Source organism: Rhopalosiphum padi, chromosome 3 (assembly GCF_020882245.1).
Source record: "Rhopalosiphum padi isolate XX-2018 chromosome 3, ASM2088224v1, whole genome shotgun sequence".
Lineage (NCBI taxonomy): Eukaryota > Metazoa > Arthropoda > Insecta > Hemiptera > Aphididae > Rhopalosiphum > Rhopalosiphum padi.
The window spans coordinates 39,647,544-39,791,722 of NC_083599.1; the positions used below are offsets into that span (position 1 = coordinate 39,647,544).

At 27.9% G+C, this 144,179-nt stretch overlaps 7 protein-coding genes and 1 long non-coding RNA gene across 17 annotated transcripts; 6 read left to right on the forward strand and 2 right to left on the reverse strand.

The window, feature by feature from the left end:
- Positions 1–266: 266 nt before the first annotated feature.
- On the forward strand, positions 267–15,540 carry LOC132925046 (uncharacterized; the record flags this gene model as incomplete). The annotated part of the gene is made up of 4 exons (XM_060989477.1): positions 267–524; positions 3,219–3,324; positions 3,505–3,728; positions 12,632–15,540. Coding segments are annotated over 4 exons (1,455 nt in total), but the record flags the coding sequence as incomplete, so codon positions are not given.
- Positions 15,541–33,488: 17,948 nt separating this feature from the next.
- LOC132923975 (rho guanine nucleotide exchange factor 12) lies at positions 33,489–51,258 on the forward strand. 8 transcript variants are annotated; one of them, XM_060988015.1, is made up of 35 exons: positions 33,503–34,531; positions 39,284–39,333; positions 40,535–40,806; positions 40,871–41,085; positions 41,524–41,742; positions 42,616–42,771; positions 43,745–43,820; positions 44,172–44,332; positions 44,389–44,493; positions 44,586–44,699; positions 44,769–44,867; positions 44,939–45,031; positions 45,096–45,289; positions 45,351–45,534; positions 45,597–45,708; positions 45,785–45,949; positions 46,013–46,081; positions 46,179–46,269; positions 46,333–46,411; positions 46,865–46,923; positions 46,987–47,058; positions 47,124–47,335; positions 47,439–47,632; positions 47,913–48,106; positions 48,176–48,401; positions 48,518–48,752; positions 48,827–48,914; positions 48,979–49,107; positions 49,171–49,277; positions 49,341–49,493; positions 49,561–49,728; positions 49,787–49,977; positions 50,112–50,232; positions 50,343–50,407; positions 50,544–51,258. In XM_060988015.1, exons 3-35 carry the CDS (start codon positions 40,650–40,652, stop codon positions 50,547–50,549), a joined length of 4,509 nt encoding a protein of 1,502 aa, XP_060843998.1. In that variant the 5' UTR covers positions 33,503–34,531; positions 39,284–39,333; positions 40,535–40,649; the 3' UTR covers positions 50,550–51,258. The 8 variants fall into 8 exon arrangements, 7 of the variants coding, with proteins under 7 accessions (XP_060843996.1, XP_060843999.1, XP_060844000.1 ...); XM_060988013.1 differs by lacking the exon at positions 39,284–39,333 and having other exon boundaries at positions 33,502–34,531; positions 47,127–47,335; XM_060988012.1 differs by lacking the exon at positions 39,284–39,333.
- A 4,857-nt stretch (positions 51,259–56,115) lies between these two features.
- On the forward strand, positions 56,116–80,957 carry LOC132923919 (protein stum). The gene is made up of 5 exons (XM_060987926.1): positions 56,116–57,981; positions 66,498–67,176; positions 74,065–74,188; positions 78,776–78,970; positions 80,567–80,957. The coding sequence occupies exons 1-5, from the start codon at positions 56,354–56,356 to the stop codon at positions 80,641–80,643; spliced, it is 2,703 nt and encodes a 900-aa protein (XP_060843909.1). The 5' UTR covers positions 56,116–56,353; the 3' UTR covers positions 80,644–80,957.
- Positions 80,958–87,006: 6,049 nt separating this feature from the next.
- Positions 87,007–90,088, reverse strand: LOC132923920 (UPF0489 protein C5orf22 homolog). Its single transcript, XM_060987927.1, has 2 exons — positions 89,493–90,088; positions 87,007–89,417 (listed from the first exon to the last, which is right to left on the reverse strand). The coding sequence occupies exon 2, from the start codon at positions 89,407–89,409 to the stop codon at positions 88,282–88,284; it is 1,128 nt and encodes a 375-aa protein (XP_060843910.1). The 5' UTR covers positions 89,410–89,417; positions 89,493–90,088; the 3' UTR covers positions 87,007–88,281.
- A 4,206-nt stretch (positions 90,089–94,294) lies between these two features.
- LOC132927677 (cell division cycle-associated protein 7-like) lies at positions 94,295–99,859 on the reverse strand. The gene is made up of 6 exons (XM_060992256.1): positions 99,314–99,859; positions 97,353–97,543; positions 96,017–96,122; positions 95,794–95,933; positions 95,093–95,219; positions 94,295–95,023 (listed from the first exon to the last, which is right to left on the reverse strand). Exons 1-6 carry the CDS (start codon positions 99,533–99,535, stop codon positions 94,577–94,579), a joined length of 1,233 nt encoding a protein of 410 aa, XP_060848239.1. The 5' UTR covers positions 99,536–99,859; the 3' UTR covers positions 94,295–94,576.
- A 3,377-nt stretch (positions 99,860–103,236) lies between these two features.
- LOC132926433 (uncharacterized) lies at positions 103,237–114,454 on the forward strand. 3 transcript variants are annotated; one of them, XR_009661442.1, is made up of 7 exons: positions 103,237–103,765; positions 110,455–110,505; positions 110,598–110,654; positions 110,722–111,091; positions 111,183–111,384; positions 113,572–113,965; positions 114,043–114,454. It is a non-coding gene; the product is annotated as an uncharacterized LOC132926433 (long non-coding RNA). The 3 variants fall into 3 exon arrangements; XR_009661441.1 differs by having other exon boundaries at positions 110,598–111,091; XR_009661443.1 differs by having other exon boundaries at positions 110,598–110,806.
- Positions 114,455–116,876: 2,422 nt separating this feature from the next.
- On the forward strand, positions 116,877–120,039 carry LOC132926418 (small ubiquitin-related modifier 2-like). The gene is made up of 3 exons (XM_060990774.1): positions 116,877–117,195; positions 117,873–117,989; positions 119,603–120,039. The coding sequence occupies exons 1-3, from the start codon at positions 117,184–117,186 to the stop codon at positions 119,738–119,740; spliced, it is 267 nt and encodes an 88-aa protein (XP_060846757.1). The 5' UTR covers positions 116,877–117,183; the 3' UTR covers positions 119,741–120,039.
- A 9,108-nt stretch (positions 120,040–129,147) lies between these two features.
- On the forward strand, positions 129,148–133,535 carry LOC132926893 (mannose-P-dolichol utilization defect 1 protein homolog). Its single transcript, XM_060991315.1, has 6 exons — positions 129,148–129,735; positions 131,294–131,359; positions 131,563–131,695; positions 131,771–131,975; positions 132,041–132,304; positions 133,059–133,535. The coding sequence occupies exons 1-5, from the start codon at positions 129,639–129,641 to the stop codon at positions 132,290–132,292; spliced, it is 753 nt and encodes a 250-aa protein (XP_060847298.1). The 5' UTR covers positions 129,148–129,638; the 3' UTR covers positions 132,293–132,304; positions 133,059–133,535.
- The last annotated feature ends 10,644 nt before the right edge of the window (positions 133,536–144,179 follow it).

Sequence of the window (144,179 nt, forward strand, 5' to 3'; positions counted from 1 at the left end):
AATAGAGAGGAGAGAGAAAAAAAATCAAAAAAAAAATCAAAACTCACGCAAACGCTTTCACTTCTGTCGGGGCACTGGCGATCAGATACGCCACCGCGGCAGCGGTATTGGTAGGTACTGTAGGTTGGCGCGGTGGTGAGGAAATCGTAATAACAATAATAGTGATAGTAACAGTTATAATACCAATACCGAAAACGTTATTACCTATTAAATAATAATAATATAATGTGTATTATATTATACTATCGCGCGTTTCATAATGACGACGGGTGCGGGACGTGTGCCCGTCGAGGCCGCTGTCGACCAGACTTCGAGATAGTGTGTGCTCCGACATCGTGTACGACCGGTCCGGTAGAGACGAAAGAAAAACCGAACAATATCATATACAATCAGCCCAGCCACGCGATATCATTATGGTACTGAAGTTCATACTCGTGTATTTTGTCACCGCCACCGTCTCGTCTGATCGTTTATTGGACTTGACCGCGTCAAAGATCGAGATGACACCAAACAACGCGATCCAAGTGAGCCTGCTGAAGATGATTAATTTTTATTCAATCAGCCGATAATTCGGTTGGCTCTATAATATTATACACGCGTGGTTTTTTCCCCATCAAAAATAATTTTAAAACAATAAAGTATACAACGAATATGACGATTATTTAAATTATACATATATTTGTGCCCATCACATATATTTTAATATAATTTATTAATTTATTAATGTTTTTACTATAGATTTCTGAACGGTATAAACGACTGTTTTATGAGTATGGAGAGGTTTTAAAATACTATAAGCGCTTAAACAAAATATATAATAATAATTTAACTAACATCGATTTTAATTTAAAAAATAATAATAAATCTCTTTTGCCACAAAAAAATATTACTTTATAATATCTTAATCATACATTCATACTATTATTACATAATTTAAAATAGTTAATTTTTCTCAACTTAAACGATTTACAAAATGGTTTAGTTTCAATTCATTAAAAATGAACACATATTTTACGATTATTTTATAAAAGCTAGTACTCTTATTTACATTCCTTATATGGTAGATTCTTAATCGACAAATTCTACATATTATTTTTAAAATTAAACGAGAACTATCGAGACAAATCATATATTAATAATATTAGAATCCAGGAATCCAAGAAAATAAATACCTAATACTATATAATTGAATTTTATACTTGGACATTTTGTTGTATGATATTAAAGACTAACATATGTTTATATTTATATTTATTGTTTACGTCCCAAGACCTAATGTATAACTTGGCGTAAAATCAAACATTTAAAAAATATATATTATAATGATGGTCTTTATTTACTGAATGTTTCGATGAAACAAGTATACCTATCAGTTTGCTAGTAAATGCATTTGCCTTAATAAAAAACCATGTAAAACAATATTACAATTTTAATAATAAAAAAAATGTATATATTTACACATATTTTAAATGAAATACATTGTATAAGAATTAATTTATTAATAACACTGTTTTTTGATAGTATAATAAACAAATAAGACATAACACACCTTTGTGTGACTGTGCCACCCAGATATACAAAAATAATGATTTAAGTTTATAACATTTTGTTTTCTTATATAATTATTGTCGACTTTGAAATGCTAAATTATTTTGAAGCTTGGCGTTTAAACAGCAAGTGAGATGGCAGCTCATTTGCATATCGTTTCATGTGAAATTTTTATACGAATTTTTATTACGCTCTAAATCACCGTAACCTCAAATTATGGGCTCAGATTTAAAGCTTTACAAAGCTCGTCTTTTCTTGGCCAAGAAAAGTCGTATTAAATTCATATACGAATATACGACATATACGATATTTACATTTTCGTAAAAATCATTTTATGTTAAATAGGAGTACTCCGAATACTAATATTATGTTGATATAAAATATATTATATACTGATAATTAAATTTTTTGTGAACTGATAAATGCCTAAATAAATGTAAAACAATATTTATGATGAGATTTTATAGCATACAAAGTTTTTCGATAGTAATGATATTTCTTTTAAGTTATGTTAATAAATAATAATGTATGATACATTAATAATAAATCTGTATAAAAAAGTTTTTAAAATATTATTTAGTGTGTCAACTGTGATGAGTAGTGAAATATAAAAAGCATAGTTGAAAAAATATCCGAAGGGGTTAGCAACATCTAGGAAAATAGTATGAGCTGTAGAGTGCAAAGCCATCTAGTTTATAATGAAAATATTTAAATATCCGCAGACCGCAATACATGATTTTTAATTTATTTTTTTGTATAAAAATTGTCCTATTTAAAAACAAAATATATTTACAAACATTTATTTATAACGTCAAATGGCGTTTAGTATAATATCAAGTGTTAGTATTATAATGTTTACTGGATCGCCTAAATCTACATGCAAGTTATTTATATCATCGGTAAATGAATATTAAAAAATAAAACAATTTTAACATATTAATACATCCAAGTATTAAATACTTTAATCGTATAAAAATAACTATTTATCAATGATAAAAAATTTTAGATTAAAGTAGTATTTTACGTTATAATATATTATTAATATTTCGAATTTTGGTCTTCGCCCTAATACCTATACCTATTTAATACAGCCTTTATTATGCTCTATACGTATTATATTATAGACACTAACGATATTTAATTAATGTTTGCACCACTCTAGTTGTGATTTTGAAGTTTTATATTTTGTTGTAATATTCAATTTGATATGGGACAAAATATAAATAACTGTGCAAAGAAATTGACATTTTTTAAACAACATAGCAATTACCACAATGACAACAAATATGAGCACATACGTAACTGAAACATAAATCCAGAAAATGAATCGATTCGTTAAGTATAACTATATAGGTGCCTACATAGATAAGGTTGTGCAATAAAATATTATTATTTGTAAAAATACATTTGTCATATTATAATAGGACAGGACATTGTGGTAGACGATTGTCACGAGAAGTATTATGAACAATAAAATATTTTTATAGATTACGAGATTAATGTAAATTGTTAAAAATGCATTTACCTACATCTATATGTATTATTTATATAAATATAATAGTAATTATATTTATTTTGTTTCATCGTTTAATACACGAGAATTACCAATGAACAATCTACATAAATTTAATAATATAATATAATAATATCTGTGATACTTATTATTTCAGTACTTGCAATTTGAAGACTTATCATTCAATCTTACGGATTTTACGATCTGCACGTGGATAAAACTATTAAATTTCACCCACACGCAAACCATAATACGCCTTACAGGTAAATCATATAAATACCCGATATACATATCCTTAAAAATTCAAACTCGAATAAATTTAATAAATCGACACCTGAATACCTACACCTATAAGATTAATTTAGATATTTCAGAAATTAATTCTGGATGGGATTAATGTATCGTGGAATGTGTACTTAATACATCTAATTATCTACATTCAGGAAATAAAAAAGAACCACTAATGTTGTGGCGGATGCACATGCACCCCAAAGAAACTATGAGAGTGACGATCAAAAACCGCCTGGTGGCCTCGGAGGGTATGCAATTAATCAGAGGACAGTGGTACCACGTGTGCTTTCAGTGGAAGAGTTTTACCGGCGTCTGGGCAACGTTCGTTAACGCCAAAATCCACTCGGTCGGACAAATACCTGTAGTCGGCAATGACGTGAGTAACAATCACCTGAATAATCATTGATTTAAAGCCAGAATTTAAATATGTTTTACACTAAAGCTGACATGTATACAAGAATATGCATAAAAAAGATGCTTACATATCGAAAAATGCTCTCTAAAAGTTTTTATTATACAAGTGCAGAATAAAATCAATTTATGTGCCCGTAGACCATAAGTATAATTAATAACATTAGCTAAACCTATTGTAATAATGCACTTATGCGCGGGCCTATAATAAACGAATTTTACGTATCAATTATATTTCAAAATTATTTATCATAACATAACATTGTATGATAAAAAAATTGAAATATATAGTAAGTTTCAAAAAGCCTAAAAACTAAAAAAATATCAAAATATGGTTGCATATATATAAAATGCATTTAAACAAACTCATAAACATCCTAAAATAATACTATAATATGTCGTGTAATATTATATTTATATAATTACAGTTTTGCCTTAAATTTTAAACATCAATAGGTCCAATGATAAAGATCAATAATTATATGACATTAATAATATTTAATTTAAGACAGAAAACAGTTTTAATAAGTGACTGTTGAAGTTTGTAATATTATAATTTTACTTTTGTATTTTAATATTCAACCATTTCTATTATAGTATAAAAATTTAATTTACTAGTATATTAAAAAAAAAAATTATACAATATTTTTTTTAAATATGATTTGAATTAATTAACTACAAATTGTCAAATTCTACAAACTTATCTTGTAAATTAATTGGAGAGTGATGTTTAAAAAAATTTACAAATTTAACAACACCCGATTCTTCTCTAAAATTTATATTTATTTAAATACATACGCACTCGTAGTTTGCTATAACCTGTTAAGCGCGATATTTTAAAAACCATTTGTCAGATTAAAATATATAATTAGGCGCAAACGAGAGAGTTCCATTTATTTTTTTCTGTATTTATTTTTTTCAACCTTCGTGACGCAAACTTCAAGTGTGCCGGGGCTATACCGGAATGCTTGAGACCGTGCCAAGACAACGAATCGGATTAGATAAAAGAAGTATTTCCACCCAATGAAGCCAACATTTTACGGCCGACAACTCCCACGTACTTCTCTTTTTGCTTCTTAATTTTAAAAACTGAATTAATGACGTCGATTTAAATCTTCAATCGTCTAATTTATATAATATAATAACCAATAATAATTTATAGAGTCGTTTATAAAAAAAATATATAAACTTATAAGTCTATAAGGATTATATAAGTAAATTAAAAAATTACGAAATATGTTCATAAAAATATGCGTTTATGCATTAAAAATGGTAAAATAGGAATCCGGTAAAAATATATGCAATTATTCGTAAAACCAAACTTACAAAAAGTTATAAAAATATTTATTGATTAATTAATAAATTAATAACTAATTTTAATTTCTAAAAAAAAAAAAAATACCAAAAAAGAGAAAGAAAAATAATATGATATATAATAATAATTGGGTAGGTAGACTTTTAATTTATCCTTTTGCTTTTACTTAATTGGTAGTCTTTATTAAGTCTATTTATTTTTATTTTCTCAATATTGTACGTAAACTTGTTGCTTTAAATATACAAAATAATGTGATACGTCATTAAAAGACTAAATATGACCTTTAAATTATAAAAATATATGAATTATAAATATAAAAACTGTTAAATGTTTAAATATAGGTACATGTATATTTTAAATATGCTGAATATTAAGATCGACCAATAAAATATTCATATGCATACAAATCTTAGTTATACTAATAAAATTTAATTGTATATCCCGTAATAAAACATGAACAGGATTTAGTAATTACTATACATATTTAGATATTAAACATATATTATGTACATTGAACACTAACATAATTGAAATCGATACCAGCATATAATCATATATAACATCATATTTATATCATTTGTTTAACGGTTCCGTAGTTCCGTTTTGAAATCCTAATTAATTTTGAATAAATAGCATTTAATAATTTTTTTATAAAATGTATGTTTGACCAAAAAGTTTAATGATGTAATGCATGGTTTCTTATAAGTTAATACGTTTTTATTACTAGAAATAAAAAAAAAATTTGAGTGTATATTCTCATTAATTTTTATGAGCATTTGAAGTTCAAATTTTGATAAAATTTAGTACTATTTAAACAAAAAAATACCAATTTAATCTATTTTTATGAAATTCAAACTATATTTATTTGTAAGGACTTGAAACCTTTTCATACCGTTTTACGGTACGTTGATATTGGCTTATGAGTTAATAATAGCTAGTTATAATTATATGAAATAAAATAATAGTTATTGTTGTGTAATATACCTTTGTTTTTTTGGAAAAAGTTAGTTCTCTTAAATACTATTAGAAAAATGAATTACGACATAGAATCGTTTTTCGTACCCAATTATTGAATATAAATTTAACGCATACATTTCAATGATTTACTCAATGACTAAAGACACTCAACCTAAGGATATACTATATATCAAAATGACTATCCCAGTCTTTGCCAATTATTAAACACTTGAAAATATTTTAAAAACTGTTTTGATATATTGTGTTCTATCAAGATTTTGCAAAACAGTAAAAATACGAATGTATTTACGTCGACACATCTTATCAAGAATGTATTATTATCATACTGTTTTTATGCTAGAGACATGATAATAATTTGACAAGTGTAAAAGCATTCACAGACTTCATCATACAAATCGATTTAAATATATGTCAAAACGAATATACGTCACTGATAAAGAACGACATTTAGAGTGGCATTTGAAAAACCATTATGCTATTCAATATTGACTCACAAAAATGTATTCAATAGATAGTTCAAAATAACCAGAAAAATTATATAATATACTCTTTTTGTGTTTTTTTTATTAATTATTTTATTAGTTATTTTTTTTATTTTTTGAAACGTTATTTAGGTTATTGATTTTTAGGAAGAGCCACCGTTAGTGGGAATTCATCTTTACTCATCGTCCATTAATTGCTATTATAGCAATATAGCTGGTATTTTTATATAATATAATTTTTTTCTGATGTTTTAAAATGTAATTTCCCCAAAAGTAAATTACATTTTTATAATATAAAAACATATATATTATATGATAGTTATTAGTTACTAATTTCAATGTTTATTTTATTTTGAATTTTTTGATAAACTTAAAAAAAAATTTAATTTTTCTTAAAACTTTTAACAAATATAGTTTGACATAAATTATTAAACTAATTTTTATGTTGTAATAAATTAGCCATAAACACAATGGGCTATCAATATAGTGGCAGCTTATTATAATATTAGATATGCCACACTCGTTGTTCCGCCGTTCTCATATCTAAAAATACTTAATACATTTTATGTTTCAAAATACTTAGACTATTATTGAAGTATTGTTTAAAAAATACATTTGATATATAATTTATTAACTCTTAAAGCTCTTAGAAATAAATTTTAAACTTATTTTTTATAATACATATTTTTAAAGACTTTTAAGTCTTTATTTAAATGCATTTGAAAAATGCTCTTAATGTGGTTGATTTAGCAGTAAGAATTATATATTACCTATATTGTCAATTGAAATAATAACTGGTTAGATTTTATACTATATTTTTTATTTTAATTGTTTTAAAAGCAAGTAAAATTTTTAAAACTTAATAATATACATTTTAAATTTAAATTTCAAATGAATAAGTGCAGTAATGTAATCATTTTGATATGTAAGAAATTTTAAGAACGCATTATAGATTTTATGTGGTTTAAGTGGCAAAGTACTATTAATTATAAAATCAGAAATTCGCAATAATTGTTTAATACATCGACAATAATTAAAATATAAGCATACCTGATACATTTAACAAATACGTATTAAAAATAATTTTTAATAAAATAAAATAAAGTTACACATAATAAATATATACATTTATAAAATTGTAGCTAATTCAACATTTACAAAATTTTCTGAACAACTAAATATTATTTATTTTGGCCAATTAAGATAACTAACTAGTGGGTAACTAAATTAACTTAATAAATCATCAATTTATAATATAGGCGGTAGTTAACAATTTAAAATAGTAAAAAAAGTCCCAAAAGTTAATTGACTTGATTGACGATTTTAAAAATTATGATGTTATCTTATTGATTTATAATTGTTTATAACAACATTTATTCATAGTTAAATTGCAAACAAATCAATTATCACTAATTCATATTTTGGCTTTTAAACAGTGTTAAATTATTTTCCACGGGCATATAAAATATGTGTAAAAGTCTGTAAAGTGATCAATGCTATCATCTACCATTTAAGTATACTTGATACCAAGACAATGTTTGCAATTTATCAGTAACTCTTATAATTTTATAGTTTTAATTTATTATTAGGTATATCTAATGAATAATGATATGTTTTCAAAATAATTACTTCTATGTTTCATATAGTTTTATCATAGTAATTTATTGTAAAATGTCTATTTGTAAAAACTATTTGTCGTTTATAATAAACATTGACTTCGGCTGTTTCAATCATTTTTTTAGAAATTTATAAAACAAATATGTGAGAAATGATTAAAAAGAATGAAATTAGATACAAACCAACTTATAATAAGTTATTATTTTTACAATTGTACAACTGTATAAATCACAATAAATTTATTTTCAATTACAATAACTACTTATTATGTTTATAATTAATATAATATTTACAATAGGTATAAATTATTATGTTTATAATGTTGAAAAATAGGTATCCATTTTTTTTTTCATAAAAATTAACAATTTTATTAAGTGGCTGCGACATACCTACCACTTGCATGTAATTGTTTTATAAGAAACTTAAATATATACATTAAATCTTGGACGAAACACTCAAAAGTTAAAACTAAAAGCAATATTCATAACATTTTAAATTATACCAGTAAATAGTTTGATAACCAATTTTAACTAATATATGTGATGACAATTAATTATATTGACCGAAAAATCAATTAAAAAGATTATACATAGATATTGTGCTTTTAATTTTAGATTTTTACGTCTTCTAATATATACACAATATTAGATACAAACAAAAAAACAATAAATATATAATAACAATCTTTAAACCTTGCTTTTCATCAACGAAAATGCTCAACATAATAGGTATCTATAATCGAGAGCAACGCTTAGGAATATTTGGCATGTACCCATGATGTGTCACCTACGTCGTTGTCAGATGTAAATTATAAATGACTATTACCCGCTTTTAGTTAATGGACTTTTATTTTTTTCAAGTGATTACTTATAAATGTATTACAATATTAGTCCCATCTCATAATAACACAATAATATACCTATACTATAGGTATTATGTTATATATTATAAACAGAAGACAATTATTTTTTTAATTTAACATAATTTATGATTTTGTATTTATTTTAATAACAAATAGACAATAATAATTAAAAACCAAACTTTTACCCAAATACAAGAGATAGGTCTTATTGTATTAAAAAGTTATTTTATGCAGGTATATAAATATACAATTACAGGATTTAAAATAATATGCAGTACAAAATATAATAAATAATTTCTATATTTTTTATCATTTTTAGCTTAGTGTCTAAAATAATAATATAATGGTATAATAATAAATAAAAGTATACAATTATTAATTCCAAAACAACTAATAAATATATAAAAATAGTATCAATAGATATCATACATTTAATTTGTTAAAAAAGATCGATTGAAATTTAAAACTAAACACATATTACCTATATATTTCTTAATATACCAACGAGTGGATTGTATATTTGTATAGGTACATTTTGTACGTTAAGTATTATTACTTATTAGGTACCTAAGCAAGGTAAATTTACACACAATCAATATTTTTTATTAATAAATAGCCAATCCACTAATAGCAAAATGTTAACAACTTAATAAATGTAATTGGTACTTAGTACTTATAACAGCTATTATATTTTATGTTTTAACATTTTTTTTATCATGCATTTTCCATAATTCTATAATTCTATGATATATAATTATATAATAATACTCAAAGGATACATTGTAAACAAATTCCTTATAGTACAGACTTTTGATGTCTGATAAATATATTAAAATATTTTTAATGCATCTTCTTAAAAATAATATATTTTTCAACAAATACATGGTATTAATGCGTATTATGAAATGTCGTTTTTTTATTTCTTAGTTTCTTAATATCCTTGTGATATAAGCAAATATGAAAACCCTATGAGAAGGTTAAACCTTCAGAGAAACAAATTAATTCAAATACAATATTACTCTTATCAGAATCGCTTTTTCACGTGTATTAGTTTATTAATATTCATTATTTTCAAATTCAATAACACAGCATAAATGTAACAGCCACTCGAGTAACTCGCACACTAAACCAGCTGTGCACTAGCTTTTTTTAAATTTGTTTATCTTATCAACATATATACAGCATACAAGCTACGTATTTGTGTCACATATGGTTGTTTGATTAAATATTTAAATTTCTGATTTTTAAATATTACATTACTTTATACTGCCTAGTGTCTATACAATATACACATTTATAATAACATAATAACATTAAAAACATTATAGTATTATACACCATTAATTATATAATACGTAATCAAACTATTTAATCAATGCATATTATTTACGCATCAATAACTTTTACTTGCCATTCAAATAATTTGGAGAGTTATTGTTTTTCAGAGATTTAAAAACAATTGTTTACGAACAAATCAAATGATTTGACTACCTATAGAATATAGATAGTAGAAGTATAGATTATTAGGTATACATCACCTATAAGTATGTAAACCCATGTTTTTCCTATTTTCAAATTTACATTGTCCGTTAAATTAATAAAATTAATCAAAACAAACACAATGCATTTTGCGTAGTTAGACTTTATGATGATGAATATAATAATATGACGATAAATAATAGAATTCCATGTACAACAACAAAGGAGAACTAATAAACTCGCGAATACGTTTGAGAGTTATACACTCATTTGACAGGTGTACGGAACGACACGTTCCAATATGTGTTTATCTCGTAACTTCATCATTCGTACTACTACACAGACCATTAGGTTATGGCATTTCTGGAACAACGTGGTACACATTTTTGTGACCCATTTGTTCCGGTACGGATTTGCTTTTATCTTTATTTTTTGTATTTCTTTCTCTATTTCTGAAGAAATAAGTAGCATTAAACTACCAGTTTTAATATACCTATATATATATATATCCCTTGAACTTAGCTTTAATTATTATAACTATTATATATTTATATAAATAATAGTTTGATCAATATATTAGATAATATTTAAATGAGTTAGATGAGTTTTGGATAATAAGTCATATATTATACTCTATGTACGTTCAATTTACTCTCAAATTAATTAATATTTATTGTAATTTAACGACACAATAACGCGTTTAAGCATACTAGGAAAAACGAAAACCCCGGGTGATTTGTAACATTTTCTCTATCTTATAACGTTTAAACAAAAAAAAATTATCGATATAATGGGAACGTAAAACACTTTTATTTTATTATTAATAAAAAAAAAGACAATGAAAAATACAAGCAATAAAACGTCGATTAAATTATGTTATAATTTCGTGCCTGATAGATGTTAGTATATTTTATGCGATAATGTCATATTTTTAATATACTCTTAATGTTCTGTGACTATACTGTACTATACTATAAAGTGACAGCCTTATCGTACAACAATATGTCAATATATATGTATATAAGATAATATATAGCAAATTTAATACATTTAATATATGGGTATTCCGGATTAGGTTAGGTGTTCACTGTTCAAATTTAAAACTTTGGGAGAATACTACTTACATTCTATATGTAGCTTTTCTCAAAAGCTAATTAAATTACAAAAAACCGGTATTGGTTAGAGGAGACGCGATCTGTTTGTATTTCAAAAAAAAAAAAAATTTATTTTTAAATTTTTATTTTATCTATGTCTATTTTATCGACGAAAATACACCCGTATTTTAGACATATTATTATTTTTTAAGTGTAGAGTTGAATGTTCATTCTATTCCTTTTTAAAATTACAAAAATATAATCAAAACCATGTTATTATCCGAACAACGATTATTCCTTGTGTTACTGAATTATTTATAGACAAACTGACTAACATATAATTATTTTAGCTTAGTATCGTTTACAAAATCGACGATCGTAACATGTTCGGTTTGATATTGAATAAAATGTTCGGTTCGACACATGATTAAAAAATTCGATTCTAGACCATATTTTTGAGTTAGACCCACCTAGAGTATAAACTAATAATTATGTCCTGCATATTATTTTAAAGTGATCTTTTGAAAGTATGCACACTTGCGTCGCACATTAAAAATAACAAAATGAAAATAATTTGGCAATTATCATAAATGATCCTATTATTCAATAAAAATAAATAATTTAATGTTTTTGATACATGAAATAAAATACTATATTGAAATAAAGTATTTGATAGATATTTCTTGAAAACTATATTAAAAGCTCAATATTATTTTAAGGTTATTTTCAAATTAAAAATTGTATTATCATAATATTATTATCTATTAATAACAAAAAGTTTTAGTATCACCCTCATATATGAAAATATAATGAAAATTTAAAAAATACACATGGCAGTCTATATGTAAATCAATAATGATAAATAACAGCTATAGTGGTCCTCTACTCTTAGTATCATATCTCACTTAATATTATATATATGGACTTCCTGCAGTGGTGCCTGTTGACACGATAGCGTATACGCTGTCAATGGTTGTGGTGGGGTGTGTTGGCTACTAAAAGACAAAAAAACTTTTTACACGAATATTGGACCATTTTCAGACGATGTCATCGAATGCGTGGAAGCTGAACGGGAATGGCACCGGACAAGTGGGAGACGATAGCGCGCCATGCCGAAACGGTTGGCAAGCGTATGGTCTGTACTTAACCGGACCGGTGACGACAACAGTGGACGCGACCAATGTGACTGTCAAGCCGTCGACGAACGCGACCACCGCTTCCAGGAGGACAAAGACTAACAGCAAACGGCAAGCGGTGTTCGAATCGGATCCGGACGACACGTCGTCTGGCAATTCCGGTCCATCCAAATCGTTCCAATGGTTCAGCAAGACGTTCGCGTTCATAAAACGCATGTTCACATTCGTCATCATACCGTTTTTCAAGTTCGTGCGAAACACGTTCTTCCAGACCCGTTCGTTGGACGACACGGTGGTAGACGTGAGCGAGACGCACCTGACGGTCAGCGACATCAAATTCGATCCACCGTCGTCCGCGGCCACGGTCACGGTGGCCGCCAGTGAGTCATCTGCGGACGACGGCAGTGTCAGCAATATCAATCGGCGATCGTCGTCATCTTCGTCCAAGCGGGAAACAGACGACGACAGCCGTTGCGCTGGCGCGCGGGCCAGCGACGATCGCGTAACCGCGGCCGACCTAGTGACCGCAGGGTCGGGTACGACGGTGGCCGTTGACGACGCGCTTTCGCCGAACGCCAAGCGGTACTTGCGGATGGTCAGCGATGGCCTGAACGACGTGGGCGTGAACGCGGCGTTCGTCAAGCGGGCTTTCGCGTGTTGCAGCCGCGGACCATTCGATTCACGGACCGACGTCGCGGTTATCGACTGGGACCGGAGCCGGGCCCACGCGCACAATGTGATCACGTCGCCTCACGTCTGCGGGCGGTATTGACCGCCAGCTCGAGTTTTCGTTGTTTCACCATACCCGTCATGTTTTCCCCTATTTTCGCCTTCCCGTCGACGCGCTATACGACCGGTATTGTTATTATTTTATACGTCTCAAATCGAATCGTATGATCCTATACGTATGGCGTCGGAAAATCTGAAAATCTTAAACAAACATTCACCGATTCACCCTCCCCCTCATATACAACAAAACCCTGATAGGGCAGAAAAGTTTATTGCTAATCGATAAGTTCTGTGTAGGTATTTTATTATTATTACTATAGCAAAAAGTAACATTAAAGATTTTCTCTCTTAGAAGTTCCCATTTATCGTGACGTTTCGTAAAAGGGTTACTCATCGATATGTTTATCAGTCGTCGTCGTTTGCGATATAAGTACAATACGAACATGCATGCAATCTATATTCGAGTTACTTTTCATTTTGATTGATATACTCTCTATTTTTTTTGAATTTAAAAATATATACATGTTACATATTAAACTAAAATACATTCTTTCAGAAGAATGAGCGACTATTTTATAGATGATGACGTGTTCTTATATTTAATTCCGTAACCAAACTTTCGATCCGACGTTACGTCTTACGTCTATCAAGAAGAGCTAGTGAACGTACAATGTATATGATTCTCGTGTAGTTAGTAGTATGATTTATGTAACGGATGTATAAAAAAAATACTTTATTAGAAAGTATTTATAAATAATATTATTTTTAGTTTGTTATAGTTTTTTTAAAACAAGCACACATTATTTATATATTTTATATTTGAATACTTTTTAAAAAGTTTATATTATATTGAAAGACTGTTGGATCTAGGATAAATCAATGAATAGTGCTAAACGAATAAGTAATAATAACGAAAAATAACTACAATTACAAACATTTTTCCTACATAAAAACATATAATTAAGTATAATAGTCTATTTATTATGGCTACTTCTCAATATCAATATTATCCAATTTTTAGTACCATCTATAGCAAATAGTATAATTATATACATTTTTACCCACTAATTAAAACTCCAAAATTATATTATGACAAAAGAAATAAAAAAAATTAGGCATAGGTATTTAAAACTTGAAACTTTTCCCTATCGTGGTATTGACACCGTTGTGTGTAAAACAAGCGCGACATGTAATCGTGTGTGCTCGTGTATTAAGGTTTGCAAACCCTTTCGCATGATTGTAAACGAGAACATACGCATATTATAATAGAGCTATAATAGATACTTGATTTTCGACTTTATTTGTTATCGTAAGTAACATTATTCTATACATTTATCAGAAATTAAGTTTACGATCGAGTAAAATCTCAGCTCAAAATCAAATATAAAATAAATACCAAAATCGTATACAATATCATAATCTCATAAAATAATTCGTTGGTATTCTGAATATTTCAACTGCAATATATACACATGAAAACCCCCAATAAATATAATAACACTAAAAGAGTATTATTGGAATTTACGAAATACGCCCGCCATAATATGCTTGCTAATACAATTAATTTTAAGTAGGTATTATGCGATTTTCGTATCCAACAAAATTCAGTTTTAAACAGTGAAATTATTTTTTAGGCTGTATTTAACCCGTATTTGAACATACATGGACCGTGTTTATTATTTTATTCGGGAGTTAAGATGGTTTAATAATATAAATTTGTTTTGTAAAATTATTTTTTATTTCAAGTTCACGCTATCATTACAATAATAATATAATACGCGTTTGTGTGCCGTTATCGTCTTGTGATTATATTTTATATTTTCACCGTTAAACTAAGTCATTGTTTGCAGATGTTTATATTATGTTATTATGTTAATCGCGTTATTTGTCGATATCACCAGCTCGGCCGTTTGCCGACATTATATTTTATTTGTATGTTTTTTTTTTAAATACGATCACTCGTAGATTATTTTATCACATATATATGCCGTTTGTAACAAACGATTTGTTTAGTATATATTATAAGTATGTACAGCATATTATTATGCATATTTAATAATAAATTGTACAGCTCCGTTATCGAAATACGCTGCTTTTTATGTTATAATTTATTTCAAATGTTCTCATACACGTCAAAACATACATATTATAAATATACATTATATCCACATATATGCCAGCTACACGCATATAATGTCTGCAATGTTTGCTCTTTATACGAATGGAATCGTCCAGTCGGGTACGGGGCTTCCGTGAGTATAGCTAAGGTGTACTTTGGAGCCTCCACTTTTTTCTCGTCTACATATTATTGTATGTATGTCAATATTGGTGTGGCACAATTATCGTTTTTGCGCTGGTAAACATTAACGATAAGATGTTTTAACAACATACACCAGTAAAACGTTTGAAACACAATAGTATGCGATTATAACGGCGGCGGATAACAAATGACCGACGGCCTGCCATGTCTCAGTTCCCTGATGCAGCCCATAACACGGCTGTATGTTTAATTTATGAAAACGCACTAATATTCAAGCTCAATTTTGGCAGTTGGCATTAGAAATTAAAATGACATTACTGACCTGCCCACTACAGTACTGTAGTGTAGTGGTGCACAACACTATAATTTTTTAACTCGTTAATTAATCTATACATATTATTGTTATTAAATTATTGTCTTAGTTATTTTGATTGTTTTGAAACAAAAAAGAATTATTAAATAATAACAAAATAATACATATTTAAAAAAGAAAAAAGTTCTATTTTATGATTTTTAATATTTAAAAAGTGAAATATTTTGATTGTTGCTAATGTATAATTAGCAGGGCCGGGACCTATAGCACTTAAAATTTTTTAAATAAACGCTTAAAAAATCACTCAAAAACATCATTATAAGCACCCAAATAAGCATTTAAAAAACATAAATTTGAACAAAAATATTTAATCAAAAAAAAAAACTTTCTTTTTACATGATAAAGTAGGTACTAGACATAATTTGTAACTGTACTAAAAATAATTTAATTAAAGACTACAAAAAATTTTAAAACAAAATGATTAGGAAAAGTTTCTAACTAAAAAATAAAAAATAAAAATAAATCTTTATATTATAAAAAAATCAAACTTCACTTTCGAGACATTTTGCCTTATTTTTTATAGATTTTTCGAGGGATTTTCTGAAAAAAACCATAAAAAGTAGAAAAACTGGTCAAAAAAGCAAAAACAATCAGAAAAACTGGAAATAAGCATATTTTTAAAAAATCGTTGAAAAAATCAAAAAAAAAAAAAACACTTTCAAATTTCATAATTGAACACGTTTTAATATGACTTCACTTCCATACTACTCTGTTACGTTTTAAGCCAATCCATAAAAATAAGCAAATGCTAGTAGAGTAGTAAGTTTATATTATATTAGGTAGTTAATATGCTACAATGTCTTTTATCTAAACACTATTTTTTTCTAAATATGGTGTACTATTGTATTTTGCCCAAATTTACAGAAAGAAGATATTTGAGGGTACTAAAAATTCCTAGGTTTCAAATAACCATCACGAGTGATTTTATTACAAATTTGTTTGAAAGTTGTATTCTGGATATTTAAGTTTACTTACTCTAAAAGTTTAATTATTTATACAACAAATTTAAATTATCAATTAAAAAAGTTAATCTTTTATAAGTTGTTATTTTTATTCTTTATAGTTTTTTTTATTAATTTATGATAAAACTGATAAAACTATTAAGTACTTAATCTAATTTATTAAAATGATACAAATATTTAAATAATCATAATTTTTTTAAATAATTGATCGTGTAATATATAAGGGGTATGCAGGCACAATAATTGTACACCAACTTTTACCCTGGACCCCTGTCTACGCCCTATACACCTATTCTTACCCAATTACACAATTGTGGTTGGCCATGATGAACTAGTAAAACAGCATATAATAGATAATATTCACAATCTGTACCTACACATATGTTTATAGATTATAGATATATCTATTATGAAATCAATAATGCTAAGAATTAATAATACAAAGCGACGATAATTCTCAATAATATACTTATAACTTTAAACCTATTATATATAATATATGGCAAAACGTATGGGAGAATGACTGCCAATGATATATGTTATAAAATCTGATAAATTTTAGATTTTTTTTCTATTAGTTTAACATAATACGTATAGTACTTAATTGTCTTGAATACAAATTTCTCAATTCTGATTGAAAATGAGCTTGTTTCAAAACATAAAATAAAATGTATTCATTATTATTTATCACATATTTTTGAATTTCTTTGAAGTAAATGCATTGTTTTAAATATTTTACAAATAAGTACATATTTTATAAAATATTTCATGTTTTTTAATATACATATGTTTTGGCAAAAACAAAACCACAAAACATAAATATTTACATATTCTGAGATTTTTATTTGTGCCCTATTGGGTAAGAGTTGTTATTAGAACCTATTACCAGTTTTCAATATAATAAAAAAAATTTTCTCACCAAGGGTTTATTATCAATTTTGATATATGTTTTACTTATCCAACTCAAAAATAATCTCAAGATAAGAATTTTTAGTTTTCTTCAATATTGATTGTTTTATTTACATCTAAATATTACAAAGATTATCTGTTCATAACTCATCTAAATATTATAATCTTTAAGTAAATTACACGTGTTAGGTTAGGTTAGGTTAGGTAAAAAAAAAATGTGATATGAAAATAATAGCAAAAGCTAATTGGGCGATGACGGCTTATTTTAACTAGCTATCATTGTCATTACCTCAATTTAAACTTTTAAAGATATTATAATAATATAATAATTGTAGATACTCATAGTTGTCTAACTGTTGTCCAAATGTCACACATTATGAAGGAAACAAATAAAGATAGTTAGAATACCGATATTTTAATGTAAGCATTTAAGTATATTTATGTGTGATCGGTATTACCCCGCTATATGGTTAATAGTATTAATTTTCCAAAAACAATAAATTAATTGATTGTACTTAATTTAAAAAATCTAAAACACGTTTAATGATATTATGCTTACATATCATTGAATAACAGCTTAAAAATAATAAATAAATAAGACTGCAGGTTGTCATGCGCATATAAATATATAATGATTACTCTCAATATAAATATAAATCTACATCACTGATGAAAAGGATGATTCGCATTGTAAGGTCACGTAGAAATGAACACGTATTTGTAACAATGAAAAAATATATGTTACTTTCTCATATACCGCCAGAGACAAGGGATGACTGAATAAAGGCCTCTACCGGGTCTACCGCCAAAGAGAAAGCTATTTTCTTGGAAACGCAGAGGCCTTTGATAATGCCGCCAGCCACTTTGGTCATACCGACCGTGTCATCCTTTTCACCAGTACATGCTATCCAGTCACATCAGCAACACCTCTCAGCAACGAATCCTGCGAGCGACAACTGGACCTCCTTTTTTAACGAGCTAAATCAGTGTTGTATTTATTTGGATTCATGTGTTCAGAGAGTTCTTTAATTGTGTCACCTTACTATATTACAGCACAATAAATGTGCAGCTGCGAGCCAGGTAAGGTGCATGATTATTTTATATACTTCATATTAATATTATACTTACTAAAAAATAGTATTTTATTATACGGTGTATACTTGATCAAATTCTCGTATACACGACCTCGAGAGCTCTCCAAAGATTAGAAGGAAGGTAATAGCGTATTAGCATGAATTTAACATTTATATCTAGCAGGTAATTATATTCCCTAACACTTATACGTGTAAGGAATTATACCCCAAATTGATCCTATTTTCAAGTTTTAGCACTGTTTTTAGTTATTTTAATTTTATACTACATAATATTCTCTTATTTTTATAGTATTTTTTAACTCGTATATACATAGTACCTAATAAGTTTTTCGTTCAAATTCAAACAACGGTGAAATTATTGCAATTTTAGTTCAGGGTAACCTGTGAATAATATAGGATTCATGTGCATCTTACCTTTATGATAATAGTTCGATGTGTAATCCTTGGAGAACGGACTATGCTTTTACCGCGCCGGAAGTGCTATAGAAACTCGTCGAGATCATTCTCGTCACTACATATATCACTACCCACTCGTAGGTGAAACGCTACAACAGTCGAATATAAACCGAAATTTTAGCGTTTAAATTTCGTTTTACGTGCTCGACATGCACAACGATGAACAATAATACATATTAATATAGACGTACATACGCAATCGCGAACGGTGGCGAGACGGACCCTAAGTAAAATTGACAACAACAATCTCCATCGTACAAAACTGCGTTGTCTATCGTTTCGTGTAGCTTTTATCGTATACTGCAGATTGATCGTGGTAATCATGGTATCATTCACTAACCATAATCTACCAGGAAATTTCCAGCGTTGGGTCGAACTCAGCTTTTATACACAACACATCAGACGACATAGCTACGTAAACCACGGTTTAAAATTTAAACCATGATAAGGCGCATGATGATAAACGAACAATTACTCGGCAACCCGGTCGCTGGAATATACCACGTACCTAAAAACCTAGTTATGAGCATACCGCGGTTGCCAGCGTACAGACAACCGTGAATAGTTTATAGAAACTCACTGTTTACTCGTATTTATATCATATAATTTGTAAACGGACACGTTAGGAATAGAGTGGTCTACGAAATACAAATCTACTTAAGTTCTAACTTTTAAGCCCACGAGATACCCAACCTAACCTAAACTAATGAGGTTAATATCCATACATTCGAAAGTATACGTTTCATTTCTGTGAAGTGTATTATTAGGTACGTACAATTTTGTATAACCCTTAAAAACCTTCAAAATGTAATCTCATTTTAGTCATTTTACCATCAATATCGGTAAATATATATGTGTAACATTGTTTGTTTTAAATATTAAAAATAATGAATCTGGGTGACGTTATTGCAGTACCCTTAAAAAATTTATTTAAGTTGGACAAAATTCTACAAAATAAATTATACAACACTACCACTCGGCATTGTAATGTATGTCTTTGAAAGTTTAGATGTCGGTCAGAAATTTGTCGTCCACGTCTGTAGAGTTTTTCTTATTCTCGATTGCCCAGTAATTATACGTTTTTCGCATCCACGAGTGTGAATGTACATATAGTTTTATGCAATGCGATAAAATTTCAGTCACGAATTTCGATCTATGACCAACTTTTTTTGTGTCCGTAGCATATAATATTGTGCTGAGGCCTGCGGTTTATAATGAAACGATTCTTGATCTTCGGCCGGACAGCTACCCTCAACTTGGGTTGATTTCGCGGCGCACACAAAATTCAAGGTAGGACGCACAAAGTTACATAATATTATATACATTATTCACAGGTTCCTTGTAGTAATAATATAACAAGTAGGTAAACGTCTAATTAAACCATTATTTAGAAATTATAATTTATTGTAAGATAATGGATATCTAGGTTTGAAAAATTATTGGAATACCTCGATATAATAATCATCATTTGATTTATGATAGTAGATATATGACGATTTTTAAGATAACATTATCATAAATTAAATTAGTAATTGTCATACAATATCGTCGGTTTAGCATTTTAGCGTGATGCTGTGATGTATAACCGCGTAATGCACAAATGTTTGACGACTTTACTGTATCATCTAATTTGTATTAATAAGAAGTAACTATGTTTATACTTTAACTTAAACATAATCGCCATACGAAATAATAATAATAACATAATTGATATGCATCTACATGTACACATGTAAACTTATACATGAGCAAACAACACTGGATAATTTAATCAATTTTTCCATAGTAGAAATATCTATACAATTATGAATATATTATAATGAAATCAACCAATATGACTTTTCATACCTTAACATTTAACAGTAAATATTTTTTAAAAACTAAAAAATCAAATTGTAATCATTTTATAAAAAATATAGATTAATAAAACTATATTATATTGAAAACAATTATAACGTATAAAAATATGAGTATTCAAAAATAAACATAATATCAACATCATATTTTTTTTAATAGTTGATAGACTATCTTGCGTGGTAGTTTAAAACCGCGTAATAGTTTAATATTTTATTCTACGCAATAATTAGCAATATTAGATGAGATTCTTGGAATGTTCAAATAAAATTACTAAAACAACATTATAATACTGCACTTGCTTTATCTATATGTACACTGTATTACGACGCTATTAAGCTAATTGGATTTTTAAATTATTTAATCTTACGGGATGAAAATACCTACAGTAAATGGGTAAACGTACATATAAACAATTTATGTGTATTTACAATTATTATTAATTCATGACAACTGCCGTTCGCTCGTTTCCCGAATAAATTTGATTATAATCTATATTTAATGCTAATAAACACACAGATCCGGACGAAGCGCTTACATCTGCGTATATAAACATTATAAACAGAAATTATTCATCGATTATTTTTTTATTTTACATTTAGTTGTGTGATAGACGCATATATCAATATATGAAACATTTGAACACAATATATAGAGTACCTACACGATAAATACACCGTGCAAAACATAGGTATACGTTATAATACTATACGACGACAATAATATATTATTGTGATCGGCTGTACAGCAACTTCGTGGTATAATAATTGTCTGCGAATGATGTAAATTTAATATTTTCCCTTATTGTGTACCTACGTACATAAACGCCAAGTCAACAGCTATAATAATATAATGTATGCACACACACACACACACACACACACACACTGCACTTACCTACCTACGCCGTATATACTATATATACACAATACTCACGTCTTGTTCTACTTCTACATTCGTCGTATTATTATTAGGTCAAACACGAGGCCGGTTAAAAGCCGCGAGGACGGTATAATAAAGGGAGTATATGATACATTGTTATATTATTATGTGTATATATGCGACGATATTGTATACTTACGCAGTTACGCCGCCACCGAATAAACGATGAATACAATACGTTTTACCCTTTTAGTCAAAGTCGATTTTTTTTTTTTTTTTTTGGAACACACCCGGCCACGGGAATAGGTCACCGGTAGACGGCGCAAGCAATAGGCGGTAATATAATGAAAGACAGAGTTATATATTTAGAGACAGAGAAAGTGACTACCGTACATAAATTATAATATTCTACCGGTAGTGGAAAAAAACAGAGGAAGAAGCTATTCATTATTGTATAATACATTAATACGGCGTTTATTATAATAATAAATATAATATTTTTATTTTCAGTTCTATTGCACAGATTTTAACGTGCGGGCAAGTCTTATTATGCACTTATCATATTTTTAATTTTTACGACTAAATTGTGTGGAAAACGCAACGAGAGTTGATTTATTTCCAACACTTGGCAAACATTCGGACGTGTTTCACAACACGGAGTACAGAGCTCATAAAATTATTTATAAATTTAAGAAATACGTTAATATATATATTATTATATATTATATATATATATATATGTTTATAAGCATGTAAACCTTGAAAACAATATTTTTCGCTCAAGTTTCCGCAGTTTAGGTACCACGCACGGACTATTATATCAATGCACTGCAGCAATCACGGGTTTGATTGTACTCAATATAACTGGAACATTTCAATTGGTGTGCACGCAATAATAGTCAATATCGAGACGATTGACGTAATATTTATCTGTAGGTACCTACACAGTATCAATACAATAAAATAGTGACGCGACAGCTTCAGTAACTGCCATACTAGTGAACTATAGGTACTATATTCGTATAATAAATTGCCTTTTTACTTTGAGGTCATTTAAAAAACTGAAAAGAAGGAAAACAGCTTTTAGGTTGGTACCTTTAGTAGGTATATTTCCTAAATTCAGTAGAGTAACAAAATTAAGTTTATAAGTTTATTTTCTTATACAACCAATTATAAGATATAATCAAAAACCATGGTTTTATATAATTACATATTATATAATAATTACAATTTGTACTTTCAAAAAGTAGATTAAGTTTAAAAAATGACATTAACACTATAATATATGCTTATTTTCATATATTTATCAAGTCAGCATATGTATATATTTTATACTAACGCTTTTTATTGAAATTTTTTTGATGTGCCAATTAAAAAATGAATGAAATTCAGAATTCTATTTCATTAAAATTGTTTTCAAAGTATATTTATTTTTAATAGGTTAGTAGTTAAGTAGGTGTTCATTTTTTCATGCAATTATTAAATTTAAATTTCAACTTAAATGATATTTTATGTAGACATAATAAAATATTATGTGCAATAAAGAATAGTGAGTAGGAAAAATAAAAATGTTGAATTCTTATATTGTCAAAAATTTTAATCACTATGCTGCATCACTACGTAAAAATCGCAAAAGGTTTTTTAAAGTACCTATATAACAAAATATTGGTGGATATACAAATTAGATATTTATTCTTGACTGAAACTGACCTCACGAGCGTATTCAAAAGGTTCAGTTGGGCCATCCATAAATCATAGTGAACTATGAACTTTTTACCTTCTGTAAATTAATAATTTCTATGTTTAATATAGGTATATATAGTATATAATATGTATACCTATCTATACATTTAAAAAAGACATTGTATTAATGTTTTCTTCTTATTTTTAATTGTCGGTTGACATTTTTCAAGAAAAATTACCTCGAAAAGTTTTATGTACCAATTCTACCTCTACATACATTATACATATTATATTCTAAATTGAACATTTTAAAAAGGTCAATTTTCTAACTTCCTTGTCAAAAATAATAGTGAGATATAGCCCACTCAAAATGTATAATATGTATAATGCATATTATACTCGTATGCAACTGCCAACATAATTATGATTGATTTTAATAAGTGTGAAGTAATGGCTTGAATGGGTGTGTCAGAACTTCCGAGAATACTCATTTTATTATTCAATCGTATTGATTAAACATCATTTCATTTCAGCTTTTGAAATGATGCATATATTGTGTAGTTTTTTTTCACTGGTATTCAGTAAACTGTAAAAAGTGATTTTTTTTTTATTGAATATGTCATTCAAATATATTACAATCATTTTACATTATTAGGTATAGTACAAATTTTAAGACACTACATTATACCAAGCATGGGCGTTTTACGTTAGGAATAGGTATACCTATATATATACGGAGAGCCTCCCAACATATGGCCCTATAGTTCCAAATAACTAGTACTTTTGTTATTAAAGTATTTTTAAATGTGTCATGTACTTACTATAATTATCAAATAACATGTATTTTGTAATAATAGATTACAATAATGGATTAATAGGATCAATAGATTATGGTATTTAGTTTACCAATTAAAACTTGCAATAAAATACATATTATGTACTCAATTAATGATTAATATTTTTTATTATAATAATTATTTAATATTTTATTATTCTTATGTTTTTTAGTATTTTCTAACCATAATTTTTAACATATTATATACTGGTAGTCCTAAGTCTGTAATCTGTAAAATTAAAAAGAAAAAAACATTTTTGGATTCAATTTATTTATTTTTAAAGCCAAATTAAGTGTAGTATACAAGGATCCACGAAACTCAAATTGTACACGTCGAGCAGAAATAGTTTACATAATGTTAGTTCATTACTCCGATTATCTAAACTTACCTATTAGTACCTATTAGTTATTAGTGTTATTACTTAATACTAATTAACTTCAAAATCAATTTCTATGTTTTTAAATACTCTGATAAATATTCTATTTCGGAATATGAAATTAAATATGTACATTTATTGTCATTCATATTTAATAAAATTAAAAAACTAAAAAAAATGGTTTTGCAATGACATCAAGTTATGTAAAAATAGTATTTGAATAAAGTTTAAAACTTTTCAAATAATAAATGTAGACACTTAAATCGAACACCTTGTATAGTCCTTATACCTACCTACGCGCTTCACTGTTATGTGGACCCATTATGCAATTTTATTATCAGTGTTAATGTGTTAAACATTGGACCACTCCTCCAAAGCCTACCGAATATTTTTTTAATTTTATTTTTACCATATATAATGTGAAAAGACATTGTATTATACATTTTCACATTTTATATTTAAATAATAAATGCAATATTATTTACATAGATACATAGGTATGGTGTATTGTTCAGTAATATACTTGTGGTGTGTGGTATGGTGCTGGGTCACGGCACGTATATATAATATTATACAGATACCTAATGTCTATACATAATAAATAATAATACCCGATAAACACTCAACTTTAAAAATCATTATAACTTTCCGCAAAAACTATGTACCTACCTTGACATGCTTGACATGTATCATCCGTAGTCAGAGGTCATCTTCAACTCGTAAATACATTAAAGTAAAAAAACAATTGAAAATCTCGCGAAGAAGTGCGTGGTGAACCACACTTAACTAATAACGATGTTATAGCGATAACAAAACTGTAAAAAATATTTATTATAGGTATGCTCGTATAGATAAAATGTTTTTATAGTCGTACCTATTTTTATTTTATTTAAAGTTTAAGTATAAATTGCATATAGATGACACGAAAAACCATTTTATTAAGTTTGCTAGTCGCTGGCTTAATTTTTTTTTATAATATTAAAAAAATAATTTTTAACTTTTTTCTTACTAAATATGGAATTTTGTTTAAAAATCTAAACTCAACACTGTCTATTTTCCCTTCATATGCATATTACTTGTATTATGCTTAGCACCAATGACGTAATGTGTATAAATATTGATGAACTCAGTTATTGGTTACAAATAATGATCTTGAATTCGTCGTGGTTCCCAATCATTAACCATTTTTTCGGTATCGACTGACCTCGAACTAACTTTTTCATATTTCTGTACTAATGTTAGAATTTTAGATAATGTATTATTTTATTATTTAATATCAACTTGTGATTTCTCATATAATTAGTATAAAATACTATAAGTAGTTTTATTTTTATTAGATATTACCTATTTATTTTAAAAATACTGTTTATAGTAAAAATGTATTTCTATTTAAGCAGTAAATATAATTTATATAATTGTATAAAAAACCAATATTTTTTTTTATTTTTTTTTTTTTGGTTATGAAAACTGGTTCATTTTAAGGGATATGAGTGGCTTTATAAAATATAATTTTTATTTTTTACTTCTTATCGTATACTTATCCCAATCATAGTCTTCGTTGACCTTAATATGTTGTTTCCATACCATTTCAACCTACAGAAAGAAATACTTAGAACTTACCAATTTATAAGATAGTATAGTTTAAATGTTTATCAAAATTACACGGTGTCGGCAATGTCTGAACTATTGTAATTATATTGTTATACAGACAAACCAATAATAGATATATCCAGTAGTCACCACGTGAAAGTTTTCCGTGCGCGTGGAAACATTTCCGTACACGGGAAAATAAAAACTCGAGAATACCGTTTTTCGTCCTTATACGGAAATCGAGTATGCGAATCGTCCGTATACGGATACCATTTGTATGATTTCAAGAATAGCCCCCATGCGGCCATGCCATGTTCCGTTTTAACACGTTCGATTCCGATCTATTCCGACTTGGTACCTGCACTCTGCAATATACGCGGCGGCATTGTCTCATTTAATTTAATGTACATATAATATTTGCTTGACGTTACCGAGTAGAAACAACATATCCGTTTCCTATATATTTCAAACAAGTGAGTGACAACTTTTAACGCAAACTATTAGTTGAAACCATTATTGTAATTTCTAAAATACAAAAGCCCGTGTGATACGCTAACATTTCCCGTTCGTATTTTGGTTCCTAAGTAAATTGATTTTTGATCGATAACACACATCAATAAATATAATGCAAAGAAGTCGCGGAACTTTTGTATTCAATTGAAATATGATATTAGGCTACATAGGCGAAGCTTGATAAATTGAGTTGAAGGAGGGGGTTCAAGCCCCAGATTATTTAATTAAAATAATTATTAATAACTTCCTATTTAATAAGAAATAATCTTATTTATGTATTGTAAAAACACTAAAGACAAAAAAAAATAAAAATCAGCCAGCGTTCAGTGTGTGATAACTAATTATATTTTAATACAGATATGAACAAATAAACTAAAATGTATTAATGCATTGCATATTATTGTAATATTTCTACAAATACAAAAATAAATATAGTAAAATAAAAAACTGATGCAGAAGAAATAATTTTAACTGCTTTATTGAATAATATTTTAAATTGTAGGTTAAAAAAAAAAAATATTGTTATGCCCTTCAAATAGTATTTTTGTGAATAATGATACAAAACTATAAGTTCATACCTTGGATATACATTTGGGGGGCTAATCGGAAACATAGGGGGACTTAGCCCCTATAGCCCTCTGCCTCCCTAGCTCCGCCTATAGTTAGGTATGTAAATTATATTCACCTGCATAAAAATAAAAAACAGCCGTTAACATAATTTATTACAAATTCTTAAATAAAATGTATACAAATCAACTAACTATATAACGTGTTAATTGAGTAGCGTATGTAATAGGTAGCTGCATGTTAGATAAACTATGATAATATACTATGTTATTAGTTATTACTATTAATACTATTTGCTAGGAGACATAATCTCATTAAAATATTAAACTAGATTTAAACTAAATTAAAATAAAGATGTTTGACATTTAGCTTTAATTATTACATAAGAATATACCTAATATAGTAGTACGTTACCAAATGTCTAAGTTTTTAATCGTTTGCAGTTTGCTATTTGCCTATTGTTATTTCATACACTGAGCAACAAATAATCAAAATACAACTATTAAACATAAACAACTTGTACATTTCTTGGAATGTCTTATGAATTTGTTTAAAACACCTTAATTTCATATATGAAGTTAAAAGGAATTAACAATAATTATTGAATTCACTACAAAAGAAAATAGCTAATTATTACGTATATAACATCATTCTATTGTAATTCACAATATGTAAATTATTTGCCTATACCAACGCCGTAAAAATATTTGGGATTTTCCTAATTATTAGTACTATAATAAATTATGTATAGTATATAATGAGACATAATAATAAAAAAAAAACAGATTGTACAAATTATTAAATATTATCATTAATTCAAGCAGTATTCAACATATTCATGTCCATATTCTACGAAAACCGTGTGATTTAATATAGTGTACCATGTACCTACCGAACATTTGAAAATATTGAACTAATCTATCGTATGGTTAAGTGGTTATGAAATATGATTACCAATTAATGATTAAAGTTATCGTTTAAACTAACAATATGTCTTAATTCTATTGATAAAAATGCAATTTTGAATACTTTTACATTGTCTACAGTGTTCACGTCTCTACACAGAACTCGGTAAATTGAAATACCGTCTTTCGAATTATTATTATGTCTTCAGTTTTGCATGCGATTTTAAAATTATTATCACATTATTTACATTACCTATATATATTCGAATTTTATTTAACAATTATTAAATTTGAATACCTACGGATCTTATTGGTATAATGGTATTATACTACAGATTATTATATGCATATTGCATATTGGTATTTAAAATTTGGTATGGTTGAAATATGGACTAAAAATTCCACTAACAATTTATTTTGTATATTATTTTAGTCTTAGAGATTGAGGTGAAAAAATAAATTCTTTTTACAATTTATTTTGGTTAAGTATTATTTTATTTATTATATTTTTATCAAAAAAATAAAATATATGTATATAAGGTACTTTTATAAGTTGTGCCAGTATTTTAAAACTAAAAATTAAAAACATGATAAGTTTATTACATCTTATTCAGTTATTTTATAAGTAACTAAACTCAGGTAAAAACCCATCTTTTTCAAAATCTTTGACTAACTGAAAAAGTAAGAAACGTGAATAAATCATAATATGTTCTATAGTCTGGAACAGGGCCCCCACTAAATGTTTGTTCGAGCCCTTTATAAAACTTTATAAAAATTACAAATAAATTTCAACGGGCCCCTGTACTCAAAGTCCATCAGCTCTCCCCTTGTGGGGGCCCTGGTCTGAAATACAAATTGATTGTTTATGGCACAATATTTTCCATTGATGGCAAATAATATTTACAAAGTACAAATATGCTATTAATATTATATATTATTATATGTTTAATAAAAAAATAATAATAAATTGTTATGCTCCTACCTATAAGTCATTTAATTTAAAAAAAAAGTTTTCAATTGCTTATTTAAAGAATAAATTATAAATTAGTATTAAGTACTTTTCTATAGCACCCCTCTCAACAACCACTTGTAAATACCACTGTATTATGCAAATAGGTACATTGTGATACATAAAGGAACATAGTTCTTACTATGTACCATAATCTATTTATTTATTTAATGGGCATAACGCCCAATAGAACAGTAAAACAGTATACATGGTCATTTGAGGAGTTGGCATCGTCAACGACAAATTAATGGTCCACGTTAATGTTTATTATCATTGGCGCAAATAAGGGGGTGGGGGTTTAAAGCGACTTAATCAAAGCTCTTAATAACTCCAAATCAAGTCCTTATTAAATAAGTTATACGTATACTTATCATTATTTCTCTGCAATTAAACAAATTAGTTATATTGTAATAAACATAATAACTATAAAAATATATAAAAATGTTATTTTCATGATAAGTAGGTATAACTACTATATTGCGATGGCGTAGCGAAATCTGATCCTATGTCGCCGTCGTTTCTAAACAGAAAAAAAAAGTACTATAATATATCTGATAAGTGATAAAAAAAAATATAAATACGAATATTTATGATAAATGATTGATGTTTTTAGTATTACATAATAAATTATCGGTTGTTTAAAAAAGTCCCCTTCTGTCTATTTTTGTATTCTATACATTAAAGGTTAGAACAATTTACTAACCAATTACATATTATTCATATTAATGTAATAAATGATTGAATTACCCTAAATATAATTTGCATACATATAAATGTACATTACAATAAAATATAATGCCAAATTACGAATCGGATGGAGTATATTACTGTGACGTAGTATAAACTGTAGTTAAATATGTTTGATTTTTTTACAGTTTATCTTAGAGACAAAAGATAATTTTGATTTTCCCAAAATAGAGCCGAAAACAACTTATAGATACCTATAAAAAGTTACCTTCTCCGCGTGTGGTACATTACACGGTATTTCAACACTGCATCTCTGTATCACTGTATTAGACACGTATCAACGATTTAACTCCTTGCTACCTTATATATTAAATAGTACAAATACAATAATTGAATAAGTACTGACTTATATATTATTGTAAATAATATAGCTATATCTAAAATATTTATCAATAGAAGATCTGTTTATGAGGTCTTTTTTGTTAATCGTTCACACGTCAATCAAAGGTACATAAATATTATTATAGAGTTTGTTGTATATAAAACATAATCTAATTGGACTAGACTATAAAAGTTAGTTTCGAATTGAAGTCACGCGATTTCAGGACTACCTGCCATACGTATTGTCTCTAATGAATGCCGATACAAAACATCAAAAAAGATAAAACAGATAAAGAATTGAATAAAAAAAAAAATATAGCGAATATAATTTCAAGTAACAATATAGATTATTTTGTAAATATCCAATTAAAGTGAAAACCTATATATCATTAGATAAAAGATACTGGCCACATGTTAATAACATATTTTTCATACTATGAGTAAAATAAAAAAAACCATCGAGTATTTAAATTTTAAAGATTACCTATCTTTTTATTTAAAATCATACAGACACTTTCTAAGGACACAGGGAATAAAAGATAAAATGTATCTAAAAAACATCAATCTATTAAAATACCCATTGATTTCGAAAGTAAGTGTACAAGTACTAAGTAGGTATTATAAAACAGTTTATAAGACAAAAATATTTTTTAATATCGCTATAGTTTTTATTTTTGCACATTTAGTTTTATTTCATACATAAATAATATATAATTATATTATGTAATATGTACATAAAACATGAGTTGTCTTGAAATCTTTTCGAAATTCAATCGTCATACACTATAGGAATAATAAGCTCCACATACTTCTAGGATCTAAAAAAAAAAAATTTATAGAATAATTCATATTTTTCCAACACATGGAAAAACTGAATACCTAACAAATTTTTTATTGAGATTTTTTTCTGAAATCCCAATTCCTAATTATAATGACTAATGAAAGTCAAATGTTTGTTAGGTACTATAGCCACTAAGTAATCAGTATTTTGGTATACCTAAGTATTATAAAATGCTACAATTGATTTTGGATATTTATATTTTATCAATGACATTTACCACTATGTTATGTTATTAACCTATTAGTCCTATTACCAATAGCCTAAAATATTTTATTAAATCACCTAAAAGATCCGTGATATAGACTAACTTAGCAATAAATTAGTGATTAACAAATTAATAGTACATTAAATGTAAATTTTATTGAGGGTTTATCGTCTTCGCAAAGTCGAAAGTCTGTCATTATTGTGCAATGTACAATTTAGATTTAAAAGTATATTATATTTTACGTGCTAGATATGTGCAGACTACCAGACAAAGCGCTGTTATACGATTGTCTACAATGTCGAAATAAATTAATTTCTAATTATAGGTATACAAGAAAGTGTTCTAAGGCCCACGAGATTTTCAAATCCTGAATAGAGCAATACATTTATGATGTTTTGAAGGTGGTTCTGATAGCAAATTGGATCAAGTTGTTAATTGTCTTAGGAGAGAGATTCAAATTTAAAATTGATGATTCCTTGTACCTATTTAATCAAAAATTACAAAACCGGAAATATTTAAGAAACATGAGTTTCAACTAAACTGATTTTTGTTGTAATTCAAAAAAAAATGACCATAGAGACTTAAAATTGTCGCCAAATATTTATGTATGATCTTTTTTAAAGTGATAACATTTTTAAAATATTTTTTTTTTATTCGTGTTGATTTAAAATCTTAAAACTGTATCACAAGGTTTCACATAGTCATAAATTATTTCAACTACAGCATTTTAAAAACGTCGACTATTGACTTCTAAATTATAATAAATAAATTACAAATAATAAAATAACAATAATTTAGGTACATGGCATAATATTATAAAAACTGAGATAACATACAGTCTAAGTTTAACCTACTGTACAATTAATGACAATGCTCGTAAGGAGTGGTGAAAATATTACGGAATCTCTGCGACTGCGAGTCCAAATGTGCGCAAACATGTTATACCGTGCGACACGGTTTTCGATTAAAGCAGAAATCTTATTTTTATCTTCAACGAATAATAATCATAATAGTGATTCGTCGCGTGTTTTTTTTCTCGTTTTATGCCGTCGCGCGCACGTTATCAGCGTACGGCGCTGATTACCAGTGTGCCGGCCAACTACGCTGCACTAGCAGGTGGTGCCCACGTTATTGTATATATTATACAACACGTTACGTGTATAAGAATTATTAATAATAATAATAATAATATTAATATGATAATTGTACGCGGCAAATTGTATATTTTAATAAATATATAGTAATACTCAGTTGAAATTTTGTCGAAAAACCGAACAAACGATACGAGAAAAACCCGCGTAAAATATTTTCCAATCATCACAATAATAATAATATTGTTATTATTGTTGTGCGCGCGCGCTTACACACACGCACGCCCGCCTATACGTCGCGCGTCGTCGGAGCGGCGACGGTCAGGTCTGCAGGTGGTGCGGACACGACGGTCGGTGCCGGTGCTGGTGCGGCGGCGGCGACGACGACGACGACGATAAATTATAATTGCGCGGCGGGCGACGTCGTATCATACACACACACGCGCACACGCACACGCACACGCACGCAAACGGTGACGGCGGCGGTGAATATGTAGGTTTACGGAGTAGTGGCCGGTGCCCCGCGCGCCTCACCGCCGACGCCGTAGTGGCGTACTCGTTGTGTAGTCGTCGACGGCGACATCGACGACGGCCGCCGTGGTGGGGATCGGCCGTCGGCGCAGTGTTCGGCCGCAACCGCCGCCGTCCGCTGTGTTTGGGCACGTTCCATCCCCGGCGCGCAACAGCAACAGCACAAGCAGGCAACGGCAACACTACCGTAGCACGAGCGCGAGCGGCGGCCGCGTACGACGCTTACCTCGAACGTTACAGTCTTATTTTTTCACATCGTTTTTTTTTTTTTTCGCATCTCGACAATATACGCGGATATTACCCCGTGGTGCGACACACGGTCGTCGTCGACGATACGTATAAAAATATAAAAAAACCCATTGCGACGGGCGAGATCACCGTCGTCGTCGATCTTGTTGTTGTTGTTTACGTCCGTCCGCGGACTCGGTGATAATAGACAGGACCGATAATAATAATAATAATAATAATAATAGTAATAATTGTCGTGTGTGTGTGTTGCGCGCGCCAGACGGTTACTTGTTGATTTGATTTTTTTTTTTTTCCCGATTTTCTTTCCGGACGCATTTCCCCCGACCACCACCGCCTCCTCGTCAAGCACCGACCCTACCGAAGTGGATTCGGCGTCGTCCGTCGCGCGTTTCGTGAGCATCTCGCTCGCACGCGTCACACACACACTCGCTCGCTTCGCGCACACACACACGCGCGCATACGTACACACATACGGGAACGTAACTGGCGAGTACTCACACACGCGAGCGCGCGCGCGCACACACACTTGTACAGTCGCTCTTGCATACATTCACGGACCGGATGCCAAAATAATCGCGCAGCCCGCTTTTCCGCCGGATGCAGTAGCGGTCCCCGAACACAGCCACAGACTCCGTCGAGACACCGATGCGAAGACGGTCGACATGTAGACGTCATGATCGACATGATCCGCCGGCCGATTGTCGCCGCCGCCGTCGTCGTAGCCGCCATACCACTTGGCCTCCTCCACCTCGAGGGTGCACCGTCGTCTTGAACAGCCGCCATGGACCATTCGGCTGCGGCGGTCCACACGTCTAACGAAAGGTATGTACCGCGACCGTGGTCGTCCTATAATATGAATTATAATAATAATAACGTTATGTTTACTTTACTGGTTACGTTTGGCGTTATTGCCGTTATCTATAATGTCGCTAACGTTGTCGTCCACTCGACGATGGCCTTAACCGTGCGTCGTTCGCTGACGTCCTCCCGTCACCGGCGCTTTTCGATCATTGTCGCCTCTTAGGCTTAGTCGCTTGGGTGTACCGGTGCCTCGTGATCAGAGGTTTACCCGCTGACCGAGTTCCATCGCCAACGATCACCGTCCAGTTGTCCGCTTGTGTTCCTTCATTTTCAAGGTCGACCTAATGAAACCATCTGCTTATCTATTTGGCTTTCTTTCGTCATACATTTCACTGTACATCCTGTTTACAAATTAACCAGCGTTACTTTCTCGGTACCTATTTCACTGTTAATATACATTTATATTTTATTGTTGTCGCCCCTGTTAATTTACTTTTCTTTTAATTTCAAAGTGATCGATTCAAAACCAAAAAACTGATTTTATTTGATTCAAATAGGTACATGGACTTCAATCAAGAGTTCCATATTTTTTCAATGCTTTGTTTCCGTTCTCAAATATTATCAAACAACCGTACACATAAAAAATGATTTGGGGTAATACTAGTACGATTGCCTTTAATTATTTCATCTATATTATAGGAAACATTCCTTTTGACAGTATTTTTACATTTTATGATCCTTGTTTAACATTTCAATAAAGCTCGTCATAATCAAAATGATTATTTTAAATTAAATACCCAAGCCACTAAAGTAGAACAAATACAATGATAACCTTACTATGATAACAATCAATTTAGTTCACCTACTCAAGTAATTATATTACTGTAAGTATTAGCTTAAGATGTTAATTTACATCTGCTTACGAGTAGTCTCGTATTTTGTTCTAGGTATAGGTTAGGTAAAATTAACTAAAAAACAATAGGTAATAATCAAAATATTTATTTAAGTTATGAATACATTTTCAGACCATAAACAAAAAAATATTTAAACAGATATTCATCAATAACTTAGAATCACTTTACTGACTTTAATACTTGGTTCATATTTATGTTTAGGTAACTTATTTTAATATGTCATCTATAGTATGTTCTTTTTTAATTGTAATTTTTAACATTTTATAGTACTATTTCTTTTTATAATAACTTAATGAGTAAAAATGTAATTTAGCTACTCTATTTTAGGTAATAAAGCCTTTAGTATTAATTATCCTGGGAAAAATAAAAAGATTTAATTTTTCATTAAATTTATGATTTATTTATGTGTTTATATAATATAGTCTGCTTTAGTAAATTCTTTAGGTAGGTATTTTGTGTTTGTAAGAAATGCATTTCATTTGTTATACATTGAAGATATAACTTTTATAATTTATGGGTAGTTAAACTAAGTAGTATTCAATTATTTGATGATTGATTCATGTTACTTGTCTTACATTATTCAAAGGATAATAGTTACTGAAAAATGTTTCTAGGTAAAATAAATTTGTGTACTAAAAGTCTATAATTTAGGGCACTTGGGGATAAGGTAAACAAATTGGTTTGCAAATGAGCTATGCTGAAAAAAAATACAAAGTTTACATTGTACGTAAACAATTGAATCCATTTGTTATTTTCTAAAAATAACTTAGAATTCATCACATTAAGTTTCTGGCTACCAGACTATTGGCGTCAAATTAATGTTTAATTTTGAGTAACAGATAACTAATATTTATTTACATACGGTTTACATTTATGTTCTAACTTGTTGAATACCTACCTAGTTAAAGTATATTTAAAATTTAAATATCAATAATATTTTTTGTTTCAAAACTTCTATCCGAGTATCTAGATCCACAATGTACATCTCTGTATTCTATAATCCTGATTTTTAAATTATGTTGAAATATAGTGTACATATCTTTTCATATTCAAGACTAGGGATTAACAATAGATATTTTATTTAATATCTTGATAACTATATAGTATAAATACTAGATACCTAAATTGGTGTTTAATTAGAAATATTAGATAATAATTAATTCTTAATAAACCTTGCAGTTGAGTCAGTTTTAATCTTTAAAATAATTTATGACCCTTTATTTTAGTATAATAAATTATTCTAGAATTGCGGTAAAAATATAGATGTGTTGAAATGAAACATGTTATTTGTAAATTACTTACATAATATAGGAACTTATATATTATTTAGGAAATCTCAACTTGTTTTATTTCTATAATTATTCTATCTTATCTACTTATTAAATAATGTGATTGAGTTGGTATATGTACATGTTTTACTTAGTTTATTTTATTTGTTTAAGTTTTTTTTACTGTATAAATTAATATTGATACAGTCACATTTTACATATTAAAATAATATGTAAAATATTGAAGGTTTTGGATTGAAAATATTTTTTATGAGGCTTAACTCAATTGGTTCAGTCCAAACCAAAGTCTACTTATAATAACTAATGATTATACTAATTGCTTTTACTTTACTTTTATTTATTATGAAAAATGTATGTATTGTTTTTGTTATTAATATAAAGAGGATCATCACATTTGCTATTATTCTAAATTGGAATGACTAAATTATTGTGTCATTTCTATGTGATTATTGAGTGGGGTGCAATGTAACAAATTTTTATTTTATTACATTTATGATTTACGACTTAAACATATATAACATAGATACTAACTTTTTTTATACTGTTTTATTTTTTATACAAGCAAAAAGAGGGGCTATGAAAAGTTGATTTGTAAAGTTTTCTAAGTTAGAACTAATAAAAATAAGTTAGGAAATTGATACAAAACAAAAAATGTATGCAAAACATATCTTGGTGCTTTGGGGATCTTTTAAGGATTAATTATGAAATTAAATATAGATGTCCATCATATTTTGTTGAATACACAAATTAGTATTCAACCAATTTTTCATGCAACTTTAAGTCTAAATACCTACTGATAAATGTCAAAAAAATATAAGTAGGCAGTATTATAATTTATTATGAAAATGTTCATCTATACCCTATGTTACTAAAAACAAAAATGTAGAAATATTTTAATAATTAAATAAATTTTAATAGTTATTGACAAACTAATTAAATTAATTCCTAGTACAATAATAGTATTTAAAAAAAATAAAAAAAAAATATGTAAAAATAAAGATTATTGCATTCTAATGTAGTAATAATTTGCTAAGAATAAAATTATTAATAAAGACAAAACACTGTATTATGTATCAATTATAATTAGGATCTGGATTTAGGTATATTCTTTAAATAATTTGAAATATGATGCTGGGGTATGCTAGTATGCTCTAAAAATAAACCTACAGCAGGAAAACATATTTTCTTTACATTTTCTTAAAAATAAGAAAACTATGTTTTCCTTTTAAAATTAATCAATACACATCAATATATGCTTTGAAGCTAATTAAAAATACTAAAACTACTACTCAAACATTGGATTAAGAATGGAAAATTAAAAAAAAAAAATTAGAAATTTTAGAGCTATTATTAAGTTTCATTTTTAGCGATGACATATTAATACATCCTAAATAAGTATATATATATAAATATATATATATTAAAATGCTTCCCATGCCAAATTTAAAAAAAAATTAACAAATAGATACACAAGTAAACATTAGAAATTATTATATATGATATAAAATTAATAACCATAATTATAAAAATAGACCACATATTCATTGCGACCTAAAGAGAGAAAAAATATTAATTTGACTGTACATACTAGTAGAATTCATTTACAAAACCAATATATAAAAAACCTCGTTAAAAAATTACAATGTTAAGTTTATGAATAAATACAGAACCCAGATATACTATTACATTAAACAACACTGATTGTATTGATAAATTATTTTTAAAAAAATACATAAAAATAATACTAACTTCAAAATAAATATTAATTTTAATAACTAAAAATTAAAATAAATAAATTTATTTATTTCTCATAATTTACAAATTATTACCAGACTTCTTAAATAATCTCAAATATACATCAAAACTTTTTCCTATGAACTCTTGTGTTTAATCTTTATTAATATTCTTTCACTCCCATCAAAACTGCATACATTAAAAAAGATATGCAAAGCTGTAAAAACAAAAACCTTGAATTATATTAATTCATTTTTATCAAATGCAATTTTTATTATTTTTTTCTATATCTGTTACCTAGACCCGTGTAGTTAAACACAATATTATAAATATAAATAATATAGAACAATTATAAAACTTAAAACTATGATTTTTAAGTATTTATAATTTTTAAAAATTGTTCACAAGATAATTCATCTTCTTATAGTAAAAAAACTTTAAGACATTCCTATTTAATTTCTACAACTCATACCTATTTTTAATATATCTCCTCATTTTATCATTTATAATTATTACCAATTACATCATAATTTAATACAGATTTTGAATCTTATTTCCTATTTCAATATTTATAAATAAAAAAGATTAATACAAATAAGTTATGAGTTATGGCACATATTTGTTGATTGTTTTCTATCATATTGTTACAAAATAATTATAAATATGTATGTACATTAAAATGGTAGGTATGCATTTAAAAAAAGAATATCCTTTTATCTAAGAAATTAAAAAAATCTTTTAGTAAACTGTTCATTTGATGACTTACATTTGATAAGCTTAATCATCAACACTTGTTAATAAGTAATAACAATATTAATTTGAAAAATGTTATGTAGGTTATATCAAAGCATTTAGATGGACTCTGGCTAAAAAAAAGTCATGAATGGTAATGTTTTGCATTTGTTTTTTATTACCCTATATCCCTACTTAGTAGTCTTTGGAGTTCAGGTGCATGTGCATGTATCTTTATTATTATTTTATTTACTTAATTTCAATAAATTTAAATTTTTAGATCTATCATGTGGTATATATAAGTATTACCAAATTAAAAATTTATAATGATTATAATTAATAGTATAATTTTGAGTCAAATAATTTAAATTTTTCATGTAAAATGTTATCAGATATAAGGTTCAGTGGTATTAATTTGTAAATAAGAAAAAATTAAATTAAAAAGATTATTAGTGTAGTGTTAAAGTTAGAGAAAATTTAATTTGAAATTAAATATATTTTTATAATTTATACAGGAATAATAAGTTGGCAACAGGAAATAAAATTAGTATAACTGACTATTGTATATTTGTATGTTTTAACTGACCTTCAATCCTAATTATCATGCTAAATTAATTAGATATCTAAAAATGTCTATGTAAATGTTATATAAAAGTTATTCTTTAAGTAAACTTTGATAACAACTAATTACTTACAGAATTACTACTGTTGACTATTAGTTTTCTCAATACCTTAAGGTTTTCATAATAATTGTTATTTTTTCATTAAATTAAATACATAATACTAGTTAGAATCATTCTTAAATATTAATTTGATTTTATAGATATAATATGATAAATTAATTATTTTATGTGTTATTTTTTTTATGCTCAGTATGTTTTCAACATAATTATTAATACTTGGTAATTTATACATGTATATAGAAAAAATGGTAACTAGAATCTTGTTAATGGCTTTTAATTAGACTATATTATTAATTTGATTGAATATGAGTAAATATATATAGTGCCTCCAAACTATATTTGTATTTACTAAAAATGTTATTTTGAAAATAAAAAAATTTAAAAAGATTAAATTTTTATAATATATTATATTTTTTTCTTGAAATATTATACTGAATTGTTTAATATATTCAAACTAATTGAATTTAAATAAATCTATTCTCTGTAATAAAAAATCATATTATTTCAAGTTAATAAAAAAATGAATATGTAAATAAATAGTTATCTATTTACTTAATATATATATTTTTTTTTAAATATTTTTGTCGTTTATTAAATCAAATTTATTTATTTACCTAATTGAAAATCTTTAAAATCAAATTCATCAAGCTTATATTATATTCTGTATTACAGGCCATCTGAACATATACCTCAACCCTTGATTGCAGAGGCTCTAGATACTCCATCAAATTTACCGTCTACAACTACATTAACTGTTTTAGTAGTTAAAGATGAAAGAGGATATGGCATGAAAGTGTCTGGAGATAATCCAGTGTTTGTGCAATCTGTCAAACAAAGTGGAGCTGCAGAAAAAGCAGGCTTACATAGTGGTGACAAAATTATTAAAGTGAATGGTGTTAATGTGACACATTCTACACATACAGAAGTGGTTGAACTTATAAAATGTATGTATACTTTTTAGATGTATGTAAGGCCAATGTATGATAATTTTATGTACCCTATTTTCAGCTTCTACCCAAGTTGAATTAACAGTTCAACAAAGGCCTTTGTTTATAAATTCATCAAATCCTAATTTAACATTACCACCTTTGCCTTTACCGACAATGAATTCTTCTACTGTATCGCCAGTAACACCGTGTTCCTCAGTAACACCAACTAGACCTTTGCATCACCATCATTCAGCTCCTGCCCGTGATCGAATTACAGGACCTCAACCTGTTGATGTATGTATTTTAAGCTGAATTATTAATTTGAATTCCCTAAATGTATTATGTTTTTTAGTTGTGTTTAAATGATGAATGTCTGAGATACTAATTTGGTACATTTTGAATGAAAATAATTTTAACACTAACCTTTAGTTTCAAGTCTTAAAACATAGTACCCATTTATTTATGTAAAAATGGCACATAAATGTATTCAAATTAATTATTCAAGTATGAATCATTTAAGACTATGATACTTAATTACTTAATCATACAAACTGTTATTTAAATTAAAAACAATGGCGTTGGATTGAAATTTGGTAAAAAGTTCAAAACCATAAGTATTGTTTGTACTCTATTTTATTATTAGAAATTTTGTTTGAAATTAGTGATAATATTTTTGTTATAAAAAACTTTAAAGGAAAGAAATTAAAAAAAAATAATAATTTTAATGTTAAGGTGGAACAAATGAGGCATGTTGAACTAGAACGATGGCAAACATTTAGATTAATGTTAGAAAAAGAACAGAGGTATGTAGAGGTATTAAAAAAAGAACTTCATAGATCATCATCAGATGTATCCAATGGTGATAACTATAAATTGAAAAGAGAATTGACTGGTGCTGAGCGTCGAGTTAAAACATTGCAAGACCAATTAACTACGTTCAATGAAATACCGGTATTGTACAATTTTTACTTTAAATATACTACTGTTAATAGTTATGTGTAATATAATGGGACTATTATTATACTTAAATACAGTCGCATGATTTATTTTATAGAAAATTAAAATATTAAATTTTTGGTGTTGACTATTAATTTAGTACTTAGTATATTTGCAGATTTTTGATAATTTTAAACTGAAAATATGTGTATTTTTATGGTGTTTAGAATTTGTGATTATATTGCATTTTGTAGTTTGAAGTGTACAGTAATTTTAGTTTTTGGTTTGTGTTTTGATGATTATATGTGTTTAAATTATTGAAAGTACTAACATGTTTTACAAACATTAATTTATCTTATTGTTTATAAAAAATGTTTGTCAGTTTTCATTCTGCCAGTGCCATAGAAATATGTTGACAAATATAAATTAAACTATTAAAAGAAGATATTTTGATGTCCCTTTTTACATTGCATTTTTATTCTATTAAATATGTATCTACAATTACCTAGTTGGGTTTAAAATTATAAAATATTTTATAATACATTTTTTCATTTTAAAATTCATTTAATTGATAGAATAAACATGATATTGAGAAAATATATTAGATTAATATTATGTTAAACACTATTTTTAAAGCACTGTATGCTGTTTGTTGAGTCATTGGCTCTAAAAGTATAACTAAATGTACATATCTGCATTCTATACATTTTATTTTAAATTGATATTAGCACTTGCTTAAGATATTTATTTTGATATTAATCCTATTCCTTTTTATCCCAAACTATTTTTCTATTTTTACACCTTTAATACCCTATTTCCAATTCTACGTGTTTTGTACTTTTTTTTTTTTGTTTAACACGATCGTATGCATATTTATTATGTTGACAGCTTTGTAATATTGTTGCACAAGCATCTTCACTTCAACCTCCTCCACTACCACCAAGAAACCCACCACCACTACCTCCTAGAAATCCAACGGCCCCTTTGATTAGTGATAAGCAGTCGAATAATTCACATATCACTGGTGTTAACAATAGTCAAACTGTAAGTACGCGATAATTGTTTAAGACAATTAATAGCCTATTATGCCTTAAAATATTCCCATATTATATTTCATATTCTAAATTTTATTTAAAAATGGTATTTTATTTAAATTGAATCATACAAACCTTATAAATACACTAAATAAAAATTGTTTATTAAAGAATTCATATTTAAAGTCAACAATTATAATTTGAATACAATAAAAATATACTCTGTCTAACTTATTAATGCAATTTAGTGGTGCCTATCATGCGCTGTGATTTCTGCACTACCCCCAGGTTTATAAAAAGCTCTATCTGCATGTACTATTCAATGTTGATTACTACCAATTAGAGTAGGAAATAGTACAAATACTATTGCATAAGGCTGAGTATATATTTTAATATATAAATTAATGATGTAAAACGTTTTGTGCTTATATAACACAACACCATAAAATAAAATATTTTATTATTAAGTACAGATTTAAGAGTACTATTAATAAGTTAATACACTAAAATGGTTGTATGGTTGAATTAAATAAAATAACCACTTTACTAATTATTTTACTCTATAATATTCTAATTATTATATACATCTAAAAGTAATACCCAATTTCACACCAATGTTAGGTAAAACATTTTTAGCTATATGTTTTCTCTCCAATACAAGTTATGCTTGTAAAACCAATGGAGGTAGGTACTTAAATATAAATAAGTTTTTTTAAAACTGTTAATATTGCATGCTAATTTTATAAAAATGTGATGTGTGTATTCTCTTGTTCTGTTTGAAATGTGATTTTTATAAGATTAATCTCTTATTATAAATATATTTAGATCTTAAATATTAGTAGTACTTTTTAGGTATATGGGTTATTATTTCTTAAACTCTATTTGATATATTTTTATTTATCATTCTGATAATATATAATAAATTATCCTTGTATTTGTGTGTGTCAATTTTCATTGCAATTAACTATCAATATTTCTTACAGGATTCTCCTAACCTTTCATTGTGTCATCAACGTACAAAGTCAAATCCTGATCAACTTAGTGAAGGTAAACCATTAGGTTAGTACTTAAAATATCTTAATAGATATTAGATACAAATAATTAAAGATGGATAACAAATACTATAGCTTCAGTAATATTTAATTACTTTTTATAAAATTAATTTAATAAAATAAATTCCAACATTAAATTAATAAAAGTTAGAATTAGTTTATTAACATAGTAAATTTTAAAATAAAATACATACCTTTAATAGCAAAACCAGAATCTTACTCCAAATCACTGTATCTTATAAATTGTATTATTTTATTATATGTTGAATTATCCGATATCTAGAAATATTGTACCAACTTAGAATTAATGTATTTTTTTGCACGCATTATAAATCATAGTGTATATTAATAATTACAGGTAGTAAAAAGTTAAGCTTATCTGAATCCTTCAATGATTTGCATCTTGTTAAACACTCCAAGGGTGGATTAGCTTGGGATGTAGTATCACCACCTCGTCAACATTCTCCTAACAGATCTCCTGATGTAGCAAACCCATGTGATAAACCACACATAGAAATGGTAATGTCACTAGTTGTTTTTTTTTATACAGTTACGTTATTGCATAATTTGTTTAGAATAAATATGGTGGTGATCGATGTTCAGTTGATTCTTCAGATATTAAATTAACTCAAACTCCAATCATTTCAATGGAGGATGATGAAATTTCTGATCAAGAATCTGTAAGTTTGATTGAAAATTATACAATTATTTTGTTATATTTTGTTTTTTAAATATCAATACTTCTAAAGTAATTAATCTATTATTCTTCCAGAGCCATTTAGAAGAACATGGCCCATTTAAAAGTTTTACTAAATTAGTAGAACATAATGCACATCTAGCAGTATTTTTAAACTATGTTATATCAAATAGTGATCCCTCAGCTTTAGTATGTACACAAAAAATCATTAAACAACTTCAAGAAAAAAATTTAATTGTTAAAATTTTATGTTTACAGTTATTCTATTTAGTTACAAATTTATTTAAAGAGGGCAATGCCAAAGAAATGAAAAAATGGGCATATGAAATCCATTCCAGTTTTCTAGTGCCTTGTGCTGTACGGTTTTATAATATTTTAACTCATTTTGTATTAAAAATAAATTTAATTAAATTATATCTTTATTATAGCCATTGAGACTGACTAATATTGAAGAAAATCTTGTACGTGAAATCGATGATATTTTACAAAAGGATTCGGATCGTGAAGAAATATTACGTAAAGTAAGTTAAATAAAAATTTTAATATAATATATATTCTAATTTTTACAAAAAATCATTATATTAGGTGTTTTGGAAAGCTCGAACCAAAGCCAAAGAAGAGTTAAATGAGCAGTTAAGTGATTTTCGTCATAGACGAACAGCTGGTTTGGGTACTCTGTTTGGCCCACCCGATTTTCAACTTGATGATAGTATTAATGATAAAGTTAAAGAATTGAAAATAATTGAAATGATTCTTATACCTAATATGGAACCATTTATGTAAGTATTTATCATGATATAATATTAGTATCATTAGATTAATGTTAATATTATCTTTCAGAGAGGACATGGACAAAGAGATTGTAGATGATAGGAGATTTACAATGGCAGCTGCACTGGCTACAGTTATGAGTAAAATATTTGGGCTTCGGGGAACTCAATTTAGTTCTCTTTTAGATCGCTGCCCTACATTTGTTTCTAAAGAAAAATCTCTTAAAGCTAAACTTATAGGAAAATGTCGAAAAGTAATTACATTTTATTTATTTTTTGAAATATTATTGTAAAATTAATCAAATTCTATTTGCAGTTTACTAATAAAGGACATCATTTTGTCGCTCATCAGTATTTCACTGTGACTTATTGCAATCATTGTCAGTTAATTATTTGGGGAATTGGACCACAAGGTTATCAATGCACAAGTATGTTATTACCATCAAATTTATTTTCAAATACGGCGATTAAAAAATATTATAAATAAACATATTTTATTTTTAGATTGTATTTTAAATATTCATCGTGTTTGTGTGAAAGTTTTGGATGAAAACTGTCCCGGTCCAATAGTAAAAAAAGATAAAGCTAATGATCGCATTAGTAAACTTATGGATAAAATTAGACCGGAACGTGAAACTCGAAGAAAACCTGGTTTGAACTTTGTTCAAAGTAATAATTTTTTTTGTTTTATTTAACATATTCATTAATTAATTTTATTTAAATCTGTTAAAGTTGAAAAATCAAAGAGACAGTCTGAAGATTCTGGTGACATAGTTGGAGCCCTTCCTGAAAAAGATTCCGGTAACGATTTAATTACATACTAATAATATTAACTATTTATTAAATAATTATACTTGAATATTTTTTTTATTAAAATAAATTAAAATGTTTTTTTCAGATCGAACAAGCTTAAGCAGTAGTAGCTTTCATTTTAAAGCTGATGATAGTTTTAAATCAGACAGAGGAGATACAAGTACAATTGAAGAAATGTAAGTTTTATTATTTTCACACCATAATACATATTATCTATAATAAAGAACATTATATTTTAGGTCTCACTGTCCAAAATTAAAACCAACAGGAATCTCCATAAACCGATCTGAAAGCTATAAAGAACGTATTCACCAAAAGGTATATATTTCAAACATAGACAAGTTGCATTTTTTTTTTCATTATTATTATTTCTTAATAATTTATTTACAAGATATATAATTACTAATTACAAATTTGCCGTCTCCATCTATATAATACATTTAGATTCTAGTTTATTAAAACATTATGTTTTTATTAAATGAATACTATATTTTTTAAGTATGGAAATATATATATTTACTTTTATATTGTATTTCAGTTACATTATATTTTTTGTAAGTTTTTGATCTTTTATTTTAATCAAGAAATTAAGTTTAAATTGATATCAAGTCAATTAATTTAATCTTTAAAAGATGAATTTCTTATGTTGAAACAATAATTGTATTTGTGTATAAAGATAGAGACAGCAACTTGATTAAGATTAGTAGGTTAACTCAACTCAATTGTACATTATTATTACTAATATTTATAATTTTAACTTTTTATTTCTAGCGCCAAATTCGTGAAAGAAGAAAAACTAGTGATCCTAATCTTCCTTCAAAATATAAAAAGTTAGTGGATTGAAAAATATAGTACTAATTTATATATTATTAATAATTATATTTTATTTTTAGTGATGTTGAACACGAAATGCAGTTTTCATTTACACGTTCCGATAGCTCCTCAAATTCTAATTTATCAACTAAGTAATTGTTTTGTTTTTATTTAATTGATGAACTTTAATAACTTACTTTATTTACTTTTTAACTAGAAGCTTGGACAGTCGTAGTACATCTTTGGAAGGCATTGGACAAGGTGGAGAGATGACATCATGTTTAGATAGTGATTCTGATGATGAATTAGATTTACCTGATTGGGCTAGTAATGTTCCAACAGAAATATTGGATCAGTTATCATCTAAAGAGAAAAAACGTCAAGAAGTTATTAACGAGCTTTATCATACTGAAAGATCTCATATTCGAGGTAAATCTTTACTTAAAATATAAAATATATATTATTAATTTGTTATAATAAAGAATTATATGTGTTTATAATATATATTTAAATTTACTTGTATAATTTTTAGGGTTAAAAGTTTTGGAGCATGTTTTTCATCGACCTATGAGAGAACTGCAAGTATTACCACAAGACCAACTTCAACTATTATTTGCAAACCTTGAACAAATGTTTGAATTACACTCTCAGTTTTGTAATGCCATGAAAGCAGTCAGGAAAGATAATCAAGTTGTTCAAAATATTGGCCATGTATTACTTAACACTGTATGTATTTATTTATTTATTTAAAATTAATAATTAATTTTTAATATTCAATTTAAATAAGCTCACAGATTGTTTCATACATTAAACCATTTTTTCTTTTAATAATATTAAAACAATAAACCCCTTCTAAATTATTTAATTAAATTTTTATTTTTGTTAATATTTACTAATGTTGATAATTAATATTTAGTAAATGGTTGAGTGGTGTACTTGTTAATATTAATAAATTATCAAATAAGTAGGATATTTCATATTTTTAATTTAATTGTATAATTTATAGTTTGATGGAACTGCTGGGGAAGTATTTCAAAAAGCTGCTGCTACATTTTGTGCTCGACAACAAATAGCTTTAGAATCTTTAAAAGAAAAAAGAAAAAAAGATACAAAATTAAATATATTTTTAAATGAAGCTGAGGGTAATCCTGTATGCAAACGTTTACAGTTGAAAGATATTTTACCTACTGGCATGATTAGGTAATTTTACTTATTGTTTAATCATCACAAGACTTATAATTACTAATACATCTATTTTTTTAATTCTAGATTGACTAAATATCCATTATTATTTGAAAGTTTGGTAAAATGTACATCAAATGAAGAAGAATTATTGAACATCAAAAGATCTTTTGAAAGAAGTAAAATTATTTTGAACCATGTAAATCAAGCAGTGCGTGAAGCAGAAGACCAACTTAGATTATCTGGAATTCAAAAAAAGTTAGATGCTTCTCCATTTGAAAAAGTTGATCATCCTCTCAGTGTTGACTTTAAGGTGAAGAAAATATTTAATAGTTATATATTATATAATTTATTATTTTAAAACAATTTAGGTTTATTTTAAATACAATATAATTTATCCTCATTTATTTTTATTATTGTTTATTGCAGAATTTAGATGTAACAAAACATAAATTAATTCATGAAGGTGGTCTGTGGTTAAGAATTGGTGGAACTCGTCAAAAAATGATTGAATTACATGTATTGCTGTTAGAAGATTTAATTATTTTGTTGAACAAAGTAGATGATAAATATGTTTTAAAATATTATGGCTTTCAAGATCGTACTCCTACTTTAAGTCCAATTATTAAAATGTCAACAGCTTTAGTCAGACATAATGCAGTGGGTGAGTGTCAAAAGTTATTTATTTACTAAAGCAATATATATTTTTATTCACCGTTGTAAACTTAATTTATTTAGACAAAAAAGCTATGTTCTTAGTAAACACATCACTAGCTGGTGCTCAGATATATGATTTAGTAACAACTTCATCGAATGAACGAAAAACGTAAGTCATTATAATGTAACTCTTACTGTCTTTTATAATACCTTTCAATAATTCTTTGTATTAGATGGTTTCGACATATCTCTGAAGCAACTGAATCCTATAAAGCTCGTGAAGGAAAAGTAAAAAAACAAGAACAGACCTCTCATCATGTTATTGATTACGAAGACATAATACAGGGTACTAAAAAAAAGTCGTAAGTAACATTAAGTTGCTTTTTTGATGCTTCAGTCTTATGTTTTAACATCTATAATTTCAGGGTGACTGAAAGTTCGGAACCTCCTAATAATAACAATAATAATAGTTTAAATAGTTCCCAGTTATCCACTTCATTAGACTCTAATAATTGTGATACATCTAAACATGGTAATAAAAATAATTTATTTGACATCAATAGGATTTTTTTTATATACATTTTTGTTTAATTAGGTAATGAAAGCTTTCCAAATAGTGAAGCATTGACAATCACTAACAGCACTCCTGTGCTGTCCAAAACTCAAAAAAGTCCACTAATTGAGCCATCTGAAGTCTTGGTGTCACAAAGTTCTGTACTCAAAGCTGAACCAGTTATTACACACCTTGGTATGCAATATTAATAAATCAATGGTACATGTGAATTTTATAATGCTAATAATATTGTTGTTTATAGAAAAATTACGAAGAAATAATAGAGTAATTGAAGAAGCATTAAATGAACGTTTACAATTAGTTGCTGATATATTAAAAATGCCTTTATCAGTCTCTAATAAAACTGATAGTCAAGATAAAAACATTTCAGACGAGCCAAATGAAATTTTATTTTCAGCAGTGTCTCAAGGTATATTAATAATTTATGTTTAATATTATTACAACATTTAATGTTTATAAAATTTTAGGAAATGAAATCATCACAGTATTAAATGAATCGCTAAGTATGACTGATGTCGATGCTATTGCTGCTAGTTTGGGAACATCAAATTTAACTTCAAATTGTAGTTTATATAAAGCTTATGCTACACAATTGTCTCGGCTCACTAAAGTTAAACCAATTGTGGCTTCTTTAAATTCTCAAATTACAGAACTTTTGGTAAGAAACTATAAAAATTAAAAAAAAATCACAACATTTCATATGCTGTACTCTTAATAAACAATAAACAACCATATTTAAATGGTTATTGTTGAAAGTATTCACTTAATTAACAATATATTTTTCTATTTTAGATATCAACTACTAAACATGGTAAACTGGAAGAAGACTTACGTAAAGAACTTCAGACCTATCGGGAAAGACTACATGCTTTTCAAGAAAAATCAATAGGATCTACTAATACTGAAAATAATAGTAATTATTTATTTAATGAATATATTTTTACTTCATCAAAACTATTTAATTATGGATAATTCCTTGTCACAATTTTATGAATATTATTTACTTAAATTGTTTATTTTTAGAAACTGAAAGTTCTATCGAAAACACTTCTATCAACAGTTCAGAAAAAAATGGTTCGTCATCAGAGGTGAGATAAATCAAATGTTAATATTTTTTTTCAGGCTTAATAGAATATTCTTGTTTATTAATTATTGTTATTTTAACTTGTTTTTTTTCATTATTATTATTTATACTTATTTTATTTATGAATTTGTTATTCACAGGTATGAGTGTATTTATTATTAAATCATCAATATATAATATACACACTTCACCAATATTTATGTCATATCATGCCAATACGTTTTCACTGTGTCATTAATAGTCTACCGCTTATAAATTGTATCAATATCTTTTAAATCTTTAAATTGAAAGTATATATTTATTTATTTATATTTTATTATTTTATTTAAATGATAATTTTTCATGAAGGTAACTAACAAATGATCATTGTTTTATTTTTTTAAACATTATTTTACGTCCTGTTTTATTTAAATTTTTTTAAGACTGTGTAAAAATACCTATACGATTATTTTAATAAAGATAACTTTACAACTTAACTTACGATACCTTAATATCTTTGAGATATTGCTATTATTTTTATTATTTATTTATTATGATTTTTTTTTTTTTTTTATTGCTGTTTTAAATTCAATATAATTGTTAATACCTTTAGTTATATGTTTTTATTACTACTTAATTTAATTATATGTGTTTTTTTTTTTAGTTTTACATATTAAGTGTTACTTGTTACCATATAACAAGGTTTGCATAATTTGTTAATATGTTAAATTAATTTAAAAACAAATTAAATTGTAAGCTTTATTATTTGCTAAGCCAATATGAGACTAGCTTCAAATACAATTTTACACCTATTCAATGTTTAAACATGAAAAACTTTATTTTTTAAATACATAAATTAATTTAATAGCACAGGAACATTTTTTTTTTTTTATGCATTGTATGTTTTTAAGGAATTGTATTTGTATTACTGATAGGTATAATATTGGACCAAATGTTTTATTGGTTTTTTTATTTTATCTAAAATTTACATAAAAATATAATTCTTATTGTAATACAATTTATAATTTCACGGCTTAGGTTTCAAGTAGCATAAATTAATTATGCTATAGTAAGATCATAAATATACTCGTGAATGTATATAGTCAATGAAATATTGTTGCAATTGATTCAATACTACAATGCTACAAATGTGAACATATCACATTTTATTCAAGTCATATGTAACAAGTAATCTGAGTATATAAAGATTTAGTAATGTTAGGTGTAATACTGTTAGTACGTTGTGTCAAAACCGGTTTTATGAAACATACTATCATAGACTGATAGACGGCTACTATCATTGACATACTAATATACATATACTATATCACTCATATTATTTATCTATAGTTGCTAATAGCTATTTTTTCCAACATATTTATATTTATATACCTATAATATAGAAAGGTGTATAAGAATTTAGTTTTAGTCTAAATTGGTTCCTAAAATTGCCATTGCAGTATATTATAGTCTTAAAAAACATGATTTTACTGTTTTCATAACAAGACTTAGGAGGATTTCATCGTAGTATATGTTATTTCTCTCTAACCCACATGCAACATAGCAAATTTTATAGTCGTAATTAAAATTAATTTTTAAAATTGTAAATTGTTTGTACATCTTAAAAAACTTATAACTCGCTTTAAAATAAAAATATAATAAAACGCTTATGAGATGCCTTAGATAATGTTCTTAACTTTTAATTTTGTAGTAGGTCATTTCACTCCAATTTGAGAAATTAATATAGTTATAGTCATTGTGAATGTAAAATTTGCTATGTTGCGTGTGGGTTAGAGAGAGATAACAAATACTACGCTGGCATCTTTTTTAAATTTTAAAATTAATATTGAATAAGTAACTTAATTGTATATTCTATAATTATTATAAAGTAATTTTTGTTTTTTGTTTTTTAATTATCTAATCTATTGGTATTCAATACAAAAAGTATTTTTTTTCTATTCCATTTTTTACAATGTAAGGAAAAATAACCAAGACACTTGCACTTTGGTTACCTGGCGTAAACGATATAAATTTTTATTTTCTAATATTCTTAATAAAATATATGGTAGAAATAATCTAACCACATATTAATTGTTTTGATAGAAATTAGTTTAAAATATTGTCAAAAGTTTAGATTATTATGAAGTAATCAACAGCTTGGGCGTAAAAGAATTGAGTCCCTTACATAAAAATATATTTTTGTTGATGCACTTAAAAAAATCAATCTCATACATCAATACATGTATTCAAATAAGAAGTAAAGAGCTAAGTAAAATATCAAAACACAATATTGAAAAACATAATAATATAATATTAAAAAAAAATACTAGATTTTTGGAATGTATGAAAGGAAAAGAAAAGGTACGCCTACTGATGAGTTATAAAGAGATGAAAATTAAAAATAAAAAATTACTTATACCTACTATTACTTATTACTTGGTACTTTAGTACCTACTACCTACCAATTATTACTATTTCTTAACAGTAAGCACTAAGCATACATTGAAAGCACTTAATTATTACTTATTAGTTATTAAATCATTTTTTTTAAGAACTTTATCCTTCAGTACCTATCTAGTGATATTTAACTTCACTTTTCTATCAGTCACTATTATCCCTTTTATGCACAAATTATTGGAGATACTAAAAATAAGGTTAAATCTCTCTTTTATTTTTAATTTACTAAATGGAGAGGTTTATTGTCCAACTTTAGTATTAAGCTAAACTTTTTGGTTCCTAATCGTAGACTCGTAGTTGGTCCTAAAAAATTACATTTTATTTAGGTTTATGCTATTCCAGTTTACGAATTATCATCGAAATACTCATATCAAATGTGTAAAATTAATTAATATTTTCATATTGATTTATTGTCATATAAAACGATTGATGTAATTAATGTATTTTTAAATAATTCAAATAAATAATAACCACATTAGGTATAAGAAATAAAGTTAGTAAATTGTACACTTTATTCGACCATTTTTTTATACTACATTGTCATTTGTCATTGGGTATTTGCCTATCCAAATAAATAAATCGATTAATTAAAAAGAAAAGAATATCACTTGGAATTTAGAAAAAAAGTCTTGCATTTTTAAAAATGCCAATTAAAAAAAAAACTGTTGATTTTTTATTATATAATTTTGACTCGAAGGATTTAAAATAACTTTATAATACATTTAAGTATGTTTTCAAAATTATTATTGAAGAAAAGTAAAAAACTTCTAAATTATGAATTGAAACGTGTTGGACGTAGGTATAGGTCTATATTTCTCCTAAAAGAGCTAATATGGAATCTCCTATAGTAGGTCATATTTTGTGGATACTACAATAGTACAATACTAATCTAGTAGGTACGAGGTACCTACTACTATTTAGTACATAACTACATATCAATCTATCTTTATACATTTATCATCAGGTAATAGTTTCGTAATTTGGTTTAAATTATTCAGGGTTTATTCTAAAGCACATTTTTGTATAATTTGTGTAATTGAGTAGGTAAGTTAGATGTGCACTTGAAAAAAAAAGATTTATTTAGTTCTTTTAACTTTGATAATACAGTAAATTTACTCAAAGTAAGAATTTTATCTAATTTGTGTTTGTATAATGTTGATGTTTAATCTATGATATTTAAATTTTTAAACAAATTATGTTCATTTTTAAATATTGTTATACTGTTATACACGCAAGTTCGAACTTATAGCCCAATGTACCAATACCAACAATACTATATTGTAATAGCTAATAGTCATACTCGTAACTCATTTAAAAATAATTAAAATATTATAAAAAAAAACCTACGTGCGTACAAAGCTATCTACTAATATAGATGATGTTGTTAGTTTCTTATCTTTATATTTAATAATTAGTCAATAATTCGCTTTGATATTAAACCAAACCTCACAAATCGAATATACCTGGGTATAAAACAAAAAATAAAATACAATATATAATACATAATTGTATTATTTATATATATATAAATAATTTCATAACATTTTTTTCCTAACCTTACTCTGAGCAGTACCTATTGACTATTAATCATTACAGTGAGTACTGTGTAACTTAATAATAACTCTTAACTGGCATTGAACGTGGGTAATTTACGTAAGTATAAGGAATTTACTTACAAATTACAATATACCTATTTTAATACAAGTTAAAAATAATTTTTTTTGACATATTAATTAATAAAATATATTTTTATTGTTATATTTTATTGTTGCAGGGGTTATCTATAGGTAATTATTTTATAGGGCATAATAATAAGTATAGGTATGTAAAACATGACAAGAATTATTCACTTATTACTTGTGATAACTAGTATAATAATTAATTAGGAATTATTCTTATTCCAGTGTTTCAATAATCGATATCGACCATATTCGATATATTAATTATATACCAATTGATATGTTATCCACCATATCGAACCTAAAATTGAAGAATATTTAAATAGTGATTATATGCGTGTTATTTTGTTAGTGTTATCTTATACCATTTTTGTAAAATTGTAACTTGGGGCTGTCGCCTGTTTTCAATCTTTTATAAAAAAACCTATGTAAATAATATGATTTACAAATTACAAAATGTATAAGTTACTCTCTATAGCTTATAGGTAGTCGTCAAAACACTCAAAACTATATACAGCGTGAAAAGCTTTACAATATTATAGACAATTTTGATGTACCTATGTTTGCAAAAGACAACCTGAATAATTTATAACAATTATAACTGCTTACATAGTGATAGTAGATTAGTAGGTATGTATACATACATTTAGTTACCTACATCTCTTATTTCTGTGTTTAAACACCTACTATTGACAATAATGAATATATCTACTTTGATAAATGATACAAATATGTAGATTGTAGGTACTTACCTAATAATGGTGTTCGACAAATTATGAAATATTTAATTAACAACATCATATTATTAGAACAATTTATACCTACATCCTTATTCCTTAAATCCCCTGATTCGCATAATACATCATAGTAAGTTCTATAAGTACCTACACTAGGAATCAAAAAATAATTATTAAAAATAAACAGCACCTTTGTGGAGAATGGTTGCACGAGGTAAACATATAAGTAGGTATAGGAATAAGAACGAATGAAGTAAAACACAAATAGTCTTAAAAACAATAAGTCAGGCACGTGCTGAATCTATAATAAAAAAAAAATAGTTGTGTTCTTCAGTTTGATGGTTATTCACGCATTTTTCCCAAAAATATAAAATTAAATATACACTATTTATTTTTGAATAAATAGTAACTAGGAACTGTGCATTACATATCTAAAATATTCGTGAGTGCAAGAATTCAACACGATATTGATAAATCACCATTTTTTTTTATTATTAACCATTAATTCAGTCATATGGTATATAAAAGTAGGTACCTATTAGGTATATAAGTATTGTGGTTCAACCGAAAGCCTTTAAAAACATAATTATTATTATTATTATTGCGTACATATTTTAGGCATAAAACTATACGTACCTCTTCCTTACAATAATTTGTATAATTGTATGCAGCAGCAGCATAGTGTTGTAGGTACAACCCGAGCGGTCGAGACGGCGAATTGTGCGCGGGAGATATCCGACGGCGGCGCGACAGGACGCAATGTTTGTGCGTGTCGGTGCGATCGTTCCCTCCGCCCACACGGGCGGCGGCGTCGTCAGGTTTACGACTTTCCGCCGCCGTCGCAGCCGTTGGTCAACACCGACAAGAGTTCAGTGTGCGTGAGTACACCCCCGTGGACAACATAGGTTTGTGTGTGCAATGCATTACGTGTGCGCGCTACAGTGAGCGCGCGAGTCGTACGAACGCGTCACATAATATACCTAATATTATTATTATATTATTACTATTATTAACGTTCACCCGTAAACCCATTGTAATACCGTTACGGATTCGCGGGATGACGAACGTCGTGACCACTACCGCGAGCGTTGTCCGCAGATGAACGCCACCGGATGCCTGACGGCCCTGGGCGACGGCGGCGAAGCGTTCGTCGTGATCTCGTCGGACGGCGACGACGACGACGACGACTACGGCTGCAGCAGTCGCCGGGGACGCCATCGCCGCCGGCACGCGGAGCCGCGGAGCACGTCCCCGCGGTGCCCGCTCGGCAGGCCACCGACGCCGCCGCCGCCGCCCGGTCTTTCGATGGCCACCGCCGAAGCGTACAAGTCGAGGCCGCGCCGCAAAGACCGCGGTGCCTTCGTCGTGCTGCCCGAACCGCCTATGGCACCATCCGCGGCCACGTCGTCCACCGCCGACGACACACAGGGGCCAGTGATCGGAGGTGCAAGTGCCAGCGGCCGCGTTAGCCCGTTCCGTGGCTATGGTTTCAAAACGCCCGAAAACGGACGGTCGCGTGCGTCCAGCCCGTCGTCGTCGTCCGGACGTCCGCTGAGGCGTCAGTCGTCGGAACCGCGGATCGCGGCCAACGGTCATCGTCGGCCGCCCGCCAACGCGACTGGTGGCAAACAGTTGTCGGCGTCCACCAAGGACCTGTCGGCGACCGGAAAGAGGACGTCCGGTTCGTCCACTAAACAACCGACGGCGGCCACGAGCGGTGCCGTGGGTGGTCGGAAAACGCCGGCCGTGGCAGGCAAGCCGCCGTCCGTCCCGACGGCCAGCAACCCGGTGGCCGTCAAGTCATCGCCGCGTAAAAAGTTGCCGGCGACGCCGCGCAAACCAGTGCCGCCGAAATCGCCGCTGCCGCTCAGGTCGCCTAAAACGCCGAGACGGCAACAGCCAGTGGCCAACGCGGTGGCCGGCAACAGACCACACGCCGCCGCAGCGAAACCGACCGTTAGCCGTCCACCGGTCAAATTGTCGCCACGCTTGCCCAAGAAACAGCCGATGGCTTCGGCTACGGCGTCCACAAAAACTGAAGCTCAGCCGAAAGACGTCGCCCGCCCGCCAACTGACAATGGCGTAGTAAAGACTGTCGCGGCTACCCCCACGGTGACAGCCACGACCGCGTCGACGACATCGTCGATATTGGCAACAGCATTCGATTCTTCGCCGACGACCACGGCACCGACATTGGCCGTGCCCACGACGACAACGACGGCGACGACGACGGTATCGTCGGTCTTTCCGATCACGGCGTCTACCTCGGCCACAGCGATAGCGACCACGCACGCGACCAACGCAGTCGCTTCGGCCGTGGTCGACGGTGGACCGATCGTCACGGCCGTGCCTCCTCCGGCAGCCATTGCCGCAAACACCCTGGCCACTTTGTCTGTCATAGACCCGCCGGCCGCGACATTGAAACCGCCACAGAGCGCGATGCGGCCTCGCGATCCACCGGCCGCCGCTCCGCCGAAGCCAGCCGCTACCGTAGTCGTAATGGACAACGATCCACTGACGGAAGCTGCGGCCAAACGAAAGTCCGTTGCCGTCACGATGACGACTACGCCACCGCTGTCATACGAGTTACAAGAGATCGTAGTGGAACCGGAAATCGAAAATCAGAGCGGACGAACGGCCGTCCGGTTGTCCGTGGACGCTGACCGCAACAAAACGTCGTCCACGGCCAGTAGCAGCAACGGTCACAAAACTGTCGCATGGGCGAGGTAAACAATAAATCTATATATATTCAAACTTTTACCGACGAATCGCATCCACCGTGATCGCGATGTTTTCATCAAATATTAATATTAAAATACGCCAGCTGTAGTGTTCCATGCCTGTCTGTTTTACATTCCGATTTGGTTTTTCATACGTTCACAACTGTCTAGACGCTTAGTGCAAGTACTTGCATTATATTCATAACAATTTATTCACCTTTCAACGGATACAATTTTTTCTAACGATATTCAAAATACATTGCAATTAAACCGTAATGTGGATTTGCAGTTTTTCCCGTATCTTAATAGCATCTGTTGTTTCTGAGTTCGTTTGACTGTACTGCACAGTTATTATATTTAGTGTCTTAAAGGTTTTTAATTTATAAATTCCAATAAGTAGATATACAGGGTGTAACAGATAGACTTGAACAAAAAAAAAAAAATTATGCTACTTAAATGTATGACAAAAATTGTTAATATTATATGATAAGTACCTAAATAATTTAAGAAATATACTCATGTCAGCAAATTTTCAAAAATCATATTTTTAAAAATGTTATTACGTTCCAAATGAATTTAATCAAAAAATTCTAAAAAAAATAAACTACTTGACTTAGTTAAATCTTTTTGCCATAAACATTGTTCTAATAATCAGATTCACAAATTTGCTATTTTAAATTTATCCAAAAAAATTTAAATCAAATTTAAATTTTTTATTTTCAGTACTAAAAATAAACATAAAAAAATGTAATTATACATGTAGCGCTAGAGTCTCTTAATGATAAATAAAAAAAAATTTAAATATTAATTAGAGCAAAAGTTATTCTAAAAAATTAAGTTCTATCTGTTACACCCTGCAGTATATGTTTCGAAACAGCCCAGTAAAAATCTTTGTGCGAAACCAGGAGTGTATTTTATTCTTTATAGATTAACTCTAGTCTTTAGATTAAATACACACGAAACACCAAAAATTAAACATCGTATGTATTTTTTGGGGGGATCTCTTTTTAGTATATTATCAAACACTATACTGGTTAACTGCCGTTTATTGTATTTATTTTGAGGAAAGCTTAGAAATATAAATATTAACTAAATTAATAAATAAAACCGAAGGTCCGAGAAAAAAGTCATTAGGTAGCTAGGTAATAATATGTATATTATAAATTGCATTGTAATAAAACAATTTGAATTTGGCTATAATAAGTACTTTTAAATATTAATTACTATGTTATTTATACATTTCATAATTTTCGTATGTTATGTTGTTTATGAAGGTAATAAATCATAATAATGGATTACGACTAAAAATAATAAAAATATTTTTTTTCTCTTCAAAAGTGTTATTTTGTAAAAACTTTAAATTATTTTAAAAATATTTTCATAAATTATGTTAATACGTTTTGATGAGATTTGTCAATGATATTGTATATTAATAGTCAAAATATGTGCAATAAAGTTGGTAAAAGTACAAGAACTATGAAAATATTATATAATTAAAAATGTGCACTGACCTCGTTAACCGTTGTATATAGCAAATCCAATAGATGATTTTTTCGTTGTATTAGTATTAGTACATAATATATAATATACGTATAATAGTATTTAATATATAATATATACGTATAGATCATAATCAGTATGTTGTTAGAGTCAATTTATTGGCGAATGAGTCAACCGCATAGCTATCTAATAAATGAATTATGAAGTCTAATTTTTGTACATTTTATACGGTGACACCTATATTATATATAAAAACATACATATGTATGCAAAACAAATACTGTTTAATAAACCTTAACGATTATATAATGTCGTATATGTACCGTGATTAAAATCTTTTTAATTTTTATAACATTATATATATTATAAGTCATAATTGAACAGGCGTGTATAGTACTAGTTTCGGATGACTATTACATTTTTTTATAATAGTTTATTTTTCACGAAGTTGCTCTGCATATCTCCGTGGTGCCTTTTTCCAGTGTTTGGCCAGGGCATGGCACACGCATATTTCAATGTACCAGTTTTTTGACGAGGCATCTTCTTAGTATAATATCACGATTTGTATTCAATTTGTTATTTCCACGAACGAAGCCTATAGTAGTAATTCCGCTTGTCGTATAAATAATATTGTGTTCAAATACACGTATAGTCGTAATGTCTCTATACGATTTTTGGTGGTATAGCGGCGCCGGGCAGACAGGATTCGGGGGGTGTCGAAAAAGAAAGAAAAAGTTCGCTTGCTCGTTCGATATAATGGTGTAGCAGTGTCCGCGCGCCGGTCTTACATTGTACCGAGTCACGCCACCGCCAAGTGTATATTATATAGGTACACATCATACACGACGTAAGTAATTGGGTCACTCCACCACAGCCGAGGAAACAGTATGTGTGTATACTTAGGCGGCGGCTGGCGGGTATCTTGTGCTTAAGGCCGCGCGAACATGCGATGCAGTTTCATTCCGTGCTGGCGTGACCGCAAGTCACAAGTGCCCCCTTTCCTCTGTGCGTGGTGTGTGTGTGTGTGTTGTGTGTTCTCAACCCCTTGCACGTCACTACCGACGACTTTAAGTACAATATACACCCCGAAAGTCTTTCTTCCTGTGCACCGCACCCCGACCTCGTATACACAATATAAGTACATATATATATTCTTCCGTCCTCCTTATTATATGCACCCTTCCCATATCTGAACTTCCAGCGCCACCGTCAGCAGCAACCGCTTCGACCCCCCACTCGTAGTCTTGAACGAAAAAAAAATAAAATCATAAATAATCGCCGAAGTTGACCACCACGAAAAAAACCAACGGCAGTAATAAAACAATACCGGCCATTATACACGCGCTTGGTAGTCGGGCGGTGAACTTTTTTTCGGGTCAAGTCATATATCCGCTTTTGCGTGGGCGTGCATGTGAAGGCTAAACGGTCGTACTCCGTTTCGCGTGTGTGCGTGTGTGTACTACATAATATATATATATATCAATATACATATAATATATCTTTATAGCTGTGGATGCGCAGCGGAAATACGTCCATCTCGTGCGGTACGCGATGATGGGCAGCGGACGTCCGGGTCCGGACGCCCCGAGATTCGATGTCTACTCCATCGGCTTCAGGTGTGACTTGGCCCCATGTGTCACGCCTAAGAACGGACAAGGATGATTAACATTATACATAATATTATTATAGTTTATACAGCTTTTGAATTGGAAAGGAACAGAAAACCTCTTATTTTTTGAAAATATTTTACGTACCCCTTCTATAATTATATCCTAATAAATAAGAAATTTAAATCTTCAATTTTTTTTTACACTTTTGCACTCCCTTCTATTTTTTTTTAATTCAAAAACTAAATCTGCAGCTTAATTTAAAGAGATCCTGGCATCCTACACTATTTATTTTGGAATCTTATTTAACGAAAAATTGGTAAATTAATATAAAAAGAATTTATTTAAGATAACTGCAGACTACCTATTACCAAATATAAGTTAAGTCCACAAATCGCATTGATGTTTCAGTTAACAATTATACTAAGTATTTTTTTTCTTGTCTTTTTCTTTGCTAATTCTTCAATAATGTTTTCAAAATTTCAACCATTAATTTATTGATTAATTGTAACATCATGGTCAATTTTCAGTAATGACATAGAGTCCAGTTTTTCTTAGAAAAGCTTTAGCTCATGTATAAGTGAAAAAAATGAACTTTCACTACCTACTAAATTTTAAGCATGGTATTGATAATTTTTTTTTATTATTTAGTACTATGGATGAAGTTCTAAAAATTTGAAGGCCCTGTGATCGTGCATCACATGTGTGTAGTGTGTACATACATAAATCAGGACCTGGCTGTAGCAAATGTTCTTAACCTTTTCTGGGATGGCCAAAAACATATATACATACGAAAACACCACAACATTTTTTTAAATATTTATCCAAAAACGTGTTGGTTTTAGAATATGTTGCGGAGATCACAATTTTCTTACCAGATTAATTATCTACTGTACATTTGTAAACTTAATCGGCACATCACTATAGACTGCGCGTATGCGAGCTGCTACAATGGCTAAATGTATTATCTATATGAGCCCTGGCTCCTGACCAATCATATCGATATAAATTTCAGTAATGTTAATAACTGTACATTCTTATAAAAATAAAAACAATGAACTTATACCCATGATGGTTACAATTTTTAAAAAATAAATCATAAATTATTATTTTTGAAAAATGTCAAAACAAATTTATACTGTACCTATTTATACAATTAAGCATAAATCAAACAATTATTTTGTTCTTTTTTATAATTTCGATATAACTAATAACTTATAATAAGTATTAAGTACTTTTTTTTTATTTAGAGTAATAGTGGTATAGTATTATACATTTATAGTATTTATTTTTAGCTTCTTATATATTCAAGGATGAACATATTTTGAGATATATATTTATTTAAATATTATATTTCTTTCTTGAACAATTTTTAGTTATATTTCAGTAATTTCCAAGTTCAATCTTAAGTATTTCAAATGTTGACTGATTGTTTGTAGTGATATACATTTGAAATAAAACGTTTTTAAAATGGTACATTTCTAAATTGTGTCCTAATGGTAAATAGATTTTCTAAATTGATATACTTATTATTTATCTACTTAATTTCTGCCAAGCCCACTATAAAAAGGATAACGTTCCTCAAAATACTAAATAAGTATTAGGTGCTATATATAATATGTCAGTATAGATTACAGTATGGTAAAATTACCCCATACATAATAGAAACACAATATTTAGTATGGTTTTATTTCACTACATCTCCTCCTTATACATCGTAAATCTAATTCAATAAATTAATCTGACTATTATTTTATAGAAGTCTTGGAGTAATTAATGGAAACAATAACTTCAACTATATGAAACTTCTTTTATTATTAATGTAATATAGGTTATATTTATTTTAAAAATGATTATATAGTATGATTAATAATTAATATGTATGATATATCAGATATATCAATATAATACTATACATATAATAATATATATATATATATATATATATATTGTATAAATTACATCATTAATTTACTATAATATTTTTATAAGTATGGACATCATACTTTAATTTCGTCTTTAAAATATATCACTGGCATAAATAGGTAGGAGGTACTTGACTAACTTCTAATTTAACAAAATATTTTTAAATAATGAAATCATGATTTTTAACTACTTGGCTTGAATAATAAATTTAGTATCAACATTTTCCAACTATTAATTTGTTCATAAAATTGTATGATGTTTACCACTTTATAAACGTCAGCCGTGAAGTGAAAATTGATATGAAATGTGAACAATTTTCTTTACAGACATTAACAACTTTGATGTTACATGTAATTTATAATGTATTTAGTTACATGTTTTGTATTTGTGTCTATGTGTATGCATCGAGCAATTTTACCCGTCTTCACATTCACGCGATACAATTGAATTCTAAGCACGCGACGTGAATATTATCGCACATTAATCTGTTATATCAATGAATTTAATCGGCACTGGCCCATCACAAACATAATATAATAACCCTCCTTGAATCAGGACTTTAGGTGCAAATATCCTAAAAAACTGTTTTTTTACAATCGCATAGTTGAGGAAAACAAATTATTCATGTAGCTCAATATGATAATAACATCACAAAAGTGTGATATACTACGTTATACGTAGGTATTTACTATATACCATACACAATATTGATTTATTTACATACATGCTCATTTTTATGAAAAATGAATTTTTGATGAAAATTAAAAACAAATCAAATGTGAAATACGATTTTTTCCTTAATTGTTTATTTTTTACATATATACGACTGTAAGTTAACAAATTATTAGGTACCTATTATACAGTGGACAGTGGTTGCAGAAGGCGGTCGGTTATTGTAATAACTCGTAACGTGTTAATGGGTACTATTATTTAGGTATAATTATGTGTTATCAAAAGTCGAAACACTCTTTATAGAAATAGAACTCTAACTAGAGGGCGTATATTAAATAACGATGACTAATATAGTAATACATATTGCATACAGTGTATACCGAGTGATTCATAAATCACCAATCATGCAGTAATCACCTCCCCTCCATTTTTACTTTAATTATGAGTTAATTTAAATTCTGATTTAATTTTTTTTAAATAGTTATTGAACACTTCGCGGTCACACAGAAAAAAATTAAAACTGCAGCCAGTTTGACTATAGTTTAGGTACCTAGTAAAAACATTAAATATGGCAAACAGTTTGTACTATTTCAAGTAGAAAAAAATGTATATATTTTACATGATGATATATATAATTATTATGAATTTAAATAGATAATTGCAGTATAAGTGTATACACTCATACAGTTTGATTGTAGATTTTGAGTACAAATAAATTAATAATAGTTATATTTTATATAATTATTAATAAATTGAATATAAAGTATGTAGAATCAAAATAAGTAGATATTGAGAAAACGTTGAATACATATTTTGGATATAATTATATAATTTTACATTTTGGATAATCTTAGACTAGCTAAGTATTTTTCACCCCGTGTAGACTGACACGATTGAAAAAAATAGTACAGTAGTGTCATTTTACCATTTTAAGTAGGTAGATTTAGTTAAAAACCATATTTTAAATTATTTATATTTGTATACTAATTAAACTGTGTCTTGCACAACTTATTTTATTTAAATAGAATCAATCTTTTTTACTATAAATTGTTAAGCATATAATTTTTTTTTAAATGTTGAATTTAAAAATATTATTAATACGCGTACTTATACTTAAAAGTTCCAAAAAAATCAGAATTTGAATAAATTAATCATCAAAGGAAAAATAGGAGTGAGCTTAATTGATTAATTCACCTGTATGTAATACAAGTATGTGTGTTTATTGTGTAATTTCGTTAAAATATTATAAGCATATAAATTATATATTTCGCAAATGTAGGTGAGACTGATGTGAGCTAATGGGACTTACCTATGCTTTCACGTATACTTCAGAATTTAAAACACTCTTCATAAACGTTTTACAACTAGGCATGAATTATACATATTTATGTAGTGTTAGTCAAATCGTATTACGTTTTTAAACAATATTAAATATTAACGATACCACAATACCAATATAATAATTAATATTTTAGCCATGGTACTTCAGAATATTGACCCTATATGTAGTTAAATTTATGTACTGTTTAGCCAACATGGTAACATAACATTTACATAATACTTAAAAACTGTTATTCGAAACAACGTTTTCTTATTGGCATTTTTACTATAAAAATATACCAAAAACTTGTAGGTATTTTATTAAATTATAATAAAGTATTGAATAGCAAAATATGTTTCAGTTTAGTTATTTGTCTATAATTCGTTATATACCTGTAATAGATAAAATCTGATCATGCTTTTTAAAAACATTTTTTAAGCTTAACGCTGTTTAGAAACATACAACCCCATTGTCCCCATTATATATACATAATACATTAAATAATACATTTCTGTATATGTGTGCTAGTTCTAACTATAAAATAAAAATAATTTTCACAAATCGCTAAAATCGTAAAATAAAGTTTCGAAATGATTTAATTTCGAATAGTAGTTTCAATGGTTTTGAAAAATAATAATGTACACACGTTATAATACTAATATTACTTTATATTTATTTATACCATCTTATGAGTTTGTAATTTTTATGTAAGTACATACGTATTACATTTATAATTTATATTTATCACTTAAAAAATAATTATTATTTATTGGTATTATGTATTATAAATGTTTGTACAAAGCTCTCATCTCCAAGACAAGTTTAAAAATGTATTTCACTTCCTGCAGAACTTTCTTAAACTGGCGACCTAGCTAGCTGTTATTGACTCTTTGAGTAGGGCATATAATGAACACAACCATTAAATCTATTCCATCCAATTCTAATGACCCTATTTGTACATATAATATTTTAACGATATTTAAGGGAGGTGGCCGATTTTATTTGCGGTCCATTAGCAAATTGACGTTAACTTTGTGTATCCATGCAATGTATATTAACTATATTTATAGTTCACATCACCCGTTTCCAAATGAAAGTGAGTAAAACTTTGCGTGATTTTGGAGGGTTGTTAATAGCCGAAAAGCCGCTCGTAACAGTATATATATAGCTATATGCTATAGCTAATATATTAGATGGGTAGGCCATTATATGACGGGCGTTGTTTACCCAATCGCTGTAGATTAAAAAAAAAACCGATTTAAAAAAAAACTCGTGATGTGTTATGAATTTATGACTCATGATGCAGCCAATAAGTACCTACCAACCTAAATTCATACGCACAAAAAAAAAGTTTAAAAACTAAAAACATGAGATATATAAGTAATAAATTAAATTGAATTTATTCGTAGTGAATATAATTATGTTTTTTGTGATAACTCATTGCTGTTACGGTATACGTTTATATTATGTTATAATAACTTTGCCTCGTTCTACAGGCCATCTGAAAAAATCATCGTTCCAGCTGAAGTTCCGAGGTCGGCCGAGGCGGTGACCACCAAAGATCCGGCCTACAAAAGATATGCGCGGAAGCTATGCGGTGGTGGTGGCGGCGGAAGTGGCAGTGGCGGTGGCCGAAGTGGACGTCGACCGACCGTCGGCCACGTATCGCCGTCCATCGCTGCCGCCGCCGATGGACGTGCGTCAAAGTGCTGGGCGGCCGTATGGAAACGTCGGCCGCGGCCGTGTGGCCAGTGTTGTAGTCGAAAACGGTCGACTGCCGTGACGGCCTCTTCTGCAGAGGCCACGTCCGAAGGCCGACGACATCCACAGTGGTGGCGGCGGTGTAGCGACAAGTTGTGCTGTTGCTGCGGCAAGCGGACGAACAAAAAGAAACTCGTGGCGGCCACGTCGTCGTCGTCTGACCACTCGGTCGGCGCGCTCGGCATCGCTCCACCGACCGTAATGGCTACCGACACATTTTGCGGCAAGTTGAAGAGGCAGTTGCGTCGCTGCTGTTGTTACTGCAGTTGGTGCTGTGGCTGGTGCGCCGTACCCAAGTTCGTCAAGCGGATCTGCTGCTGTTGCGCCGGCTGTCGTGGTAAGTCGACGGCCCCGAAGAGGAAATCAGCTGACTCACAGCAGAGGTCTCCGTTCAAGTGTACCGGTTGCTGCACGGTAAGCACGTCGTATACTACGCGCAGTTGGTACAGTCGCACGTGTAAATATATTGTTAAGACATTCAACGCTGACCTCGCGCGTCACATCCAATTTTACAGTCGAGTCGTAGAGCAACGGGCCAGTGCCTTAGTGCCCCCCCCCCCCCGCAAGAAGAGTCTTATAAAAAAACATCATAATATGTGGATAAATATTTAAAACAACTAATAATGTAACTTATAAAATATAATAATATACAAGCCAATCCGGCACGACGTTTCCCGTGGATTTACCCTTCTTAAACTCTGTTAAATGTAAACTGTACAGATTTATAACAAAGTTAGGTATTTAGGTGGTTTTTACCAAATATTAACCTAAGATTATATTCAATCATAATAATTATGGAAAACAGGAAAACTGTGGATGTACATATAAGAGCCATCCGCTTTAAGCTTTCAATTGTATAGTACTAACTGACCTACCAAACGTTATACACATATTATATGGTCTTGAGTTCATACAAAAATCCCATTGAAAAAAATATTTTCAGTTTTTCCAGAATTTTTCAATTTTCCGGACAATTTTTCCAATTTATCTTTCGTAAAAACCTTATTCAGATTATTACGAACATTGAAAAGAAATGAGACCAATCAGTCCATCTGTTTTCAAGTTATTATGTGCTTACCAACGAACAGCATTTCATTTTAATATTTATAGATGTATAATATAGATATATTTATTAATATTATAGTTGATCTTGCACAACGTTGCACGTGATAAATTAAATAATGCAAATACATTTTTTCTGTCTTAAGCTCTGTGAAATATAAGCAACATATATTTTAAAAAAATAATGTAGGTGGTTTTGATAAAGTATAAAATACATTCCTAAAATTATATTCATCATAATAATTATTTAAATTTAGATTGCTTACACACACACAATACACAAACATAACTTTTTATTAATATAAAAGATAAATAGATAACTAATAATCCAACTTCTATAAATATAATATATTATATATTATTATACACATTTACTTAAATATGCTCGTGATATTAGCTAGTAGGTACTCGTAGATATATACGATAGAACGAATATTGGGATAAGAGTATAAGACAGTCCAAATTAACCGATTTTAAAATCAACTATAACACTTTTATTTTATGTTTATTCACAATGGTAATCTTAAATTTTAGAAATATACAATAATAAAAGCCATTTAAGTCATTATAGAACGACATTGAAATAATATGGATATTAACATATTGGACAAGAATAGTATTACGAGTTACGACTTATGACGCCTAAATTTGTCACCGTCATAAAATATGAAACTAGCAAGGACCTAACGTAAAAGCGTCGCCGGCGCGGCATTAAATGTAAAATTAATTATAATATAAACGTGTACTGGTGTACATTGCATGTCTAGCCTAATTCACAACCAAGGGAATATTCGAAGAATGGTCAAGAGGGAAAACTCCTTGTAGCATTTTAAAACGTTCTTACAAAGCTAATTTTTTTATAACTGAACAAGTTTATTATTTTTATATAAATTATAAGAAGCAATTTAAAACTAAAATATGTAAAGAGTATGAATTGAGTTTCAACCTTTAATTTTTTACCACTCCCCTCCACCCAACCAACCAATAAGTCTTCTACTTAAAACCTGATCCTGAATCCTTTGACCATAAAGTATATGATAAAGTACACATTTAGACTATATTAACTTTTTGCGATATTTTTTTTTAACAAAATTAAAGACAATTTTAATTTTATATTATCCAGTACCTACCCTTATTTTTCCATACCTAATTAAGAGTTTGTTAGTGAACCCATTATTCATCATGGAGTTTTTATTTTCAAATGGAAACTTTTAATTTTATAGTTTAAAGTTAATGTTTTCATTTAAAGTTTAAGACAATCACTCTACTAGTACATTATTCACTTTTGATATTTGTATATTTACATTAATAATGTACGGGACCGACGTGGAACTATGCACAATGCGTGCATGAAAGTTATATTGTTGCGTTCTCATATCATATCATATCATATTATTCAAATAACAAATATTTTTAAAACATAATAATTATACTATATTTCTATTAAATGACATTTCTTTATGTTAAGAACCTTTTTTTTCTAAATTGTCAATGACATAATAATAATAAAATACTAATTTGATATTTTCTTTATTTATTTGATATCGTGTCCAACATAAATATAAAATGTATATAAAAAAAAAAAACTAGATTCAATTTCCTACTACTGCAACTAGGAACTACCCTCAGAGTTCAAAATACACATGTATAAACATTTTTAATACTCAACAAGGTGTTGACACATAAAAATGAAACACATACCTATTCATCGCCCTACTCAAAATCTAAAATATATTTGTGTTAAATTATTACATACTTTATAAATTTATAATATGTAATATGTTTGTGTTAATATAGACTTTCATTAACTAATTTCATTAGTTTGCGTCTATGCACTCATAAATGTTATTGTTAGTGGCGCCAAGAGTTTGTTTTATTGATGTAATGTAATATGACTAAAACATTTATTCATTTCACAGGTAATTTAACGAAAGTGGTTAAAACATTCGATATAGTTAAATACCGTTAATTATGGTTAATAGAGCATAGAATCAAAGTGATTCTATACTTGGGTGGTCGGATGTTATATTTCTATATTGTCTGTATTTTGTCACATGAGTTTCACGTTACTTCAATACCGCAGAGTTTCTGGTTTTTGGTAGTTTCGACTAATACACTCATCGATACACACCGTTACATACCATATAAAAGACATTGATAAGTACGTGTTTAAAAATTATTTTTTAATTATTCGCTACTTTTTTCAATATGCCGAAAAGTAAACATACAATATCACGTCAAAAAAGACGTATGGTGTCAAAATTTCGTGCAAATGCGTTTAAAACCAATGGCACAATTATTGTCTGTAAATTAAGCAAGGTAAATAGACTAATTATAAATATTAATGATAATTTAAATTAAAACAAACAACTATATGATTTCGTCCTAACGAAAGTGGATATTTTTAGAAATTAATATTATTTGTGATTTCTTATTGTTATTATGAAATATAATTACAACACATAATTTCATGCATGTATATTTCGTAAATTTTACAGAACGTTAATTACCAATAATTTATAATATTATCCGTATCCTATAGTATATGAAATAAAATTAACATTTAAAATCTGAAATATTTCACAAAATTATGAATTTGTGAAACATTGAATTTTTAAATTATTATAATAATATGTATTATTATAATTTGATATATTAATTTCTTATAAGCTGTAGATAAATATAATAAACTTAACTCATCCTCAGTCGATATCCAACACCATTAATGTTATCTTAGCCGCAAAACTTCAAACCAGGATTTAAAACAATTTAAAATAATTAAAATAAGTAGATAATTATGTATTATTATGTAATTAATTAAATTATTTATCAACCCAATGGCCTATGTTACCGAGGGTCTTGTTTTGTTTCCAATATAAAAAAAAATTATGTTTTAAAAAAAAATTAAAGATTTACTTTAACTTTGATTTTGTTTTATTTTTAACACATTTTAGGCTTAAGCACATTTCGTTATACTTATCTATTATATTTTTAACAAATGAAATATTTTACAATTTTATATTTTATGAAATTCTCAAACACTAAATACCTAGGCTATATCATTAATAAGTAACTGAAATTTATATTTTCATCAGGTATGTGTTCATATGGTCACAATCTCACAATTTAAGGGGAATAAAAATTAGTTTTTTTTTCAATATACATTCAAAAAATTTTATTGGAATTCTATGACCTTAAAATATGTGTTGAAATTATACCAATAGCACTTTGAACAACATTTAATGATAATCATTTTAAAATGATATGGTATAAATATGAAAATTCGATTCCATTATACATAGGTACCTGTATTTATCTATGTTTTATAATAAGTATTTTCTATACCAAAAGTTCCTAAACTTTTCACGGTACGACCGATTTTGAAAAATGTTTAAATGTTAACGACGACCCACTAGTCACAATCAACTAATTACCTTTTTTTTATCGTTAATCATCTTTAGCTATTTTTTTAACTCTATACAGTTGTAACCTAATCATTAAATATTATTACTTAATCTAATTTAATATACATGAGGTAATGGACAGGTAAATCGATCATTCTAAATGTGTATAAAAAGTAAGATTAAGGTTTTAAGAGTACGATCTATCGATCCAAACAAGTACCTATTTATAATTCTAAATCTACTATTAAAAATTAATGCTAACTCTTCAATAATTAGGTGCATACAATTGATGTATTCAATGTATAGGTATACTCTTGGTTTTTTTTCTTATAATGATTGACCTAATCATTTTCCTTATGCTAATTTTTATATTAATTAAAATAAATTACTTTTGAGTGAATGCAGCAACAACCACTCGTTATTTGTCAATTAAAATAGTTTTGCGTAGAACAAAGTTACAGAATTAGTATTTATACTTTATAGTATAGCATTACCAGATATTCACAATATCTAGATGAGAACTATGTATATTAGAATATAGAATATACACAAGATGACGTAGTGTCAATATATCTAGAGTAATTACTCTAATCATTAATGATTAAAGAGTACTACAAAATCAAAACTATATAACGTATTACTTATTAATTTATGTGCATTGTATAAAAATAAAACTGTTAAATGTGAATATAAAAATAAAAACTCTATGTAGGCAATTATATTTGATGTATTATTCATAATAAAATTTAAATTGTGTAATTTTAAAATATGAAATGTCAGCAAAGCGTAGTACCTACTTACAAACTCAAATACCACGTCATAATTGTTATAATTATTATTTATGATGATATGACGAAAGTACATTTGTATGGTATATGATTTTGATAAAATGCATTTGAATCAAATTGCAATCTATATACGTACCTACATATATACATATTGATATATAATATACTTGAATGTTATAACTAATATAATAATTTAATAATGTATGACAATCGTTCATTATGAGAGACCAATAGTAATATGTAATGTAATACAATTAAGTGTTCTTACACTACACAATATGTACCCTAGCTATAACTTCTAAATGTACGTCGGTCCATTAAGACATTAAATTGACTTCTATTGGACAAACAGATTTTAAAACCGTACCTTTCAGTGGACCATTTTTTAAAGGTATGTAACTCGGAACAAAATTATGATAGACCCACCTACCTACCATTTCTCTTACATTTTTATCCACAAAAATTTTTGGGAGAAGCAAGTTTTCAAAGAATCGAGCACTAATGGCACACACACACACTAATATGGATTAAACTTAAACGATTCCCATTTAACAGACACATAATTTATAAATTTATGTCTATACAAGATAATATTATATGCCAACGTTATAACAGTATAGGTATTTTTAACAAAATAATCTCATATTCACGTATATTTTATACATACCTATACTTTATACCTAAATGGTAATAATATTGTTTAACATAATAATATACAAACTCTATAAAAGTATAAACGATTGTATGATTAATATTATAAAGCCATAAAGGTTAATGTATAATAATGCATATTTTGAAACAACATTGATTTATAGCCTTTCAAATTGTTATTAATGTAGAATATATATAAATAATAAATATCTTAAAGTATAAAAGTGTGTGTGTATATATATTTTTTTAAATATGATTAATTTATTAAACAAACCCCCACAACTGCGATTATTAGGAAACTCGACCTTTTTGGACATGCGTTAAAATAAGTATCGAAAGGACGTCGACCTGTTGTTTATAAAAACCTAACACTATATAGTAACACCCACATACTGTATATGGGTACACTACTAAATACTAATACTATTACTCATTAGTTAGACAACACCTATCATTAAAACCGACATAATATCATACTGTTTGGCCCGTTTAGGTCTTGGATGTATAAAACCACAACAGCGTATGCTGTATATATACATCTACTACCTATAGGACATTAAAAAAAATCATTGACACGCTGTATTCAAAATACATCAAATCAATAAGTACACTTGCGCTATATTTAGAATACTAGAATACCTAATATGATGCATGATAATACACGTTATTATATAATAATAGCCCATAGCTACTATAACTATAATATAATTAAATTACTATTTATTTGATATTAAATTAATTTTTAATTCTAATATTACTATCGAGTGCATGAATAACGATTAGCAGAGCTCAAAACTATAGTTGTACGTTATAATAATAATAATATTATATTTATGGAGTTACCAATTGATCTATATAATTATATTTTATATGTATGTATCGTTGTAATTTGCGTACAACAAACTATAATTTATAACTGATTTATGTATAGGTTGACAGTTAGTACATTCAGCATTTTTGCGTGATTAACATTTTTTAATTTTTTAATTTTTATAATATGAATTTATAGCTTGGCATGATTTTCCTTGTCAATCATGTATAGAGTCCAAATAAAATATGATTGAAATTATTTTTTAATTCAATAAAAGTGCCTAATATAGGTATTTATTTTAGACTTACGTAATAGATAGGTTATCTCATAACCTTTCTGAACTTGGTAAGAAAATTAACAACTTATTTATAACATTTCTGTAAAGTTTAATGAATACCAACACACTTACTACTTTTTAATAAAAACGTTTAACCTAGTTTCTTTTATTTATTTTATATTCTTATTAGGTAAATGTACACTTTGCGTGTGTTGTACAGACTTCGCTTTTTTTTACTTTCCTTAAATTTAATGTAATCATTGAACATGTACTTAATACATGATGTTTAATATTTGTTTTTTACACTAGAATATACCTAAATTGGATGCAGTTTTCGTCGATCATTCGTCAGTTATGAAAGGAGCTATACCAGTATTACCAGTAACACTGGCATGGTTGTGTTTAGTGTTCAACGTGATTATTCCGGGAGCAGGTAATATTTATTTCATTGTTATAGAGTAATTTCTGGTCGATTTAATTAACTTAAGATTATTATAAATACAATGATGCAAAAATAATTGTAGAAGATAAAAATCATTTGAGTACCTATGCGTAAGATGTACCTATACAGATAGGTTACAGAGTGTTGTTATAAAATAAAACTGTGCTGCAAGTGCATTTTCACCTCCTGATATCTATTTTTTTTTTATTGAAAGTGTACACTTAATCGTATTTATCTGCTTATATTTTTAAATACAATAAACGTAAATAGTGTTGAGCATATTTATAGGGGATTAGGAGAACAAGAGGCCTTTGACCGTTTGACCTCCACCTCCCCCGCATTGGCCGTACCTACAGTGTGGCAATATATTTATTTTATTATTACAATAGTTATTTATTCTATAGTAAGTAAGTACTTTCAATTATTAAGTATAATTGAAAATATAATAATCCACGATGGACATTGCCATATTGGGCTGCAATTCAGTTTTCCTAATAGTTGACTTATAATTTATACATATTGTTTAGAACTAATAAGCAAGGCTGGGCAAGTTAATGATTTTTTTTAACTCAGTTAAGTTAAGTTAATATGCAACAATAAGAAAAAATTAAAAGTTAAAATTCAATACAATTTTTGGTTAACTCAGTTAAGTTAAAAGTTAATACACATTTTTTTGAACTAGTTATGAAGTTAAAAAAAAGTTTTTTTTTATTCGTTAGCGTACTTTATTTTTTTATTAACACCCAACTAAATTATAGACTATAATGCTTATACTTCATACAACATACAGTATTTCTATATAGTATGTGTTTTATTTAATTTTTTTTCGTTTCTAACGAAAAAAAAACAATAGTCATCTATATAATAGTTAAGGTGCCTAAAAGCTGAAAATAATTAATTTACATTATTAAATAAAGTCTTTCATACAGATATTATTTGTGTGTTTGTAATAGAGTATTAGTGTATTTTTGAATAAAGAATCACAAAATATTTTATTAAATTGATAAAAAGGTACCTATTTATATATTAAAAACAGTTTAGTTGTTTATATCATTATATCAATCATATAAAATTAATTTAAAATTATATTATAAATGAAAATATAATTTAAACAATAAGATAGTAATATATAAATTGAATAGTATTTTAAAATATTATATAAAATTAATAAAATCTATTAAATTTAAGTTTAAACTTAAATAGCATTAATCATTAATCATTATACTAAAATAAATATTGCAATAAAAATTATTTCTCTTTTTAATCCAATCAAATTAAAATTTTACTTTAACATAACAATATTATATTTACAATTGATTGTTTGGGTACTATTTATATTATGTCTATATTATATTATTATTATTGTTACTTGATGTATAATTGTTATAATTAATTAAATAATATTAACAACATAAAACCATTTGGCTTTTATTATAAAATATTTTCTAATATATACAAAGTGTTCCTTTAAAGTACAGAGTGATTGGAAAAATAACATTTTTAACTAATAAACTCACAATAAAAATATTTTTTGACATGAAAACGACTGATATAGTGAATTTAAAAAAATAAATAAATAAACTTAACTTATTCCTTAAAATGAAAAATAAATTCGTTAATTACACGTTAATTAAAAAATAAATTTAGTAAGTTAATAGTTAAGTTAATAAGTTAAAATTAACTTAACTTTTAACTTATTAACTCGTTAATGCCCAGCCTTACTAATAAGAGGTCATAATAATACATTTTTTTGGTTCAAATGTTTTGTAGAACAAAATTTAACGTTTCACTGTAATTGATATCAAAAACCTAAATTTTATTCTTACTATTCTTAGAGATAAAGAATATTTTAATTATCTGATGAGTGGCGATTAAATCGAATAAAGAGTAGGTACAGGTAATAACTAAAACTCAAACATCATATATTTTAAATATTAAATATCAATACAAATAAAAGCTAATCTACCAAGATAGTTATCAACTTAAAAAACTGTAAAACATCATTCGTGTACAACAAATTTACTAACAAATAAACCAGTAATAAATTTACAATAAGTTAAATCGATAACTTATCGACTGAAACATAATATTTCGGTGTACCTATTAACGCTGCAATATATAGATTATTAAATGCACATCGCGACTGTTGTCGTCAAATTAATATTCGACTGCAACGATGATAATAAATACCTACGCAGAATTATATTGGATTTTATATTTTTTTTAAATTTCATAGGTTAAGAAAAAAAAATTTTATATATGTTTAATGTGCATACGAAATTCAATGAAATATGAACTTTTTCTTTAAAATTTACAAAATATTCAATATACAATAAGTTCCCATTACAACGAACTCCAAGGGACCGAATTTTTTTTTCGTTATAACAAAAATTCGAATAAAAAAAATTTAAAAACATTATGTAATTTAAATACGAATAAATAATTAAAATGTAAATAATTTGTGAAATAAAAATGTATTACAGATAGTCGACAATTTTTTTTTGAACAAGGTTTGCTGTTTTAATAGAAAGTAAATAATTTTGTAGTTGGTGAATGTTTGTAAATATGAAGTCCGGTACATCACTTTGTGATGTAATAAATGTTCGCATTACTTCCAAACTTGATAAGGCTTCTGATGAAGTGACATTGCGTACATCATCTAACATCACAGCTTCTTCATCTTCACTACTTTCGTCGGTGGCCTCATCTTTACTGTTTTTAATAGATTGAATGTCTACTTCGGTTAGTTCATAACATGTTGAAACGTTGTCATCTACACTGAGATAATCTTCTAAATTCACATCGTCAGGAAGCGATGTTTTCTTTTTCGCAGTGATCCAAATTTGCTCTAACTCAGATTGTTGGATGTCGTGCGTATTTGATTCATCATATTCGGCCACTTCTGAAACAGAATTGGCGTCTTTGGTTGAGGTTGCATGTTTCCAACAGTTAGTTATTGTTGATTGACTGATATCATCCCAAGCTCCGCATATCCATTCGATAGCTTTCTTCACATTGCATTTTTTTTGGATATTTTTCTCTAAATCACATACAATTTGACGTAACAAAAAAGTTCTGTAGCGTGATTTTACAGCTCTGATGATACCTTGGTCAAGAGGTTGAAGTAGAGCTGTGGAGTTAGGTGGGAAATATTCCACACGAATGTTATCCAATTTTGGTGGTTCATTATGTGGAGTACAGTTGTCGGTAAGAAGAAGAATTTTCCTGTTCTTCTTTTTCATTTCTTTGTCGAAATCTATCAACCAATCATTAAAAATTATTTGAGTCATCCATGCTTTATTGTTAAATTTATAGATGCATGGCAATGATTTACAGTTTTTAAGACAACGAGGTTTTGCTGATTTACCGATGATGAAAATTTTTCGTTTCTCCGTTCCCGATTTGTTACAACAGAACAGAGCAGTGATGCGTTGTTTGGAAGTTTTACCCCCTGCACACTTGTCTCCTTCCTGGGCTAATGTCCTTTTTGGTTCAAACTGAAAAAACACTTCAGCTTCATCCGCATTAAAGACATTTTTTGGGCTGTATTTATTAATGAGTGCTGCAACTTCTCCGTTTGGCCATTCGTTAACAGAATTTATTGGCACGTCACTCGCCTTCCCAGAAATGCATTTGGTCACCACGCCATACCGCTCTCGGAAACGATTTAACTATCCGACACTTGCTTGGAAATTCTCAACTTCGAGCATTTTAGCAAATTCTAAGGCTTTTCCTCGAATTAAAGGACCGCTCAGAGGAACGTTTCTAGAACGAACATCTTGAAACCATTTGTAAACCGCCGTATCAACGTCTTCATATTGCGCCATACGCATCCTTTTTCTGCTCGGGACGAAAACAGAAATCTGCAGTTGTTTTAAGATGCTTTCTTGGTCCTTCAAAATGGTTGACAATGTTGATGGAGATATGCCATACTTTTTTGCCACCTCACCTTTCTTCAATCCTTTTTCTACTTCAGAAATGATGATTTTCTTCTCTTCCAACGAAAATTGCTTTCTTTTCGCTGTAGGACCCATCACTTATTGCATATGTAGGTACAATAAAGAATGAGCGTAAAATACAAATAATTGTGTTACGTTATCGATTGACGCAGAATAACACGGTCACCCAATTGTGTGCTTGTTATGTTTAGATTAAATTAAGAAGGAAAAACATATTTTAACCTAAAAAAATAGTTCGTTGTATCGAGATTTTTAATAATCAACTATTTCGTTGTATTGAGATTCATTTAACATTGTAAAAATAGCTTTTCGGTAAGGGACTTCTATAAATTTCGTTATAACGGGATTTTTCATTGTATCGGTATTCGTTGTAACGGGAACTTACTCTATATATTTTAAATTTTCAATTGTTTAGTTAGCATTTCTAGCTTGGTCTGCTATAAATCGAAAGCATGTAGAAGTATAATAATATATAACTCCTACAATTCCCCAACCCTTTACAATTCGAACATTTTACTCTTGATTATAATTTTCGAATTGTATGTACTAGTGTACTACATGAAAATTATTGATTATAACAATAATTTAAAATATTATCGGTGTTTTTGATGTCATATAGGCACATTCTCCAGTGGTTTGCTGTGCCTGTGCGTTGGCAAGCCAAGATTCACGGTCAACGATACCTTCCAGTCCCGGGTAGGCGCATTCTGTGTGAACTTCGTCGTGGCCGCTGCTCAGATGTTCACGGTGCTTTTCTGTTTAGTCGGCTGGGGATGGAGCATATGGTGGGGTGTGATAATGCTCAAGATGGCCAGTAAGTCAAATTTGTCACGCGTACAACTGTATAAAAAAAAAATTAATATACTTAATTAGTTTATTAGAGTTATTAATTATTTGTATTATATATAAAGTGTAGATTTAACCTAGTTTGTTCTCACTTTTTGGATTTTTTCACTCATTTTTTTGAATTCTTATTTTACAAATTATTGTAAATATAATGGATGTACGCACATTTTTACGTATTAACTAGGTACATACGTAAAATCGATTTTTTTTATTATTATTATGTTGTTAAAATAATATACCTATGCTTGATTCGTTTAATACAGAGGTCCTCAAAAGCCCACATCATGGTATGTCAAAGACCACAATGATGGTAGTGCGAAAATTAAATTTGGTTTTCATTTATTAATGTGTGGAATGGACCTTTTTTTTATTTTATATTTTGTGTAAATTACTATTATTATTTTTAGTTATTTATTATTATTAATTATTATCACGGAAAACATGTCAATATTCGTCGTAATCGTTGACACACCCTTGCATGGAAATAGTAAATTTTTAATTTGATACCTTATAATAATTTAGGTCATTTTTTACTGCCTTATTATTTTGATATAAAAGTAAACATTTTTAACATTTTGTAAAGTTCTAATTGTATAGTCATTGTTGTAGTGCGCAAAAATTAAAGTTCGGGAACATCTAATTTAAAAGTGTAACTATTAGTTTGTTTATAACTAGCAAAAATTATTCATAAAAATACGAGAAAAAATGTCATTGGTCGAAATGTATACGGTAGCTTTAGTATACACTTATTAGTTATCTATTATTTATCATACACCACAATTTTAATTAGAGCTTAGATAATAACACATTAATAGCTGATTTATGCCTCTTTTTTTTATATGATTAAAAATGAATAATATACAATTTTCTATATAACCAATGTATCAATATAGGTATTAATATCAACGCAAAAACATAGAACCTATAAAGTGCCCTAATAATATAGTTAGTCCATACCTTAAAAACTTAGATAGCTATAAATTAAAATAGTCAATTTTAAGATATTGTATACAAATAAGTAGCAAGTAGTAAGTACTATATTTATTCAACATCAACATCGTTATTTTCCTAAAATTATTCTATACCTAATATAATTTCAAATAAATTTAACATATCTATTTATAAACGTTCATAAATTATTCAAAAGTACCGCGGATTTACAATTCTACAGAATCGTATAATAATTGAAAGGTAGAGGAGATTTTAAAAATAAAATATTTTAAGCTACCTACGCAATATTCGATGTAGAATTGTAGATACAAACATCTTATCGTTTTAAATTGATCACTCGGTATCAGTAATGATATTAATGTATAATATCATAATATAACTACGAGTACAACTCACAACTGTACAACTATAAGTATAAAATATCTGTTTCAATAATAAGTCGTAAACTCGTAAATGTTATAAATCATCATCGACTGGCTGCGATACGGGTTCCGTGTACGCCAGCAGAAGCGTATAAAATTATAATGTATATAAAATAATAATAAGTAATGTGTTATTATGTTATGTACATGACAGGCATTAAAACTAAACACATGTCTGATATTGTTCGCAGAGAAATATCAGAAAGTCAAAATAATCGATCAACCCATCGAAGCGCCCGTTGCCGTCGACCACAATCACCAGATCTAATACAGTATACAGACGTTTTATTGTTGGATCATACAGCATAATTTATTATCATATTATACGAAATTTTTTATTTTAATACATAACTATTATATAGGATAATGATATTGTATATATTGTAATAAATTGGAGGTACAATATCATATCCATATGATGTATGTTAGATATACCTACTTGTGTTAAAAATAATGCATACCTAGTGAAATAGTATAATTTATAATAATATATAGTATTTTGAACATTTTTGTCCACCGATAATATTATATTAGTTAGGTACCTAGGTGTAAAATATAAATCATAATATGTGTATATGTTAATATATTTGCAGACTTTAAACGTTACAAATGTACAATACCTATATTTTCAATAATATGTATAGGTAATTAGGTATACCAAGTGCGTTTTATGGACACGATAACTGGTGGAAACATCGGGATTTGCCACATATATTGATACTGATACAATAAGTTTTTTGAGATTAAACGATATAGGTACCTATTTTGTGTAAATCGTAAGTGTGATGATCTGAAACTATGAGGACTGACGAGGTATTACATACCTACTCTGTAAGCCGTGTAGAGTATACAATTAGTAATAATACTTATAAAAGAACTTTTTAATGATATAATAATTAACATACAATTATTGACTAATTGACTATACGAGTAATTTATACAACAATATAATATATACACGCACATATGTGTATATTAAATACAAACAAGACTGGGCATTAACGAGTTAAAATGTTTATTTTATTTTATCTTCTTACTAACTTTTTAACTTCTAATTAGTTGCGAGTATCGAGTTTCCATTAGTTTAACTACTAACTAGATCTAATTGGTTTTTAATTAATGTGAAATTGAGTAATTAAATTTTCATTTTAAGAAAAGTTAAACTAATTTATTTTATTTTAACATTTCGATCAATTTAGTTTACATTTGAAAAAATATTCTTCTGGTAATTTTTAGTGAGAACTGGTAATGAAAAACTTCAAAAAAGTACTTTATAAATATAAAAATAAAAAATAATGTATAAACACTATATTATAGACAATTAACCGAAAATGAAATTACCTATCTTTTTCATAATAATGCACATTAACTTAACTGAATTAAAAAAAAAATTATAAACATGCTTAGCTTTGTAGCTTATTATTATATAAATACCTATTTAAATGATGATGAAATTTGAAATACATATTTATTATAATCTTATCACAATATAAATTACTACATACCTACATAATTTATACAATGTATATATTATAATCGCTATTATGATACTTTTATGAAAATCCATAAATATTTCATATCGATCGGAAACAACGAAAACTATTAACAAACAGTTTCTGACTGAATCCAATAAATTCATAATACAATTGTATATTGTTAACCTGCTAGGTGTAGTGTTTTTACTTTTTATATTATACTTATAGGTAAGGTAGGTGTCTAATTAAAAATTTCATTTGTAGAACCATGTCCAAGTGTATGATTTATATTTAATAACTAATTACTAATAAATAATAATAATAATCCTTCTATCAGTTCTATAATACTGAATATTTATATTTTAATAACTCATAATTTCCAGATAAATTCACTCTTTATTTACTAACTTATTATAGTCATTCCTCGTCGATGGAGGAGGATCACCATATACGGTGCTGCACACGGATTTGCTGGTTAAAAATTAAGGCTGTCGAATGTTAATGGTATGAGGTGTTAATGTGTTATAAAGTATAAATTTATATTCAATACACTCCTATGAACTGTATACAAATGATAATATATTCGATTGTTTGTGATGGGTAAACCGTATAATTTAAGTAATTTGTATGAAAACAATTTAGCTTAATTTTTTTTTTTGCGCGTAGGTACCTATCTATATTAGTCATAGTAAATACGTACTTATTTTTTAATATTTCTATATGTTATACTCCAAATGTTGTTAAATCTTAATATTTTAGCAAATATGCATAATAAAACTGTATTACATATATATAATATATTACTCATTAATAATTATTTAAACTGAGATAAAAATAACTAATAAGCATTTATAGATTACCTTCTACTGATTCACCCGCTATACCTAATATTAGGTAATCTATACATATTATTAGATTAGCCTTCATATATATTTTTTTCCTAAGTATTAGTTTTGTTTATTTTCATTTTTAATGCAGTGAAAAAAAAGTTTAAGCATTCATATTTCATTTTATTTCTTTTTAAATGTAATACCTGTTTATTTTTATTAATAAAAATAAAGTTTTAGTCATTTAATTCTTTGTTCGGTGTACCTACACGAAATTCAAATCATCATTATTAATAAATATTAAATAGTTCTAAAAACAAAATAAAAAATATGAACCTACCTACCTACCCTACATATTTTATTTTTAACCGAATGTAAAATTAATAACTTTTTACTTTTGAAGATATAACCTATCACACCTAACACAAGTATACTTCTACACATGGGTAGAATTGATGGTATATAGCAGGGGTGGGCAACTGGTGGCCCGTGAACCTTTTTTATCTGGCCCCCGCTACATTTTCAAATTACATCATACAATTTCAGTCAACCGTCAATACTGTATGCTAAATTAAAATACTTATTTTGAATGACCTTTTTTTTTTGCTCTCTATACTCTGGCCCGCTATAAATTTTAATTTTCTAAAAATTGGCCCTCTAATAACTTTTAATTGCCCATCCCTGGTATATAGGTACCAATGCATGTCTGTGTTGCTATTGAAATAAACACTGGCTACTGCAATATAATGTTGAAATCGGCTTAATGAACGAAAAACATGCATGTTTTTACTTTTAAAAAGTCGGAACAAATTCAAGTCATACAAACATAGGTTATACGTAGGTAAATTATATAACTGAAATCTGAATATATTAATTTCATTGGATTAATATTATTATTAGGTATCTAGTTTTTCGTATAAATATTAAATTACAATTATGAATTATTAAATAAACAAAACCTGTAGGTTTTCATAATACTCGTATCTTTTATTATATTCTAAATTATAATCAATAAGGCATCTAAATATAATTCAGACATTTTTTCGCCATTCTTGCATCCCCCTTCTAATTTTTTCCCAATTCAAGCACTGATTGTTATGTTTTAACTTGAATCACCCTATATAAGCAATAGGTTTTACCATTTTTCTTCGGTTTTACTAAGTAGATACCTTGTGTGATCATAGACTCACAGAATTATTTACATTTCTAAATTAACTAATAAATTGAATATCTACCCAAATATAAATGAACATTTTGTTTTTGAACACACTACCTAAGCAAATATTTTGTAGTAATATGTAAAAACAATTATTAAATATGGTATAATAAACGTAAGTATTAGGTATCAAGGTAATAACTAAAGGTAGCACCGATATTAAGAAAATTCAAGGGTTTTGTTGAATGGACCAAATAAAAATGATAATAAATCAAATGTGCTAAATGTTTTATGTTTTATGTATAATAAATTATTCTCTGAAAACAATGAACAATGGCAACGAGTGATCACCGCTATGTAGTAACCAAGAACAATAGTTTTGCTTAATGCTGTCGGTAATTTTAACTAAGATTTTTTTTTTTTTTACACCAAGTTTTACTGCAAAACTTAATCTTATTTTAACTTTAAAATATTAAATTAAACCTATTTTAAATAGAAAATATTAGTTACTATAATCAAATCTGTATTGAGGTAAATACTAAATAATAATATTAAAAAATATTGGACTTAATAACAAAGGTACTTGCATTCAAACATTTATACAGATACAGTATATTGATTTTTTTATTAGAGAAAACAGGTATTGTATTGGAATATCAATATTTTATAATACTATCTCCTTTTAAATTTGTATTATGTAGTCATGTAGACGTTATATTATATTTGAATGGGTTTCATTCATATAAATACTTTAAATTTTATATTACACTTCTTAAAGGATATTGTAAACTTATGAACAATAATTTTAACAATTATCATTATTATACAAAATTCACACAAAAGCAGAGTAGAAAAAAAGAAAAAAATTAAAATTGCTCAATTAATCTTATTTAAATATTATAAAATATTACTGCTAGTAGTAATCCATTTTACTTTTAATTCTACTACCTATTAAATATATAATTATAGTACATATCTACACATCATCAAAACCTTAGTTATATTTTTGTTTTTTATTTTTTAGAAATTATACATAGATATACATCTTTTTTTATAACTACCTGGGTAGAAACTTTGTACTAGTTTTCATTTTGATTTTTTTGTATTTTGATTTTTTCATTCAAATTAAAAACAACAAAGATAACTTATATCAATTTTAAAATTACATTTAATAAATATACATTAGATTTATATGTTGATAAAATTTAACAATATTTGAAACAAAATGTACTATATATAAATATGATACATTTGTTAGATGTTTTTTTAACAATTATAATAATTGTAAAGTTCTTTGACGTAAAAATAAATGTACATTGTACAATATTTTATTTAGGTAACTAAAATGTATGATTAATAAAATCAATACATGAGTACAAGTAGTATGTTAATGTAATAAATTATAATGAGTCATTGAGTAAACTGATAAAATAAAATTATTAAAGTTCATCTTATGATTACAAAACAAAAACAAAGATTTTTATGTGATACCTGTTTTCAATTACAAGAAATTCAAAAAATATTTTAGTATGTTATTAATATAAAAATAATATAAAAATATATTTCTAGTTATAAAATTACAAATGATTTGTATTTTAATCACTGAACTTTTGATTTGAGATATTAATATTAATTTATACTAAAAAATATTGTATTGTTATTAATTATTCAATAGCTAAATATATATTTAAAATGTTGTCATACCACCAAAATATACCATTATCACGCAACGGCTGTCATAAATCACGGGAAAAACATATGAGATGTTGTTCAAAACATATTTATGATTATCATGCCAACATAAAATTAACAATTTAAAAAAGTCTAAAAAATATACCAATAACATTACTAATTTCTGAACCCATTTAAACTAATAAGTTTAAGAACAAAGACTTAGGTAATTTTACCTTATGCTTTTGATTGTGGATTTTTTTCCTTTATTGCTACGTCTTTTTGGTTTAACTCGTTCATCATCACTATCATTTTTAGATTCATCATAAGCAGTCTTAAAACCCTCTTGTATACGCTGTCGAGCTATTCGAGAACTATTTCTACTACTATAAGAATAAGTACTTTGGTGTGGATTCATACATAATGCTAAATGTTTTGATAATAAAAGACACTTCACGGGTACAAAGCATTTGGGACAATCAACCTCCTGAGTTGGTTTAGTGATATTCAAATGTTCAGCCATGTGTACTAAGGTTGGAGTATGACAGCGTCTATTATAATTAGAATCAAACCGTCTTGGATCGAGAACTCTTAATTTTAATTCCTTATGAATATTAAATATAATTTCACACAGCAGCTCATCAATTATTAAAGTTATTGTTTTTCTAGTCTCATATGTAAAATGACTTAAAGTAGATTCTTTTATAGCTCTTAATTCTAAAATATGAGTACTTTCTTCTTCATCGTAGTCTTCATCTTCTTCAAATGATAAATGAATCCGCATAGCAGTACTTTCCATCTATAATGATTCAAAGGATCTGAAAAGTAAAATGATATTAAACTAATGTTTCTTATGTTTCAATATTTTTAAAGATAAACCAATCACAAAAGTTGTAATTATTTGTGTAATATTAAAATGGAATATTAGTAACTTATTATTTTTAATTAAATTCTTAAAAGACAAGTAATTAATTGTTAAAAAAAAAATAGCTGTTTGTTGTTACATAATAATATTAAGTATTATAAAATATACCATTATTAAAGATTGCCCATGTAAATGTGTATTGACAGTCATGATTTTTGAATAAATAATGAACACTGCTACAACTTTCAATAATTGAAGACACCAATGTTTAAGAACCAATAAGAGTAATAATTTAAGTGTTTGAATTTATAATACTTATAAAACTTAATATGAGTAATACAAACTAAAAACTGAAAATTACTTTTACTGCTGATCAGACTATTATAAATGAATAATCATTTTGCATTTTTTTTTAATGTTTACCAATTATTCATTTATGTTGTGTAAATCGAAAAATTGTGTAACACAAATCAATTGAGGAATATGATATATGATAAATAATATAATACGATAGTTTTGATAATTTAATATAGTTTTATAATATTATAGTTTAAAACTCAATACACCATAATTTGTTTGTAAAATCTCATATATTTAAATTTATAAAAAAAATATAGTATTAATAGAATAAAATTGAATTTATAGATTTACAGCAAGTAAATATTCTTAGTTCAAAAACAGTGAATCTGATACAAATTTTTACATTGTTTTTTTTTTTAAACATGAATAAATTATTAAGATCAAGATCTTAAAAATACTTATAACGGTATCCTAAAACATTATTGATTTGAGTTAAAATACAAATTAATTTAATTCTACAATAATATTTTTTTACATTTTTAATTTTAACAAAAAAAAAATAAAATAAAATGTTTTGAAGATTTAATTGGTTTTGAGTTATAAAGTAATAATATTAAACTTAACATTTAAGTGCACACATAAAAAAATATATATGTAAAAACCAATTTTGTTTAGAAGGTAGTCTATAAACAAACAATTAAATTCTGAGCCATCAAAACCATAATTTGTTTCATATGAATATAATACATACTTCCCCTAGTATTTAACATAGAAAAATATCTATTATTCATCACAATTTTACAGAGGTATTTAATCAAGCAATCACAGTTACATGGAAATTAAACTGAACAGTGAATACGTGATGTATGGTTTAACAATAACTTAAATATACTTAGGACATTCAATCAACAATTTGAATCATCAATAATAATGACTAACAATTTAACACCAACTATATAATATTTGAAAATAATTTAGTAAAAAAATAAAAAAATATAATTTACAGCCTTCGGTGAAATGGTTATAATATTAAATTGTTTGAAAATATACACCCTAAAATCATTCAAGTAATATTTTAGTTTTACATTTTTGTCAGTTTAATAAAATATATTCTAGTTTTAATTATATTGGTTGTTCTATTTTAAAAATTGACAATTGATAAACATGCAAAAATTGTATTCATACACCTAATTAAATTAACTTATAAAAAATATTTTAAAAACTAAGCAGTGCTGTCATTAGTAAGAGAATTATTATTATTTTTGACTGAAGTATTTAAAACAGACATGAGACATAATATTAATAAAACAAATGGTAGTAATATTTAGTGAGAATTTCTCATTAAATAAAATCTATATATAATATAATACTTAATACAAAATATTATTTTATTGACATTTAAAATGTATACATACTAATGAAGGTAGTAGGTTCTAAACATAAAAAATTAAAACATATCATACTAATAATAATGAATTTAAAACTCGCAGCAAAGAAATTTTAAATTTAAGATAACGCTAGTTGTAAAAAATATTATGTTGCACACAGAATGAAAAAACTTACTAGCAGTTATGATAAAATAAACTTATACTTTAGATTATGTTTCAGTAATTTAGGAACCTTCAGTACATTTTTGAACATTCAGTTTATTATACAAACATTCTAGCTTTGCGAGCAATGATTCGTTAATAAAACGTGCACTTTCCAATGGACAGTAATCGTCTCCTGTGGACAAGGCAATTGTAATGGCAGCTGGTTCATGTATTATAGGTAAAAAGTTGAATACAATATCCATAGATTTTGCAATATCAGCTATGTCTGTATGATGGTTAGGTAATTCAATATTGTCAATTGTGCAACCAGCATTATGCACTATCAACCAGTCAATAGTATCGTAATGTTTCAACAGCTCATTTACAATAAATGATAAATCTTCAGAATTTACAGCAGTTAAATTTTCAGTCGGATACTCATCTAATGATTTCCCGTCATCAAGATGCATGAACACAGATTCTAATTCTTGCAACAATATTTCTCTAGAACGAGAACACTGAAGTAAGCTGTTAACGTCTTCTTTATTAGTCGGCGAATTAAATGTGTAAATTTTATGTAGATTAGTATAAAGATTTGCTTTATCATACATGGATAAAAATGGATTGTTTGTGGAGAAAAAGTCACAATCAAAATCTAAGATGTAATGAGGGTTATCTCTAGTATACTCGATAAACTTATTTCGCAATAGCTCAAATTTTTCCTCGCCATCATTGAAAATTGAACTACACATGGTAAACACAAACAACTTGATCGTTTTTATGTTAATGAGATCACTTTCTAAACAATAAAGACCTTCGCTCAGATAAAAATCACTAGAATTAGTCAATCGTATGGCGCCGGACATCTTATGCTTGCCAATACTGAACACAATTTCGCCTTCGTTGAATTGCCGTGCCCAAGGGGGCTTTACCCAGATAATTTTATCAAAATGGCCGGCGTACGCAGCTGGCAATATCCAGTTCTCGATGCTCAGCGAATCAAACAACTGTTCTTTTTCGTATACATAATCGGCCGGCATATCTTTTGGAATGGACAAGTCCGGATGCGAATCAAAATGCAACAAAACATTGCCGTACAAGGGCAAGTGTTTGGAACCTATTTCCCGGTAGATATATCGCAACGCGTCGTTATGGTCATCGACTACGTGAACGGGCATCGTCGAGTGTTTCTTTATTTTGTAAACCATGTTTGTTTCTAATAATTTATACAACGAACGTTTAAAAACTCGCTATAAGTGTAAACAAACTGTACGAACGCGATTCTACTTACTGTGGCGATCGTGATCAAGCGGACAGTGACACAGTGTAGAACAACGGCGGTACACAACTATCGTCGGGGCACGGCGGAGCTGGCGCGACTGACGGGCTGGACGGCGGGCGGCTGGCTGTCTAGCGGATCACCACCACGTTGGTGGCGCGCACACACAAGAGTCGACGGCGGTGGAACGTGTACGGTGCGATGCCGGCGAGACAGCGTTCAGGCCTCTTCGGACGTTGGCGGCCAGAAAAACGAATGGCCCAGCGGCAGACGACGCCAGACGCGAGAGGAAACTTTTGGAAAACAAAAACAAAAAAAAAAAAAAAAAACCCAAAATCAACGGAACGGTGACTGTTGGCCGTGTGTTTGGGACACGGGTAGTGGTACGACCTACGACGTGCGCGAGGGCGCGGGGAGGGGTTCACGAACTACCGCGGCGAAAGGTATGTCGGCGAAATTCGTATATCGCTCGGCAATGCGCATCCCCACTATTTTCCGCGCATCGCGTACACGAAAATTTTCGTGGTTTTCGGGACAAACAAAGGAAAGATAACAGCGGTTAGCGGGTTGTGCACACGCGGTAGGGTGTCGAACGGTAGGCGATCGGTCGCGGTCTCGCTCGATATCAGCAGCAAACTTTGTGCGTTTGTGTAGTGTAGTAGAAGTAGTAGTAGTAGTAGTAGTAGACAGTAGTCGTTGTAGACAGTTGTAGTTGTTGTAGTAGTGGTGGTTGTGGTGGTACTGTCGGTACCCGATGTTTTGCATTGGTAAACAAACGATAAAACCAAATCGGAATAATAATGTTTGATTTACATACCGAAGATACTATAATAGTATAATATTATATACTTAAATGAGTTTTAACGTGAGTTAAACGTATTAATCATAAAAAAATACGTCACGCCATGATAATTATTAGTATAATATAAAATTTATTTAGCATACAAAAAATGAATACTTACAAATTACAATTGAAACTTATTATTAAGTCTTATTCACGTCCATATTATTTTATCTTCTAAAATAAACTCTTTTTCGTCGTTGTATTATCCGTTGTTATTATTTCGAATGAATTGTTTTACGCCGAATACTTAATATTTTATTTTCGTGATTTCATTAAATTTTGCGAGTAATACTATTGATACAAACGAACCAAAAGAAACGAATGAATTATAAACCATTATAAATTCTAGCCTTAAACTATTTTTCATTTCGATTTTCACACATCTTCCAAAATAAATATGCTCCCAGAATCCAAACCTAGCGGTATTAATCAGATAGGTACCTAATTAATATGAGTTAAATATAATACAATATTTTTAAATACAACATTTCAATATACGATACAACTAGAAACTTAAGTCCCATGACATGTACTGTAGGTATATTATACAATTTGACCGAGTATAAAATATGTTTTTATCAACATTTATTGGAATTCAAAATTCTTTAAATATCTATAATAAATAGCTTAGAATATTTAAAATTTTATTTAGTGCAGAAAATTATAATTTGCGTTTTGGTAGAATTTTTCAAGTAAATTATTTTCCTGTACATAGGTATTAAAATGTATTTTAATTAACTATAAAATATACCAATACAAATATTAATTCCATAAATAATAGCTTATTTTTATTTTTTTTTATGTTTAAATAACTTATATAGTTATATATACATAGTATACAGCGGCGCAAATAGGGGCCTTACTGACGAATAATTATACTAGTATCTAGTGATAATGAATTTACTACACTTTCAATTAGCTCTACTGACGATTTCACAAACCCGCCTCTTCCCGTTCAGGATGTGGATCTTCTAGCTCCACAGTTCTACATTGACATTTGACATATTAAATATTTTTTATAACTCTATTTTCAAAATTTCAACACCGTTTTCACAGAGCTCATTCGTTTAAACAGTTATACTTGCAAGTCAACGTTTTCTTATCTCATTGAACATTTAACAATCATTGGGTCGATTTTCATTGATGATTTGATTTTGATTAACTACTAAACACTCAAATCTCAAACTCAACTTTGACACGGGGGACGGCTTTCATAAACGAGCATTACGCTTTCAAAACTAGACAAAAGAAAATTAGAGGTTTATATCAAAATTATCAAGCACAAATAGAATATTAGAATCTACAATTAATTATGGTATTTCTATATGAGGAAGTATATACTAAACTATAAACTATAGATTATATAGACACATTTCAAAAAATACAAAATAACATACCTACCAACAGTACCAACTAACAATTATTTTAAAAATACTTAAAATATCACACAAAAGATTTATACAATAATATAGATATTAGATATACAACCAGTAATAAAAATATTTTACGTGCGAAGATCCAGTTACATCAAATTTATAGCATTCCTAAATTACTTGTAAGTTTGTAACAAATGATGATTCTAGTACATAATTATTATTGATACAAAGTTGTATCTTGTATAGCTTTATATTGTATTCTTTTATTGCACGATTTTATGTATAATTTTACATTATATATTGTATTAATAATAAAATATATATATTAAATTACATTAATGTATTAGTTATATGAGAAAAAAGGTAATGTAATTGTTAATTGTACTAGATTAGGTTGTTAGGTATCTATTTATTGAATTTGTAATGTGAACTCATAAGCTCTCACACAAACATTTTCATTGAAGACCACTATCTTATTAAGCATTTAATTTTTTAAAATAGAAAAAAAAATTGCTTTGATATTTAACTTTCTATTAGCAAATTGCATTTAGATAACTCTCTAGTTTTGTCTACATTTTGGAGTATAAGAGGTTCATAAGTATCTTTATTTATTTTCATAAATCAATGTTATTTTTTTATGATTCAAAAACAAATAATAGTTTGTAGAAATTTGAAATTGTTGTCTCTACCATAAAAATATAAAATGCTATTTACTATAATATGTAAATAAATTAGCACATTATCATTAATTATAAATACTAATTATAACCAATGATGTTATGTATTATACTATTTTTATATTATTTATACTTATACTAAGTAAGGACCTTATAATTAATAACAAATTAAAATTCTAGATTGGTAAATTGGGTCCTAGAAATAAATGATAGTAGGCATGAATGCATGATGAGTCCCAAAGTTTTTCTGGGAGGGGAGGGGGTATAAAAAAGATACTTTTGAAGGCAATTGGTACATATCCCCAATTTAACACTTTAAAAACAAACAAAAATTATCACGGACCCAATTTACATACCCCCTTAAAATGTAATAAACTAAAACTTCCTTTACATACCTATTGCTGATGATTATTATAATCAAGTATTTAAACTTTAAAGATTAGATAGGTATTTTTTTTATGTCATTTTACTTTGAATACATTTTCTTGTATATCTGTATGTTGTGCCTACTATATATTTATGTTTTTAAATGTTTATTTAAAATTAGTGATTGCCTTAACAACCCTAAACTTAAGGGATTAAAAACCCAAAAGTAAGTTAATTAAGTATTAATAATTAAATAACTAAAATAATATGATATTTATAGTATTATATTGGCTATTATATAATGAACTTAGACATTGAGACAATATTTGTTTAAATCATATTGTTCTAGAACATAAAGATACCTTTTGAAGGATTAAAAAGTTCATGAGTTTAAAATTAATAAATAAACAAATATATTACATATAATTATTTGTCTTGATCAGTACTTAATTATGTACAGAAGTAGTACAAATTGATATATTGGATAAAACTCAGGTTATTAGCAATTACTAATTTACTACAATTAAGATATTTTACAAATATTTTTATTTACAGATAAGCTATACAATATAATTAAAAACTACTACTATACACTAACTAACTATGCAAAAAATGAAAAAAGAACAGATATTAGTGATATTACAAAGCTAAAAATTTTTTTTATAGCTATAAATACTTACTATATTTTAATATTATATAACTATGACATTCTTATGTTTAATAAAATCAGACTTACCACTCTGCAGTACTCTATCATTTTATCCACCTGCCCAATTTCCAAGGCAATTAAAATGAACTAAAGTTTGTGTTCAGTGCCACAAAAATAAGTTTTCTACTTTTATAGTAATTGCTTTCTTCAGAATCTCCAACATGGTTGGACAGACCATTCTTATTTTGCAACCAATGAAGTCTTTCACTTTTATATTGACATTATTAAATATATACACAAACTGGATGTCCTTATTAATAATAATAATAGTAAAACTAGTAATGATACATTGATCTTGTTATTTTTTTAAGTGTGCATACTGGGATATTCTAATTATCTTTTAAAACTAGTTGATTTAAGTACAACAATCAATAATTCTAATTCCTTTTTTTTATATTTTATATTATATGTATTGCAACATATTATAATCATTAATCATTGTTAACATTTTTATTTAACCTACATAAATGTATGCTTATATTAAAAATGTCTGCCTTAGGTACTTAATTAATTTTAAGTGCAACATTACCTTCATAATAATGTATATTATAATGAACACAAATTATAACTGTCAAAATTCAAATATAATAGAAAAACAATGTATAAAGACTCTAAGTATAAGTACTTAATGTTATATTATGTATAATATATAAAAAAAAAATTAACTTATTTTATAACTTACGAAAAATAAAAATGTTATGTATTTATGGCATACCTCTTTTAAAAGTTTATATAACTAAAATATATTTTTTACTTTTATGTTCATAAACTTAAAAAGATAAATAAGAAAAAATAAAGATACACACTTGTATAAATAATTAAACAATATTAGGTAATCATAAGCACTTGTCAATAACTTATAAATAATCATTCCAAAAAAGTAATTTTACAATAAAACAAAATTTATATCAACTATTTTCTTTGCAATTTAACTCAAATTTATAACTTTATATTGTTACTCTTTTACTTATAACTTATGGTAAAAAAATAAACCAAGTTCTAAGTTTAAAAAAATTATATACATATGTATACTTATAAAAATACAAAATATTATAGTTATACTAATACTAATGGCTACTTGCTGTTTATGTTTGAAAATTGATTTGCTTTTTTATTTAGTTCTCTTATTCCAATAATTTAGATGACATAAATTGCTCATACATTTTGTCAATAATCTTTTCTGAATTTTCTTTAGGCTCTGTTATATTAATTTTAGAATTACATAGTTCTTCATCCTTTATACAGAAATTATTGTTTTTCTTTGATTTCATCTTCCCAAACTTGTTTTTAGCATTATATTCATTAAGTACAACCTTTTCATTCAAATTATCAATCTTTGACTGATTACCTAGATCAATGTTGTTTACGACTGGATTTTTCAGGTCACATGTATCAATAGAATTTTTATTAGTGCTATCTGGTTCCTCTTCTATTGTCCTTAACAGATCGCAAACAGATTTAAATCCTTTAGCTTTAGCTACTTGTGCCAACTGCCCGGTTGGATCTTTGCCCTGATCACGTCTGCAAATGCTGCAGTTACAACGTCCACGACATGGCGGACAAGCCCATAACTTTATATAATATGCAAAAATAAATAAATGAATGATTGCCTTAACTATATATTAATAAAAATGAATTACCGGATTTAATAAAGCTTCAGCTACATCTTCACCATACCGACTGCCCAAACAAAAACCACAAAACATACCTCTCATTCCTTTACAGCTCTCATGCCGACAGTATGATTTTTGGTCTAATGTCTTCTGCCTAAAAAAAATTTTTTTTCATACATTACTAATCAAAGTAAACTCAACCAAATCATAGAATATTCTGTTGTTGTTAATAACTAATATAAAGTAATATAATATTGTGTTCTGTGGTTTAAACAGAGATTTATTATGTTTGATTGCATTAATAATTTTTTTTTAATTTATATTTTTGAATCATATATTTTGAAAACCACAGTTCATTTAGTTGTTAGTTTTATTTTTTTATTAACCTCAACTCAAAATCAAAAATAAATAATTGTTTATTTTCATATAAAACTTATAATTCAACAAAAAAAATCTTATTTTAAAGAATGAATGTTAAAATTCAAAATTTATAATATTTCCATATAGTATTTAAAGAGTAAAATTTAAAGTATTTTATACTCAATTATAAGATAACATTTCTCAAACAATAATTTATTATTTATACAATTTATATAAAATATAAAAATTAATATCGAATTAGACAATAATAATTATTTAATAAAAAGAATCAAATCAAATGTAATATGCGTGAAATATTTTTTAGCAAATTATAAGTTAAAAATTGTTATTTTTAATATAAATATTACCTGCATTGGTGACAAGTTGTTCCTTCGTTAGTACTATATTTTTTTCCTACAGAGCGGTAAAATATGTTGTCTAACATTTCTTTTGTTACAAGAGATACATCCAATCGAGATACTTTTCTGCTCAATTTTTTCTTTGAACCCTGATCATCCAACAAAACACAATTAAAAATCTATTTTACACCAATATTTATTAATTTATTTAAAAGTAACAATCTTGAATTACTTCAGATTTACTCAAAGGAAACTTTTTCTGATAGTTATTTCTTTGTCGACGTTTTTTGTTTTTTCCTTTGTCATCTTCTTCTTTAGAATTATAATAGATTTGTTTTCTGAACAATGAAAAAATAAATAAGTTATATGTAATATTATATAACATATGCTAGAAGTGAATACTTGTTTTATTATATTAAACTGACAATTGATCAAATAATTCAAATAAAATAATAATAGAAATAGAATACAATTTTACTCTCAACATTAATGTAATGTTAATGCAAAAAATCGCACATAAAAATAAATCTAAAAAAATAACAACCGTCAACCATACCTATAAGATATGAGCATTAAACATTGTATACAAGTTCTATATTTTTTAAATATTATAATAATTTATTTAAAAACTTCTAACTTTCGATACATAAAAAATATAAAATATCAAACTAACATATCTTTGTATAAAAAATTTATTGATTAGAAAATTTCCAAATATTATATAATAATTGTTAACTGAAAAGAAAATTAAATGATTTTTTTTTTCACAAGTAAAAATCATCTTTATTTTTTCTGTTTAAACCAACGATGCCGTTGGAATTGTGCTTTCACATCGCTTTCATGGCTATGCCATCATTCATTGGACATCAAAGTATTTTTTTTAACATATATATATTTATTTATTGCAACCTTTGTTAAGTGAATTAAACCAATTAGTAGATAATATTATGATATCAAAAAAGGTAGGCAAGTGGGTAAAGCTCAGCTATATATTAAGCGTCAAGTGAGTAACTGTAATTCTGGAGATGTTAAATTTGAATTCAATGATGTATCATTTTATACAAAAATGATTCTAAATGGAGACAGTTTGTCTTGCATTTTGACAATATTTCAAATATTTATAGTTATCCATTTTTGAGTTACATAAAAAATACAAAAGCGATTACGTCCAAAATTAAATTTGCATAAAAATGTTTGTTTTCCATCAATTATTTTGAAAAATATTAGGAATAATTTTGACCTCTCCAAAGTATAAACTAGATCCAATTTGGTATCCAAAACCACCCTCAATGTTGAAAATTAAAGTATTTTATTGACTACTTATCGTGCACAGATAAGAAATAAATAAATTAAAACACACATTAGTAAAATCTGCTAAAAATCTGAAGTGTATGCTGTCAATCAAAAAAGTAAAATCTTAAAAAATTATAATAAAAAATATAACTTTTTCTAAAAATGTGTGTTCTGAAATAATGAATGGTTTTACATTAAATAAATCACCCATATAAAATTCCTTATATTTCTTACCTGACTACACCTTTTTATAAATTGCTTATTTTTATTTATACCTTTTATCACGTAACGAACGACGGAGATCTTCACCTTGAGTCTCCTTCTTCACATTTGATGATTTTTCCAATTTAGAAAATAATTTAACTCGTCGGCCTGGTCGATGAGCTGGCCTTCTACCACTCCGAAATTGAAATTTTTTGTTAAGCTTCTGCGCACATTGCAGAGCATTATTAAATACATCACCTACCTATACCAAAATATTTAAATAGAACTTGATTCAAAACATTATTAATACTATTGGGTAATAAAGAAATTAGTGAGGAGAAAATAAATTCTCAAATAAAATGCTATAACTGTATCACATCACAATAAGAATATAAGATGTAAAATTAAAAATCCCAATAAACTCAATTTATTCATAAAGGTAACAAATTGTTTACGTTTGAGGACAAAAAGGGAGGAAAGTTGGTAATCGTTAATCACCCTACTATACAATAGGTGTTAAGTGTAAGTCATCTTATTAAAACTATTATTTTAATTGATATTACGTTTAATTTTAAGAATATAAGAAATTAATAATTTAAAATATTATATTGATATAGTAACAAATTGTGGACTTGAGCATAGATATTATACCTATAAAAAACAATTAATAATATACATACAATTCATTTTTTTTTTGTATTTGTTGGCCAAGTAGAAAGTTCTATTAAACATGATGTCTGGTCTGTAATAAGGTACCAGTATTTTTCAATGGTTTTTAGAGAATTAAACTCAGGCAGTAAGGGTACAAAATAAATTTAAGTTTGGTAAATCTTTTTTGTCCTATTTTATGCCTTTTTTTCAAGCACATATACATGGTATGACATTTTATAATTTTTCTATACTAAAATTAGTACATTACATACATTTCTCATTAAATAAATAGATTAAAATATCATTATATTTCTATGGAATTACATTAAATAGCACAATCAAACATTATAATTAAAAGTACAAGCAATAAAAACACAGAAATATCTAAGTATATTAGATTAATTAATATTAATTATTATTCAGATTAATAATTGTTTAGGCTAGATTGTTTGTTATATTTACCAAGTACTAATAAATTATTTTACTTTTACTTTTTATTTAGAATAAATATGCATGGTTCTTCTTCAAAAGGATAATGTATTACATTATATTGTATCTATCAAAACATCTTATTCTATATAATAAACTGTTGCCCATTTAATCATAATAAATAAATAAATAAATGTGCTATTAAAATTAAACTTATTTTATAACGCTTTTTACTAATTCTACCATATCCAAAAAATTCAAATTGTTTTAAATAGACAAGTGGTAATTGAGTTAATTAATTTATAAAATAATTTTACAAACTAAACATAATTTAAAATTTAAAACTTCAGAAGACAGGAAAATTAGTCACAAAATTTTCAATTCTTACAGAATAATGTCAAACCAATATAAAAGAAAAAAACAAAAATGTATCACCAGTCACTCATTAGTTATTTTAAATTTATAATAAGTGATATATGTAAATTAAAATGATTATGTTAGCCTTAATAACAATTTTCTAAAAATAATTGAGTATAGACAGTATAGTTTTTAGTTTGATTTTAAGTTTAAATTAATTATTTAATTATGGTTTAATCTAACACAAAGATGTGTCTAAAAATTTGACTAAAATTATTAACCAATTACTACACATGTTTTAACCAGTACATTGTTTTTTGGTTAAATACTTTCATATTTTTTTGTTATTTTAGGTATAAAAAGTATTTATCAGATTCACAGAACATAATATTTTATAATAAAATAGTGTATAGTGGGTGTGGGAAAACAAGAAGAACAAGTCAATAATAAAATGCCAACCAATAAACCAGCGATATATGAGACACTACCTATATTAATGTAGGTAGTTTAACCAACTGCAGGTGTGAAATATTACTGAAGGGTTGTCAGGAAAATGAGATACATACTATCTGTAAAATAATAAACAAATACTTACCTCTTGCTGCAGTTTATTCATGTTTTCTTGTCGCAAAAGTTCATACTCCGACAGATTGGCAGAAGTAGATGCCCCCTCATTGATTGCCACCGACAGACAAGCAGAAGTGGATGCCCCCTCGTTGATTGCCCCCGTCAAACCAGCAGAAGTGGATGCCCCCTCGTTGATTCCTCCCGTCAAACCAGCAGAAGTGGATGCTCCTTCGTTGATTGCCCCGGACATCTTGTGACAAAGGCTTAAGTTGGTGTCACAGTTAGCAACTCTAAAAACTAAAAAAGCAAGTCACAAATCCAAAAGAGAAGAGATGCGCCAAATGCCAATAACAAATAGAACAAGAACACGAGGATGAAACGCGGGAAGACGGAACACTGGTGAGTCGTGAATGGCGGTAATTTATTAGCGCCGCTAGTGGCTTGCGACAGAACTTAGAAGACAATGACACTGTTACGGGCGTTACGGCAGTCGTCGGCGTCGGAGTGACGCGCGACGGCTATTGCAGTGCTGCGACCTGTGACAAGTTTTCTGGCGGCAAGCGGTTGTTATTCGGTACCGGCACGGCGGCACGTTTAAAATTATCTAAAGAGTAAATAACACTAAATTATTATGTAAGTCTTGGCGTCTTGCTAGTAATAGCTAATAGTTCCAAGTTCTACCGTAGTACCGCCGCCAACTGAAGGCCTAAGGAAACAACAGAAACAAAAGTCCAGAACACTGAATAATAAAATAAATCTATATACCATATAATATAAAACATAATATTTAATAAAAATGAGTTTTGCATATTATGATGTGATAAGTTCTTATAGCCTATAGGCGTACAAACGGCTAAAGTGCGACTAATAATTGCAATAGGCTCGTAGACAGTATTGAGGCCCTGAAACACTAGGTGAATACGGAATACTTGATACTTCGTGCGCGTATCTGCACAATTTGAAATTGCCGAGAATTGTATTCGCTAGAACACAAAGCACACATTTTACGCGGTTAAAATTCGCGCCAAATCATCATTATTTTTGTGCGAGTTGCGCGCGAACATTCATCCAGAGTGAACAGACCCAGTCGATCAGTCAAAACAACGTGTTTAATTTTACCCTTCTTAGACGAGTGTTCGTCTAAAATTAAGATTACGCAATCGCCGATCAGTGGCAGACGATGGCGGATTATATCCGTTTATCCCGTTCGCTTTACATACTAGTCATACACTCATACTACATAGTGTGAATGTCTTATTCTTATCTAAAGGCCCTTGCACACTAACATTTTGCGAATAGTTCGCAGTTTCGCTGGCGGAGTGGCGGACGTGGTTAAAATTCGCCGTGAACGTTTTATGAACAGCTTGTATTAGATTAGACCGTTCAAACTATGTAAAGCGAGCGGATAAAATCCGCCATCGTCCGCGACTAGGTATTTAAATTTAAATACCCATTTCGTACAAGTTGTTTAATCGTATCTAACCGCACGCAAACTATTCGCCTAGTGGCCTGGTGTGTAAGGGCCTTATCGCGGAATTTATAACATAATACTATATCATTATCAGCTATCGACTGTTGAATAATTATTATTTATTTTAAACACTACTAAGAAAGTAGAAAAGGCAACGAATCGGGCGATTATCGGTGTTATTGTTGGCCTCTATTGTTATTTTTAAATTGTTATATTACCCGGTGACTATAACAGTGTTATTCATAGTCATATTGGACCTGGTTTAACAATGGTGCAATAGTAGTTCAACAATAGTTTATTTTTTTTGGTATTCATAGACGATAAACTTTACTTAGACCATAGACTGAGTTTAATGATAAACTTCTGATTTAAAAACTAGGCAAATACTAGGTTTAATGCTGGTTTATTATAAAAATCACTGTTATCTTATTATCATTTAATTTAATTTATTAATGTTTTGAAAACTTGTGCACTTTATACCTAAGAAAAATGGATATTGCTAATGTACAAAATGTTAGACGCATAATGAATTTAAGAAATTTCTCCCCACTTTCCCAGGTAACTCTTCTAAAGAGTTTTTGTTTTACAAAAAACAATTACGTGATTTAAATTATAATTTTGAGTAAATAAAATACCATTAACAAACTCTAAAATAGAATATGAATCTAAATATATTTTACAAAAATTCATAAAATATAACAATAATAATGGTATAAATAAAAACACCTGGAAAAACTGTAACGTTTGTAGAACATAGAATGTATTTTTGACTAATTTTTTTTTTTTAGATTGACGTCATATAGTAATAATATGGAAATTTGGGAGGCTCTATGACTGTTTATAATAAAACTAAGATAATCCACAATTTTTAAAAACTTAGTCTAGCCCATTTACTATGTTGACTATGAATAATACGTCGTTAAACCTGAGTTTAACCGAGGTCTAAGAATTAAACCAAGTTTTTCTAAACTTATGTTAAACCTTAGTTTTCGACAATGACTATGAATAACACTGTTATTACACTGCAAGACAAAAATAATTAATTTAAACATTTAAGCAATGTTTTTCCCAAAGATTATAATTATAAGATATTAAGACTAATATTTTTTTTATGATAAATCAATAAAAGTAAACTATTTATGTACATTATTTTTTTTTGGTATGTCTATACTTTATAGAGAAGTCGGGGATTACTATTTAGTATTTACTAGGCGAGAGTCCATAGTCTATACAGCTGCCTTATTTGCCTATGTGAAAATAGATACTCGACACACGTCACTTACAGTATTATATCAATAATCAATACAGTGAAATCTCCACTTATGGACACCTCCCAATAACGGACGTTTTTGGGGAACGGGGATATTTTCACTACTTTTCAATAGGAAAACCTCCGAATAGCGGACTCTCCGAAGAACGGGCATTATTTTAATAGAGAGTTTTTAAAATAATGGTAGGTCCCTAATCTTTATTTGAAAATAATACGTATTCACATTCGTATGTATTCTCGTATTGCTATTGAGATTGCACAGGCACGGTGTAATTATAAACAGATAAAGCTTACCGATTTTTTCAAACAAAAATAATTTAAAAATACATGTACATCATTTTGATTTTGATTGTAAAAATATAAAAATGTAATAATTTACAATAAATAATAAGTAATAACATTATACTTACATACATAGTACATTATTACGTTATTAGTACGAATAAATTTCAAAAATGTTTCCCCTCTGAATAACGGACAAAATTTTGATGACCCAGAGTGTCCGCTATTCAGAGATTTCACTGTATATTATTTTGTATAGTATATACATGACACTCTTCAACAGTTCAACATTTGTGCCTATTATTTTGTATTTAGTATTAATTACGATTTGTTCCTGAATTGTCACAAACGACCCATAATAATAGATAGTATAATACTATGTTATACGCGTGATTTTAAGGGCCAGTTGTACCACAATGATTTAAAATCGAGATTAAATAAACTTGGTTTAAAAATCAAACTGAGATTAAAATTTGCATTATTGTTTAATGGTATAGCTTGAACGGCAAGTTAAACTAGGTTTATCAGTGCGGTCAGTGGTCTTTATGAACTTGGGACAACTTTACCACGTTAATCTGATTCAAATATATATAATATATATTATTACCTATATACAAAATGTAACAGATAGACTTGACCAAAAAAAAATAATATATATGTTACTAATGTTATGTATAACAAAAATTGTTAATATTATATGATGAGTGAATAATTTATAAACTTGTTCGAACGCGGATCGTTTATCGCTTTATCGAGATAAGATAATCTCCCTTGACTGTACAAACATGTGGCGGATCTTCTCGAGCTGGTTTTACCCCCCCGCTCCTCCTAAGTTTGAGCCATACCGTCTGCCGCGAGTGCTGACTTATAAGCTGTGCCGCTAGCCTTTTATAACTTATTATTTACTCTTTTCCAGGCGGTCGAGCCCGACGCGCCGTTGCGTTCGCTCGCCGCCTCGCGCTATGTTGTGCGACCAAACCGCGTGTGCGCGGACAACGCGTTTGTTCGTAAGTTAATTCGTTGTGCCGTTTTGCCAACTAATACGCGTCCCTGTTTGCGTCGCCGCCGACAATTCAGTACCTTTGAGTGCGCGGTTGAACTCGTCGGACGCTACGCAGTTTATCGCCCTAATAACGCCGCGGCAAGTTAGCCCCGTTATTTGGCAGTAATTAATATATACATATATATATATTACGTGCCGTCGGCATTTACGAGCCGGACAGCCCGGACACACACCGTATATACATATCGTGTATTATTGTTCATCCTCCCGTGGATTGCGTACCACGCGGTTGGATCCGCGATTATGTAAATAATACGTAGTTATCTACCAGGCCAATTTCTTACCCGTGGAGAAAGTGCCGAATTGAAGAACCCATTGCAGTCCCCAGAGTTCAGGTTGTAACCAGTGGAGATGAGGTCTTCTGCGTGTTCGCCCATGCTTCATACGCGATCAGGTCGTTTTATGTTATTTTATATTCTATTGTCTATTTTAATCAATTAGTATTTGTATTTTTTTATATACTCTGTTGTATTGGCCGGAGTGTGTATATTAATATAATAATATATTATTATTACTATTTTATTAGCTATTATAATCTATTATTACAGGGCGCCCGTTAGGTCTGACATTATATACTATATAGTTATACTTTGTTGTATATTACGGTGTTGATTCGATTATTATTATTATATAGGTATATTTGTATCAGTTTTATTAATGTAATTAATGCCATTAATTTATTTGTATGTACACATATACCGAGTAACCTTTTCCCGTTTCCAACACCTCGCGAGTCGTGTCCGATAACCGCGAATTTCCAAAAGTAGGATCGGATACGGCGCCAACAATCGTGACTTCCCACGTCGCCGAATCCCAATTTGCCGAATTCCAATTCGCCGACACCCCAGTTCGCCGACTATTTATTTACATGTTCCCAATTTGCCGACTTATTAAAAAATAAAAGTATATATAAATTTGTCATGTATAAATGGTTATTAATACATTGTCAGTAGATATATTATATAAAAATAAAAGTAGGTTATGCTATATTATTATACATAAAGCTAAGGCATATATTCTTCGAACAGTATTTTTACTTTATCATTGTGTATAATAATCGTGCACTAATCCAAATGTTTGTACTTGACGCCATATAGATTTCCCAAAATGAAAAAGGTATACTTTTATTTCTGTGTAATATCTAAATACATTTTTTTTGGCAACAATAATTCCTATTTCAAAATCAATTTGAAATGTTTTTAGTTTAAAAGCCAAATCATTTCTCAAGGCAGCTTCTTTAATTATATTGAACATTCTCTTATAAGTACCTATTATTGCTTTTATTCGGTAAAAGAGCATAAAACTAAATATAAATAAATATATGAATTTAATATATTATAATGTATAAAAATATGAATATAAAATAGATATATATTATATAATATGTTAATATATATATTAATTTTTGAAATAATAACATACCATAACCATTGGCACTATAACACCATTAACACCCATTACAAAACAGTGTAATGTGTATATTTGCATAAATAATTGGGGGCGGATTTAAATGTACCATCCACTGTCGGCGAATCGTAAAAATTGAAACTTTATTAATAATTTGTCGGCGAACCAAGACGTCGGCAAACAAAACTGTCGGCAAAAAGGGAATATTTTAAAACTGGTATATTTGTCGGCAAACTGAGTTGTCGGCGAATTGGGATTCGGCAAAGTGGGTATGAACCCCAACAATACTCATGTCAGTAAATTCTCAAAAATCATATTTTTTAAATAGTTATTACGTTCCAAATTAATTTATACAAAAAATGTTGATATTTTAAAAAATTTGTAAAAAATAAATTACCTGCTTAACTTAGATAAAAAATAAATCTCTTTACCATCAAAATATTTCTTATAATCAAATTCACAAATTGCCTATTTTAAATTTATCCAAAAAAATTTAAATCAAATTAACATAAAAAAAATCAAATTATACATGTTGCGCTAAGATTTCTTAATGATAAATAAGAATTATAAATTGAAAATATTAATTAGAACAAAAGTTATTCCAAAAGTCAGTTCTATCTGTTACACTCAGTGTTCATAGAGTAATTTTACTAATATTATTACTCTATGATATGATTACTATCAGTCATTATCAGTTATCACTCTTGTTTAAAAACAATAGTATCAACAATCAATAACTATTATTATTACTATTTTTTTATTATTGTCTTTTGTACAATACCTATAATTTTTTATTTTTCATGAATATTGAAAATAAAAAAATAAAATACTATTAAACAGGCATGCTCAAGGCCCAACATTACGGTCCACATTTCAAATTTATATTTATACTGCAGGCCGTATATACTTCACGATTTTATTTTGTTCATTTTGATAAAATGTACAAGTACAATAGATACAATATTGATTTTGTTCACTTATCAAATTTATTGCTCTAATTGTGTGTGTTTAAAGTACTGAATATTTCCACGCTAGTCGCTAGAACTGCAGGTTCACTTTTCTTGTTTGCAAAAAATAATTAATTCAATTTTAATTATTAAAATGTCTCAATATAAAAAGTACAAAATTTATACTAGCTGATTGCCGCATTTTCAATGATAATTTTTAATTTTTAAAAGCTTATTATAATAATATTTTTTTAAATAAATTATAATTATAATTTTTATTTATATTACCTATAAAAATTTACAATTTTTATAAAATGGTTACAGGCCTGTATTTGGTCCGCAGGCTGCGGGTTGGGCACGCCTATTTTAAAATGAATACAATAAAAAAAAAAGCTATAAACTTTTCTTTTAAAGAAAAAAACTCTGATGATGGCTCTTATAAAAAAATATGCATCAACAATTGAATGTAAAATAACAGATGTCATACACGAATAAACTTAAATCTCTATAGTATCATATGTCATCAGTGGCAAATAATAATACATATACTAATTTCTGTAAATCATAATAATACTTTAAAATATATATTATAATTTTATTTAAATTTACTATTTTTTATCCAATAAATTGTTTTGACACAAATTATCAGTACTGTCAAAATATATGGATCTGTGACAAATATATTGCTAAACCTAGTTTAAGCCATCATCAATATAATAGGTTAAACTAAACTAGCTTTTAAACTAGGTTAAAGTGTGGTTAAACTGGTCTTTAAAACATTTGTTTTGGTCTTAGACCGAGTTTAAGATAAATCTAGTTTAAACTAAGTTTAAACCATTCTGGTAAAACATACAACTATAATGATTTTGAGTCGTTAATATATGAAATTTCGACAAAAACACCAAAAACAGAATAAATGTGTTTTTTAAAATTTTTTTTTTCACAATTTATAAATTATTGAGTATTTATGTAGTAGCACAAGCTTGTAACACAAAATATCAATTTTAATTTTTTTAATCGATTCTGGTAAAGTTTTTTTTCTTAAAATATCGATGGTTAAACTATTATTTTTGGTACGCTATAGCTACGGAAAATTATTATAACCATTTTAAATTTTAATTGAAATAATTGGAATAAATTTAATTTACTAGAGCTGGGTTAAATCATTTTGTTTTTAACTACCTCTATTTTAATGTCATCTTACATCTTACACATAAACGACAAAAATTGTTCATTTTTAGAATAAATACTTACACAATAGTTGAGAAACACGGTATTTTAATTTTAACTTAATACTTATATACCTAATAATCATAAATAAGTACTATTATATAGTTATATACCTATTGTATAATCAACTAATATTATTACTTATTAGTTATTACTTTATTAGGTAACTATACTTTTTTTCCATCGTTATTTTTCTTACATTATTGGTAGGTATATACATTTTTCAGTTTCATAATTAGGTAAGTACCTTAGCACCTAGCTAATAAGTAAATAACGGTTTTCTATTATTATTAAAATAATATTGGAAATCGGTAATTAACTCTTCAAAATTCAAAGGTATAGAAAAAGTTAATTACCAAACTATATTGATATTGTATGTAAATATTGCAGCTATAGCAGGATTTCAGCATGAAATTATCATTATTTAAAACAAACCACTAATTTAATTTATAATTTATATTTTATATTAATAATCAATACTAATAATATAGATACCTATAACTTTGATCTTTAATCCGAGTTAATTACAGATGTCCTGCAATATTATATGATAATCGATTACCATTACTATATCTTAGTCAGCTAAAAAAGGATTCAAATTTAATTTATTGTAAACAAAGTAAATGTAAAGCACAATTTAAAATAATAAATAAATTATGATTTATTATACTAATAAATAATATAATATTACAGTAATAATACTTATTTAATGATTGTATGTTAAATATGAAAATAATGAACATTATTATTCATTATTGTTTATATTATGTAATTACGTTCAAATAGGAACTTCAAATACACATAAATTGCGATGATATATTTTTAGTATTTCTTTACAGGTATAAAAACAACGTATATTGGATCTTGTATGATGAAACTTTCGCGAGTTTTTTTTCAACCTTTATAAAAAAATGAAAAAATTCTCATGCCTGTTATTAGCTCAAAAGAGTAAATATTAGGAAAATATAGTTTATACTATGTGCCTATGTGTAGCTGTGCAGAGAATACTAATATAAACATTTGGCAACAATTCCAAGTTATTTAGTATCTACAGTTATTTGTTTTTGAATAAAAATAAAAAATCGTTCGAGAAAAAATAGTTATACGAGTAAATATTTAATGTCGTATTATAATTAGCAAATTTTCGTGAATTTAATGAATTTTGTCCAATTTTAAATTTTAAATGGGCATAAAAAAATAATGTGACCTCGCGGTATAAGTATACCTTTCATAAGTAAAAAAACTAATAAGGATTGAGGAACCTTGTATTAAATTTTCAAATCTTAAATACAAAAGTAAAGATTTTTATGAATTTCTAACTATACAAAAATAATTTGCAATTTTCGTAACCTTGATAAATGTTGTTTACATTTTAATTTTGTAAGCTAAAACACACATTATTCATTATTGTAAAATCAATACATTCATCGCTCTGCTCTAAATCTAAAAAAAGAAAAATTATTTAATTTATTGACTGTATCGTCGACAAAAATTTTAATTTTAATTTGATAAAAATGAGAACGGCATTAGACGCATTAGTGACATCTCCTAACCCCTGCGTTACAGTAAAAAAAAATATTTGGAGTAGGTACGCAAACAAAATAAATAGTAGAGGAAATGCGTCTCGCTGAACCACCTTACACGCACTTACGCCAATTCGAGCTCTGAGTTAACTAAACCATAGTATCTGGCCCGCGCTACATTTTCAAATTACATCATACAATTTCAGTCAATCATCTATACTCTATGCTACGTCTATGCTAAACTAAAATGCATATTTTGAATGACCTTATTTTTGCTTTCTATACTCTGGCCCGCTAAATTTTAATTTTCTAAAAATTGGCCCTCTAATAACTTTCAGTTGCCCATCCCTGGTGTAGGTCATTGTAATTTGTAAATTTGTAATGGATATATTGAATTTGAATTCAATAATAAAAATATAAAAAATGATTCTTAGCGGAACTGGTCTATCAGCCTATATGCCCTATATTAATAAATATATTTTTATGTATAAAAATATCGCGTACGATAGGTATGTCCTCAATGCACTCCGAAACTACTCAACCAATTTTGATGAAGTTATGATCAATGTGTGTGATTTGTTCAATCAGGAATCCAAAAGTATTAATACTATAAATAATTATTTATTCTCACGCCAAATGTTATCATTAGACAATCAAATTTAACACAGATGCATTTTGTACGGTCAACAAAGTGCACAGGGCTTAGCTTTATTATATATTTATACTAATATATTATTACTACTAAAGTAATAATTATAATTAATTTTACTATTAGTAACACAGAAGTAAGGTTGAATTAATTTCGGTCAAAAACATAACATTTATTATTGTATTAACTTATAATTTATAATAGTACAATATATTATAATATCAGGCACGTATACAAAAAAAAATTTCGGGGGGGGAGGTTACAAAATTTATCAATACAAATTTTGCCGCAACATAACAAAACAATTTTTTTCTCGTTACTCGGAAATATTTCCGGGGGGGGTTGAATCCCCCCTGTATACGTGCTTGTATAATATATTAATATCATAAATTATTGTTATTATCTTTTGAGTCAATACCGACTTACCGTAAAATGGTGTGAATATAGGTTCGTGCAAGGTGGATATATATCTATCTCGGGTTCGTGATATATGTATAAATATACAACAATCAATAGCTTAGAATTAATCTACATATTTGGAATATAATTACAAAGATCTGTAGTAATAAAAATAGTGGGAACATGAAATATGATGTTATGGAAAGATGGTTAATGATTATCGGGTTTAAGACTAGGTATTGATGATATTTTGACCGGAAGTTTTGTGATAAGCAGAAAGGGCTACATATTCTCTCTGTAACATTTACACACGTACGTTATACGTACACTTTGATGAGTTTTCACTGTTTTCAGTATTAATTAAGGTACTATGGTATATGGTATTAGTAGCTGTCTGTTAGAGTAAGTTGTAATTAGTGGTATTTAGGCTTAACTGCCGGAGCTACTGTAGCACAGGTGCCGAAGACCTTTATTATTAGATTATAAAAAAAACACTGAACATTTTTTTTTCTTAAATTATATTTATGTTAAAAATTCTGTAACATTACACTCTTTCTAGCATCACTGTTTAATAATTTAATTTCTGTGTTTAAGGGGGCCCTCACATTTAATAGGTAGGGCCTGGCAAGGTGGGCGCAAAATATCGAGTAGGAATAGGGGCGCAAAATTTGAATTTGAAAATCATAGCCAAAATATTGTAATATATTAATTATCTGTTATTAAATGCGAGTTGATTAGTACTGTGTTAATTGTGTTATAAACTTTCAATTGAACAAGAAATTGCATCTAACATGGTCACTTCAGTCATCGAAGAGTTTGCTTCTAAAAAAGCCAGAAAATTTAAAATATTTTAATTATGTTGTACTAAATTTACTATGTTATTTGTATTATTTTATTTGCGTTTTTATATAATTCTTGTATGTTGTAGTGTATTTTAGAAGTTTTCATTAAAGTTACGAGTATACCAACATATCTATAGGTAATACTTATAGGTAAATCTATTAATTTCGTTATTATTTTGTATTATCATGTATTCACGTCTCACGTGTGTTGTTTTTGTATATGATGTAGATGGATGACGGAATAAATGACGGAATAACTGAAACCCGGAATCATGGGAATCGTCAGGTACTCAGGTCAACAAAATCTTCAAAAAAAAAAAAATATATAAATAAAATACCTGATTTTAATGCAGTCGGTGGGACCTAAAATCGTTAATTCAGTACTAGGAACCAATAAGGAAAATGCGTCGTTCGTCGATTGATGTACAACTACACCAAGTAAAATCTTGTTCACGTTATAGTACGCAGGTATATTATTGTATCGTTTGTAGCTCTGTATACTGTCCGACGTCGATATCGTCTTTCTAGGCCCCTGGTACTGCGAACAACGATCAGTCGTTAAACAGTTTGCTGTTTTACTTGATAATTTTGTGTTTTCTCACACTTCTTTAGCCCAGTCTACAAGAAATAATTGAGTCTATATACTAGTCTATATTTACTTAAGTAATCATGGATTTTTTTTTTTATGTGCCAATATCCAAGTTTAACTAAGACAGTTTAGAGGTATAGAATGATTTTATTAAACTTGTTTAAACTTTAAATTTAAGAACTTGATTTTTGTCATACTACTTGTATATTTTTTTATTAATTTTAGATGTTTTTTGGAATTGGAATTAGACAGGTTTTTGGGCCCAACGACCATCCAACAGCACCCACATTCCTTCAACTTTATTATATGCTGTCAATGTACTATTTGGTAAAATCTTAAATTTTAAAATTATTCAAGATGACTACTGGGACCTAACCTGGGACTGCTTGGATGACATTTTGTTAGAATACAATTATACAGACTAATAGTAAGTTTTTGAGTGTGTTGTATATTTTCTGGTTGGGTAAGATAAATAATGTATTCATTTCTGTTGTAAATGTTTAATTCTTCTTCTTCTTCTTCTTGGCTTTATGACTACCCAAAAGACTTTAAAAAACAAAATTTATCAAAATTAACAAAAAGTTGAGTCATTGACTCATAAAATACTTAAAAAATCAATTATATGAATATCAATACATTTTTTTTATTAGAAGATAATAATATTAATACAATTGTCTAGTTGTTTATGAATTTTATTTATTGGTGGTGGTTGTGAACGAGTATTAAAAAATATATTTAAGTCTGTTTATTTACTTGTGTATATTGTAATTTAGAATTCAGATATACTTAAAATATAAATATTTATAATAATATAATGTTCATATCGATTTGTCTAAATATTGTCTCAAATAATTTAAACATCATTTAAATTTACAAAACTTTTATTTTTATTTTTTTGAAAACCGAATACAAAATCAAATAACAATAAAATATTATTATTATTATTATTATATTCTGTATTATTTATTATATTTACTTTTCATTATTTAAATATATGAGTATTCAAGTTCAAGCTATTGATACATTAGGTGAAATTTAGATACACGGGTATTTTTATTACACGGACTTTAACACCGTCATAGGTAAAAACACGGGTACCCGTGTAGTTCATAGTTAATTAGGTACACGTATAACCACGACCTCTATTTGTATCTAATTACTAATTAGTAATACTATTTTATATTTTTTAAGTTTTGAAATTTGAATTTAGTACACAATTAAAACTGTTTAATGCGGACCCCGAATAAAATGGAAAATTATCCAATACGGAATTTTTTTATGGTCCCGGCATGTCCCTATAGTTTTATATAAACGTTGAACCTCAATAAAACGGAACCTTACATACTCGTAAACCGAAAATATGACACGCCGACACCACACGCGTCACGTTACGTTGATATGAGTATGTAGGTACATCGTATAATGATAATTAACATAAAACTGCACTACATTCTACATAATATATCAGTTGGGTAATTTATATTTTTGGTTATCGTATCCGCGATACAAACTTATCCTGTAGCTGTGAAACAGTTATGCACCAACAGTCTTACACTGAACAGTTTTCTTGTACAGTCGTACATACAAACTGACGTCCATTCAAATACATATAAAACTGCCAAAGTATATGTGTCTATATCATTAAATGAAAAGTACCTATCAATTTCTTGATAAGAAAAATTAATACGAATTTAAAATCCGGAATTTTTTGTTTTGTTTAATAATGCGGAAAACTGTTTAAAGCGGAATTTTTGGTTGGTCCCATGCTATTCCGCATTAGACAGTTTTCACTGTAAGAGTATGATTGCGAACTCACAGTCGTGATTTGTGTCTCATACTCTCATGACCCGTCAGTCGTTACGTCTTAAGTCTAAAGTCAAAATAACAATTAATAAATTTGGACATTAGGAATAACCGAGTGTTAGTAATTAATGGGAAACGATGATTTTTTTAAAAGGTTTGTGCTTCACTTAATTACAGCTCGATTCCCAACCTGTACAATGTACATTTTAGATCTATATACTAATATATGATCTAAGCTGTATATCTTTAGTCAATGGATTTTATTTGTAGTATTTAATTTTAAATTTAATAAATATTTATTATTCAAGTTATGGCTTATTGATAATTAACCAATAAAAATTCATCTGGTTAAAAATAATTATATTCAAAGAAATTACTAATATAATATTATAGTATTTGCAAGATGCGTGCAAGTACTAATTGTAAAAGTACCATTTACTCAATTTTATATTCTAGTTTTACCTCTAAGTAAAATCATAATTAAATACCAATTAATTATAATTTTTGATCATTTTTAAATAATCAATAAATAAATAATAAGGTCAATTCAATATGGTAAAGATATGGAAGAGGTTGCTAAATAAAGTTTGAAAAAATGTGTGCAGGAATTCAGATTAAACCTAGTGGTTTATTTATAAATGAAGGATTTTCATTCCTAGCGGCAAGTCCTGGTTCATAATAAATCATATAAATTATTTAAATGCTTACTAATTAACTTATATAATATGTATAAACAAAATAATAATAATAATGTATAATACTGTAATGTATGGTTGGTGGTTGCATAATGTATAAATCTGTTCAAAATTAGATCGGTACGAGCGGCCAAATACTCTGCATGGGCGTGACTTTGTTCCACGGATGCACCGCCGCGCGCCGTCGACAAGAGCGTCACATTATTGAAGTAACAACTGCCGATAAGTTCAAATAATTTAAAATGTACCGTGAGCACTGAGCACGACGCACGCGCGCACTACCTATCAGACTGAAAGTACGGGCGACTGAAGTGTCCCGAGAGAACACGACAAATTGAATCAACAAGTTGCCTGCGCGCCCGCCGACGAAAACTGGTCGCCGCCGTGTACCTATCTCATTTTGAATAGACTATAGATGGAATTATTGACGAAAAAACTCTCGTCGAAATTAAAGCTCCATATTCGGCGAAAAACAGCCAAAATGCAATTGAGACGGTTGAGAGTGGTAAAGTACGTCTGATACTACATAAATATCATATATCATATTATCATTTATAAGCTATAAATGTAACTATAATTTTGTTTAGTTACTTTACTGTAAAAATAGAAAACGGCCAATTAAAATTGAAACATAATCATAATTACTTTTATCATGGGCAAGGTCAACTTCACATTTCAAAAAGAGACATTTGTTATTTTATTATATATTCTCCTCAGTAATTAGTGGATTTCAGTTGAAAAAATAAAATATGAAAATTATTTTTGGATTACGAAAATGGTCGATAAATTAAAAACATGAGAATATTAAATATTTAAGCTAAGTTATTTATTAATTATATACTACATAACGTCATAACATTTACATTGTTTTATCTAGATTTTATTTGGACTGTTTGCTTCTAGACATTTTAGATCCAGCTTATAAAATATATATAAATATTGCTTGATGGTGTCAGATATTAGGAAATCAAATAAAGTGGAAGCATTAAAAAATAAAAATTGTACATAACATAAATTCATTTTATTATTATTTATTATAATATTATTATCCATCATATTCATTGTAAAATTGTAAAATATATTATTAAATTACAATGTTATAATTTCTAATTGTATGTTTTTTAATTCTTTTAAATGTATTAGTTTCTTATAATATTTATTAATTGTTATTTGTTATTAACCCACGGGCCCCCAATATTTTTGTTATTCATAAATTATTATTTATTTTAAGTATTTATAGTGTCATATTAGTATCTTACTAGTTACTATTAATGAAACCATTCAAACCTAATTTAACTCTATCCTGTGTGGCTGTGCGAATCTATACAAAAAAATAAGTACCTAATTAAGTAATATATATAATTTAAATTATAATTTTTTGAACTACCTATAAATTAATGAATACTAATAAGAAGCTGTATAGCTTAGATTGGGTGTGCGCGAGTTAAAAATATTGCGCTGGTATAATAGTGGTATATTATCTTATAAAGTTATAAGTTTGTAATGCTAATAGCTAATATCAGTGGCGTACATACGGGAGGGGGGTTTCGGGTTCAACCCCTCCCCAGGACCAAAAAAAATTGATATTATTGATGAATTTTTTATTATTAATTATCCGTGTATACACAAACATACGTCATAATAATATGACTATTGAGTATACACTATACTTTACCAACAAACGAAAAAAGATTTTATAACGAAATTATGGGTGCCATATATCAATCAAAATAGACATTGAATGTCATAAAATTTTGATTGTACACAGTCAGTTGCGTGCAGACAAAAATACATATTAATATTGTCGTTATCTCGACCGACTCGATCGGACAACGGAGAAAAAACCGATTACGTTATAATCGTAAAATTTCGCGTGAACAATAATACGGTGAATATCACCAATATCGTTCATTCTGTTTTATTCTGCCGTTGGAGAAGTTTATGTCAAAAACTAATAACTATTCATTGAACTCCATAAATCATAGGTAAGTATTTAGATAAGATTAGTTAGAGTTTATAACATTAAAATTGTTTATTAACAAAACATTCAACATTAAAATTTAAAATATTAAAATTAATTATAAACACACAAGACTGGGCAAGTTAATGATTTTTTTTTTCTATCAGTAAAGTTAATATGCATACACATATAGTATATATTGTATTTTTAAGTATAGTAGTTTTAGATTGTAGTATTGGTATTTATTTTTTCCCGAAATGACGACGTTGTGCATCGTCGATCGCCGATAACAATAATATTATATCATAATATATAGGCAATTAATAATGTTTTATTATCATTATCATTCGATATATTTTAGGTTTTGAAGGTAAAATAAATAGTAATCATGGATGAAAAAAAAACAATCGAAAATTCAATCTTTTTTTTACGTGTTATGTGTTTGATTGTTATTTTATGTATTTTTAGAGAAGGTTTTAGTGTTAGTTATTTTTTTAAACCCCTCCCAGAGCAAATTTGAATGTACGCCACTGGCTGGCATTATGCTATTAGCACCATGACAAAATATTATTTTATATAGATTAATTTATGTAGATATTATTATTTTGTCATGATTAGCACACCAAGACTGTACGTAATACGACTAGTACGTCCGAGAATATAACGCGCTCTCAGAGTATGGATATTTGAATATTTGATCGAAATATTCGAAATGGTTGTGCGGATCGCGCGGGATTGGGCGTGGCTTACAGGACGCGCTGCATGCTTGTGCATCGCGAAAACACTGGCCGTTGCATACGTTTCACTTTGGGCATCACTTCAAGATTTTATCGTTCTTACAAACGTTGGTTCAAGATATTAACGTTCAAGCGTTTAAGTTTAAACATTTTAAAAATCAAATTTTTGAAGGCCTCCCCTAAGTTTTTCATGTTTAAGATGTTGAAAATTCAAACATATTTGAATGTATAGTTATCGGGACAATTTTTACCCGATGATATCAGTTGAGAGTTAAACCTATTATATAGTGGTGTAAATACGTACTATGTGATGCACTTGCACCCTCTGGCAATATATAGCAGGTGCAAAGATATCCGTTTGCATCTGCTGAAATAAACTGAACTCAAAAATCAAAATTATATAAAAATATTTAAATATAATTCCATTTTATTGTTTGATAAAGTTTCTGATTGAATTGTTATTGTTATGTTATGTTTATGCTTTTCACCCAGGAGGACTCCAAGATTTGGTTGCGGAGACTAAGCCATACTTTTCAAAAAATTTTATAACAAAAAATATAATATGTATAATAATATGTTTTTAGGGGGAGGGGGGCTGGAGCCGCGCCTGTTTGCACCTGCTGAAATTTAATGGAATTACGCCAATGCGGCTATTATTATTATTATTGGCTCCTGCTATTATTTGTTCCCTTTCTCGCTTCCCGCGTTGGCTTTGTGTTGTGTCAGGGTAGCAACCTAACAAAGGACGCACCAGGAAGGTTTTAATACATTGTGCATATACACTATCGATTGTATTATGTACCATTACTATCCAATATTTCCGTTAGGTTGTTTACCTGAACTTGATAGTTTGATTTTTGATACTTCCCTTATATTCATATTGTTGCTCCTCTCTATCGTTTGGCGTCAGTGTTTAACGTCTTTGTTCATGGTGCTGTACTGCTGTCTGCGTTTTTATCGACAAATTTACTACCGACATTTCATTGTTGCCGTCACCGCTTTGTTAAATTGGAAATTATTTAAAAATAACAATGAATTCATCAGTAAGTAATTACAAATATTCGCGGAAAAATAGTACGTGTTTTGCCGTTATTCGAAATGCTGTCGGATAACAAGACCAGGCGACCGGTCGTGTTTGTTGCTTACCGTATACGACATGTGTTCATGCTCTCCACACGCCAATGGCGGATTTTTTGTTACCTTCTGCTTCATCAATCGCTATTCTCGCCGTATTTCCGTCTTAAATTTAGTATTTCATGGCGTTGGATTCTAACCAGCTTGTCAACATGTTCTATTTGATTCTTGTGAACGCTTGTTTATTTCATATATGTTTAATAGTATAAAAATGGCGTCTTGTCTTATTGAAAGTCATTATGTTTATAGCCCTAAAAGTGGTGATAGTCATCTATAGCCTGAAATTTACATCCATCATCGATCTACCTGTATATAGTTGAAAATTATTATCATTTATATTGATTATATTTAGCACGATAAGTCAACTAGCTTTTGACGACAAGTAGATTTTATTAGTTCATAATCATCTGCTTCATACAAATCATTTATATATTGTGCGCAATACAGTGTCTTGTTTATATCATTTAGCATTCATAAAATCTATATGCAAAATTAAAATGTTTTATTATGAATTATTTTGATACAAAATAAAATTTTGTTAATTTTTAAACCCCAATTAATAATTAAAAATGTTTATTGTACTTAGGTATATTCTGAACGTATTAACTTAAACGTTCTTGGTCAAGATAACACAATTATTCAATTCAAAATTAGAAAAATGACACAATTAATTAAATTGATGAATGCTTACTGTGAAAAAACTGTAAGTATAAGTATTATTAAAAAGTATTTTATTCCAATTGTAATACTTATAGTTCCACTGACTAAATTTAAGATTAAATTACCTTAAAATATTTTAATTTAAAAACTATTTGTGTATGGGATATATTTTATCGAGAATTCACTTAGGAATTGTTTACAATGTACAAATTTATTCACTGATTGTCAGCAAACTGTCATAAGCAGTGTAGGGCGTTATTCAAATAAAGTTTTATTTAGATAATATTTTATTTGAAACATTTTCAATTATGATTATTCAAATAAAAAAAATATTTGACTAATTTTTAAACATAGTTATTCAAATAATTTTCAGTTATTTTAACTTAATTAACATATGGTTGGTATTTTGGTAATTAATATTTTTAAAAAAATCATTCAAATAATTATATTTTCAATTTATTTAAATAATTTAAAAAAATGCATTCAAATAATTTTTTATTTGAATTATTATTTTGATCAGTGGTCGCCAATTCTTTTTGAACTCTTGGGCCACATTCACAAATTAAAAAGAGTTTGCAGGCCGGCCAGATAAAAATGGAAATTTTACATTTTTAAATTATTTACTATGAAAAATAAATACTGCCTAAACCTTTGAAATAATGAAATGATTCGGCCAGTTGCCAACCATTTATTCCACTAGATCACTGATCTAGTTAATATTTTTCCCAACTCTAGTCATAAGTATGTATCTTGTAGTCTGATTATAATATCACTCAACTGTTAGTTGTTAGCACACTGGAAATTTTTTTAGCCATGTTAAATAAACAAAACAATTTCACTTGCTACGGATTAAAATGTCCAATAAATAGTGAAAAAAGTAGGCTCTTATTAAATTAATTTGTGTTTAAGTAGGTCTATTAAATTATTTTGAAAGTATTTTTAATACCTTTTTGTATGTATTGTATATTTGAATATTAAATATAATTATATCAGATTGTTTTTTAATAATCATTATATTATTTTATTTATAACTAAAATCAAATTATTAAACATTAATTTGAACACTTATTTATTTTCTGTTTGATTGAAAGCTGTTATATAACCCAAAATGATTAAAGTTATTTACTCTGTTCAGAATAATCATTTGTTGGTAGTAAGAAAAGTAAGGACCCCACATCTGCATTTTTGTGTAAGCACAATTAATAGTTGACAAATGTATAACATTGTAACAGCTAAAAAGTCTGTAGAAAATGTATATTTAGTTTTGTTGGTTTTAATATTAGCTATGATTGACATATTATTAAAGGTAACAACATTGTCTGTGGTTTTTTGAAATAGTTATTTTTATTATTTTAAATTTATTGTAATATTTTACATACTTATAACTTAATTTAAAATCAAAATATCAGAGTAAAGTTTAATAATATGTCTATTCACTAATATTATGACAATGCGGGTGTGGCGTTCTTTTAAATTATGTACTAATACACAAAAAATTTTTGTATATGATGTAAATTAATGATGAATTTTCATATTTAAAAACATTTTGTAATTTTGATTTAAAATGTTAATATTTATATGGCTAGTATTAACTAAGTTTATGTGCTGGTTTGTTTACATTAATAATTTTAATATATTCAAAATTGAACATTTCAGGGTCTTGCTTATAACTCAGTAAGATTTAGATTCAATGGACAATCAATTAACGAGATTGATACGGCAGTTTCTTTAAATCTCGAAGAAGGTGATACGATTGAAGTCTTCCAACAGCAGACTGGTGGTTATTATTTTTAAAATGTGTAAAATGGTATTATAATAGTTATAGCTTTTGTCAAACATAATGTATTTCTATAGTTGTAAGACCTACTTAACTGTTATTATCATGTAATTATTACAGGCTGATGACATCAGAAGTTGAAGCCTTATTCAAAAAAAAAAAAAAATAATATTGCGATTATGATATATTCAATATGGTTTATTAAAGATGTTCTATATTTTTATATTTAGATTTAAGAAATGTTAATATTAGGTTTATTTTTGTAAATTGTCAACTTATGGGCCCAAGCAGACCGCCCACGACCTAAACTGTTCAACAAGGCCCATTATATTTTTCAAAAAATAAATAATAATAATATTTATATTAGTTAAAATATAGTTAATTATTTAAATCAAACATTTTCCATCATATATATGACATTATGACAACTTAACATATATAATATACATATAAACGATACATAGTTTTTATTTGTGTGAAAACGATATCACGAATATGAATATAAAATCCAATAAAATTAAATAATATTTATTGTCGATATAATTATTTCCATATCGGGTTATTTATGATTATGAACTATTATGCATAGCTGATATAGCAGATAGTGCAGTATACCTACTGTCGTTGTACGCCGGGTTAATAGGATGGACACCAATTATCGATGGTTAGGTACTTCCATTTATGAGTGCAGCACTTGTCAGATGTAACTACTAATTAACCATACTTTTACAAAAAAACATGGTTCATACTTTAAGTAACACAGTTTATTGAAGTTAAGACTTCGATTTTTGATATTGTATTTCAACCATCCAATATTTCATGGTAAATTAACAATTTTTATTTACTTTTTATTGTTTAATTATTTAACTAACTAATGGATACTATAAACCCTTTCAATAAACCATATTGCTTGAAGTCACGTCTTCTTAACAAAATATATTTTAGGTATAAATACCAATTAAATTTAGCACAATATCCCTACTAATAATTATTAGTTTAAATTAAAATTTAAATGGATTTTAAAAATAAAATAATAATGTTTCAAATGTCTTAGTTTTCATAAAAAAAAATGTATTTTAACTATTAGGTTGTTTCATTTATGATGTAAATTTAAATTTTTTAGAACTTTTAGAATTTCTGAGGATTATTACTATTAAAAAAATATATTAATTGTATAGTAAGATATAAATAACTATGAAAAAATAATATTTTATACTTTGGTATTTTAAGTTATGGTACTTCTGATATCTTATTTATTGACTGTTCATCAGTTCCAAAATCTGATAGGTACTGTTATATTGCTCTAATTAATTTTTTTATAGAATCAATTGAAATTTCATTTGCCATTATGTCTATATTACTAAACAACAATTTTGCGTATCCATAACAATAGGTAGGTACAAAATAATAATTGATGGGTGGTTAAACATGTTTTAAGCTTAAGATTCAAAATAAACAACATGATGTATAATGTTATTAATTATTAATTATTCTGCAAGATGTACTATGTAACATAATAACATTTATATTGCTTTTGGAAAAGTGTAAATCACTATTCTGGATTTATATTATTGATAAAGATTTATTATTTTTAAGAAAAACTTGCAGAAAACACAATTTATAGAAATAATAAGTAGTCGATATTGTCCAATACATTTGGTTCTCTATGTATGGGTCTATTCAATGCAGGCACGTTTGGGGTTCCCCCCTCCCCCCAAATAATTTCGAGTAACGAGGAAAAAATTCTTTTTTTTGTATTGTATATGCTACTTCAACTGTTATGTAACAATAAAACTGAATCTATAAAATGTAAAAAAAAAAAAAAAAATGTTTTTTGTATATGTTAGATTATATAATCACGAAATAAATTGAAATTATAAACCTTAGCTGCCAAATACAATTTAAGTAATTTATGAGTAAATTTGTCGTGAACGTAATGACTTCTAGTAGCGTAGCGTAGTATTAAGTATAGTAAATCTTAGCGAATGCGACGATATTCATTCTATATAGTACTGCTGATCTTCAAACCATACGACTGTGGCGCCGCCGTGTCCTTAATTGTCCCTAATCAGTAATCATTACTTCATTAATTTATATGTAATAAAAAACCAAAAATATGTACATATATACGTAATTGAAATGTCCAAAATATGTAGTATAAAATAAAAAATATGTAATAAGAAAATTTTTTAATTATGTTAACGAGTAAAATTAAAATTAAATACTACCTAAATAATTTTTGAATAATATACAATTATGAGGACGCTATACTATAGTCATTTTCAGCGGTAAAAACTTGTCTACGGAAGTCGGAAAACAAACAAAACGTCATCAAAAAGTGGTTTTTGAGTAAAAGTACCAATTATGAAAATTATAGAGAACAATATTTAGGAGGAAACTTCATTGTTTTTTTTTTTGAAATTGTAAGTATTAAAAAAGTTAGTTTTATAAAAAATGTAAAAAAAAGGGTTTTGTGCCTTTAATTATTTTTTAATTTCTAATTATTTTAATTAAAAAAATATTTAATATAAAGATATTTTCACAACCACGTGGATACAAGTACTGACGTTGAAAATTCGTAATCTATATTTTGTCTAATAATTGTTGAATATAATTAAGTATAATCTAATATCATTAATGTAGGTAATTAATGTATAGTTATCGAACAGAAATAAATAAGATAAACTATAATCAAGTTATTAATATTTAACTAATACTTTCATATATTCATTTCCTATATTACGCTATTATACACTTACAATTTTTACAAGTACTATTATCGAAGTATTAATGTATAATACTACTAAACCACTGAAATTGTCAAAATTTACGAAATATGTAAAAAAAAAATGCAGAAATTTTACAAATAATGTTAAAATATGTAGTTATTACGAAATATGTAAAAACATGTAAAATAAAATATGTTTTATTTTATTGCAAATCACGTGAAATGAATTTATTATTATTTCATTTGTAGTACTAATTTATCATGTTTTAGTGAAAATATTTAAATATGTATTTACATACAAATCCTAGCCCTATAGTAATCATCAACAATTCATTGCCGTTAACAAGGTTGTGCCAACAACGCCGTCGCGAAATCATAACATTCGCGTCGTCGTCGTTTTATTTAGCATACAAACAACAAGTACGTCACACATGGAGGCGCTATTAGTCACATTTTTAGTATAATTAATTAGAATATCTCAAATTTAATATAATTGTAGTAGATATGGAAAATGTCTTAATTTATTATTGTTGTGGTATGCGATAACTATACAAATTCTACTGAATGACCTAATTCTGACTAACATTTGGATAAGAATTTAATGAGTGACGAGACAAATTAAAACTATTCGGGCAATCAAGATTTTGACCTAATATAGTTATTCCAAATAAACTAACACTAATTACTGTCAGACAAACTAGGAATCAGCCAAAATATCACAGGCGTAGTAAAATTTCAAAAAAAACTAACTCCGTAGGCATAAATTAAGATAATTTATTAAAATAATTAGCTAGGACTGCTAGGTTAATCGGTAGTATTGAAAACATTCTCGACGCTATGTCGAATTTATTGGATGAGTGCCAGATTATTTTAGATAATGCAAACACTCAGTTGTTTCATCATCAGGTTACCCAAACCACAATGAATCTCAAGAAAATCTGAAACAAACAGACAATCCAGAAACTCCTAACAATAAATTTGATTAGAATGACATAAAACATTATAACAGTCCTTTAAGAAGAAGGTTATTACCGTTAACTATGAATTATCATCAAAACGATATGAACGAAAACGAAAATCAAAGCAATCAAGAAAAAGAAATCAGTCAAGATATTTAGAAAATCAGTGAGGCTTCACAGTTAGTTTAAACACGGAATCTGTTGCTTTGTTTAAGAGAGACATATTCTAAGTCAGCTTTCAAGATACCGTCAGAATTCTACCAGACTCCTTCGATGGAAAAGATTTAGTAATACTTGAGTTCTTCTTAGGAAAGTGTGATTTTGCGGTAACTTGTGAGTTACGCTGTAGAAGAAACAATACTAAAATTACTACGAGAAATCCAGATACAATTAATCGGCAAAGCTCGTCAAGTAATTAAATAGAAAACATTTTAGAAATAGGAAAAGCTACGTCATCGTTTGTGAAATTTTGATCCACAGAAAACGACACTCTATACCTAGAACTACATGTGATGAAACAACAGTCAGGAAAGGTTTCTTGTACTTGACGAGAGTCAAGCATTTGCCAGATCTAATCATTGAATAAGAAATTTCAAAACTCATTGACATTAAATGACACTGAATCTATCACCATACAAGTGGTTGAGCAATGAGGAGACCATGAAAAGTAATACATGCATTTGTGAAAGGTTTGGGAGAACTAAAACATTTAATAAAAACAAAAAAACTAGGGAAAAAGAACGTATCAAGAAAGCAAGTAAAGGAGTAAGACAATATCTAAAAGATACTAACAAATCATCAAAATTAAATTAAAAATTCCTATACTCATCAGGAAATTGTCACCAATATGGTCAGAAAGAAAATTACGTCAAAAACACAAAACCCATCAGACTAACGGGAGATCAAAATTAGAAAGCAGAAAGTTCACAAGATCACCTGTAGTTATTGTAAAAAGAGAAGATACAAAATTACAGAGTGCGGAAAAAGGTTATATTTAAACTCAAAGAGAAACTCAGAAAATCAACTAGGACCATCAACTTTTTCTGGTATAACGGAGAACTTCCTACGACGCAGGCTCGATTAGAAGAATCCTTACATATTCAACCCAAGTCATTGACGACCCATGTAATAATCAGATCCCGTCACACGTGTTGTGGTTGTAACTGAAATGCCTATCTAATGCGCCGCGTAAATGTAATTTATTATTATTTAAACATTTGAATTGCGTGACAAAAATATAATTAAGAATTGTTGACTAAATATTCCCGTTATTCCTATTTTTGTTGTTATTTTAAGATAATTAAAAAAATTACATATTACACCACAAAATATAATTTCTTATTGGTTTCAATATTTCGTAACTTTTTGGTTTAAATTAATCTTAACTCTTTTAAGATTCAAATAATGATATGTTTATCTACAATTTTACGATAATATCCTAGTGTTACCATAGGTCATAAATTATATAAATTATAATTTATAAATACGAGTAACTGAACTAAAACGCCTAATTCGAGTGATAAATTGAAGATTTTAGATAGAACAGGGCTTAAAATAAATCTAAAATTAAAGATAAACATTACAGGAATATGATCGGGTTTGACGATAGAAGAGAGAAATATAGTTTGTTGCAAATCATCTTAATTATTTAAGATTAAGGAGTAAAGCGACAAGTTATTATTGACATGAATTAAAGAAAGAATGCTCGGTACTCGATGTAACTATGTATTATGCAAGTGTTACAGTAAGAATTAATAACGAAATCAGCGAAGAGATTGATAATGTCTTGATCATTATCAACCGAGATTGGACTATAAGATATCAATCTAGGTATAGTATTATTGTGTTGTTGATCATTAATACATTTTAAAAAGTATTTTGGGTTATTTTTAACTGAGGATTGAACCTTATAACTAACATTTTTATAATCTATTTTAACAGTCCTTTTAAAAATTGCTCTTAAATGAGAAAAGTGTATATAACCAAAGGATATTGTTATACTTTCTTACATTGGCGTAGCCATGGGGTGGGGGGCAGCTAACCATGCCCCCCTCATCGGATGTATCAACTTAATATAAAAATGAGCTGTTATTGTTAATTGTTGATTACCTATTTTTTTTAGTATTTTAAAATACCCCCTCTCATTTTAAAATCCTGACTACGTCACTGCTTTCTTAATCTTTTTCTCGTTCAATAATGACTTTAAATTTCTATAATACCACGTAGGATATGACTATTTGAGTTGACATTTATTCGTTTTTTCGGGACAAACATATGTATAGCTTTGTGTAGAATATTATAAAATTGATATTATCCTTCCAAATCCTATAAAAGTCATATAAAAAAAGGACTAATTAAAAAATGGAATATTTAAATTTTTTTATGTTAAAATTAAAAAAATCAAAAATGTGGGAGTCGATATCAATAAGTAGACTTGAAAAAAATTTAAATCTTCTTCTAGAATTATTATCGCTGCACCAAATCAATCAGTATGCTGAAATTAAAATACGTCTAAATTCCTATATTACACGTGTGTTAGTCAATAAGACAGATAATCACCGTTTCCAATCGGCAATACCCTTAGGAAAACGCTTTAGTTATATCCATATGTGTTTTCTCCGTCTTACAAACGAAAGAACATTATCTGTTATCTCTCATCTTGGGTTTTTAAGATATTTTGATTTTTAAGGAAGTTATGAGTTTATGACTATGTATAATATTAAAATATAAAAATCCTGATGAATTGCATACAAATTAATATTTCGTAAAAAAACGGGAAAAAAATAACAGATGTTCCATAATGTTTTTGATAATTTATTCTAATAAGTTTATTCTAAGCTTGATACCTTTAAGTTTGATAATAGGTGAATTTGCTATTACATGCATCCTGTTAAAAAAATATTATTTATAATTTATAAGTAATTGTTATATTTGAATACTTCAATAAATACATAAATTATGTGAATCCGTTGAATTGTTGAATGTCGTTTGAATTTAACGATTAGTGAAATACATTTTACGATACTTTAAATGCAGCAATCTTTGTACATGGTTATTGTTGTTTAGCTTTAGTCGCTTTAGACCTATTAATTATAAAAAAAATTGGAATAGAATATAGTTAATTATTAGTTATTAGTAGGGCTCGGATTTATATGTATTCACGTTAGCAAAATATGTACTAAAATATGTGCTAAAAAATCAAAATATGTATTTTACTAATATGATTTATTTATTAATATTTAATTATTTAATATATCCATATGAGTTTCTAATGAAACAAATTATATTTTAAATACTAAAATTATTTTAAAAAACGTGATGACAGACACAAAAATAAAAAAAACACACATCATTGCAAAATCAATACATTCATCACTCCATTCAGAATCTAAAAAGTGTTACAAATTTTAAAATAGAAATAAAAAAAAATAAAAATAAAAATTATCTTGATTACAATTTATGATAACAGCCATTTTGAAATTTTGAAATTCAAAAGATCTTCGATTTGGTCGTAAAATTGCCTTATACTGACTAAATGATCTTTCGGCTTCAACTGATATTATTGGACTGTATTGCATTTTGACTATGTCTGAAGGAGTAAGTTATATCTATCGTAGATTAAGTTCAATAATTGGTATTATTTTGCTACTGTCGTACTTTTGGAAATTTGGGAAGTTGTTTGTATTGAAAAACACAATCGTATATAATTAATAATTATAAAAAAAATCGTAAATGAACAAATTGTCAAAATATGTAGGAAAAATGGAATTATTGAAAAATATGTAAAAACATATACCTACTTGTGGCAAAATATTTAAAATAAAATATAGTTAATTTCATTGGAAATTCCTTGAAACGAATTTATCACTCACTTAAATCATAGTAGAGATATTTACTTATAAATCTGATTCCTAGTATTTAGGAAATTTAGTGAAAGAAAGAGTTTTAAATCATAGATATAAATAAATTACCATGTATTACGTACCTACCTATATGGCATATAAAGTACCTATAAAGGTTTTATAATGTTTTTTGGTCTATCGCTGCATGGTATATTCCTTTAATAATACCTACCTATACGTCCTATAGTAGTACCTGGCATTATATTACATATTTATATATTATATATGTATAATGTATACATCAAATATATGCAAAAGTTCAAATTTTTAAATTTTGTATAGCAATATACAGTGTCGGTCTGGCTCATGACTGGGCCCCCTACAAACTTAATTTTAACTTAAACGAAAAAAATTTAACTGTCATTTAATAAAATATTAAGACTATTTTATACATAATTAATAATAAAATACATAATAATTAGGTCGTTTTTTTCAATGCCTTTGTCAATATAATTATAAACATAAAGATGTAAACCGACATTGTTACTTAAAAATTTTACAATTAAAATACAAAATTTGAATTAAAAATTAACATTAAATTATTAAATTATTAAAAAGGTATTTTTTTTAATTCATTGCTTGACGATCCTAACATATCAATAACTTTATCTTTGTTTATAAATTGAATGATATCATCTTCAACAAATAAACAAGTTAAAGGATCCAAATATTGCTGGCTTAATGAAGATCTAAGTTTGGTTTTTAAAATGTTTAGTTTTGAAAACACTCGTTCACACTTAACTCACTCGTGTGGCGTGTGTGCTCGTGTGCATGGAAGTATAAGAACATATTTTAATGCTATGTACAGTGTATTGAATAAGCCCGTTTTGGTTGTAAGTTCAAAAAGAATTTATCCCGTAGACAAGTAATCAAGCTAAATACTGCGTTTATCCTATCACCAGACCACAATAATTACCATTTATCTATGTTCAATGTTTACATATTTATAATAGAGTTGTACCCGATTAGAATTTTAAACACATACATATTTTTTATTACGTTTACGATTGGCTATGGGGCATGGGCCACTAATATTGAAAAATATCGAAGGGCCCCCGGCGATCGCCGGGTGGGCCCAGACCGACACTAGCAATATGAACAACTTATGAGGATTATTATATTCTATTTCAAACCTTAGCTATACAATTGAAGTTTATACATTTTTTACTACAAAATATTATGTTCGTGATTTTAACAAATTTGGAAATATTTGATTGTTTTGAACTTAAAATGCATATAAAAAAAAAATTGAGCAATTGTATTTTTAATGTTTTTTTACAGACATAAGAAAAACATAAATATGTAAGAATTGTGTATAACATTTTCAATAATGTCGATTTAGCGAATAATTTTGTACCGCCATTTACAAAAAAATCGCTTATTCCTGTATAGCTCAAAAAGAGTCGAAATATTTTGAAATTATACCATGTATAAAAATGTATACTATACAAATTTCAAGTGTTTACGGTTATTACTTTTAATTTATCGACTTGGATCACGAATAAAAATAATCACTGTGATCGGTCATCGGCGCGATTACCCGCACATTAACCGACATCAGCGGGTCGCGCACCGTAATCCGTTCTGTACGGCGCTCGCCGTGACCGTATATTTAGGCCTTGTTAATGCGCGGGACACTCGACGCGTCCCCATCGGCCTTGCCGTAGTAACATCATGGACTTTATGATATAATACATATTATTATTATGAGTAACATTCGCATTTACGGCGTGTCGGCGTAGAAGCGCGCTCGTCAATTTATACGGCCGTGGGCCGTGTGTCGCCAAGTCGTTTGTCCACACTCCACGCCACGTCGCCTCCAACTCGACAGCGGTTTGTCGTTTGGCGCGTCGCCGCGTCGGTGTCAGTGCGTGCGAGGGGTTTCCACCCGTCGCGCAACGGTCGCTCAATTGTTATTTTGTATCGTCGTCGATAAGGCGGCGAGCGTGATGTGGCGGAGTGTGATAGCGCGCTACGGGAGGCGGTGGTGCTGATGTCGTTGCCGGTCGCGCGTCATCTAAACTCGTCTTGCATTATTCAGTAGGCGGCGCTCGCTGTACTTCTTGTCGTCGTCCCTACGCGCTTGCAGTTTTTCCGTTTTTGGCGCCCCTCCCCGCCCCCCTATCGCCATATCGTTCAAAGGCCGCGCGTCGTTAGTTGCACCCGCGTCTGTCGCCGGCCCACATTCACCGGGTTTTCCGCCGTCGACAACCCACGTCCATTTCTCTCGCGCTCACTCCGTCCGTTGCTCACCGGACATCGCCATCCGTTCGTTGCCGTCTCCAGTCTCGCCGCTTCAGTGCTGTACAGCCGACGGCGCGTCGACATGAACCTGTTCACCGAGCTGTTCCACCGGGTCGCTCTGCTCGTCCTCACCCCAAAATGCTACCAAGTGTTCTTCTACGATTTGGACTTCTTCAACGGTAAGCGTGTACTACAATATTATTGTCGTCCGTACGGCGACCGTTTCGGACGTCATTTCTTTAGACGCTCCAAACAAATATCCTAATCGAATAGTCCAAAATTGAGTTTTGTGCACTGCCGGACAATGTGTCGTAGTGATAACGCCATGAGCGCGTTCGGTTTTGCATTCAGAAATTGTTCACGTCAACGACTAGTAACTGTCTGCATTGTACAATTCATGTTTGTACATTTTCAATGTATTTTGTTAAATTTAAATTTATACCTATTTATTTATAAATCACCATTACTTAGACGATTGTAAACCTACTGATTATATTACAGTTTTTTTGTCTTGTGTTGTACAGAATACTACTTATTAAATGTATAATTTAGTCTAGTTTGTGATGAGCATTATAATTCACAGTACATATAAATTATAAGAATGTAGTAATAAAAATAATAATAATTACAATTATTGTAATGACACATTAACGTAACTACTGAAGTCCCAACTATCCAACTATATAGGTACACAGTAATAATCATTACTTTTTGTTTCTACTAAAAATGTATAAATTATAAATTTGAAAATTGTTTTGGTTTTTTTAAGTACATACCTTTTATATTATATTATTTAATAAGTATGACAAATGTCAGCTATAATTTTTATAAAATTATGTTTCTCTATACACCTAGGTTTATTCAAGATAGGCATTCAAAAAAAAGAAACAGGCACATCAGCTAAAGTTTAATTTTCGTCGACGACACATGTTCCATAAACACGAAAAAAAGATATCAACTAGATGATTTTATATTATAATAATTATAATTTTCAGTATTTTGGTGTTTAATCCAAGTCAAGAGAACTTTTCATTTTTCATACATTGTTATCTAACTGACATACCTGATTATTTAGTCATGGGTTTATTGAGATTAAGTTTAATAATTTCCTATTTAATATAACCTTTCTACCGATAGAAGAAATAAACTATGCTAAAATAACTGGAATCGCATATTTTTTATTAAAACATTGTAAATATAATATATAAAAAAGGTACCAATATTATAATAAAAGACTTATTTAATGCTACAAAAATTAAATAAATTCAAAATTATTGTTCAAGAATCACCATTCAAAAAATATAATTTTTTAAAAATTAGTTTGACCCGTGGTTAATGTTTAAAAATGTTCCATAAATTATTTTTGAAGAATATCTAAGGTTATTCATAATAAATAATGTTTAGGTATTAGAATTATATTTATAATATTATTAAAATTATGATTTTTTTTTTACTATTTTTGAGTTATTTTATTGATGAACAATAATCATTGATTTATTATGTAAATATTGTACTACTGACTGTAGTACATACAATTAAAATGTAATCTACAGAATAATTTAGTAATCTACTTTTATACCTATATCAATAATGTTACAATAATAACAATATTGTATTTAATGTTTGTGCGAACTTGTAAAGGATATGTTTTGAAAATCTAACTAATCAACAGTTTAATTATAAAATGCTATGCTATTACTTTTATAATATGCATTAATATCTTAAACTTTTTTCCAGGTACTTGTATAAGATCTGCTCTCAGTAAAGGTCTTGGATTTGGAATAGTTGGTGGATCTCTTTTAGGTAATAATTAATATTCATACATTCTAAATTATTATAAATTAATATTACTTAATTTAACCTAAAAGTTTATGTGTTAAGTTTAAAAATAATATAGGTATTTCATATGATACATTTGTATGCATAGCCCTACATAACTATAATAAGCAAAATATCATCATTACAACTTTGCAATAAATTATTAATAATTATTAATTATTTTTCAGTCAAACTTCCACAAGTTATTAAAGTATGGCAAAGTAAAAGTGCTGTCGGAATTAGTTTGGTAAATGTTTGCATGGATCTATTTGCTGTCACAGCAAATGTTGTGTATAGCTATTCTAGTCAATTTCCATTCAGGTGATAAATTAATTCAATTTTGTTTATTGTGCCTATTTATGCAGTGTATATTGATAATTTTATTTTATTTTACAGCTCATGGGGTGATTCATTATTCATACTTTTCCAAACACTACTAATTGTAATATTAGTTTTTTATTATAACATATCTAAGAGGGCGGCTAGTGCTTTTGCATTTATTTATTGTTCATTATTGTTTCTTCTCGTGTCTGATATTGTTCCAAATTCTTTCCTTTGGAATGCACAGTTTATCAGCATACCTTTAATGTTTTACGGCAAGGTAAATATAAAACATACTCAAAAATAATTAATATTTCAATATTGTAATATGTTTTTTACCTATAGATGACTCAAGGCTATGTGAATTTTCAAAATAAAAGCACAGGACAATTGTCAATGGCTACGTCTATTCTTTTATTTTTAGGATCATCTGTGCGAGTATTCACGTCTGTACAAGAAACTGGAGATAATCTTTTAATTTGGAGTTTTGCTCTGGCATCTTTTGCCAATTTTATAATTGTTACTCAGTTTTATTGCTATAAGTCAGGGTCACCTGTTAAAACTAAAAAAAAAACAAAAAAGAGTAAACGAGCATAAATAACATAAACGGTATGCCATTTATATTTAACAATCACATATTTACAAAATAAAATAGTGTTATAGTACTTATATAATACCCAGGTTATTGTCCAAATAAAGAATTTGCCTAAATTAAATAAATCTTTTAATCAATAACATAAGTGGTATGCATATAAATATATTGTTTCTAAAAGTACTTAGATATAAAGTTTTGATTTCAAAATTACATTAATGTTTCAGTAAACTCTGATCAGAATTAATTTTAGATAGAAAATTAATAAAATAATAACTATTCATTATTGTTTGTATTTTGTAAGGAATTATTTGTAAAATTTTAATTCATTCCTTATGAGTTATGACCAAGTTACAAATTTTAATTTAATTCATGTGATAAAATAATTAAAATCCAACAAATAATAAATTATAAGTTATTCAAATTAAATTTTGAAAAATTAAGGCAATTAATTGAAAATAAGATTTCTCTTTGTTGAAATTGATAAAATCTCCATGAATGTAATTTCATTAACGTATAGAGTACAAAATGGCTTATTAGTGTTATTTACTATGATGAGTATTAAATGTTGAGGAAAAAGATATTTTCACCCTGTATGTTTTGGGCAGAGAATTAATTTTATTAAAAACTTTACCCTCCATGATGATAATATTTATAATCAAATTTTTACTCACGTTTTTGTTTGTTATCATCAGTTTAAAAAAAAATATTTGTATCAATTTATTATAAATTAAAAGAAATATGATTATATTTTAATATTTTTAATTTCAGGAGGAAAATTTTTTCAGATCTATTAAACAAGTGTTCAATGAATATTCCATTTAACATTTTGTGTATACTGAACATAAATATTATGAATATATTAAAATTCCAAACTTTAACAAATAACTTTTCACATTTAGTTAAAATATTTTAATTAAATTATTGATAAAAAACCTAAGCAAAATAATTTTAACATTATAACATTACCCAAAGACTGGTAAACATAAGATAATCTTTGATTTTGATTTATGTGTAGTGTATTTTATGTAAATTATAGTTAAAAAATTTTTAATGTTTGTAAATTAGTCATTATTATTCAATACATTAGATAATGTTTATAATAATATTTAAAAAAAATTAATCATTTTTTTCAACCAATTATGTAATTTGAATTATTGTAATGTAATGTATTGATATTTTTAATCAATCTAAAAAAATGTACTTGTATGAATTATATAAATTAAAGAATACTTCTTTTCTAATTAATTATGTCTTCTGTGTATTAACAAGAGAATATTTCAGTTGTAATATTTTGTCATAAACAAGACATTATTAATGGAGAGTATTAAGACTCAAAAAATGTACTATGGTTTATAAATTCATAATATAATTTTCAATATTGTGAAAGACTACTTCTACAGAATACCTTATATGCTGTATTTTGTTCATTTTTATTTTAACATTATTTACAATACCTAAAAAATAAAATATACATATTAAAATCTATAAATGGTATCTGTCATTTTAGATTTAGAGTATAATATAATTATATATTATAAAATTTCAAGTAGGCAATTAAATTTTCAGTTGAGGAAAATTAATTAACTCATTTATTTAGTCATTTTTTGTAAATTTATAATAATTAATAAATTATATAAAATATGGCTTAAGATATACTAAATATTAAAAAGTATTTTAAATTAAGGTTTATTAAAAATACATTGATTGCCACCTCAGTTGTGTTAACATTATACCCCTGAATATTGATAGTTTCATCATCAGTCATTCATGTTTCATGGTAATGCTCTGTTGCTATATAAGCGCAATTCTAAAGTTTTTGCGTAATTGAAAATGTTCATTTAGTATTTGTATTATAGGTATAGCAAAGTGTAAAAATTAATTAATCTATTTAAATGATGTTATATATTTAATATTTATATATGTATAGTGTTATATAAAATTTAAAAATTATAATATAATTTTATGGTATTTGGTATCGTTTAAACATGACTTACTTGTTGATCGCATTTTTTTTTTTAATTCCATAACACTGTTTATAATCATTTCTTTAAAAGTTATTCTTCTGATAAATTTCAAGTGATCTTGTATAAGTTACCTGCACTTTAATGTTTATTTTTACTGGACAACCAAATTTAAAGGTAATCACATTAACCTTTTGAGGATACTATAATCTGTAATATGTAAATTGACACAAATTGTCTTCTTATAATTTTCCATTACGTTCACCCACTTATTATATTAACTTTTCTCTATCTCTTCTAGGACTACATTCATACCTAACGTGCAGCTTTGTTTCTCCTCATAATGTGGCACATTCATTTTTACCTGTTCTGGCTATTCTTTCTTATTCTGACTACATATTATATAGTTTCTTAATTATATTTAATTATAATAATGGTAATAAATATAATTTTTTTTTATGGATTTTTATTTAGAAAGTTATACAATCTGTTTAATTAAAGAAATAGTAAAAGAGTAATTACCCATTACCCAAGTATACATTTTTTTTCTTTTATATGACCTGCTGCACAGTAGTTCAAAAATGATAAAAATGTTGGCCAAAATTAATTTTTTTTATGTTAAAATATTCAAATCAAAAAAATAGAAAAGATATATCCTTTTTTCATGTAATTAGTTTCGACAAACAATCTTGTACACATGTCATATTTACCCTAAAATTATGCTTTGCTATATCGAGTGTATCGGACTAAATTGTTGGATTCTCATAAAATCTTTAAATGTTTTTTTGTAAACTTATAATCTTATTAATCATTAATCATTGTACCCTTTCTAAAAGAAAAAAAATAGGATGTATATTTTTCATAAGATAACCAGCCACGACGCCAAGGGATGGCAAGGTGGAGCTTTAGCTCCCCTAGAAAACAGTTCAGCCCCCCCCCACCACTGAAAAATATGTACGATATATAACAAAATCATAAAACATTATAAATTATAATAATTGAATTAATGAAGTTTGAACAAATAACTTCTTTGATCTTTTTATTATAGATTAACCTACTAGTATTGTCTAATAAGGAAAAAAGCTTTTATTTTTTTATTATTACCTTTATTAAGTACTAATTACTGAATGAAAATAAATAAACAAATGTATCCCAAATCATTGCATTAAAGCTGTGTCAAACAAATTCATCTATTTATTACTAAACACAATTATTTTAATTAATTTATATTTATAAAATGTAAGTAAAAAAACATAATCATTCATTCACAAAGGTATGTAATATTAAAGTAATAGAGAAATTGTCATTTTTGTACATCATTGTTAACGTAGTTTTTGAAGGTCTGTGATTAAAAATTTTCTTACATAAGGTACATAAAAAATATTTGACATTATTCTTAAAACATTTTTAACTATTCAAAAGTTTGTACTATATAGTTAATAGCTATATTATGTTATGTTATATGATATGATAATATTAATATTTTATTTAAATAACCTCATTGTTTGCTGAAAAAACCTTAACTCATGTAAAAAAAAATATTTGCCCCACTCTGCCCCCTATAAAATAATTCTAGTGCCGTGCTTGAAGGTAACACGACAACCACAATTGATTGATTGGAAAATCATCATTAGTTGCTCATACTTGCAATTTGTTAATTACTTTAATTGTATCTAAAGTTTGAGTCAAATATTTTAATATTTTTAATATTTAAAATACCACAAATTTCATAAAAACAAAACCATGAATATGTGACCTAATGTATAAACAAAGAAAAAAATTATAGAATTATATTTTAAATATTTAAAATTTATCCAAATAATTATTAAGTGTAAAATGTACATTAGAAGACAGAGACAACATAAATGTACATGGGTACTACACCTTCTTAAAAAAGATTACTGTTGCTTACCAGTGATTTATTAATTAATTAACGGGGTTGGAGCCCAATAGAACTTATAATTACAAATCAATTTGAATAATATAACATAATCATTTAAGTAAGCAAACAATAATAATTAATATGAATTAAATTAAAAAATGGTAAAAAAAAATATAAAATGGTAATAAACAGGTTGCAATTATATTATTAATTAAAATATTTAAACGATGGAGCATTTATAAAACAATAAAAATAGTCATTATAAAAAAAAATCTACAATATTTAAAATAGAAAAATGATAATTTAATTAATTAAGTAGCACATAACATGTTATTATTTTTCTCAACTAGTTAAATTTTTAATTTTTTGATTTTTTGATTTTTTGATTTTTTGATTTTTTTTTTTGTTTTTAGCAACTGAATGCGGTAATTAAAATATTTCATTCGTATGATAATTCTTTGTTTAATATAAGTTTGAATTGCACCTTTAAATTTTTTTTCAACTGGCATTCTTGAGAACATTTTGTTTGTTAATTTAGCAACCACATCTGAACCTTCAGGATTTTTGCGCTTCTTAGTAAATTTATTGAATAACCATTCAACTCTTAATATCATTTTTTTAAAATCATTACTTGGAATTATTAATCTATCATATGATAAGTGATTCATCCATGAAGGCATCATAATATCTTGACCAGATGAATTGTTTGACTCATTACACGCTACTGTATACCCAATTTCAGGAATTTTGGACTTATATTTTAGAGCGACCCAGCCTGCTAAATACTCAATAGCATTGAGTTCCATTTCTTTTTTATTTTCATCTTTATGTGTGACAATAAATTTGTTTTCATCTATTGTATCAGTGTCACTTTCTTCACTATCTTCTCGATCATTATGTTCATCATTTAAATTTATTTCGGTCAGTTTAAATACCTGAGCAACTATAAATTCATCTTGGTTACAATCTTTTATATTTGTTTTATTGCTGGGATATATTCCTAAAATAATCATTCTTAATCTGTCTACAGCATTTAACGCTGATGGGCAGTCTTCTGTAAAACATAACTGATGGAATAGATAGTCTAAAGCATTATTATTAATTTTGGTCGTTAACAAATTATCTATGCCATAATTTTCTTTAATTATTAGATACAGTATTTTGACACTGTTTATATACATCATTATGCATTTTTGAAACATTAGTAGATTTGAATTATTGTTTCCTTTACATTTCATCAACTTTATAACGCTATACGTTTCATTCAAAATCTTGTTCTGTTCATATAAATACATCCCAAATGGGGATTTGAACATACCATTATCTTTTAATTCAGAAACATTAGTAAATTTAAAAAAATTACTAATTAGTTTGATAAATTCAGCTGTATCATCTAATACTTGATAATCGGCGGTAGGTCTATAATGTTGGAGCGCTAGAGCTGTAGAATGTGATAGAAGTTCTTTAGCTAGTTTAAAATTTTCTCGTTGAGGCCCTTTACATGATATATGTTCTTTTCGTAATTTACTATATACACCTATTTCAGATGAAGATTTTGCTATCAATGCTTTTATTGGTTTTTTATTTATATCTGCTCCATTTAAAGTAAAACCAGTGTCTAAAAAGCAGTTCCGTAAAAGCATCAGTAAATGAGATGAATCAGGAATAAATACAATTTTTCGTCCATTAGGAATAAAAAAGGTAGGGTTTTCAAAAGTTACTCCTAATTGATTCCACAGTTCAACATTTTTGCTACTACAATTGGTAACACAACAAATGACTTTATAACCTATATTGTCCAGCTTATCAATAATATTATATAAAATAGTTTTAGTCATATTTACATCAAAATCAACAAAAATTGGTTGCTTCCATTTTGATGAAATGCCTTGGGCCATGACTATCTGCATCTGGTTATGAGGACCAACTATTTCATCATTTAATACATCATACTCAACTTTACTACAGACTTTTATTTCACCAAACATGAGCACTGTGAGTTTTTCATCGTCTTCAATATTATCACTATTCAATTTCATTATTTTCAGTATGTCTTCATTAAGACCCTTTTTCATGTTTATTGATTTGGCCCACCGCTGAATATATGCAATTCCTGAAATTTTTTTTAATAATAATGAAATAAGAAATAAACTAAAATTTAAAAAATGACTTACCAGGAAGAGAATAATGCAGCTCATTTTTCAAATACGCATATGCTTTCTTACTATGGTATATTAGTGTAAAGGCGCTGGCTATTTCTTCTCTACTCCAGTATTTTTGCTTCTTCTTTTTTTCTTTTTTTTTAAAAAGTTCGTTTGAAGAAAACCTTGATGGAAATGCTTTAGTCAAGATATCACGAACCTAAAAAAAATAATGTAATTACTATTTTCAAAAGAATAAATAATTATAATTTTAAAGTGGAATTGACACATATGTGTTTAATAGAGCCAAAATGTGTATTCATTTACATAATTTTTAAGCATTTTGAAAAAAAAGTAAGTTTATAGGTAATAATATTTAGTAAATAATATATTATGATTAATGTGATAATAATAAAAAAAACAATTAAGAACAAATTTTTATCAGATCAAATCTGACAAGCTTTAGAACCCTTGAGACACTAAGAATTTAATTTCATTCCTTAAAAAAACCTAATTGTATAAGTTAATTAAAAAAGAAAATGTAAATACCTAACAAAATGGCCAAGTTGTCGATGTATTTAAAGTTAAATAGTAAAAAAAAATTAATTTATAAATATATAATATTCATGTTATTTATTTAAAAATACATACACATTGTTTTTATTTATATTTAAATTTTTCAATGAATTTAATTATACTCATTTGAGTAATTTTTAATGCACGTACAATATGTATATCAACCTCTAATAAAAGGTAATAAGAGTTAGTAATTCAATAGTATTTTTATTTTTACTAAATATTTGTCAATTATTACTTACATGTTGAGCTGTCTTAGGATCTATACTACTGCTACATTTGGTGGACGTCTTCTCTGAGTCGATTTGTAAATTCAATGTTGGAATAACATCCTGTCTTAAATGTCGATAACTAGGAAGATATCCTAAAACATTTTTATTGTTGTTTTGTTAAGTAATTATTACCAATATTATAATCTACATAGAAATTAAGAAAAAAAAATAATCACCACAAAGTTCTGCTTTCAAATCTTGGACAAAACCATCCGGAGAAAAATGCATAGAACAAACATATGATTGGGGATTCCATGTACCTACTATTTTACATTTCTGAGCCCAAATTTTTTGTAGTTGTAAATCTTTGGGAAACCTAGATACAAACAATATAATAATTTTTTGTTTGCAATTTTATTTAAGATGTTATAGTTAGTTTCAATATAATATATAACTATACAGGTAAGAAAAAAATATTTACTTGTGAAATGATATGTTATATCCTTCTTCTATTGCATTGCCGGAATGTTGTTTGCAACTTGCAACAGCACAACACAACCCACTTTTAGGTATTAAATCTCCCGATGACATTATACACAGCAGTGTTGAAATATTTTTGTACAACTTAAGTTTTAGTATTGAATATAAATCAGTTTTATCACTCGTTTAGTTCATTTTATCCTTTATCATGTACATTTTATGAAATGTAAGATTATTTTATTATCTACTACGACTCACCCTAATGTATCATGTTATAGGTACGTTAATCACAATGTAAATTGGTTTTTAACTTAATTTTTAAGTTATTTGATTATCCGCACCGCCGTCGGTCCCAATTAGTGCGGATAATCGATGTTCTACTGTAAATATATTGTTATCTTAATATTATTTATACTATATACATCGTATATACTACAAAGTAATAAACTAGAAACTCTTTACTTAGTACAAGAGTATTGAATAATATTCAACTTAACAAAAGTACCTACACGATAAATTGAATAAAACTCAAAAGAACATAGAAAAGTAAATAAAAACGTATTCACAACCGGGATGGTCGCGAAGAAAAAGTTATGTTTATTAATTCTAACAACAAAATTACACAATTAAAATACAAAGTAGCGAACGTGATTTTTGTTATGGAGGACGGAGGTAACAGAAAGAGGCGTTTCGGCGTCGCGTCGAAAGTGTTGGACTGTCGGAGCGCGTCAGTGTGTGCAACGTTGCGAGTAGCGACTGTGCGATCGAACGAAGAAAACGAGTGATGGAGGCAGCCGGACGACTGCGCTGTGAGAGCCGTGTCCGTGATGAGGCGGAGTAAAACGAGCTCGTTGGTGGTACATCAAGGAACATGTATAAAAATCAAAGCAGTCGTATAAATACATCACAATAATATAAACGAACACAAATATAAAATAATTCGAAGTACTTATATAATATAAAATAATATCCACGCCATTCACGGTATAGCCACAGAATAGATTAATAGATAAATGTAATCTATTCTGTGGTATAGTGGTGATGTGCGCTGAACAGTCACAGATTATAATATGAAAGTCTACGAAAAATATGTAAGTGCACTGTGTATAATGTACATAATATAATTTTTGATTTTGTTTTTAACCGAGCTCACGCTGCTTAGTTGTGTCAAGTTTCGTTAATTTAATACGTAGTCAAGTAACAAAAATGTACTTAACAATGATTAGTTGAATATAAATATATACGTGTTATATTATATACAAGGTGATTTTTTAAGCATGCTCACCCCATTATTATGCTTAAATTTAAAATTATGCATATATTCAAATTCTGATTTTTACATAGTTTCAACTGTTTCAAGTTGTTAAAATAACAGTGTTTTTATTAAAAAATTATATTTTTAAATATTTTTATCCTTAGGCCCGTTTCACATGGGCGCGTATCATACGCGACGTATCGTACGCGCGCGTTTTCGGTTACATTGGTTAAATACATACGCGTCACTCCGACAATGGCGCATTTCTCTCGCCGGTATGGCGCGTATGAACTCAATCAATGTAAACTAAAAACGCACGCGTACGATACGTCGCATATGATACACACACATGTGAAACGGGCTTTATATTTACGTATTTAAAGTTATAACTTATAAATTACTCGCACTTAATTCGATTTTTATGTATTAAACTACTCAAAAAAATATTCTGCTTTGGAATATGAAATTAAAACCATGCTGTCATTCAAAAAAATAAGAAACTTAAAAAAATATAAGGATAACAAATATTTAAAAATATAATTTTTTTAATAAAAACGTTGTTTTTTAACAACTCGAAACTGTGTAAAAATGGGGGTAAGCATGTTTAAAAAATCACCTTATATATACATTTAACTTTACATGACATGGTGATCTCGGTGAAGTGATGACTACTCCTAGTCCACTATAGTGAGAACCTGGTTTAAAGTTAACACATAATCACAGTACTATACACAGTGGCGGCTCGTGCATATGTGCGATGATGCGGTCGCACTCCCTACAAAAATTAACAATTTATAGTACAAATATATTATTTACAAAATAAATAGGTACATATTTTAGTACATAGTATATTATACATTAACAAATTAACAATTAAATATATTTATAATTATTATTTAAATTATTTTCATAATTTATTAGAATATCGTTACGAACTCGCGATGTTATTACACGGGTATATGGATAGCTATATAGGCCTATGCAACGCTGCAGCTTGTGCGACATTTTGAATCGCACATAAAAATACCGGTTTCCCGTATAAACTATAGGTATAATATTAATATACGAGTAATAATAAGTAATAACATTATCACGATGGCGCGGCGGCTTAGAAGCTTATGATGTGCGGTGAATTTTTTCGCTCTTATCCGACGGCAACGACGTGCGACGTGTTTAATTTTGTATAATTATTTTATCATTTTAATTTTTTGTGTGATGTATTATAGTTCTTAAATTGTTTCATCGCACTCCTGTGCTAAACTACTACTAGCCGCCACTGACTATACATATAGGTATATTAGTTTAAATAGAACAATTAAATTTAGCCACAGCCCACAAGGGCCTAACATAATCTAACATACTTGTAAAGCGTCTATTTGAGTATATGTATTAAAACTTGTACTTAATAGGTATTTAAAAATTAAGTACTTGGAAAATGTGTTTTCAAATATTATTTTTGCAGGACGTACCTATTTATATTTTGATAATAAATATTTTTCAAAATTCAAGCATCTATAATCTATTTATTTTATATTTCATTAACAACTGTTATTATTGATTAAATTATTTTAAAAGTATTAAAATATAGCATATTTTTCAATTATTGTTCGATATACAATAAAGTAGGTTGTAGACAGATTAGGGCGTCATTCGAATACAATTGTATTTAGATGATTATATTTAGATAATATTTTATTCAAATGATTATATCACAATTATTCGAATAATTAGAAAAAAAATATTATTCGAATAATTTTCAGTAATTTTAACTTAGTTAACATAATATGGTTGGTATTTTGGTCATTAAGAAATTTACGTATTAAAAAACAATAACTGGAATTGTAATTCAAGCTCACAATTGTAAATCCTCTTTTATTTGGAATAAATAAAAAATACTATAAATATAAATGAAACAAATATAGAACTATCTAAAGAAGCTAGAAAGAAAAGAATTCAAATATATTTTATATTAGCATTTACTACACATGGTATAATTCACTAAATATTTTTACACTAGCTATTCATAGACATTTTAATTTTTAAATTTGCCTATAGTTTTCTTTTTATAAATGTTAAAAAAATTGTTTTTGAGATAACAAAAAAAAATTGACTATCATACATAGATAATAGAGAATACACGCTTTAATAAATATTTAGAATTATATTATTCAAGAAATTAATTTTTTTTCAATTTTACTATTGTAATTCGTAATATAATAATTTCACGGCGTCGTGTATAGATAATTAAGCGTACACAACATTCGATTCGCTTTTCCGAATACAAAATATAAACATTAAAACATTACATGCATTAATGATTAAAAAAATGCCGGATGTCATACAATTCTGAAAGTAGAAACATGGGAGTTTATAATATCCATTTGGGCAGTGAACGTGACATTAAAGAAAACTTGTAAATTATAATGTATTGTTAATTGATATTAATGAAATCAGTGGATCTACAAAATGATCTGATGTAAAAATGAGTATAATAAATCAAATTAAATAATTTTAATTTATTTTTCATTCAAATAAGAAATCTTATTTTAACTTCAATTATGAGAGTAAGTATTAAAACAAAACTTCGAAGCATAATGAATCAAGATCCCTTAGATGGCCTATTGGCAATATTTATCAAACAAGAATCAACTTATAATGTGTTATCGACAATTTTAAGACTATTCATTTTATAGTAGATACATTTAATACATATTTATTTAAATTAAAATAAATTATAAACATGATATTAAATTTATAAATATTAATAATCATGTTTTATTATATACCTATTCGCTATTAAGGTCTAGATCAGGGATTGTAACCTTTATGTTTTTTTCCGATTTCAGTATCGGTTAGGTTTTTCAAAAAAAAATTCCCGAGGTTTCGGTTTTAATCATAAATCTTAAAAATATGAAACTGAAGTTGCGGTTACGGTTGAGGTTAATACCGGTTATAACCTGTTACCAACAAATATTTTTTAATTAAAATTTTAAGTGATTTTAACCGTATAGCTACTACCTACTTTATGTGTGTACAATGTTTTATAAACGTGACCATACGCGGCATAAACGATGACCGTTATAACCTGCAGTCGCCATCAAAATACGACAAATTCAATAATGAGCAGGTAATATTATTTTGTGAATAATTTAGTGTTTTATTATGATCATAATAATTTATTGTATTATTATTCTATCGTGACACTACACACTATTTATTGATACACTGTGATTTGCTATTAATTAACTTGTTTTCATTATAACAATGACGTGAAAAATTAGACCATCTATTTTTAATATATTTTCGAGTTTCAACATCCTCTTTAGTCAATAATTTCGTTTAAATATGTTTGAATAGTACTCGGTAATGCCTAGCTATATTA

Excerpts from the sequence above, each read along its gene's own strand:
- LOC132926418 (XM_060990774.1), top strand. Across the intron at positions 117,990-119,602 it reads ATGCTTACTGTGAAAAAACT|GGTCTTGCTTATAACTCAGT; the intron begins GTAAGTATAAGT and ends TGAACATTTCAG.
- LOC132923919 (XM_060987926.1), top strand. The coding sequence starts at position 56,354 with ATGAACGCCACCGGATGCCTGACGGCCCTGGGCGACGGCGGCGAAGCG. Across the intron at positions 57,982-66,497 it reads AAAACTGTCGCATGGGCGAG|GCCATCTGAAAAAATCATCG; the intron begins GTAAACAATAAA and ends CTCGTTCTACAG. Across the intron at positions 78,971-80,566 it reads GATAATGCTCAAGATGGCCA|AGAAATATCAGAAAGTCAAA; the intron begins GTAAGTCAAATT and ends TATTGTTCGCAG.
- LOC132926893 (XM_060991315.1), top strand. The coding sequence starts at position 129,639 with ATGAACCTGTTCACCGAGCTGTTCCACCGGGTCGCTCTGCTCGTCCTC. Across the intron at positions 131,696-131,770 it reads TCTAGTCAATTTCCATTCAG|CTCATGGGGTGATTCATTAT; the intron begins GTGATAAATTAA and ends TTTATTTTACAG. Across the intron at positions 131,976-132,040 it reads CTTTAATGTTTTACGGCAAG|ATGACTCAAGGCTATGTGAA; the intron begins GTAAATATAAAA and ends TTTTACCTATAG.
- LOC132927677 (XM_060992256.1), bottom strand. The coding sequence starts at position 99,535 with ATGTCCGGGGCAATCAACGAAGGAGCATCCACTTCTGCTGGTTTGACG. Across the intron at positions 97,544-99,313 it reads TGAATAAACTGCAGCAAGAG|GTAGGTGATGTATTTAATAA; the intron begins GTAAGTATTTGT and ends ATTTTGGTATAG. Across the intron at positions 95,024-95,092 it reads CTGAAGCTTTATTAAATCCG|TTATGGGCTTGTCCGCCATG; the intron begins GTAATTCATTTT and ends TATTATATAAAG.
- LOC132923920 (XM_060987927.1), bottom strand. The coding sequence starts at position 89,409 with ATGGTTTACAAAATAAAGAAACACTCGACGATGCCCGTTCACGTAGTC.
- LOC132923975 (XM_060988012.1), top strand. The coding sequence starts at position 34,491 with ATGGACCATTCGGCTGCGGCGGTCCACACGTCTAACGAAAG. Across the intron at positions 48,107-48,175 it reads TTACCTACTGGCATGATTAG|ATTGACTAAATATCCATTAT; the intron begins GTAATTTTACTT and ends TTTTAATTCTAG. Across the intron at positions 48,915-48,978 it reads TCATCGAATGAACGAAAAAC|ATGGTTTCGACATATCTCTG; the intron begins GTAAGTCATTAT and ends TCTTTGTATTAG.